Source organism: Dipteris shenzhenensis, chromosome 28 (genome assembly GCF_047967505.1).
Source record: "Dipteris shenzhenensis isolate YYH24624 ecotype China chromosome 28, Dip_SZ_1.0, whole genome shotgun sequence".
NCBI lineage: Eukaryota > Viridiplantae > Streptophyta > Polypodiopsida > Gleicheniales > Dipteridaceae > Dipteris > Dipteris shenzhenensis.
Window position 1 is genome coordinate 19,135,318 of NC_141623.1, and position 144,179 is coordinate 19,279,496.

Genomic DNA, 144,179 nt, shown 5'->3' on the forward strand with positions numbered 1-144,179 from the left:
TCGCACGAAGCACATTGAGGTTCACTATCACTACGTCAGAGAGAAGTTGCATGCAGGAGAAATCAGCATGATCTATGTGTCAACACATGACAATGTTGCAGACATTTTCACCAAAGCACTTCCACGTGAAAAGTTTGAGGCATTTCGCAGTGCCCTGAACTTATCTCCTTTTGGTGATTGATCTTTTCCTTATACATGACATTGGCACTGCAGGGGGGTGTTAGAATTATTGCTATAATTTAGCAGTGACCAATGTAATGTAATAAGTGTTAGATATCAATGGCTCCACTCTCGTGTAACTATGCAGAAGCCAGCTAACTCTACTTGTAAGCCCCCCATATGAGGAGAAGGCATTTGAGTAGCTCGGTTATCCGATAGGTCCTGGTTTGGACACCAGATGGGGGCCATGTGTGGCCTGATGGCTGGACGGCTTCAGATAGAGTTGGCACACCGCCAACTAGGCTACATGCAAGTGTGGGAAGGCATCCCATGATTGACCGCACTGAGGGTAGACAGATCTCTTTCTGGGGCAGCCCACTCTTGGGTTGCGGGGCCCGTTTGGAGTCCTAGATGATCCTGGATGGCTGTGGGCCGAGCGAGAACCGTAGTTCAATTGCTCTATTTTGCACACCGGTTCTATCGTGTGGTCGGTGGCCTATTTCGGGACCAACCCTCAGTCAACCGTTTTGGGCGCGGACTGGGTCGGTCACCATATTGGGCCTAACCGACTATGACTAGTGGCTATATAACTGGCTATATAACTCCTATATAAGAGCAAGCCCGTGAAGCCCATTTCATCACTAGCTACAGCAAATCTGATTCCTTAGCATCCAGCCTCTGTCTTCTATTGTTTCCAGCTCGCCATCGAAGCTTCTTTCATAGGAGTGCACGGTTGGAAGGTAGCACCATCTATTGTATTAGTTCTACAGTAATCAAATTTTTGATTCTCCATACTATCTCTTTTCTCTCTTGTGTATGAGATCCTGTTATCTGTTGAGCACAGACGTTGTATTATTTTCTTACAATGAGTAGGTTAGGGGCACTTTTCCCTCACTTAGAGGTTTTTCCCCCTAACCACAGTTAGTTCACTAACTATGGTTAGTGAAGGATAAGGTTTTGTCACTTAGACAAAACCTATCACTCCATTCAGTTGTAACACTCTCATCCAATTGCAACTACATTTTCAGCTCTCTCACTCTCCTGTTTCTTGCTCTCACTGTTGCTCTCTCCCATTCCCACAGAGACGTGTCAAATTTCATTGTCTGAAATGAGAATTTTACCAATTCATCTCTAGTGAGTGTCAATAGACAAAGTGAAAACCTCCATATTTCAATATGACAGTATTGATGAGTTGATGTCAATAGATTTCTCATACAATCAAGGTTTTATTGGTTTATGAGAACATTCTTACTAATATGATGATGAGCTCTAAGGTATGTTTCCTTTAGCATTTTGTCTTCTCAAGGAGCTTTTATTCTTTAAAATTGTTGCATTGTCCCCTCGCTTTTTTATTCTTGGACTTGAAGGATCTTGTTAATGTGGCAACATGTGCATGAGGGGTTCACAATGCATCTTGTGTTCAATTGGCATGAAAAGAAGTATGCAACTATGTACACAACATCAATTGGGAAAAAAATGTCATCACTAGCTATGGATGAAGAAGAAGAAGAACCGCTCAAAAGTGGTTCCCAATCAAGAGTAGAACTTGATATCAATGCAAATCATGTCTTGAGGGTCATATGAGATGGTCCCTTAAATCTAAAATACTAGGCTTTGGAGTTTGCATGTATGTATATCTACAAGAAGGGATTTGACCACAAATTACCAAGTTAATCATCTTGGAACATAAGAAGTTATTAGATGGATCCAAAATGGTTAATTGTGTATGGTTTCCATTAAAGCTTAGCATAGAGGATTAAGTGTTCTTGGCAAGACTAAAACAAAAGAATTAGGAGGAAAAGTGTCTTTGTCAAGCACTAAAAAAAGAATCAAATGCCAAAATCCTTCAAAGCACTAATTTTTACCATGGCTTTGTCATAATTATTCTTTGCATGAGCATGTTAGACTCATTTTACATTCATTTTTAGTCCATCAACCCTCCACATACAAATTTTTTGATTGACAAGCAATTGGAGTTTGAACAAGGAACTCATTCATGTAATAATCAGAACCCCTCATTGCCAAATTAACAAAGGAAATTTAATATTAAACTAGTCAATTTTGAGCTTGAGATTGAGAATGTTTTTCATGAAAAGAAATTGGCAGTCACATGATTTCATGTTTCTTTGTTTAACAACCACCCTAGTTTCATGTATGTGAATTTATATTTCAACTTAACTAGAGATAGAAATTTGAATAATGTAGAGTAAACATACTTACATGTCAACATGAAAGGCAATGAAAAGATTGATGTGGGCACAATGATTAGTTGAACATAATGCAAAGGAATGGACCATTTTTTGGTTTAATAGTCTTATGGAGAGGAAGCATGCCACCTCACCATACCCATCAGCCAATACTTTTTATTAGTTTCTAATGTGGTTCCCTTTTTATTTGAATTTGTAAGTGTTAAATATGTTCTAAATTTAAAATTGAACTTCTCACCACAAATGTCATGTACGGGTAAGTGAGGATTGCATGAGTACGTATTGGAGAGCTTCATTTTGTAAGTTACTCTTTCATGTGTTTGATTAAATAAGAAATATGGAGGGTATTACTAACTCTTTATTCTCCATGTGTTGATCTCAAAGTCAAGATCTTTTGCATAAACAATGAATGATAGGATTGACAATATAATTTCTCTACATGATCCTTTGCTAGGACTATGGCTATGATGTTATATGTTGATAAAGGTAAAGGCCCTTTAGTTCCAATAGGAGTAATTATATGAATCTAGATTGGAGAGTCAATGGATAAGTAGGTGTCAAAGGAAAAAAATGAGGTTCCCCCACCATGGAATCCTCGAGTATTTAAAAATGGACTTGATGAGAATTTAAAAAATAATAATTTATCCAAAATGCATCTAATTTTTTTGTTATTTGATAATATTGATTGATGATTCCATGATATGATTCTGTGTGTGTATGTGTGTGTGTGTGTGTGTGTGTGTTTCCTATAACAAACAATCTAGCCTACTTCACTTAGGGACCGATTTCCTTTTCACAAATAATGTTTAAGTAAACTAGATCCGACCATATGCTAAGGCCCTCCCTCCATAGTAATCACAAGTAATAGTAATCTTCTGTGTGTGTGTGTGTGTTTCCTATAACAAACAATCTAGCCTACTTCACTAAGGGACCGATTTCCTTTTCACAAATAATGTTTAAGTAAACTAGATCCGACCATATGCTAAGGCCCTCCCTCCATAGTAATCACAAGTGATAGTAATCCATTCCAATCCAAGTCCTTCTGATAGGTTGTTAAAGTGGGGTTTAACTTAAATATTCTCCAATGGAAATCATGCATTATTATCAAGCTCCTTTTGACAAGTAATCCATTCCAAGTCCTTCTAACAAGTTATTAAATTGGGGTTCAACTTAAATATTTACCAATTGAAATCATGCATTATGATCAAGCTCCTTCTTAGAAAATACAATAGCAGAGGTCAACTTAGAAATCATTCTCATATCAACAAACTATAAAAACTAAAAACGACAGACCTCCACCAAATAGGTCTCTCTTGTAATACATTAGTTAGAGATATAAATCATCGAAGTTGCCGATGCCATTTCTTCAATCCATCAAATCATGACAAAGAATCTATAATGCAAATCCAATGGAGAGGTATGCTGACTCACCTGGCATCATCACAACCAAATGAAAGTTAAAACAATCCATTTCAATTGTGGAAGCTAGGCTTCAATGCTAGCATAAAGTTCTTTTCCTTGTCACACTATCTAGATTAACATTAATCAAATCTTGGCATCCTTATAAAAAAAAGGTTGGCATTTAATGTAAAAATGTCAAAAAGTCTAGTAAATTGTAGTAAGTAGGAAGGTAGAATATAATAAACAAAATGCTAAATAAAAAGAGGGTGAAGAAATAATCATCACGTGGGGACTGTGGGTGCCAATGCTACAAACCCAACATCAGTTTTGTAAGTCAAGATCTAAATTAAGGGCAAAGTACCAAATATGGTCAAATCTTATTAAAAGAAATCTCCAAGGAAATTCCTTCCTCTTTAACCTCGGACTCTTGCCAATATTCCTCCTTGAATCTAATATATAACATATTTATATCCTATTTACATTCAAAAAGTAATCAAAGGTTGGCATTGTTAAAGCTTTGCTATAGGTCATACTCCACCTGCAACAACAAATAGAAAGCAAGCAAAGATATTTCTTCTTGTCCACCCAAAGGACCAACCATATTTATACCCCAAGCAAAGATAATGCGTCTTGTTCAGCCAAGGACTGACCAAATTTATACCTCGAGCAATAAAACACTCCAAGCAATAAAAGAGATTAATGGGGAGAGTTCTAAAAGTAGAATTTTTTGAGAGAGATGCAAGGAGTTCTCTCCTAATGACAAAAGATAGAAATATTAAAAGAATCCTAATGCAAGGAGTTAGGTGCTAGTGTATATTTCTCATTGACCACATGATAAAAGCTCAGAGGATGGTCCTCTCTCCAATTGAACTCTGCCATATCATCAGTAAGAGTGATAGATTGTTGATGTGTTTGATGGTATTTTTCTTTGATAGCCTGGTCGATGAGCTGCTTGAAACTAGCAAGCATCAAGGTACTCTCAGATCCTTTCTTGCCTCATCTCTGAAAATTATTGTCATAATAAAAGCTCAATGTTTTACTGCATGAGAGTTTTCAAATTCTAAAAGACAATAGTCATTATCATATGCGAATCAAATTTGACATACCATGGTTTTGAAGACATTGAAATATGGAGCAAGGCTCTCCATTTTACTACTCGCAAGGTATCCTTCATGAATAGCTTCCCAATATGGCATATTTAATTGTTGGATCATTGATTCTTGCATCTGCATATATATTTTATGCCTGCATTAAAACACATGCGGCCAAGCCATCGATGATATCATCAACGGGCATCGACTGGGGCCCAAAATAATTTTATTTTTTTTATGTGATTTTTTTTTGTTGGGACTATGTGGCCAAGCCATCGATGATATCCTTGACGGGCATCTTGGTCGGTTGATGATATCATGGATAGCTGGTCGATGATATTATGGATAGTTGGTACTAGCTAGGTTGATGATATCATTGATCAGCTTCTAGTAGCCTCCAATGATATCATCAAGCTAGCAAAAAGGGCCAATCGATGATATCATCAATGCGAACAATGGTCGGTCAATGATATCATTGATCTGGCCAAAAATCTACCCCCTTTAGTCCAAAAAAATTTGCCCCCTTCGTTGAAAAGAAATTACGTTCCCTTTATACCAAAATTCAATTCCCTTTGGTCCAAAAACTCGATTCCCTTCAGTCCAAAATTTTGAAACTAACATGTAGAGAGAGAGAAAGGTTAGGAGGAAAGACTAACCAGTGGCCTTGAGAAAGTGAGATAGATGTTGACCTTGAGATAGCTTGAAGAAAGTGAGATAGATGTTGACCTTGAGGGAGAGGGAAAGCTTCAAGCCTTGAGGATTTGAAAGGGCTATATGAATCTTAACCAAAAAAATGCATGGAAGCATCTATATATAGTCATTTTAAAGGCATACTTTAAAAAAGCTAACCAATAAAAAAGCACAAGCTTTTTTGTTCACTTTTTTTAAATTTCAAAAAGTACAATGCTTTTTTAACAATTTTAATTACTATTTTTGGTACATTGAATGAATTTTTTTCAACGTCATTGTTTTCTCCTTCTACGAAACACACCTAATTACAAAACTTTAAAATTCCTCTTGGAATGTGCCACAAATTCTAATTTGTCTATCAAATTGGGAAAAAAAAACACTAAAACATTAGAGATTGCTACATACCAAGAGACTTCTCTAAGTTTTCGGTGTGTACAGTAAAGAATGAGAATACAATGTGGGGTTCTCATATTTATAAGGAAAAAATAACTATTTTTAGGAAAAAAACTAAACTCAAAACCCTAATCACAACCCTTACGTGTGTAGTGTGGTATATAACTTGCTCCTCTTATTCATGCACGGCACTTTTGGGATGCCACCGTTGAAGGTGAGCACGTTCAACATGGGAGTTTTATTCGACACTACTCCTATCTCAATTTCTTCTTGTCATAGTTCTAGTGGTACTCCCTTCGCTACAGTGGATGTATCATGTACTAGTGTTGGAACCTCTTTTGCAACCTTGGACGTGTCTCCCACTCCTTCACCTATGCATGATGATGATGGACATCCAAGCCCAAAAAATCATTTCCATGATGCAAATGTTCCCATTGAAGATATTGAAAGATTGGATGCTAATGCTTGGAACTCCACCCCAACAACCATGAGAGGTCAACAAGTTAGTTTTGGTATGTGGTCCATGTGTAATTACTTTTAACGATTTTCTTCATTCCAATTTTGAAGATGACGATTTTTTTTTACAATCAACATTTCATCCAGAGGTTCATGACTATCTTGGTTTCCATGACATGGGAAGCCGAATTCAATCTCGTCTGTTGAGGATAGACTTATGAGAAGACCAATGAATGTGGACCTCCAAAAGTCTAGTTTTACTAGAGGGAGAGCTCGCACGTTGCTAGACACTGAACATCTCAAAGAAACCTACAATACTCTATGTTGTAGCCGAATGTGCTTGGTCACATTTGGGGTTGCAAAATTAAGAGAGCTACGTCAAAAATATGTTCAAATAAATAAAGATGATCAAAACTTCCATTTAGCATGGTCCATAAGACCTAGGGAACATAAGATGGACCATATTGTATTTGAGTACTCATTCGGTTCAAGGATAGTTTGTTGCAAATCATATAGACTCACACAGTGTCTTGGCAATGAGAGGCTGAGAAGATTACATGCCCGCCTCCATAAATACCCCCATATTTGTACAAGAGGACAAATGAGAGTGCCTGGACCACTTGGCAACATGTCGTGTTCTTGGTTGCTGGAATTTGTAGAAAAACAAGCCGAGGCTCTTCCCAATAGTGACCAATTGCACTTACCACAGATAATTTCTCCGAGCGCAACATCCATTCCATGTACGAGGATGCCATGGTTCGTCCAAGTGACGAGTACGTGACCTATAAGCACTTTTGCAAGATTTGGAAGAATCAGTTCAGCAACGTGAAGATACCAAAGCTTTGTCAGTTTGACGTATGTGCTACATGCGCAGACTTGAAGGCTTTACATAATCAAATTCAAGGGAAGGAAGGAGGTGCATATAATGATGTCGTGAACTTTTGTTCTTCTTCTCAAAAATAGTTTGCTTGCAAACTAACATTATTACATATTTGTATAAGAAGCAATTGCAGACTTGCAAAAGCATCAAGATATGCAAGCTTTAGAAAGAAAGAAGTTAGCAAAGCATCGCAAGAAGAGCTATCAAGAGCCCAATAAATACCTCACCATCATCATTGATGGGATGGTTTAAAAGAAGACCAATCCTCCTCACTTCAAGCGAGTGCCCAAGGATTTGAAAGAGGAGAACTTCATCACATATCACATGGTTGGTTGCATGATCTACCATGGTGAATTAATCTCCAAGGTTTATCTAACAACACCAAATGTAAGAAATGATCCTAATCTCATAGTGTCAGTTTTAAATGATGATTGAAGGATCACACACAACCTCTTTTGAAAATGTTGTATGTCCGTCTTGACAACACGTCGAGAGAGAACAAGAACCAAATTGTGTTGTCATACCTTTGCATGCTTGTGGAGAAAGGCATACTTCAAAAAGTGAAATTAGGATTCCTTCAAGTGGGCCAAACACACGATCACATTGATTAGATGTTTAGCCGGGGTTCTCAATAAAGCTTAGAAGGAAAGAAGCATGGGATGGAGATGCAATTTTAAAGGATGCATATGTGCCAAAACCAATAATTGCAAACATGGAAAAAACTACTAATTTCAGACGCTTTGTGTTTGGTGACCATGCTGGAACTGATCAATGTATTGAGAAGCTGAATGAGCTAAGATTTCAACATCAATTTTGAATGAAGAAGATCGGCAAGGCATGACATTATTGTGGGGAAAGTTCTATTCCACATCTTTAGTCTGGGTTCCTACCAAAGGATTGAAATTCTTGAAGTGTGTTCCAAGACGTAAGTTTTATGTTTCACCCTTACAACCTTTACAATCAGTGAAGGACGTGCAATGAGCCACAAAGGAGGGAAGAGATGTAAACCCATCAAGTTCAGTGAATGAGATTAGAGACAAAGTCCAGCATGCTGCAACACATATTAAAGATGTGGTGTGGACATGGTGGAATCCATTCTTTGCAACCCAATATTTCATCAATGACCACATGAATGAGCCCCAAGATATATCAGATTTTAGTTGGCCACAATGCACTAAAGAAACTTTTGTAGATGCATGTATGAATGCCTCAGTAAGTACACATTTGCTTGCACCACCAAAGAAGAATTACCATGGGGAGAAGAGAGAAATGTACATTGGAGCAAGAAAGTCCAAAAAAGACAAAGAAAGGGTTCAAGAAACGTGGAGTGGTAGCATCGAGGACTTGGCGTTGGGTATGATGGTTGTTGTGCTAGCAATAGATGATCCTAGTGGATTTCCTTTTTGGATTGCTAAAGTTGTGCAAGTCAAAAAGGAAGGTTCACAAAATAAGTCGATAGAAGTGCATTGGTTTTTCACTTAGTCCACATATGCTTTCACCGGTCGATATAACCGAGAGATGATGGTAACAAGGAAGCGTGGCCAAGAAAGAATGCAACAAAGAATTGTCCAAGACTTGATACTTTGCAATTGGACGAGGTAGATGTTTTGGTATATGCATTTGAATTAACACAAGTTGGGTGTTTGCCAAAGGGTACACAACGCATAATATCCCAAAATATTTCCAAGACATTGATTGGATGCAGTGCACAAATGAAAGCCAAGACATGCCTTGCAAAAAAGAGGGTTGCAGTTCAACTTGCCCAGGTTGAGTCAGAGAATGTTCTAGTGGACAGCCTACAAGAGGAAGGTTCTACAACTTCTACCCCACAAATCTTTGGCTCTAGTGCATTTGAAGGTGTAGGATTGGAGGATGAGTATTGTCCTTTGTAGGATCAATGGCATGCATGATGTTAATGCAACAATGTAATTTGTAGCTTTTCATGATTTTGAAATGTGCTTTGCCATGGCCCTTTTATCTGCATTGGATGCAGAGACCCATGTTGTAATGGTTTGAGAAATGCAAACTTTGTATTCCACATGAAGGTTTTTTTGATAATTTTCCCAAAAAAGTTTGTTCGAAAAAAATTCAAAAAACCATGGGTTTTTGGTTTTTTTTTCCAAAATCCGTCGTGCAAAATGGCCATCTTTTTGGAAATTTTGTGAAATTCACAAGAAAAATTTTGAATATTTAAAAGATCAACCCAGAGTTCTCTTTTAGAGGTTACTATTCTCGAATTAGATGTTACACTGTTATGAGGGGTATAAAAAACTTACATTATACATATCAGACCTAAACCAGGCTATAATGAAAGTGTAAAACTAGTAAAGACATGTAACCATTTAGCATAAACCTTACCAATGTCAGGAAATTAACATCATGGGGATGTATACATTTCTTGACAACCAAGAGGAAATCAGGCCATATTAATTTCCAGATACCTTGTGCATAATCATGGGGATGCATTGTGTGTGTGTTTGTGTGTGTGTGTGCGTGTGTGTGTGTGCAGCCCTTGCATAGAGAATGTTAGTTTTGGCATGTTGTGTGGCTACATCATGAGTCTTTTCCTCAATATTTAATAATTCTCCCATTATTATTTATTTCACTTTGAATTTTATTATCCCATTACTATTATCTAATGGGAATTATTATCTCCCATTAATATTTATTGCACTTTGAATTTTATTATCCCATTACTATTATCCAATGGGAGTTATTACACTTTCTTTGGGTACATATAAGTACAGACATGTCGCTCCATACTTTATGCTATAGTTCCTTTACAGATTCCAACACAAGTTATGTACTAATATCCTCTTTATAGTTCTCTCATAATCTTTATGAATCTGATGTTTCTCTATAACTTATTGTTTACTTTGAACATAGATAGCAAGTACCTAAGAACCATTGATGCTCTTCTTCCCATCATAAACTAACGAATTTTTGTTTGTGTTGGATCAAGTCATTGCTTTGCTTTGGATTAAATGTAGAGTTAGAGCATCATTCTATTCAATTAGTCAAGTTTTGTTTATTGCAAATTTACTTAGTTCTCATCCCATTTTTTGTAAACATATCTTTGCAAACACTGTAGACAAATTGGATTTGAATACTTCTCATTTGCATTTATGAACCAATTGCACCCAATTTTCTAGGAGTGATTCTATAGTCTTGAACATATGCATGCTTTGCATGTGTTCACTTGATACTACTTATACGAGGGATTGTATTGGTCTTGAACACACACATGTGCTTTGCATGCCTTCAATATGTACTACTTCTAGGCGTGATTCTATAGGTCTTGAACACGTCTAGGTCTTGAACACACAGATGTGTTCACTTGCTACTACTAAGAGTGATTCTATTGGACCTCTTGAAGACACCCATGTTCCTTGCATGTCTTCACTAGCTAATACTTCTAGGAGTGATTCTGTAGGTCTTGACCACACACATATGCTTTATGTGTCTTCATTTGATACTACTTCACATGATTCTATAGGTCTTGGACACACATGCTTTGTGTGTCTTGACTTGCTACTACTTTACTTTTAGTATAGTGGCTTGTTGGTGTGCTATGCAAATGCACACGTGCACTACACACACACACACACACATGCATGCACATACGGACGCGCGCACACACATACACATATCCCCCCCCACCCCCAATACACACACACACATGCACAGATGCACTATTGAAAGAACTTTAGAAGAACAATGCACCCCTGCACCTACAATAAGAAAAACACACAAATTAATATATTTCCTAGTCTTTTGAACATGTACACAATAATAGAAGTGCACAAAAATATTTAAGTTATTGCTTGTAACTGTTTGACCCTTGTTCATTCTAAAAGATTCAACATACATCATAGTATGTGGACATTAAAAGTTTGAAAAATCCATATGGACTTCTTTTCAACATGACAGTTGTATCCCATATACGTCTTTGTATTTTACAAGCACATGTTTACTTTTATAGCTCAAAATCTTGAAATGTTGTATATAAAAGATTTCTGAAAGCATTTTTATCACAAGTCAGATTGTAGTTTTCAATGTAATAATGTGTTTTTAGGCAAACTTGTATTATCAAATGGGTATTGGGTATACATAACCTCATGGGTTCAACATCTTGGGAGCACATGAAAGGTTTCTAAAAGCATTTTTGTCACAAGTCACATTGTCATTTTCTAGTGTCATGATGTGTTTTTAGGAAAAACCTGCATTATCAAATGGGTTAAAGAGAGCACTTATGCTTGGAAGCGATGCCTTTTACATTCTTGGTTATCCAAGCTGAGCTAGTGGGCTTCCCTTACATGTTGTCATAAAGAGAGTTGAAGCAGTGCCGACACTTCGAATGAGCATAGCATGAGCATAGCGATAGCATTGGAAAACCCAAGTGGGAGGGGTTGCAATCTCCATCTGCCCCCGATTTGTGAGACGAGCTCCCACTGGTGCAATCTTTTATGTGACAATCCCAATAGTCAACTGTGCTTGGATTGGCAATTGCTCGCGCGTCCCTGTCACAGAACTTCACCGTTGACTTCTCCTCCACCAATTGGTGACCGGAATACAGAACTCATAGGGTGAATGGAGTTCTACCGTAGTTCCTACCCCCCAGATTTGCTTGCGGTGTGATTTGGCGGGCTTGTGCATGGGGATGAGAAAGCAGGCTCCAAATATCCAATCTAGCGTGGAAGTTGAAGTTCGAGTTTTTCTTTTGTATGTCGGTACCAGTGTCCATAGCAAACCCCGGTTTAATGTAATGTGACCTCCAAATTTTTTGATTTTAAGTCTGAATTTCGAAAACAAAGGTTTTTAATTAAGTTGTACATTTTGAGGCCATTTCAGTCATAGTTTAGAAAAAAAAAACTCCAAAAACTTTTTTTTTGCGCAAAAAAAGGATCTTTAATTAATTAAAAGTAATTTACATCATATTAGGGAATTTGGAAAAATCTCAATTCCCATTTTGTAAAAATCTTAAAATGAGGGCAGAGTGAACCCTTTCAAGCTTTTGTTAAAGCCCCCTCATGTTATATCATTGGAAAGCTCTTGAAGAGTAGTTTTTAAAGGAACAAACTCCACCATCTTTGAAGCTTTGATACTCAAGTTATAACAAAAACTAGATTGAAAAGAGAAATCCCAAAGTATTGAGATTTTCTCAAATTCCAGACAGAAGGACGTGTTGGGCCCAGGTGGCGCCACGTGGGAAAGAGGAGACTGGGACGGTCAATGGTCGGCACACGGGATGGCGGGCCCCATGGTCAGACCGTAGGGGTCCGGGACGGCCAGTTGGACAGCAGACAAAGCACACACGGCCACGTACTCCATACAGTATTTTGTGAATCTACCGAGTACGGTCGGACGCCAGTCGTTGAATTACAGTTAACCCGCACGTACACCTGTCGGTAGCTAAAGTTGCGTACGTATACCGGGGCCGCCGTATAGAATGAAAAACGATTCGGGTATCCGAAGCGCGTAAATACCGACCAAGATTTGAGTTTTTGTTTAAAGATTTTAATAAGAAGGCGGGGAATAATATAAAGAAAATTTCCCACCGGCAAGATTTTTGACGCAAGCGGTGCTGTCAGGATGACGTCATGGGATCTTAATTTTTTCCCAACGCGAAAATGGCCACACGTGGCGTTTATGATCTTCTTCCGAGTTCTTCGTTATTTCTTTACCTTTTTGGTATCGATAGTTCGGTGCTCTCTCTTCTCAGCCCGCCGGACTTCTGTTCTTCTTCTTCTTCCCAATCAGCTTTTCTTCAGCAAGTGAGTGAATCAATATAATTAGTTAGCGATACATCCTTTCAAACATCGACTGTTTTCCGTCGTTGCATCGCTTCCGAATTAGCTTTGCACTTCTCATGACGCTCACAGCTTCATATTCCTACTCTTCCTTCCCATCCCAAATCTCTGAACTCAAAAGTTGAATGTGTATTTCTTGCCGATTCTCATATTCTCGCTTGCAATATGCCGCCCCTCCAAGATCGCTTGCGCAATCCTCTCCGCTTTGCTTCTCGTATGTTGCAGCAAAACTCAAGCTTGGGTTTGATGAAATTTTGCTTCATTTCTGTAACGCAGGAAATAGTATATGTCAGAAAAAATCGCTGTATGTACTTTTCTGACGATTTCTATGGAATTGTCTATGCAGGAAATGCGTTGTAGCAGCTCTCCAAGAACCTGTTCTCTAGTTGGGCGCCTGAATCTTCCCTCCTAAAAGTCCTCGCTAATATTGGGCCAAGTTTTTGCTCGAGAATCGATTTTTAGTTCTTTGGACCAGGGAATTAGACTCCGCATATATGAGGATGCCTTATACTCACAAGCATAGTGGCATCTATGGCGTCGCTCAGGGACTTTCAGAGCCTTCCGTTCCCGAGTCTTGGCCTTATCTTTACAGTAGAAATGCTTGTCAGACAGATCCCGTCAGCGTTAATGGTCGTATACACCAGCCCAACAAGCCGCAGTTACCTTTTGGGTACTGTAAATTGAGAGACGGAGACTCTCCCATTTCCCCCTTTTCACTTCCACAATCTTCAGCAGGTTCTGATCCTCTGCGTCTCTCGAGCTTCGACTGTCATGACGATATCGACTCGCACACAAGTAAACCCTCCAATCAGCCTTGGAGCTCCCAGTACACGGAGTGCCACAAGTCTGCCCTCGACGGTGCATACTATACACTCGACACACAGAAAAATGCTTCTCCCTTCAAGAGTACAGGGAATTCTGATTTTTTCCAGTCCTATTCTCATGAACCTCGCGTCATCCGGTGTCCAGAGTCGTCTGGTCCGCATATCAGCAGTGTTGATTCGGGCGGAATGTCCATAATGCACAGGCTGCAAGAGTTAGAGAGTACTTTGTTGGGTCCAGATGCTGATGATACAGATATTAGTCATTTGATCTATGGAGGAAGTGCACCTCTGGCTGGACCCTGGACAGGCGTCTTACAAGAACTCCTTCGCAGAAATTCTGAACATACCTTTGTCGAGGGGGAGCGTGCACCTTTCCTTCATTCGGGTAATGTGCATTACACCCCGATTGCTGTCCCCATTTCAAACGGACGGCTAGAGAGACCAATGGCTCCAGACGAAGTTCCGCAATCATCGTTCTTGCAGCCTTCCGCGGAGTCGTTGTTGCAAGTTAATAGTGGGAGTCGCCCTAAAGATTTGCTGGTATCGTGTGCTGCGGCTATCGCTGAGGACCAAAGGGAATTAGCTGTGCTGATAATGGGAGAGCTAAAACAAGCAGTTTCAGTATATGGGGATCCCATCCAGAGGCTTGCTGCCTACATGGCTGAGGGCCTTGTGGCACGCCTTGAATCTTCAGGCTCCTCAATTTACCAAAAATTGAAATGCAAGGAAGCTCCGGCTGCAGAACTCCTATCAGCAATGCAAAAGCTGTACGAAATTTGTCCGTACTTCAAGTTTGGGTACCTAGCAGCCAACGGTGCAATAGCTGAAGCATTCAAAGATGAAGAAAAGGTACACATTTTCGACTTCCAGATCGCACAGGGAACTCAATGGATTTCCCTCATACAGGCGCTAGCAAACAGATCTGGAGGTGCCCCATCTATTCGCATCACCACGGTGGACGATCCTGAGTCGCAATCTTCTCCGGTGGGAGGAATGCAAATGGTGAAGCAAAGGCTGGGAGAGCTTGCAGACAATTTGGGGGTTCCTTTTGAATTCAATGCAGTGCCTGTAAAGATGTCCGAAGTGCAAGCCCACATGATAGAGCGAAGACCTGGAGAGGCTCTTGCTGTGAACTTCGCCATGCACCTACATCATATGCCAGATGAAAGTGTCTGCATAGCAAATCCTCGTGATCGACTACTGCGAATGGTGAAAAGCATGAATCCCAAAGTGTTAACCTTAGTGGAGCAGGAGGCAAACACAAACACCTCACCGTTTTTTCAAAGGTTTATGGAAACGCTGGCATACTACTCTGCAGTATTTGAGTCTATAGATGTAACTCTTCCTAGAGAGAGCAAAGACAGAGTCAATGTTGAGGAGCAGTGCTTGGCACGTGATATTGTCAATGTGATTGCCTGTGAAGGATCACAAAGGGTGGAGCGACATGAACTGACAGGGAAATGGAGAGCACGGATGATGATGGCTGGTTTCAGGTCTCATCCTTTGAATTCTCATGTCAACAACACAATCAGATCTCTGCTAGAATCCTACAGTAAAAATTACAGGTTGGAAGAGGAAGGAGGGTCACTCTTTTTGGGTTGGTTAAGCAGGCCTCTAGTAGTCGCTTCGGCATGGAAGTAACTGAAATATTTAGCTTCAGAACTTGGAACGCTGAACTTCACCACTGGATCTTTGGATGTTCAGGTCCTGATATACTGAGTCATAAAGGTTTTTTGCATGGGTATTCATGCACTTTCTATTGACCCAATGTAAATTAGGACATCTTTCTTTCCCCTATATCTCGACCTTATAATTATCTATAGAACAGTTTCTTGTGACTGAATAGTGTATGGAATTTGCGTTACAGTTAGCATAGAGTGTTTTAGCATGCCATGGGTATCAAGCTCTGCGCACTGTGCTGTACCGCAGTTGACGTTTATAAGGTTACTTAAGTACAGCTTCCAAACAATGACCACCATATTTTAATCTTCGTATTTGAATGTTGGCCATATTCGAGACAATCATTTTAGGCGCACAATAAATTTAAAGGTAGGAAATAGTCTCCTAAGATTCTTCTAAGTGCTAAAGAAGTTCTTTGAAAAGGGCTCTATATTCACGACTTTTGAAGGTGGGAAATTATCTCTCTCAAATTTGTGATGCTTTGCTACCAAAGACAAGCTTGAGTGCTTGATTTCCTTTGCTTAAGGCTCTATATAGAGTCAATGTACTTACATGTATGCCCCTCAATTCCGTTACTATCTGAAAATTCCATTCTTTTTGCAAGGCATATGGTCAGTCCATCAATTTTCAAGGCCTATGGTCAGTCCATCGGAAAGGAGGGCTCAGCATAAGTTAGGGTAGGGGACCATTAACGAGGAGGATCTCGGACTCCATTTTCTCGTCCTTTAAAAAATGTGATGACTTCTGCATTTTTCCTTACCCGGAACTTCTCCCATCATCCTAGCATGTACTATTCATGCCCAGCTATAGTTACATCCACTCTCTAGTGAAAGAATAAGTCGGTAATTGGATTCTGACATGTCGTCATATTTAGTAAGAAACATTATGTGCTCCAAAAACCATAAAAATTACTTTTGTCTCACTATGTTTCAGCAATTTTTAATCATGTAATAGAATCTGGTTGTCTGAGGCATCTTGAATTCTGCAACCATCTGCCTATGAATTCCATTTCATTTCTAGTAGGTGCCTCTAGATACCATGGTAAGTTGAATACCTATGACATTGTTTGCTCAGTTACTCGAACTCTTGATGCTACATACCCCCCTGATTCTTGTAAGCAAGCAAACTGCTCATCAGCCTGCATATGGACCTACGACTTCCACCAATGGCAGTTCTAGTAGCCCTCCAACTCCATCTTCTTTAACCGACTAAATTTTCTAATATGTCGTCATCCATATAAAATTTATAATCCACAAATGGAGCATTAGGGGAAATATGGACTAAAAAAGGGCCTCATAAGGAGAGGATTAGGAAATAGGTGAATTTCCTAATCCTCTACTAATTTGTTGGGAAAAACATCATGGTAAAGGAGGGGTTTCACGAGGCTAACAATCATTAATAGTTCTTAAAGATTTCGTCAACACCTCAGCACGTTAGCCAATCAGTTGAACTGTTGAAGCTTTCATTTCTTCCGAACAAAGAAGAAGCGCATTTGTGCTAGTTAGTGCATGCCATTTAGAGGGATTCTAAACCAAAAAGTGATAGTTTGAGTCTCTCTCTCTCTCTCTCTCTCTCTCTCTCTCTTTCGACTTTTAGAGTCTGCATACGAAGTCTGCATACGAATTTTGCAAAATGCAAAAGGTGAGTGTTTGAGTCTCTCTCTCTCTCTCTCTCTCTCTCTCTCTCTCTCTCTCTCTCTCTCTCTCTCTCTCTCTCTCTCCCCCCTTCTTCTTCTTTTTTGAGTTTTTCCTCTGCATATGTCAAGATTTCGTCAAACAGCACAACACATCAGCAAATCAATTGAACTATTAAAGCTTTCATCTCTATCAGACAAAGAAGAAGCGCATTTGGGCTAGAGAGCGCACGTCGTCTGGAGGGATTCTAAACCAAAAGGTGATAGTTTGAGTCTCTCTCTCTCTCTCTCTCTCTCTCTCTCGACTTTTAGAGTCTACATACGAATTTTGCAAATTGCAAAAGGTGACTCTCTCTCTCTCTCTCTCTCTCTCTCTCTCTCTCTCTCCTTCTCCTTCTTCTTCTTCTTCTTTTCTGAGTTTTTCCTCTGCTTACGACTTTAACATTCTCTCCCTCTCCCTCTCCCTCTCCCACTCTCTCTCTCTCTCTCTCTCTCTCTCTCTCTCTCTCTCTCCTTCTCCTTCTTCTTCTTCTTTTTTGAGTTTTTCCTATGCTTACAACTTTAACATAGGACTGTGTGACTCTATTTGTAAACAAAAGCAAACATGTCTCCGAAGAAAACCTGAGGTCGCCAAGAAAGATCCGCAAATCCAAGAAAAATCCTCAAATCCTGCAAATTCATGAAAGATCAGCAAATCTTGTAACAAAGGAAAAGGGGAAAGGCAAGGCAATTCAAACCCTTTCAATTCCAACCGGTGTGAAGCCTAGGTGGAAGTTTCCCCTTAAAGCTAGGCTAGAAGTCTACTAGGACATGATCCAAGAGGAGTGGATGCAAGGCACGTAGGGCACCATGGACAAGGCAAGCCAGCGAGGCTATCACATTGGAAGTGAGTTGGAAGAATCAAGAAAGAATTCTATGAAGACTTTATTTCTATATCTAAAAGGATATACCAAACCGCCACAATCATAAACAATGAGGTGCGCAGCTTGTGCGCAAGATATTGGTTCAAGCATGTGCTACATTTATTCACAGCCTTGAGGTGGATTGGGATGATTTTTCCCACCATCGAGAAACCATTGTGAGGAGTGCTAGTTAGGACATTACCTGTATCAAACATGAGGATGCTGTTGGAAGGCCTTACAAAGGTGTCATTGCATAACCATGCGGGTTAGCAACACTATGCGAGTTAGTAGCAATGACTGCGAGGGGTGTGCGCGGCTAGGTTAGTCACAACGGATGATGGGTTCGGCTGTCAAACAGTTCCTAACCGATGTCTCATTCTTGTATGCATGCTATTATGAGCATTGCGACTCCGTTCATTCGAGATATATGAGTTCTTGCTATGAGAGATACATCTTACGTAGTCTTATGGTGATCTTTCTTCTTCCTTGTTCTCTGTGTTTTTCATAGATGATGCGTTGTGTGTTCATCTTGTACACCCCGTAGCATTTGTGCGGTATAGTGATGCTACACATTGGCGATCACGATGTGCATTCTTACTACGCAGGCAAGGAAAGTCGTGATCTGGCGAGTGGCCCATCTTCAATAGGGTGTTTCTGTTCCCATGTAGTCCTCTCCCTACTGCAATTGTGGAGGAACGCCGCATGGTCGGTTGCGAGTATCGCCACACACTCATGCAAAGGTTCAAGAGGAGATTGCAACAGCAGTGAGATGTCACATTCGGGAATTACGAGCTCCATCTGATGCGTACAGAGCCGCAACACCTTGCTTATAGTGAGGCGAGAGAGAAGACTACCGTGACCAACCTAAATCGGTGGTCTTTGGAGCGGATTTTGCACTTACTGTCCACACAATAAGCATTCATGTGAACACATTCGCAAGGTCCTCCTCATCCCTTAACACCAACGACACAGATACGTCGGGGGAGGAGTGATCCCGATCATGAAGACGAGCACTCCCCACCCAGGGACACCCTCGCATTCACACCAACGATTTCGGCTGCCTCACGCAATCTATTCAGACGATGAGCGCCATCAGGTGTGGGCGGACCAATCGTTCAACTTGCAAGAGGGAGACGGATGGCGGCCCAAGTTAAGTACACCAAGTTTTCAGGGAAGGAAATCGATGACCCCAATGCTCATGTTAGGCAATTCGAGAAGGTGTATGCGGTCAACAACCCGCCACCGGTGGTGCCACTCCAATAGAAGGCAGTGTTCGAATTGACCTTGGTGCACAAGGCATCAAGGTGGCTTGCAGAGTATGCGGTGGACCATTTCACCACATATGATCTTGTCTGCACCGCATTCTTGAGATGGTTTCGTAAAGAGAAAACGATACCGCAAACTCTGGAAGGACTGCGGCGGTGGTTGGATCAAGGAGATCAAGATGTGGAGGATTATGTGGCCCACTTTCGTCTCCACTTTTGGTGGCTAATCAAGCCAGGAGGCGAGCAATTCTCCCACAATGCGAGCCGAAATGGAATCCATTCTAGAGGCACCTATACAGATTTCACTTGGTAGGCTGCTCAACTTGGTACCTGGCATCGACAATTGTTGCAATCCCTCAACAAGGAGTCCAAGCCAGAAGAGGTTGATGTATGCCAACTTGATTCTTCACCTATGCCGGCGCAGTCCCTCTCATAGATATGTGGATTCCTATGATTACGTCAAAAGCACAAGGCCGGACTTTTGAGCAAGTTTTGGTGGATGGAGGTTCTGGAGTCAACATCGTCACCTAAAGACATGCCAGGAGATGGGATAGATGTCATGGGAACCGACGCAATTCCTAGTCCGGCCAGTATATTATGCGAGCCAATGACTTTCGGTAAGCTCAGAAGAACTAGTCCATCACTAAACAAGAAGGACTAGGAATGATCTATTTCGTCAAGAAATTTTGGCACTACCTATTGGGACGACCCTTTGTGTTTCATGTTGACCATTCCATGTTGATGTACCTTATGAAACAATAGAATCTTACAGGTCGACTGGCACATTGGGTGTTGTTGTTATAGGAATATGATTTCAAAGTCATCCATCGGGTAGGATCCCAGCATGCGGTGGCCGATTACTTGTATCGATTGGAGTCTGGGGAGATGCCGTAACTAGAGTGGAAGATGAGTTTCCCGATGCTGAGCTAGAGGCCATCTTCTGGATGGGGATCCAATCAATGTTGAGCTCAAGGTGTGGTTCCAAAAAGCCCGTGGTCTTGGTATGATGAGATGATGTCATTCTCGAATAGTGATGAATTGAGATCAAAGGAAGCAATTGGCATTGCGAAGCCGATCTTTTGAAGCAGTGATAGGCCAACTATATCGGGGGCATGGCCTTGCTGCGATGTTGTTCAACCTCATGAGCAACATGTAGTTTTGATGGGGCACATTGCGGTGTTTCAGGTGGGCACTTTGCAGGACCAATAACTATAAAGAAGATTCTACAAGTGGGCCTATGGTGGCCAACCATGCAAAAAGATGCTCGATGGTTCGCAAAGAGTTGGGATCTATGTCAGCAGTTGGGTCAACTCACAGATCACGATCGGATGCCACTGAACCCCATTTTGCCACTTGAACCATTTTGAAATTCGAACACGTGGTTTCGAGCTTGCGGATTGCGGTGGAGGATAGGCTTCTTTCGCAGGACTCTATGGTGTTCCGTCTGGATGTATTAGATCAGTTGGATGATATACGGATGGAAAACTATTATCTTACCCTAGAGGTTCAAGCAAGGCGAAAGCCAAGGGTGGATTTGGCTTCGAAAAAAAAGCTATTCAAACGCAGACAATTGGTGTTGTTGTTCAACAATCGTTTAGGGCCGATGCCGAGGAAGTTGAAGTTGCAGTGGTCAAGACCTTTTTGGATATTTTGTGAGTGCGGGTCTACTTCGTTGTATCTTGCAGATCTACAAGGGTGCGTTATCCCACATCCAGTTAATGGCTTTCTACTGCGCCCTTATCATCATGACTACCATGCCCAATTCCAAAAACGAAGCAAAGAAGATGTTAACGATGGTTGGGATGGATTATGACACCATCCATGCTTGCTCTAATGATTGTATTTTGTTTCATCATGAGTATGTCAATTTGGTTAATTGCTCATAGTGTGGAGCACAATGCTACAGATAGGACTTGCTGGGGGAGACAATCCCAGTGAAGGTCTTGAGACATTTTTCCATCATCCCCAGAATATAGCACATGTTCAAATGCAAGTCCTGATGATGTGGCATGCTACACACTGGTCCACCGATGACACTTTGAGGATCCTTGTAGATTGTGCTGCTTGGAAGCTCATAGACAACATGTAGCCGTACTTTACAAGGGAGCCACACAATTTACATTTCGGGCTCGCAATGGATGGTGAGAACCCTTTCGGGTTACGCTTTACATCTTGGTTGGCATGGCCCATAGTCTTGATGAACTACAATAACCCGCCATGGCTACCAATAAAGAAGGGACAACTCATGCTTGCCCTACTTGTGGTAAGGAAGTACAAGGTCAAAAATATGGACGTGTACATGGCACCCTTGATTGAGGAGCTGCAGACCCTATGGAGGGGCATACGTGTCTTTGATATTTTTAGAGCCCCGAGGTGGGCCGCATACATTTTAATCAATGGAATTTGATGTGGACCATGCATGACTATCTAGGATATGGGGGTTGTGTAGGTACGTGCTTGTCTTGGGGGGGTTACTCATCATATGTAACCCTATCATGTGAGTTCAACAGAAGGATATTTTCTATTTCTAAAATTTACAGAAATAAATATACATAAGGGACTATTTAAAATAGTTTTGGAAAATTTTTACAGATTTGTATAGGTACATTTTATTAATGAAAAAATTTACAGATAAGGGATTTTAAATATAGGCCTTGCACGCACGTGATATAGAGGGTTTATACATAGTGACCCCCCCCCCCCCCCCCCCCCCCCCCCCCCGAGGTGCTTGTGCATGCCTATTGATACCTTTATGCTTTATTGTGGTGTGATCTATGCATGTGTAATGACCTATTTGTGCATGCATGCATGTAGGGCTTAAAACACAAGGGTACTGTGCTTGTCCTATTTGTAGCCCTAGTTTGAATGCATGACACTCCAAACATATGAGGAAGATGGTTTATGAAGGTCATGCACAATATCTCCTGCTTGATCATCCTGCATGTGAAGGTCAACTTGATTCACCCCACTGGTCTGTAGGAAGGCAAGTGACTGGATTGGAGAGTTAATAGTGAGGAGCCTCCTCCTAGTATGGAATGGCTGTCTATCTTTCAACAAGCTTCCATATTCGGGTGAGTTACAAATCAATTTCCTCTTGGATCCCATGCATATCTTCAAGAATGTGGGGGCTTCTATTTGGGCACACTTGGTTGGTGACAAAGACACAAGGGGAGTGCAAGAAGACTTGCATGAGATGGATAAGATGCCTCACTTGTGGCCCCAAGAGCATGTGCCTACAACTCAAGAGTGTGGTTCTACAACTCAGGAGGGTGGTTCAAGAGCCCAAGAGCGTCCTCCTAGAATTATTCTCCCGAAGGCACCATGGATCCTTTCCAAGGTAGAGGCGGCAAAGGTCAAGGTGGACATTGCATCTTTTTAGATACCCACGAGACACGTGTGTTGCCTGAGGGGAGCAATTACAAAGGAAAATAAGCTTAGTAGCCTCAAGTCCCATGATTGACACAAGGTCTTATAGGTATTCTACATGTTAGCTTGAAAGAAGAGTAGAACTAAAATTGTGATGCTTTCGTGTAACTTATATGATTGTGACACTGATTGTTATAAATCCTTTGTTGCTTGGGTAGTTCATCCTCCCAATTACAGTGAAAGGATGCTTATCAGAAGATGCTAGAAAATCTATCTACAGGATCAGTTGCATTGTCAAGTATGCTTACTATCATATCACCTTCATTATATTTCATACAATTTTAAATGATTGGTAGAAAATATTGAATCTTATGGGTGCATGTGGAATAGGTGGATCTCACAAAAAGAGATCTCTGTATTGAGCGTTGAGAGGGCTAGGGTGGACTCCATTGAAGCTATGTGCTTGCTTGAGAAGCACTTTCCCTCAAGCATTATGACGACTCAAGTGCCCTTGCTTGTACACGTAGTTGATGAGGTCACCATTGCAGGAACCATGCATAGTCATTGGACGGTTTTCCTTGAACAACTTATGAAAAATTTGAAGGGATTTATAAGGCAAATAGCTAGACCTGAAGCAAGCATGGCAAAGGGATCACTTATGCAAGAGTCATTAGTATACATCACAGAGGTTCTTGCAACCATGGATCCCAATATGCCACATGCTCGCAACATCAAGGTCATTGCGGAGGTTCCCCAAGGTAAAGGGGTTGAAAGAATGAGCAAAGAGCAAAGAGAGAAATGCAATAAGTTTTGTGTCCTCAATAGTCCTGAGATGCAAAGATGGTGGAGAGATATAAAGAGGCCAAAGCAAAAATAATAAATGAGAGGATGATATTTAGAGTTATGTATAGGCGAAGGGTGCCATATCCACTGGACCTTGCTCTTCTCCCTAGATACATGTCCTCTGATTGGCTACAAGAAGCTCTTCGTGAAGCTGAAGATGATTCTATTACAACTAGTCTAATTGTTAGAATTAAGGTGGTATTGTTGGTTTAGTACTAGCCTATTTTCTTGTAATATTGAAATGGAATGTATCAAGCTACAGAGAATTATAGGAGTACCTATCCAAGATGAAAATTTTTAAACTCTAGCAATAGAATTTTGAATCCCAATGTGAAGAAAGTGTAGCATGGATCTGCATCGGCCTCATGTGATAAACCCACTTATGATGTCATGGTAGATGGAAACCTCATGTCTAGTGAGAGAACCCTTTAGAGGAAGACCCCATGGAGAATGTAAATATTCCAGGTCCTTCCTTGGTTTCTACAAGAAGGCATGAGGAGGACACTGATGATGATTATATGTTGGAAAGGGTAAGAACGCAAAAGGAAGCAATTGAGAGAAAGCATGCAAAGGGGGGTTCGGATCCAAAAGATGGGAGAGGGAGGGGATAAAAGTATGATGTGTCTTTGGTATTCTTCCTTTTTTTTAGTGTGTTTCCTATTGCAATATGGATGGACTAAAGGTGTTAACAGAGTTGTAACTTATTATTTATTTCACAAGGTAAAATCACATCAAAAGATGCAGCTGCTAGTTCGATGAAGGGAGGAGTAGAACTAAAAAAAAGAAGTGTTGTAAGACCCTTGTATAACAGCAAGAAGATAAAGGGTATGCAGTTATATTAGTATTTACTTAATTTCAATTGCAGCCTAATGTATGCTAACTAGATTTTCATTGACACTACAGACATGGGAACCAAGACTCAAATAGTTTTGAAGATGATGTATAAAAGTGGGATACCAATGACCATTGTTGCAAACCAAGATGTGAAGATTTTGGGCAAGTATAGTTTCGTAGAGGACATCCCAGAAGGGATGATGGACATCCAAAAGGACATCCCAGAGGGATGGACAATGAGAAGGATAGCTACAAAAATTTGGTAGAGGCTGTTAAAATCATTCCTACTATTTTATGCTCGACTTGTGAAGATAAAGACATGTTAGACAACACATCGCTCAATAGTTTTCTCCCAGCTGACTGATGAAACAAAAAATTTAGTATCCTAAAGAATCCTAGGGATGGTGTGATTGAGGATGCAAAATGCCCAACCCCATTGCATAGGACAAGATCCTCAAAGCAGTGATACATTACATTTGAGTTGCTTCTCCTATTCTTGAATTATGAATGGAGTCTTGCTAAAGAGGAGGTGGGAGAATGCTCCTCTAGTGGCTAAAGGGGGTGATATTAACCCTCCATTCACCAATTTGGATTACAAGTTGTGTCTTTGTGGCCTAGCTTGACGAAGCTTTTGGCAACTTTGTGGACCTCCTTTGAGATCACTACGTGGAATAGCATGACCAAGAGGAATGTAGATACTAGATTCCTTAGTGGATTCGATAGAGAGAAACATGGCGTGGGATTGTGAATTGATTTTTCAAGTTTAAGTTCAATTCTTTGCAAGAAGACTGTAGCACTTCTGAAGAATACCACCATTCAACATGACCAGATGACTTGTGTTACCTGAAGCCCTCTATTCCATTATGTAGGCATGGAATTGAGTTTTAATCCATAGCACACAGTGCCCATAGATGACAAACCTCTAAAGCTAGTCTTAGAACATACATCACTCCATGCCAATATGATGGAGATCCTAATGATGAAGAGCTATGTAAGCTCTTGTTGCCATACTTGGGGTAGGGAAACTATTTTAAGTTTTCTCAATGAGGGACATGTCATCTTGATACCATAGCATATGATTCTAATCGGCATCCATTTTGGTTGTTTAGTGGAGAATTTTCTAGAAACTATGGTGAAATGGTTGATGCCGAAAATATTGTTAGATTTATTAGTACTTAAATAGTAGTAGATTGCACTATATTAGTACTACATTAATACTCTACTATAGAAGCTAGATTAGTACAATTAGAACTCTACTATATTATTATTATAAAGAAATGGATAGTATTGCATGAGTACTATATTAGTACTCTACTATAGAAACAGAATAGTACTATATTAGTATTGAATAGAAGCAAATTGTACTATATTAAAACTGGAATACAAACAAATATTGCTATGTTAGTATTATAATAGTGCTATGTTGGTAGTATGAGACAAAAGAACATCCCTTAAACCTACCATCAATGTGAACCAAGATGAAGTCCCAAGCCTAATGTAGAGAATCAACACACACACACACACTCTCTTTTTTTTTTTGGTAATTCAAGTAGCTTATATTACAAAGTCAGGTAATACAAAAAGTCTCTCCGAAAGCACACACACACACACACGCACAGTTATGGATAAATTTGACCAAGGTAAAAGGCATAAATATATGTGTGTGCTTTTATGTGTGGTAATAGTATAATAAAATATGGTGTGCATAGGGCCAAGAGTTAAGGTGGCAGGGCATGACCATGTGCCACCCTTCCATGTAAGAGGACCCATAAGGTGTGTTGTGGTTCTCCATCTCTGTGGCTACAAAACCTCTCTATTTTTGCACCTCTAGCCTGCGTTCGGTTCCTGCGCATCTTCTGGATTCCAGCACGTTGTCTTCTATGCGGCGCCACGCATCTTCTAATCGATTGCACTTGCAAAACCGCAATCTCGCTGTCTTATGTGTGGTGCCATGCATCTTCTGGTCGACCACACCTACAAAACCGCTCCTGCACATCTTCTATGCGGCGCCACGCAAAATTGCTTCTGCGCATCTGCAACAGACCTTGCCCCCCCCTCCCTTTATCTTCTCTTTCTCTTCTCCTCTCCTCTCTTTTTAGTAAGGAGTGGAAATTGAACCCAAGACCTCCCCATTCACAAAAGGAAGACTTACCAATGGGCCAGTAAATAGGAAGTGATGAAAGTGTAATGATATTGCTTATATGGTGAAATCTCATGAACTATAACTCTCTAACTGTAGGGAGTTTCCTCTTGTTGTAAAAAAGCAAAAGTACTTCATTTCATGTGCTCTATTCATATCTCATACTAGATCATAGATTCTGAACTTTTTCAAGTTCACTCCTTAGATGCACACCACGCGAGGAGGTTGGATATTTATGTCACTTCTCGACGAGTTCAAGGATTTGGTGCTTGGTCCTCCGCTCATTACGGCTACCAATTAGCGAGATCTCTTTCTTGATCTTCATGTCGATCTTCAACAACTGATTGTACAATGCATTGCTCAAGGAGACAACGGGTGGGATGATTTACCGTGGATGATTCAAGGTGAAGAACTAGTAATACACTGGGAGGACTTTGATTTCAATTCTACTCATTGTGCGGTGATCGAGCTACTTGCTGCATCAGAGGTAATTAAAAGGGTGACATTCTTTGAAGGGTGGGATGTTCCCCAAGCTTGGGGGGAGATTGGGCGCATCTGCTTATTAATTCCTGTGGATAAGCTCGTCTTGAATGGTTTCTTCTCGATCTCACTACAAAGGTTTCTAGGGCTCGGCTATGGTTGGTAATGTTTTGACCAAGGAGTCCCTTTGTACCTAATCAACCCTTTGTGCCTCATTTTGAGCTTCAAGTTGTAATTCTTTTTGGTCTAAAGATAAACTATCAACAAAGGATTGCAAGTTTATTTGGTGTTGAACGTCTTGCTCAAGTATTGAATTCTCCCCACCCTCTCCTTCTACCTATCTTGGACTACCGAGAAACTTGGGATGTTCGGATTTTAGTCTTGGTGTGATGACATCTTGGCTCCTCCAATTTGATGGTGCATACAAACCTTCGATCAAGGCTGCTGGTGTGGGTGTGACGCTCACTTCACCAGGGGGTGAGGTGTATTACTATAGCAAGTCTACATCAGCAAGTACTTGCAACCAAGCTGAGTGCTCGGCACTCATTTTTGGGCTACAAAAGGAGCAAGAACATCGCATCAAGCAACTTGAGGTGCAAGGAGATTCTCAACTCGTGTGTGAACAAGTTAGTGGAAGGTGGAAGGTGCGGAGCGAAGGCTTGGTTCCATGACATCAACAAGCATTGGAACTTTGCCAACAATTTGAAGAGGTAAAAATTCAGCATATCCCTTGAGCTCAAAATTTAGTTGCTGATTTCTTGGCACGAGAAGCTTGTACTTCAATCACGCATGAAGCAAGTGGAAGCACTGCCCCAACAAAGCCACAAGCCATAAATGAGGGTGATCATTTGTAAGGAATGCAAAGGTTGTGGTCATCATGAAACTAAGTGTTGTGCATATTTGATACGAGTTTACCGACTTCAGAACATCATCAGAAAGGTCCTTAAGGACGTTGATCAAAAGAAGAATGCCAAACCGCACACCCCTTAAAGAAATAGCATGGTGACTATAAGAACTAGAAGAAGCTGAAAGTGATGTGCAAGCTCTCCAACTATTGACATTTGTCATGGCATTCTTGTTTGCCTTGATGAACAACCTCATGTAGTGCCGTGTCTCTAACCCTCGCTTGTAAAGATGGATGCAATATCATGAGGGTTGGTCCTTTTAAGATTGTTTATGAGCTATTCTATGCTGAAGATACTTCCCATGTAGTATTTCACAATACACCAGTCACACCCTACCCTGCCTATGTGTGCTTTGTGGATGTATCTTCACCTAATTTTCAGTTCAAGCTACCTCTTTCCATTGTTTGCCAATAGATAAGCCTCATTTCGTCTCTCTCTTTTCCATTTTCCAAGCATGGCTAACATTCCCGTGTTCTCTGGACAAGTTGAAGAAAATCCAAATGAGTATCTTGTGGCCTTCAAGCGCCGTTGTGTTTCTCTCAACTTTCTTACTGAAGATAGATGGCTGTTGGTTCTTCCCACATTTCTAGAGGGAGTGTCTCAAGTGTGGTACAAGAAGCAGGCCGAAGACATTCCCCAAAGTTGGCCGAGGTTGACAGCAACTATGATCGAGTATTTCGATAAAGAAGAGGACCTGGAGAATGTGTACCTGCAAGTGGCAAACCTGAAGCAGTCTGAAGGTGAGATGGTGCATTGATATGTGGATCGAGCGGCCGTGCTCCTGGACCGTTTAATTGCCACGCAGGAGGACAATGCTGAATTTTGAGTTGGAATGACTCAACATGTGCTGGGCTACCTCGTGGTAGGAGCAAGTGATGAATTCCGCCTCAAGCTTAAATGGGAGAATCCAGAAAGCATGGTGCTAGCACATGAGATTGCTCAAAATTTTGATAAAGTTCAATCTGACCCCACTTCAAAGAAGACGATTGTCCCTCCGCAACCCCCTCAATTCTTGCAACAATAACTTGGGGGGTCCAACTCAGGGGCATACACCCACCCCCCATCAGGGATGTATCCACTGCCTCCACCTCAAATGTATGGTCCTCCCTTAGATGCTTACCCTCAACAAGGAGTATATCCTCAACCTCTGCTTGGAAGATTTCTCCAGCCTTGCCCACGAGCCCCCCTCCTTCCTACTCCCCCGACCCCTCCTGCTAAAGAACCCAAAGTCAATGACCTAGCCAAGGCCCTAAATGATCTTCGGCTTGAGGTGGTAGGCATCAGAAATCAAGCCAGTCGCCCTCCAAGAGAACGTGCCAATGTTGTGTGCTATGAGTGCCATCAGAAGGGTCATTATCACACCAAATGTCCCAATATTCCAAGGGTGAATCTTCTAAGGGATCAGGCACTGAGGATTCTGACATAGAGGTCCTTGACCTCAGGAAGAGAAGTCAAACCACATCGGACCCCTCTTCAAACTGTGGACCGAGTCACCCCCGAAAGAAGGTGTCCTTCTTAGAGCCCTCAAATGCTAAGATGGCAGACCCACCAACAGAGAAGACTAAAAGATCTCACAGGAGTAAGTGGTCACCCTCAGATTTTCCTATCGGCTCAGGGCAAGAAGAATAGTCGTTCATGACCTTGCTCATCGGTCTCTGAGCATCACGCTTCCTCAACTAATAGCACGAAGCCCTAAGGTGAGACGTGAGCTTAGCAAGGGCTCTCAACAAGGAAGAGCAAGAAGAAGGGAAAGGAACGAGAGATTTCTTCTATCTGTGAAGAAGTTGATCGGCACCTGCATATAGTAGATGTCATCATAGATAATTGCCAGGTCAAAAGTGTGTGTGTCAATGGGGGAGCTGCATGTAATATCATGGTGCCCCGTATCATGAAGAAGTTGAATTTGAAATGCACAAGGCGTTCCTCCACTCGAATCAAGGTAGCAGATGGTCGACGACTTGCCACCCTGGGAGTCATTGAGGAATTTTCACATCATTGTTAATGGGTTGACCACCACCATCAATTTCTATGTCGTGGACATCGAAGATACAGGCAGAAGTTACCCAACCATACTTGGGAGACCATGGTTGAGAAAGAGTGATGCAGTCAACTATTGGAAGACAGGACACATGTCTTTTGGTGCTTCTAAGGAGAAGATCCCGGTGCAACCAGGTGCCACTAAACCAGAAGAAGAGGAGCAAGACAGTGATACTCTCTCATCCTCGGTGTCTGAGTCAATGGAAGATTCAGACGGGGGGGAGGAGTCCTCAAAGGAAGAAGTTTACATGATGGAGGTGTCTCTGACCCCGCCACCCATGGAAAAGGTAATAGCTAGTCCTCAACATCTTGAATCTATGCTTTCCCTTGACCTCACTTCGAGTGAGAAAGATGAGTTCCTAGAAATGTTCAAAGATTTCCCTGACCTCTTCGCAACTAGCTTCCACCACCTTCACCATGTGACTGCCATAGAGCACAAGATAGAGCCGAAGCCTGATGCTAAGCTAGTGGCTCAGAAGTATCGGAGGTTAGGGCCCCTACAGACCGACGCTTTGTGCTCAGTTGCAAAAGCTTGTAGAAGCTGGGTTTATTGTTCTAGTCCACAATACTGAATGGGTTTCACCAGTGGTAGTCACCCCAAAGAAAAACAACAAGTGGCGGGTCTGCATCGACTATAAGAAACTCAATGCGGCCACCAAGAGGGACCATCATCCTCTTCCCTTTCAAGACCTCATTCTTGAGAAGGTAAGTGGTCATGAGATGTATACTTTCTCTAATGGTTACTCTGGGTTTTATCAAATCAGAATTGCTGAGAAGGATGTTGCCACATCTTGGGGGACGTTTGCATTCAAAGTAATGCCATTTGGCCTCACCAATGCTCCTACTACCTTTCAAAGATTTATGCAGATGGTGTTTGCTCCTTATTTGGGGGTTTTCTTGGAGGTGTTTTTAGATGATTTTTGTATATTCTCGGCATGTAAGGAGCACATCATGAAGGTTATAGGTTGGCCTTCCAAAGGGTCAATGATGCAAATGGCAACCCCAACCCTGATAAATGCACCATTGGAGCCACTCAAGGGAGGTTACTGGGACATATTGTCTCATTTGAGGGCGTCAAGCCTAACCCTGAGAAGGTAGAAGCTATCCTCAAGCTCTCCCCACCAACAACCAAACATCATGTACACTCATTTGTCAATCTAGTAGGATACTATCATCGCTTCATTGATCAATATGCTGCTTTGACACGACCCATGAGTATGCTATTAAAAGATGGAGTTGATTTCTCTTGGGATGAGGATTGTGATCATGGGTTTGTACAAATCAAGAGTGCTCTGGCTTCAGAACCCATTCTATGGTCAAAGACTTCCTGGGTTTGGTGAACACACTCTGGCGGGTATTCTTCTCCAGCAAAGGGAGGATCGGTTCATGTATCCCATTCGATTTGCTTCTCGACAATTGCTCGAAACTGAACGACACTACTCTGAACCTGACAAGCATGCCTTGTCTTCAGTGTTCTGCATTGAGAAATTTAAGCATTATGTGGCTGGAAAGTCCTTCATTATAATCTCTAGCAATGGTCTTGCAAAGTAGGTTCTTCAATCACCAAATCCCATGGGCCGGTTGGCCAAATGGTTGGCAGTTCTACAAGAATATGATTTTTCTTTTAAAATTGTAAAGAGGGGTTGCTCCAAGTTTAAGAATGCTTTGATTGATTTAGAGGAGTGCCTCGATGTAACCCTTGTAGTGGCCATAGAAGTTGGGGATCCATGGTATGGTGGTATCTATAGATTTCTAACCGCTTTCTCCTTTCCTCCAGAAAGTACTAGCTATGAGAGAAAGAAGATCCGCAGAGATAGTAGGCACTACACTCTCTTTGGTGGGGTGTTGTACCATCAAGGCATGGATGGGGTAATAAGACGGGCCATTGATGCAGATGAAGTACCTAAGGTATTAAAGCATTATCATGATGGATTTTGTGGAGGCCACTATGCCGGTGACTATACAACTAAGAAGATTTTACATGCTGGATACTATTGGCTGACCTTGTTCAAGGATGTCACTATGTATTACAAAACTTGTGAGCCATGCCAATTCTTTGGTAGAAAGGATTTGCGTCTTGGGTAACATAACCCAGTGATGTTCATCCATCCATTTCAAAAGTGGGGAATAGATTTTTTTAAGCCCTTGCCCAGGCCCCTGCCCATGACTGCCCACAAAAAGAAGTATCTTCTGGTAGCCACTCAGTATGTTACTAAGTGGGTTGAAGCTATCGCCCTCCCCGCTGCAAATGGTAATGTAGTTTCAAATTTCATATTTGGACATATCTACACAAGGTTTGGGACACCCATGGAAATAGTATCTGACCATGGGAGTCCATTCTTAAATGAAGTAGTGGAGTTGCTCATGGATCACATGGGTATTGATCACCGCACTTCTAGCATCTATCATCCAGCATCCATGGGACAAACGGAGCGGACCAACGACCTCCTTTGTAAAAACATGAGAAAAATGGCCACGGGGAACAGGAGCCAATGGGATCAGAAGGTCACCGAAGACGTGTGGGCTTACAATATCACCCATAAAACGTCTACAGGGCACACTCCTTTTGAGTTGGTGTACGCTACTGAGGTAGTTTTACCACTAGAGATAGAAATTTCGGCCTTGAGATTAGCATAAGAACAGAGGATGACAGAAGATGAACATGTAGAGGCTAGGTTGGTACAACTTGAGAAGCTAGATGAAACCCGATGCCTTGCACTCCATCAAACAGAGATCCAAAAGAACCGACAAAAGGTGCACATGGATGCTAAGATTCGCAAGGGATGGGAAAGACACTTTGCTGAGGGGGATGTTGTGCTATGCTTTGATAATAGATTGGACCACCAGATGGATAAAAAGTTCCTTCCACTATGGATTGGTCCATACAAAGTCAGGGAACGTAGCAATGGGTCTGTACAAGTACAAGAACTGCATGAGCCATATGGCAAGAAGGTGATCAACAAGCGTTATCTCAATCCCTTCTTTGTTCGTGATGGTCCCAGGCATGGAAATGCTGTGCATTTCTTGCTCGGGGGGGGAACTGTTATGGATAAATTTAACAAGGTAAAAGGCATAAATATATGTGTGTGCTTGTATGTGTGGCAATCATATAATAAAATATGGTGTGCATAGGGCCTAGGGTTGAGGTGGCAGGGCATGACCATATGCCACCCTTCCACGTAAGAGGACCCATAAGGTGTGTTGTACTACCATATGCCACCCTTCCACGTAAGAGGACCCATAAGGTGTGTTGTACTTAATTAATGGTAGTTATATTATAAAATGGTAAGGTGGCATGGTTCGTCCATGTGCCACCCCTCCAGCTAGGCGGTCCCATGCCTGCATTTAGTGAGACATGGACCAAGGACCATGGGAGAAGTAATATAAAATAGGTGGAGATGGATATTATATTGGATTATTCCCTCCATGTAGGATAGGCCCATGTGGGGGGGGTGGAGATAGTCAAAGTATACAAGTTAAATAATGGGGAAAGTAGGATGAGGTGGCAAGACTCCTTGTGCTAGCCACCTAGCTAGTACTTTGATTTGGCATAGTCCCTCTCTTCATTCCCACCCCTCTTAATCCTTTTTCCCCACCTATGTTAATGCTTTTTTCCTCACGTTCCCTTTTTCCCTATGGCCCTCGAGCGTCGCCATGCCTCGCATCTAACATCATGCCTCGAATTCTTTTCTAGTTAATAACGCGCACACACACACACACACATGTACTTGCATCAACACATAACCTTTACCTTATCTAAAATAGATAAAAAGATGGTCCAATTAAACTCTATGCTCAATTAATAATACCCCACATGACTAATAAATTAGGTTCTCATATATGCCAAAAGGTCCACAAATAGCCCTTTACTTCTAGCATTGAATGGACCAATCGATCATAATAGCACTACATGGAATGTAGATCTAACAAGGGGCATGGGTGCCCACTAGCTCTATCTTAAAGTCTCAAAGGAGGCAATAATATATATCTTCAAAATAAAAATAAAAATTAGAGCATTCAATAAGCATCTAATATGTAGCAAAAGATTCAAAATAGGAAACTCTTAAACTCTAGCACATTAAATAGGCAATCACATAGCCATATCAGATAGCCACCCCTAGTATTGTCTCCAGGGGGTTCCAAGCAGGGCCGGAAGCTAAAGATACATGAAAATTGGTGCATGGGTTGCTCATGAGTTGTGTGGTCGAAATTGTAAGATAAGGGTGTGGCTCACATAGTAGGAGAGCAGTGGATATACTACTTTATCTTGTATCTTCTCAATTTCTAGATAAGAAAAACGTAGGACTAGCTGTTTCTCCATGGACATAGCCCACACTAGGTGAACCACATATATTGGTGTCTCTCCGTCTCTTCCATTCTATGCGCTTTTTGTATGTGTATTTTATGCATTCCTCTTCTCACATTGTTGCTCCATTACAGTGTTGTTCGTAACAAAACTAATCTAATTATTTATATATATTTATTTATTTATTTATTTATATTTATATATAGAGAGAGAGAGACACACACAGAGAGAGAGAGAGAGAGAGAGAGAGAGAGAGAGAGAGAGAGAGAGAAACTCACACACAAGGAAGGGGGTGGAAACAACTTTGGTTGGGTCATATCTACGAGGATTTGGAAATAGCAACTACTCAAGAAGGCCAATGCCTACACTACCTAAGTAGGGCGCCTCTACATAGAGAGTGTCTCTCCTTGGTCAAATGCTTTTGAAGAGAGAGAGATTGTATGTCTTGTGTGTATCTCTATTAATTTGCAAAATAAGTACCACCTCACATTAACTAGAGGTGGAGAGGTGCATGTGGGCATGACCCAGGATCCCAAGAGATGCAAGAATCTACAAAATTTTCCCCACAAGGGAGGTAGAAAATGAGCATCACAGGTGCTCCTACAATGTTCAACCTATGCACACATTAGTGAAAAATATAGTGACAGCAAGGACAACTTGAAAACCTTGTTGGAACAACTAGCCAAAATGTTTGGGAGCTACCTAAAGGAAGTCTTGGAACATCACAACAAAGTCCTTGGGCTCGTGCACACAATAGCTAAGCAAATGCTCACACATAGCAAGCTTTGTAAAGATTTCTTTCACATGATGTAAAAGACCACTATTTGCTAATAGTAGCCACTAGCCCCATAGATCCTGAAGGGTCTCAAGTAGACTTTATAGAGAATTCCCACGTTCAAAAACTAGAGCAACCTTGGATTTAGAAGCTCTTATATGTTGTGTTCTCATGGATAGTTAATATCTCTGTGCCTCAAATTTAGGAGAAAAAATGAGTTGCATTAATATCGAGAATTCGGTCAAACTTAGCTGCCATAGTGGGATGATTGCCTTCTTTGTTCTCATTTAGTCAATTGTGAAGGTTGTTTGCACAAAAACATTTCTTCACAACACCTTCACAACTGTAAAAGAAGATGGAGACTTCCACGATGAGCATAGCAACCATAGGCTCATAACCCATTTGTGTCACACGCAATGCTGGTATGATCTCTCGGTACTTAGAAATATCCTCAATGCTCCCTCACTGTGCTACTATTTTGGTGCCTTGAATACCTCCTATATCTTTGTGGCCATGTGGGAATGATCTCTTAATACAATCATATCATAATGTGGGAGCTTTTTCTTGATGGAGGGATGCACACACTTTTTTTTGTGAAACCGTTGATTTGATAAATTCAATGTATAACTATTACCACCCACATAGACACACATACTCGTTACCACTCTATCCAAGGGCACACAAAACGTTTTTTGTAAAGCCACTGACTTAATTAAGTCATTGTACAACCGCTACCCATGCCACCCCCCCAAACACACACACATACTTGCTTTCACTATAGTGAGAGCTCTCTCTCTATCAAGGGACACACACACTTTGTTTTGTGAAACCATTGATTTAATTAATTCAATGTATTACCACTACCACCCACACACTCACACACATAATTGCACTCACTTTAGTGAGATATCTCTCTCTATTGAGGGACACACATACTTTTTTTTGTGAAACCACTGATTTAATTCTTGTTTCACTCCATGACATTCATCCTTATCCTCTTTTAGTTTTTCCAAAACGTAGGACTTTCGAGTGTTTGTATAGTTAAACAGATATCTTTGGGCTTCCTTGAGCATATGCTCCATGCAACTTCAATTCAAAAGCTAGCATACATTTTGCACAAGTGTAAAACAGCTACATCTTATGACCCTAGATTGCATGCCTACATGCGAACAAGTAGACAATCGACAACTCTTTCATCCTAGTCTTGATGAAAGGCCAAAGCATGTGTAATACTTATTAGTAATGTGCTTCTTTAATTCGTGGTAATATTCTATACTTTCAATTTTCATCTCCTCCATTTTCTTTAGGAGATAGGTGTAGTTCATTCCTTCATTCAGGATGGGTGGTCTTAAGACTTCATTCATCTTTCTTAGTATGCGTGATGGGATCATGAAAGAGCTTAGACCTGCAAACTTTCTTAGTATGCGTGATGGGATCATGAAAGAGCTTAGACCTGCAAACTTTCTTTGACCTAGTGTGTCTATTCTTTGCTTGGCTGCTTGGGACGTTCATTCGCACTTCACTATGTAGCTTATTTGAAAAAGCTTCTTTTAGAGTCCACACTCCATAGTACATGATTGATTGAGAGTTCTTGGGGACATACTCGCTCATCTCAACTTTATCTCTATTTGTTTTGGCCCATGGAGGCTAATTAACCTGTGTTTGGTCCATGGTTGAAGCTTATTTCTAAGAGGGGTATACATTATATTAGTGGGGATTTGAACCATAATATTTTACTTCACACACTTGATCTCTAGCACTAAGCTATAGAGTAGTATAAATATAATATTATAAATTATCCCTTCTCCCCCTCCATGTCCCTTCCTCTTTAATGCCCCCTTTATAAGTGGTCCCTCTGCCCCTCCCCAATCTCACCTCAAGTGGCTCCTTCTTTAATGCCCCCTACCTCCATTATTCTTTAATTGAGACTCCTTCCCTCCCCCCTTTATCCATTAGTTTAAAATGCCATGTGCTTTCTCAACAATGATGCCCATTATCAAGGTAGCGCCCAAGAAAGATGCATGTTATCATGTGGGATAAAAGTCAGGAAATCCTTGACTTTGTTTTTATTGCTTTCCCAGATAGTGACCTTTTTTAATAGAGGGTTAGATTTGGTCCATATCCAGACGCATGCTACATCTGCAAGAAAACTGGACATTTTGTCAGAGAATGTCCAGAGCATGTAAAGCATGTAAAGAATACTAAGTTGGCAAGAGGCACATCTATTGACCCTACCTTGGATGCTCCCGAGTAGGTGGTCATCAAGGATTCTAGGGGTTCGGTAATGTTGTTGCAGACCAGATGTCTATGGAGGTAATGCCATCCTCTAACCCTTCCCCTAGTAGCTCTAGTGTGTAGGGAGATGTTGCATGCTGCATGCAGTTCAAGGATGACCCTCAGGTAGGTAAGGAGCAACAAGGTAATGTCTAGCACTCGGAGCAATTTTAGTTTATCAACCCATGGAAATTCGTTACCAAGAAGGGTAGATTTATCGAGATCTACAATGCTCGGGCCTTTGCTAAAGAGCAAAATGTTGATGCTAGGAAGGATGCAGTCGATGGTTCCTCTATCGCTGCCTTTGGGTAGGAGGTCGAAGGTAAAGTGGCTCAATGTAGGTCATGCTCTGAACAAAATCCCAATCCTTCTCCTAGTTCAACTGGTACAATGGATGGGAAGTATGTTTTGTGGGCTAAAGCTCCCTCTTGAGATGGATGATGTGGAAGGGGACCCTGTTTCAAAAGAGGAAGATATGCCTGATGCTTATTTGCATAAAAGGGTATTGGAAGAGAAGTCTCATAATGCCATGCCTAAGTCTGAGAAGTTACAAGCGTGCCAAAACAAATCAAGGAGGTGGCAAGAAACCCCCCTAGGGGAAAGGAAAACCAGTTTCATTTTCTTCAAGATGCCACTAAAGCTCGTACACAGTAATGATGCTTCAACACAGATGGCAATTGTGAGAATCATCTCTTGGAATTTACGTAGATGCTGTAGAGGAAGTAAGCAGAGAAGATGCATTGCAATGATTAATAGTATTAGACCAGATGTGGTTTGATTGCAAGAATGTAAATGTGGAGAAGACAATGGTATATGGTGTACTTTGTGTCATTTCGGGTATCAGGGATTGGTGAATTGTCCGATCAGAAGGCGGGGGTGCACCGCCATCTTGGCTAAAAGTTCTCATCGTTTATAGGAAGGGTTCAAAAATGTAGTAGGATGGTTTTTGTCTACTAAGGTGTTAATTTTCAAATTTTCCTTTTATGTGGTTATTTTATATGCCCCTAACGGAGCAGGAGCCCATGCTCAATGTTGGAATGGGTTAAATTCATCTATGTTTGATGCCTTTTGGGTGTTAGGTAGTGATTGGAACATGGTAGTTAAGGAAGGGAACAAATCTCATTCATAAAATGGATTATGGGTAGGGAAAAGGATAATCTAGTCCTTGAATGGGGGTTTATTGATTTGAGCTTGACCCGAAAGGTTTGGGTGGTGTTTGTTGAATAACAAAAGAAGGGGTGATGATTTCAGAGCGGGAAGATTAGATAGATTCTACTGCTCGCATGAAGGATGATGGTTACGGGCTTGAATGAGAGGCGATTATGTTCATTTGTCCGGTGTATATGATCATGTTCCATTTTCTTGGTCATTTTTTGTACCTCTTTATTAATGAGAAACATGAGACACATTAGACCATGCAGGGCTCCCAATTGGAGGAATTATCCTCTCACCTCAGCTATTTTCAACCCTAAACCTTGCAAGACCAAGGGTAGCCCCCTTTGGAAGTCTATTTGGGGTGCCTTTGAAGATACGAAAGCCTTTCTACAATTCTCTGGTCAAGGTACCTTCATGGCCATTGACTCAGTTTGGGTGTCAACAATATTCAGAAGCTGCACATTGATAGATGAACAGTTTACTGTGGCAATTAATCTGTTTAAGAAGGAGATTCAATCTTGGGGACACTTGTGGAGCAAAGAACTCTTCAGATCGAAGACATGGCAGGAAATTAGAAGGGAATTTCCCCTCACCAACCAAAATCAAGGACTGGTCATGGGGAGGTTGGACTTATGGAAGAGAGAAATTAGTTGTAAAGGAGGTTATGTCCTTTGCTTGCATGAAGAATTTAGTTGGGTAGGATGCTCCTCCTTACTGCCAATACCAACACCTACTGATGACATGGATGATCTCTTTAGAACCCTCAATGCCAGATGGAATTTGAAGATGATAGAGCTATGTGGTATGCCATGTTCCATAGAATATGGGTTAAAAGTGTTACTGAGAAAATGTCTTGCCTTACTTGGCTTATTCTTCATAAAGCAATTTGGACTAATGCTAGACGACTTAGAATAGGAAAGGGAGATGGCAAGTGTCTGAGATGCCGAGACTCTATGGAGAATGTTTTTCACTTTTTTGTTGCTTGCCATGCCAGAAGAGTTTGGAAATTCATTCGGTTTGAGTGTGGAGAACCGGTGAATTGGAGAGCTATTCTACTAGGTGATGCATGAAAAGTAAGGCATGAGCCTTGGTTCCAAATAAAAGCTCATGCTCTTTGGTTCATATGGATCTCCAGAAATAATTTTCAGTTTAATCATAAAGATTTATGTACTGATGCTATGTTTGCTTCATGGTGGGGCATGAGAAAAGATGTCTTGACTTCTTCATTAGTGCCTACAATCTTGAACACTCAAGATTGAATGCAGATATATCAAGACATGAACGCCACTGCTTTATCTCAGATGAACATACCAAGCTGCCTAACTTCATGCAGTGGAGAACCTCCACAGCTGGTCCTTCCACTTAGATTCCCTTTTCTGCTCCTGGCCTGCTCCACGTTCCCTCTGAATTGGCTAGCCCCTCAGCCCAGGTTCCTTCTACTGCTACTGATACCTGTACACAAATCCCCTTTGTTGCTAGTACCTGCACATAGAGCCCCTTTGCTCCCACATCAACCTCTGCTGGTACTTATACACAGTTCCCCTCTGCTACTTTTGGCCCCTCTCTGCACCCTTATGTGGTTGGCCTCTTCAACCAGTCTCCCTCTATTGATGTTAGCCTCTCAACTCAATTACCTCTTTCTTCTCGTGGCTCCAAAAAGTAGGGGTTCTAGAGGACATCCCTACCTCACCAACCTACACAAATAAAAAATCCTCCATGTAAACATGGAATCACAAAGGCATTACCATAAAGCATGAAAACCATCTTCACCATATTAAGCCCAAAACCCAAATGCATCAACCCTTGCCTGATAAACTCCCAAGAGATCCGATCATAGGCTTTATTGAAATCCACACCAAATAGGATGCATCTCTACCCGGAAGAGTAGGCAAAGTCCAAAATTTAAGAGACATTTAGTATGTTTTCGAAAGTATCTCGACCATTGATGAACCCATATTGCTCTCTATCAATCAGATGCATGCATATACCTTGGATCCTCATGGCTAGAACTTTTGCTATAACCTTGTAAGAAGTGTTTAATATCATGATAGGCCTCCAATCCCCAACCCTTAGCCTATCTTGCTTTGAAAAATAGTTTAATTAGTCCAACATTAACATCCTCTGATAAATAGCCCCTCTCCATAGTTGCATTAGCCATATTTTACTTTATTTTTGGGAAATTATATTAATATAAAACATTTTTGTACATCTTCAAAGATCAACCAAAATAGGAGTGCTGTTCAAATATGCACTTCCTCTCTTACAACAAGAGAGACAAAAAACAAAGAGAGTAATTTCCTCAATAAAGATTGAGAGGAGCTTCTCAGATATGGAAGGAGAAGCTAGAGGATTCCTCCTTAGAGTAATTGGTGTGTATTGAATCAGCACAACAACAGCAGTAGTAGCATCAGCAGAAAGGTGTCCAGGAGCAGCAGCAACACCCTAAAAAGGGTCAATAAACATCTCATCCAAATCCCGTAAGCTGAGTAACACTACAGTAAGTCGCTGAGTCTGATAGGAAGGGACAGAAACATAAGAAGGTAATTGAGTGGAGAAGCCAGCATAGGGAACCTAAGTGCAACTCTGTACCATTGAACAGATTATGTGAAAGGGGTGTGTTTGCCATTTGGGAAGCAATTTTGTGTGCAAATGTTTGCCAACAAGCTGGTGGCATTTGTTTACGAGAACAAAGAGAATGTGGATTGGTTCTTCCAAGGCCTTTAGATTTTATGTAACGCCTCAGTGTGTAGTATGAGTAAGACTTTTGCCATTAGAATTGTTGTGGCCCTTACTTGACTATCATGGGGCTTGGCATTTTGTGAGTCTTGCGAGTTTTTATTGAATTTTTTCTATAGCCAATGGCATGCCATTAAAGATTGTATGCTGTGGAACTCTTACAACCACCTTGATCTGTAGCTACAAGGATTGATTTGACTCAACCATAATGAATTTTTTTAATGGGAAAATTTAAGCAAATCTATGCACTTAGCATTGGGAGAAATTTAAAATATTATTATATGCACAACTTGTATTCTTACATGCACAAGACCCAATATAAACAAACACATCTCCCACAAAACTAGAAATTAAAGATGTTCAAATATTTGACCTATGGATGACCATCGTTACTCTACTCCATTGGTACGAATTCCATGGAACAAAACAAAACTTGAACTATGTTGCCAGAGGGGTATAAATTCCTTAGAAAAAAAACAAAACATTTGATACATGCATAATTTGACCTCTTTGACACCAAAAATGAGCTCATAATGCCCAAAAACCTTGAAAACGAATGAAAACATGGGTACCTTTAGATGAAACCCCAAAATGCCATTTGGGAAAAAAGTTTATGGCACCCTGTCTTTATAGCTCATCGGCGAGCCATTGTTTCAAGCTATTTATGCTTGGCTCAACCACGAATACAATGATGCTTGGCTACTGCTTGCTTGCCTTTGTAACTTAATGGTGATCTCTGTTTTTATTATTATTTATACTTGCATGACGATATGCAAGAATTATAATTGGCCACTCGCTATAAAATTCGCACATAAAAATACTTGAAAAACTCGCAAACTTGCAAAATGTCAAAACCCGACTATCATGCGTTCAAATAATCAATCAACTAACAACCATATATCAATCAACATTAGACCACATCTCGACCAACATTAATGTGATGAAACAACAATATGAGGAATAAATCATTGCTATTGGTCAAACCTTTCAAGCATTTACAAAACAAACTCCAAAACAAAGATACCAGATGCAAATATGTATAAAATCAAGATCGACAAATGAAACATACTAAGAGTGCTTCCTTGCACTGCTCCCATTAAGTAGCCCTTTGTCCTAACTAGCATTTGCAAAAATGCAGCCCCATGAAGGCTTAGCATTTCCCAGCGTCTTATTGAATGAGGCTCAAAGCAATTTTTGCAGGTTGTCACACCCAATCCCATGGCCCTTGAGATTATTTAGTGCAATGAGAATGTTTGGGCATTGCAAGGTTGGACGCGATTGCATGAAGGTGGCTTGGAGCTACAATGCTAGCCCTGCATGGGGCAATGAGGCTTACTTGCAGGTGGGGCTCGAAGAGCTCAAGTAGCATATGTGGAGAAGCTCTCTTAGGTTGGGTTCACACCATGTGGCCCAACAGGAAGGACGGGCTGAGACATGAAGACCGTCCACTGTATGGCCAACTCCTCCAAGTGCGACATGACTTGACCCAATTCCATCTTCTCTGTGACCGTTACATCTGATGATGACTACCCATGACCAACTCCACCACGCGCTACATGATTGACCCATTCCAACTTCTCCAACCGTGACACCAATCAACAGTCCGATGACCCGGTGGTGATGGTGGCGGCGCGGGTGGTCGGAACCGACTCTTAAGAAAAGAGCGTGGGGAGATGCTAGCTCTCACTCTCTTCTTGGGAGTAGGTAGAGGGAGCTACCCAACAGGATATGACAAAGCGCATGCTGTTGAGGAGCTCAGGGGAAGCTTGTCTTGTCAAGCTTTGCCCCTACCCCTCTCTCCTTTGGCCTCCTTCCTTATCTCCTCTTTCCAAACTCTCCTCTTTCCCTTCCACCATCGCCCTCCGTCCCCCCTCTCTCTCCATCGCTCCCCTTCCCCCTTGCCTTCGCCTTTCCCTTGCTCCCTTTCCCCATCCCAGATCCTTCCTGCATTCGCCTTCCAGTCGATTCGAGCCTTCCTCCTTGGATAGCGACGAGGACGATGCCGCCCTCCCCCCTGATCGTTATGTCGAGGAGACCACATCTCATCGCTACTTTGTCGTTAATTTTTACGTGTTAGTGGACATTGAGGACCCCGCTCTCGAAGTCGCACGACATACCTCCTTCATGAAGGTAATGCTCTTGCAAAAATGAAAGGACTCATGTCCACGCATCCATCTTTAATGATAAAAGAGAAGCCCAAAAAGCTTATAAACGTTTCGCCTATGCGTGTACCTGGCCGTCTGCTTTAACTTTGCTAAAACGAATGCTTGCGTAGTGAATGCCGAAGTTAGAGATTTACTCATGCATCAAAGGCAGATATGAAGAACGTTGGCGAGACTCGATAGTAAGGTCGAAGATGCTAAAAAGAAGGCGGAGCAAAGTTTCACCTCATTACAGTACCTAGATAAATCGAATTTTAAATCTTAAACAACTGGATCGAGCATTCTATTTTTGGCCTGCCATGGGAAGGCCTTAGTGAAGGTTGTGAGTTTGAGATGGGAAAAATAAAATTAGTGTTATTATTTGTGCTTGTTACTTGTTGATTTGTGGTTGGTGCACTTGTTGGGTGGATTCATTGTTATTTTGGGTGTTCGAAATTCCCATTGCTTGCTCCGAAACCTGGCACATAGTATTGATGATTTGGGGTCCCCTCTTATGACTTTTGGGCCATTCGCATTTACTCCTCTTAATCTCCTTCTTCCTTTTGACTTGGGGCCTCCAATTTTATGCTCTGTCTAGACTCTGGGCATTTCACTCACACACAAGCAGGCCTAATGAATGATAGATATATCATTCACCTTGTTCCAATGGTGAATCAAAAATGGTGTGGGCGTGTGCGTGTGCATGTGCAACAAATTAGGAAATTGAGCATCAAAAGAGGATCTTTGTGGGGACGCATGGCTGAATGTTAAATTTCTTAGAAGAGAGGAGACATAATAGAATCTTTGAAATAGGCTGCATGTTAGTTTGAAGGATTGATATGCACCTAGTCTTAGAGAGAGATGATTGGATGGACCTATTGGTGGTGCCTAAATATTACAAGACTTTGCGAGGTTCGTGATGAGAATTGGTAGTGCCACTGTAACGGGCATGAAGCTTAATTACCATCTCACTAGTTATGCTCATACTAGCAACTGGGTGAAAAAGCGAGAATGGTAACTGAGAAGAGAGTAGATCGCCATGCATAAGATACATTACATCACACTCATAAGTGTTACACTGTGAACCAATATCTTTATTTCGTTGGCCTTGGAAATCGCCACTGAGCAATGAATATAACTTAAGGTTTCCCTTAATGAAGGGGGACTGAATATAACTTAAGTTCCTCAATGGAGAGAACGGATCTGCTGATAGAGGGTAGGCTTTGCTGCTCATGGCTGCATCTAGCCGTCGCTCATGCCTGACAAGTCCTCCCACATTAGCACTGGTGTCACATGCACACCTGCACTTGGGTGCAAGGTGACACTCCGGCTACATCGACAAGTGCATTATAGTTCCCTAATAGGAGATTTTGTCATATGTTGTGACCCCTTTGTGAGCCCTTGTCCAGGGACAGTCAGGCACAAGCTACATAAGTCAGTCTCTCAGCCTTAGGTCAAGTCAGATAGTTAGTCCTTGTTCACTGGTACCCATTGGAGAACAGTAGGATAGTTCTAGGTCCAGCCTGGGATAGGAGCCCTTTTGGGCCCCCTAGGGCTGGAACATATGAGGAGGAATGGGCTAGGGAAGGGTTGCCTTTATTGCCCTGCACCCAACCCTGGGGAGGTTTTATGGGGCAAAGGGCCTGCAAAACCAGCCCAAACCACGCGACTGAAAGTCCGCCAGTTTGGGGCTGGTTGGCTCAGCCCCAGCCCCTATTTAAGGAGGAGCCCCTTGCCTTCATTCCTCACTTAGTTCCTCCCAGCCTTCAGCAATCCTACAGCTCCTCTCCAGCCCCTTGTGCAGCCCTGAACACTTCCAGAGATTGGCCCCTGATCAGCCTCAGCTCTTGGCCTCAGTTCAGCTTTTCTGGAAGGTGTCTATGCAGCACAACTGTTGGGGATTTGGACCATCAAACGGAGTAAGGTTTGGGTACTATTTCAGCAGCTCTTTACAGTTCTCTTTTACAGTTTTGCACACTTCTCAGCTTGTCATATCTTAGCTCTCTCTTAGATCTATTACTCCTAGCTTTCCCTCTCTCACTCACGCAGTAACCCTGCATACTGGTGTCCAGCACAAGCCTCTTGCTTGCCTTGCAGAAGTGCCCTACATCGTCAGGGTGGACAGCATCAAGGTCTAGGTATTGGTTCTTAGGTATTTGGGTCTGCAATACGTGTGCACAGTATACTCGTCAGAAGCGCGTTTTCGTGCTCTCTTGAAGAGTGTTATTTGTATTCTAATTGGGAGAGGGGGCCCTCAGTGGGTACAGGGACCCAATTGTTTGTTGACTCTATTCTCTCTCTACCCTTATCTCCTTTCTCTCTATGGTGCATAGCGCTAATTCCTCGCTAAAGGTTAAAGAAGGTATTGTTGTGATTACACGATCAGATTACCGTTGCATGCTACATTGGTATCAGAGCTTTGGTCTGTATCCAGCTTGACTACCACAAGTGTATGGTTGTGTTGAGATCCGGAAGGACACACAATCAAGTGCCATGGACGGTTAGATTTGGAGACTACGAAGAAGAGAAAGACATCTAAAAGATCCGCTTCCGCCTAATGGAGAATCTTCTGGAGTAAAATCAGGTCCTCCTATAGCAACTCGAAGAACATTCAGCACAGTTGGAAGAAAGCAGAAGACAACTAGACCAGACAAAACGTCGTCTTGAAGCAAAAGAAGGAGAAAGGCTGTTGAAAGAAAGAGAAATCACAGATGTTGAAAAATTGCTCTTGTTGATGCGTGAGGAACGCAAAAACGAGGAGGCATTGCGACGTGCAGAGCTCGCCCAGGCAGAGAGGCAACAAAAACTAGACCGAGAGGTGATGCTTCTCCAACACAAACAGATGTTAGCCACTATGTAGGCTAGTTTGAGCGTGGCAGCAATCACCGCCACAGCTTCGTCATCGACAAAGGTAACACCACTCACCCGGTCCAGAGTAAATTTTGTTAAGTATGATGGTAAGTGTAACCACTTAGCTATTCTTTCGTTTATTCATCAATTCATCGCTCATTTTTTGTTAGTGCGAATTCAAGATGAACAAGACAAAGTCCACCTAACAGCCCCTCATTTGACTGGTGAGGCGGTTACCTGGTGGCAACATTGGGATAGCAAGCATATTGAGCTAACAACTTTTTAAACGAATTTCGTTTGGACAATGTTTGTTAGCGATCTCAAAGCCTGTTTTCTACCGCTGCAGTATATGCTTAACTTGGAGGATGAGTTTTCTTGTCTCTCCCAAAATGGGTTGCTTGTGTTGTCTTACAGTAATAAGGTCATCACACTAGTGCAATAGTTGGATGTGTCTGAAAGCGATAAGATGAAGCAATTCATTCGGGGATTGGATATTAACATTCATTTTTTCATCCGGAACTTCGATCCATTACGAGCGGGCGTTGACTCTTGCCTAGAATTAAGAAATGATGCTGAACGACGGAAAGCCCAAGTAGTCCAAAATGATTTGAAAGCCACGCAGAACCAACTCAGCAGGTAAGGATCAGAAGAAGGACAACCAATACCAAAAGAAAGACGACCAAGCTTCTGGTCAGAATGAGTCCAAGCCCAAGAAAACTCCAGATGAGAAGGCTAAAGTAGGCATTACAGGAGGCTATCTACAACCCGAGGAACAGAAGTGGTACCACCAAGAACATCGTTGCTTTCATTGCTATCACATAATTAAGTGGCTTGCCGGAAAGGTTGCGAAAGCGCCTACTTCTTTCGTTGCCAATGTATTGGCTCTTCTAGCTAGTTTGACGAACAGAAGCGGTACCACCAAGAACATCATTGCTTTCATTGCCACCACATCGCTGGGCACAGCAAGAAGGATTGTCCTAAGTGGCTTGCCGAAAAGGTTGCGAAAGCGCCTACTTCTTTTGTCACCAATGTGCCCCGCCACTAGCCTCAGCTACAAATGTCGTCTTCCCTGCTTTGAACGCCGCTACCTCGGTGGTCTTTCAAGGTAAGAAAGAAGGCGACCTCTCAGGCCAAAAGAAGGCTCTTATCCGAGCATATGGCACAACTAACGGGCATTAGTTCATTGTCCTATTTGATATGGGGAGTTTAGAAGATGCCATCTCTCCCCAGCTTACTAAGACAGTGGGGTGCACTTTGGTGCCTCACGAGCTTGCAGTGGACGGGTTCACACTCGGCTTGCATAACACACATCACACATAAGGCCATCCAATTTACTTTTTCAGTTTAGAAGGCCATTTTTACATGGGATTTTATATTGACATCTTTGATGGGGTGCGACATGATCCTTGGGATTTAGTGGTTCCGTGAGTATGTACTGGTGCTTGATTGGCGCAGGACACCTTCACGATTGTGGAAGGTTTACCTGAGCCCGCCATGATACGTGGTGATCAGAGTATACCACGGATTTTGTTAACATCTCATATGTTAGAATTATTGACATATTCTAGGTAGTGGCCAATGTAATGAATAACTGAGTTAGGGGCACTTTTCCCTCACAAGGAGGTTTTTCCCCCTAACCACAGTTAGTGGGTTAGTAGAGTTGCTAATTCACATGATGGAGGGGATCCTACAGCCAACTTTGAGGAAGAGCACTATGCCTTTTTGTCTTGCATTTTCGATTTTTCAGTGGCTAGTCCAGATACTACAGCCACTCTTATGCTTTTTATGACCCTTCAAAGGATGCATGCTCTTTTAGTGTCAATGAGACACTGAACACTTCGTATTTTGATAGTGGTATTTCCAAGCACATCACTTCAAGGAAGAGTCTTTTTTCATCTCTGCATGCACCACCCGCTAAAAAGAAGGTGACATGTGCAAACAATTCTTCTTATTCAGTGTGTGGAGTGGGTGACATTATTCTTACCTCCAAGGATGGCACATATTTTAGAATTATAGATGTTCTTTATGTGCCAGGTATAAAGAAGAATTTACTTTGAGTGTCCTCTCTCAATCGAGGAGGATTTCAAGTCATATTTGATGACGCTAAGTTTGCAGTCCGAGACAAAGAGAATGACTATGCTTTGATGTTGTTTGGCACTTTGTATCGGGGTCTTTTTCAGCTTGACATTTATGAGGAAAGATCCGATCTTGCACTTTCAGGGAGGACTGCCATTGCTGCGATGCAGAATGCGGAGCTATGCCAGATATGGGCACATGAGCTATGGTAGCTTGATGACACTTCAAAAGCATGCTATGGTTGATGCATTGCCTCCTTTGGAGTCACCTCCTCCTCATGCATGTGAGGGATGCATCCTTGGCAAGATGCGGGAGGTGCCTTTTCATTCCTACTTTGAGGAATGACTCCACGCACATCTGTGTTCTTCTTTTCTTTTGCGGTGATCAAAACTGTGGATGATCACTGTGGGCTACTGCTACCTGGTAATCCTTTCCACTTGCTCTTCAGAAACAACACGGCATACCATGACATTCATCACCAGCTCCATGGCACTAAGTATAATTCCTCCCAGTCCTTTTTCATGATGTGGGATAAATTTCTAGGGACATACATGCCATACATCCTTGTGAAGCGACCAGATGGTGGTCTGGAAGCTAGACCAGTAAAAGTTGAAACAAATTAATTGTCTCCTCCAGTGTCTGGTTTTCTAATACAATATGCTGAAATCACCAATATTGATAAGATTTCCTTTTAAAAAGGATGGTGCAGTAAGAGCTACTCGTAAATTACAGCTCGTACATAGTGATGTCTGCGGTCCCATGAGGACATGTGCTTTTGGTGGTTATCTCTATTATGTTACATTCATAGATGACTATACCAATTATACTTGGGTCTATGGTATGAAGAACAAATCAGATATGTTTATACATTTCAAACACTTTGTGGCCATGGTTGAAAATGAGACAGGACTCAAGGTGTAGACACTTCTCATTGACAGAGGGGAGGAGTATATGTCTCATGAATTTGAGGCATGTTTTAAGGAGAAAGGCATCACACATCAGCTTATAGTGAGGCTTACACCTAAACGAAATGGCACTCTACAATCCTACCTCTCACAAGATTTTTGTGAGTAGAGATGTTATTTTTTCAGAGAATTCAGCACATACACATGCTGAATTTACTATTCCAGCTTCTTCAGATGATGTTTTTGAGGGGATGCTTCCTATAGCTTTTGGTCTCCCAGCTGAGGCTCATGCTGAAAATCAGAATTTACAGCAACCTCCTCCTGGTCCACATGCCCCAATTCAGCCACATGCTGATTTTGTTCCTCCATAGGGTGTGGATGAAGTTGTCAGGCAAGAGATTCAAAAGATACATGCAGCCAAAAGAGTTCCGAATTGATTGCTACAGACTCTCAGGGAGAGTAGGCTTGAGGCACCTTTTCCTGGCAGGACTCGTAGTGCAGTAAGGCACACAGGGGGGGCTCTTTCTGTTGAGACAGCTTATGCAGGTACTCTTCTTGATGAAGAAGAATTTGACTCTTTTGAAGAAGCCAAGGATAATGTGCATTGGATGCATGCCAAGCACAATGAATTGCTGTCCATTGAGAAAAACAAGACTTGGGACGTTGTGGATTTGCCACCAGGGAAACATGCCATTGGTACCAAATGGATTTTCGATGTGAAAAGGAAGCCAGATGGGTCCATTGATAGGTACAAGGCACGGTTGGTTGCCGAAGGCTATGCACAGAAAAAGGGCATAGATTATGAGGAGACTTTTGCTCCTACATCCCGGATGACCACCATAAGGTCAGTTATTGCCATGGCTGCAAATTTTGTTTGGAATGTCCATCAGTTGGACATATAAACAGCTTTCCTTAATGGGGACTCGCAGGAAATTTTGTTTGGAATGTCCATTAGTTGGACATGAAAACAGCTTTCCTTAATGGGGACTTGCAAGAAGAGGTTTATGTCAAGCAACCTCCTGGATTTGAACTTTCTGGCAATGCACTTCAAGTTTGCAAGCTGAATAAAGCTTTATCTGGGCTGAAACAAGCCCCACGTGCATGGTATGCCAAGATTGATGCCTTCCTGGCAAGTAAGGGCTACACAATAGTCCCACGGAAAGCACCCTCTACATCAAGAAGGATGGGGGGGATATTTTGGTCATCATTCTTTATGTAGATGACATGCTGCTCACAGGGTCAAATGAGGAAATAATTGCAGATTTCAAGGCTGAATTGAAAGCTAAATTTGACATGACAGATTTGAGCATGTTAAATTTCTATTTGGGGATCCAGTTCGTACAAGACAAGTGTGGCATTGTTATGTCTCAATCCAAGTATGTGCAAAAGCTCTTGGATAGGTTCAACATGCAAGATTGTAAGCCTATAGCCACTCCTATGAGCCGGGGCTGAAGCTTACTATGTATGATGCAGTTGAATCAGTGGATGTCACACTTTACAGCCAGGCTGTTAGATGCCTCATTTATTTGTGCAATACAAGGTCCGATATTCAGTCTGCAGTATCTCAGGTGAGCATGTATATGCACAACCCAAAGACAACACATTGGCAAGTTGTAAAACGCATCTTCCGTTATTTGCAAGGAACAAAGTCTTATGGCTTGATGTTTCCCAAGGAGTGTGACTTGCAGATGCATGCTTACAGTGACTCAGATTGGGCTAGAGACTATGACACCAGGCAATCCACTAGTAGTAATTGTTTCTTTTTGGGCAAAGCTTGCATTTCTTGGCTGAGCAAGAAACAAGACTCTTGCTCCAGGCTATTACTCAGTAGAGGACAAACGGTAGTTACTTTTATAAGAAAAGGTTATATGAGCTCAAAGACAAACAGTAGTTACTTCTTCATGATGCCCACAACGCCCTTACTGGTGGTCGTCGGGGTATCAATGGTACTTTGGAGAAGTTAGAGCGCTATTTCTATTAGCCAAAGATGCGGAAGGACGTTGCGGCTACATTCATAATTGTCAGATTTGCCAATGGGTTTGGGCTTTCCACAAGAAGGCGTCTGGCTTACTTGTGCCATTGCCAATACCAGACGGTCCTTTCTAGGACATAAGCAGGGACTTCGTGGGACCACTTCTAGCATTTGTAGGCATGCGTAACATTGAATGTCTTACTATTGTTTGTTGCTTTAGTAAATATTGTATGCCTATTCCTTGCAAGTAGAAAGTCAGCGCTGAAGACGTAGCTCGTTTGTCCATTAAGTATTGGTATTCCATTGGAGGGTTGCCATGGACCATCACATCCAAGAGGGACTCCAAATTCAGGTCTAATTTTTGACGAGCCTTGTTTAATAATTTTGGTACTAAGCTGCAGACGTCCAGTGCTTTCCATCCGCAATCGAATGGAGATACATAAAGGTATAATGGTATGGTGTTTGATATTTTAAAATCATATTGTCATGATGCTCAGGGAAAGTGGGAGCAGTTTCTTCTGCTTGTGCAGGCCATTTTAGGCCATTTTGAACGATACCTATTCTTCGAGCATTCGTCGCACACCTTATGAAGCAGCGTTTGGAAGGTGGTTTACATTACTCCTTACAAGGACGGTGTCTCCATCTCTTGAAGCCAATAAAACCACGGAATCTATGGTGGAGATTAGGGAGTCAGTGAAAACCCACATCGCCAAAGCTTAAGCATCGTACACGTGCCAGGTTGTTAGAAATGACCCAACAAAGTGTACGTACAGCGGAAGACTGATAGTAATGCCTAGGAGCGTGTGGGGTGTGGAATCACAAACTTCTTGACTTAATGTGCATAGAATAGATGTGTAGACTCATCAATAGACAATGAACCAGCCAGATAGAGAAACCACCAAAATAATGTATCTCCGTCCAAAGCTATGGACACAATACAAAAGAGATAGATACAAAGTCCCACCAATGGTGTGGTCCTCTGATCTTACCACAAGGTACTCCTCCTATTTGCTTGCTATCTCTAGACTCGAGCCCGCGTGCTCCACCTCGAGCGTAAGTAGACTTTCCGTCCAAAGATCCAAACACCTTGCTGCCCTAGAAGACAGCCAAGGTCCCAGCCCTAGATGAACTCTGTCTGCAGCAACTCCTAGTCTCCTCTGCCTCCTAGATGTAGGCATGAGGGTGTGAGTGTAGCTGCTCCTGCTGCTCCTCTGATGGCTGAGCTGTTGAATGATTTGTGAGGCCTAGGGCCTCCCCTTTTATAGGCCCCAAGGCCTGCTGCAAAAACCGACTGGCAGACCCCTAAATGGCGGACTTTCTGTCTGCCCTAAAACCGACCTGGTTGGCTGCCCCTACCAGCCCAACCAGGGCCCTATATAAGGGTCTTCTCTAGGCCCTTTTGCAGCCTTTGTTCCAGGGATTCAGCCCCCCTGGCCAGCCCATCTCCAGGCCTGATTTGCTGGCTCCAACCAGACCCACCAGCCTCAGCCAATGGCCGACCCAGGGGCTGTTGCTCCTTTCCATGGTTGCGCCGCCTGTAGGCTCTGTTGGAGGCTGTCCATCTGCACACAGATGCCCTCCACATAGGGGCCTTTATCTGTGCAATCCCGCGCCATGTCTGCTGCCCGACTGACCTCCTGCCAGGTTAGATCCAGGACTTGCTGTCCCCTCCATCTGCCCCTTCCACAGGTTCCATTCGTTGCAACCATGCTGGTCTCTTTGATGTGAGGTGTTGCCCATGTGGCAGCCCCCTCTGTTTCTTTTCTCTTGGGCACATCCTGGCCTAGGTCTCCCTCCCCCACGCTCTCCTCATATGGGGGCTTACAGATGGGGAGGTGACCTTTCCAACACCCCCTCTCAACGACACATCTCGGCCCAATGCCAACACGTCGATGACGATGCTCCAGTGACTCCGAGTCGTAGTCCTCTGAAACACGTTGATGTCGAAATCTTTTCCTGGCTTTTCATCCAGTGGCTCCTGCTCCACCAGGTTTGGTTCCGCTTCCGCACACCATCCTGGTACACAGGTCCATCTTTGGTAGCACCTCCTGGCACCACCAACTTCAGTCACGTTCTTGCCTTTAAACTTGAGCAATCTAGCTGTCACGATCTTCCAGTTGTTCCCCTCATAATGAGTGAGTCTTCCAGGCACCATGCTCTGAGGGTCTGTATCAACCCGTCCTTCCTTTGGCAAGGTTTGCAACCAATGAATATATCCAGATAACCTGGACCATGAACTCTCGCTGAGTTCTCAAGCAGGTACTCTTTGTGCATCACCTTCTAGCAATCTGCGTCCGAGATTTGAAGAAGCACCAATACCTCTCCTTCTGCCTTCGAAGAAGGCCAATTCCTTCCAATCTCGTATCTCCTGAGAAAAATGAAGAGCAGAGTCTCTGCACAGCATGCTATAAAGGCTCAAATGTAAAATATCTGTTGTGCTGCCTGTGTGTTTGCTCTGAAAGCAAACCCTGTACCTCATTGAGGCACCTACCAAGAGCTTGTGTAATCCTGTATTGTCCCCTTTTGAAGTACAGCATCCATCTGACCATGAGACCCCAGGGTCCTCCATTGAATCCACCCTCGTGTTAGTGTCAACAGCCACACACCTGGAAGGTACCAAGCGCTCCATGCTGTCCTTCACCTTCACAAAGGCATCTAACTCCTCGTTGATCCACATCTCTATGTCAGACATCCTCACTGTGATTTCTTGGTCAACATATCTGAGCTCGGTAACACTCGATGATGTCACCAGGAACAACTCTTTGATTACCACATTTGCTTTGGCCTCTCCCTCTGAATCTGAGTTGGACTTCTTTTTGTTTTTTCGATCAGACTTTTTCTTTTTGTAGTCCTTTGCAAAATGTCCTTGCGTATCACAGTAGAAGCACTTCTTCTTCTGCTTCCTCTTCCTCTTCGAAGTCTCGTCGTCGTCAAAGTCGTCTTTCTTGGACTTTCCACCGTTGGGCTTGCCCTTTCCTTTACCAACGTAATCCTTCACCACCATCGCCTTGTCGTCTTTGTCCTCGTTGTAGAGCTTCTCCTGAGCTTCCTCTTGTAGCAGTAATGGACCCAACTCCTCAAACGTCAGAGGTTTGGTCCTTTGTCTTGCTGTCATGGTCGTAACAAAGCTCTTGAAACTCCGAGGTAGTCTCCTCAGTACAATCAAGGCCAAACGGCATGAGTCTGTCTTCTGACCAAGTGCTGCCAGCTGATCGATCCCTCACTACCTTGACCTTCGTTAAGTGGGTATGTACCGTATCTCCTTCCATATCAAGATTGTAGAGTTGATACTGAGGAAGCAAAATCCGGGAGGTGTTGTCCGTCTCGTATAGATCCTTTAGAGTGACCCACGCCTCTACTGACGTCTCGACCATCTGGATATGTAGAAGAACAGAGTCCGCCGTAGTTCCTATGATTAATGCCAGGACATGGGCATCTCTGTCTTCCCAAGCTTCGAGCTCCTCTCTGTACACTACCATGACTATCTCCCCTTGCCTGTCCACCATGTCCTCCGGTTTCGCCTCCACTCTCGTGGTTAGCTTCCCAACCACTAATTGACTCCGGATCTTCACTTTCCAGATCAGGTAGTTGGTCCCGTCCAGTTTCCTAGACTCTCCGAAGTTAGGGATAGTGAATGAGAAAACTGGGGGAGGAGGAAGGGAGAGCAAGGGCTGAAGAGGCTGTTGAGGTCGACATCTCTGTTGTTTATACCACACAGCAAAGTCAACCAAACTCAATTTCAGTAGACCAGAACTTTGAGGGCACCTGACTGAACTTGAGTCACCCTCCTCGCAAGGGCACAATCCTCCAATCGTGGAAGTCGATTCCCAAGAGCTCCTGAATCAGGGTCGTCCTTCAGCAAGGTCCCTGCCTTCAGGCTCCCACACCTATGAGCCTCCTACTTGGGCTCTGATACCATGTTAAATGACCCAACAGAGGGTATGCACAGCGGAAGACTGATAGTAATGCCCAGGAGCTCACACAGTGTGCGTGTGGGGTGTGGAATCACAAACTTCTTAACTTAATGTGCATAGAATAGATGTGCAGACTCATCAATAGACAATGAACCAGCCAGATAGAGAAACCACCAAAATAATGTATTTCCGTCCAAAGCTGTGGACACAATACAAAAGAGATAGATACAGAGTCCCACCAATGGTGTGGTCCTCTGATCTTACCACAAGGTACTCCTCCTATCTGCTTGCTATCTCTAGACTCGAGCCCGCGTGCTCCACCTCGAGCGTAAGTAGACTTTCCGTCCAAAGATCCAAACACCTTGCTGCCCTAGAAGACAGCCAAGGTCCCAGCCCTAGATGAACTGTCTGCAGCAACTGCTAGTCTCCTCTGCCTCCTAGATGTAGGCCTGAGGGTGTGAGTGTAGCTGCTCCTGCTGCTCCTCTGATGGCTGAGCTGTTGAATGATTTGTGAGGCCTAGGGCCTCCCCTTTTATAGGCCCCAAGGCCTGCTGCAAAAACCGACTGGCAGACCTAAATGGCCGACTTTCTGTCTGCCCTAAAACCGACCTGGTTGGCTGCCCCTACCAGCCCAACCAGCCCTAAATAAGGGTCTTCTCTAGGCCCTTTTGCAGCCTTTGTTCCAGGGATTCAGCCCCCCTGGCCAGCTCATCTCCAGGCCTGATTTGCTGGCTCCAACCAGACCCACCAGCCTCAGCCAATGGCCGACCCAGGGGCTGTTGCTCCCTTCCATGGTTGCGCCACCTGTAGGCTCTGTTGGAGGCTGTCCATTTGCACACAGATGCCCTCCACATAGGCGCCTTTATCTGAGCAATCCCGGGCCATGTCTGCTGGCCGACTGACCTCCTGCCAGGTTAGATCCAGGACTTGCTGTCCCCGCCATCTGCTCCTTCCACAGGTTCTGTTCGTTGCAACCATGCTGGTTTCTTTGATGTGAGGTGTTGCCCATTGTGGCAGCCCCCTCTCTTTCTTTTCTCTTGGGCACATCTTGGCCTAGGTCTCCCTCCCCCACGCTCTCCTCATATGGGGGCTTATAGATGGGGAGGTGACCTTTCCAACAGGCTAACAAATCCAGACGAGATGTCCAGTATAAAGAGGGTCAATGGGTGTATTGAGAATCATCAAGCAAAGATTGAACCAGGTGGGCAAGCGATGTCCTAAGTTGTCTTTCAGGAGCTTTGGTCCATTTCCTATTATCCAAAAGATAAATGTTGTCTCCAATGAAGTTACGCCTACCGGACAGTTGGACAATGCACAATGTTTTCCATGTAGCTTGGTTGAAGCCGTATTTTGGACCTCCTCGTACCGAGATTTTTGATGAGCAGCAACCTGAAGTCCTTGATGAAGCTGAAGTTTTGCAGCCAAAGCAGATCCTTCTTCAGAAATGGAAGCATGGGTCAGAACGCAGGATCCGGGAGTTTGATACCAAGTTCTATGATCGAGGTACCCTTGAAGCAGTGTGGTTGGACGAAGACTTTTTCCAGGAGTTCCCACAAATTTTGGCTTGGAAGCAATGAACCTACCGCCAAGTTAAGGAGGAGGGAATGTCGCATGCACCCTTGCACATGGGTGCAAGGTGACATACTGGCTACATTGACAAGTGCATTATAGTTCCCTAATAGGATATTTTGTCGTATGCTGTGACCCCTTGTCCAGAGATAGTTAGGCACAAGCTACATATGTCAGTCTCTCAGCCTTAGGTCAAGTCAGACAGTTAGTCTTGACCCACTGGAGAACAGTAGGGTAGTGTTTCCATCTTAGAATTCTAGGTAGGTCCAGGTCCAGCCTAGGATAGGAGCCCTTTTGGCCCCCCCTCAGGGCTGGAACATATGAAGGAATGGGCTGGGGAAGGGCCAGTTTGGGGCTGGTTGGCTCAGCCCCAGCCCCCTATTTAAGGGGGAGCCCCTTGCCTTCGTTCCTCACCAGCCTTCAGCACTCCTACAGCTCCTCTCCAGCCCCTTGTGCAGCCTTGAACACTTCCAGAGATTGGCCCCTGATCAGCCTCAGCTCTTGGCCTCAGTTCAGCCTGCTTGGAAGGTCTCTACACAGCACAACATTCGGGATTCGGACCAGCAAACGGAGTAAGGTTTGGGTACTGTTTCGCAGCTCTTTACAGTTCTCTTTTACAGTTTTGCACAGCTCACTTATCAGCTCTATATCTCAGTCATATCTCAGCTCTCTCTTAGATCTATTACTCCTAACTTTCACTCTCTCACTCACGTAGTAACCTTGCATACCAGTGGACACCACAAGCCTCTTCCTTGCCTTGTAGGAGTGCCCTACATCGTCAGTGTGGACAGCATCAAGGTCTTGGTATTGGTTCTCAGGTCTTTGGGTCTGCAATACGTTTGCACAGTGTGCTCGTCAGAAGCGCGTTTTCGTGCTCCCTTGAAGAGTGTTATTTGTATCTTTCAGTCTCCAAGTATAAAGCAAATTATCCCCTGATTGGGGGAGGGGGCCCTCAGTGGTTACAGGAACCCAATCAGTTGTCGACTCTATTCTCTCTCTATCCTCATCTCCTTTCCCTCTCTATGGTGCCTAATGCTAATTCCTTGCTAAAGGTTTAAAGAAGGTCTTGCTGTGATTACACAATCATATTACTGTTGGATGTTACAACTGGATATGGAGAGGCTATAGTGGTTGAAGGGGTTGCTGGGGGGCTTTGTTGTTAGTTGAAGTGCTGGATCAGGTGATGCTCGAAGAATGAGACTTTGGCCTCCTAGCCATGAAGGCTCTTGTACCTGCCATTTCATAGACTGGTCTATAATTGGGGTTTCCATCTAGTCTAAACATAGACCCAACTTGGTTCATAAAGGCTGTTGCAGATCCTTGTTTCTGTTGTGGGCTTGACCTACTGTTGCATGAATGTTGGAATGTTGCATCAAGTTGAAGGGGGGCCAAGATGATTTGTTGTGGGACAGATGGCTTACTATGGGTCATCTGATAAGAGAACGTGAAGCCTCTCCACCTGAGTCCTGTTTGCCTCTAAAAGATTAGGGCCCCAACATGGGCTGCCATACATACCGGCAAGGTGGACCAAAGAATCAAAGAAAAGTGACTTGGTCTTAGGATCTTGGAAGTGAGTAAAAGCACTGCCGCTCAATCCTCGCAAGCATGGCGTATCCCTTGTTCAGTCGAGTGTGCATGGCTGCTTTCATCGTGAAGATCTAGAAATGGGTAGGTTGGAACCTTGGCGGACGAGGGGCGTGGGTCGCAGAGAGCCCCGTGTACGTTTTCGATCATAACTTTTGCGTCCAAACTTCGATTGAGGAGTTTCTTGAACCGTTGCGACGGGCACGTCGTGCTCTTCGAGGCTAGGGTAGTGGATGCCCAAGGGAAGACTCCAGGAGGGAGTTATTTAGACTGAACCCAGCATGGATAGTGGCTATGTTTGAGGGGCATGGAGCCTCATCGGGACCTCCCACTGCTAAGGGGAAGGTGCGGTACCTTATAGAGGGATTGCAAAAAGAAGAAGGCTGATCAGAAGAGAAGGAAGGAGTCCAATCAAGAATTAGAGGAGTCAAAGCCAACAGCAAATGTGGTAACAGAAACATGAAAGCTTTTCTTGATGACAACCCGAGTGTTGCCGAGATCAGGTATGCAAATTCAAGTGGAGCTGTTCTTATGTTTGACATTGAGGGATGGATATGGGGAGCCAGAGGGACCATAGGCCTATGTCAAGGTGGAGAACAACAATGTTTGCTTAGGATGTTAACTTGTGTAAGGGAGGTGTCTTTAGGAAGACTTCCAAGGATCATAGTTGGAGGAGTACAAGGACACTGAAGATGGCAGTACAAGGTTACACATGGATGTCGTGGGTGCCTTCTAAGGTACCTAGCTAGTTTCTCAAAGCAAGCATTTTTACGAATGGACCAAAAAGGTATGTATATTCCCTTTGCATATATTCATAGTTCAGTTACTTGTATTGGGCATATTGTTTGCCATGTGTTTCTCAAAACTTGAGAGAATGTAGAGAAAACATTTCTACTAAACAGAGGGGAAAAACTCATTGTAGAGGTCATCATTGCCTTCTAATTCCATGGAGAGGATAGAAGCTGTGGTGTGGCATCACTGTGATGGTCCTTTGGATGTTGGCGGAGAGGTCAAGCCCTAAGGGGGAGCCTAGTGATGTACGAGGCTGTGATGGCATAACACTTGAAATAGAGTGCTGGTGATGATCGGTGTGTATGGTTCGTTGTGGTCTCCTAGCTATGGCCCTGTGTTGGACAATTGCCACTGTCCCACCTGCCGGCCATACACCCATCGGCCGTGTCTTCGGTTTGGTGAACAGGGGGGAGATCCCCAAGCCTAATTTGTGCATTGACCTGTTGGCAAGTTTGTCGTGTCTCTTGCTCCAGGTCCCGGCTCTGCTGTTTTCCTAAGGCCTGCGAGTCCGTGCTATCTGGCTAGCAAAACTCAGTGATTATACTCAGAGTGTAGTGTGGGTTGCATGCTGATCTCGTCTATGTGTTCGGAGCATATGGTTTCAGTGTCGGACGACCTCACTAATGGAAGTTGCCAAGCATCTTTCATTGGGTAAGATAGAAAATTAGACATGGGTCCGAACCCATCCTTGAAGAGACAATGGTTAGGGTGTAAGAAATCCTAGTTTTACTATTATTAGAAATGTGCTAAGGAGTAGAAAGGAGACTAAAAAAATAACATAGAACAAGGAATGGTTGTATTGCTTGAGTGTCTGGAGTGTTTCACCCATACAGTTGGGCCTCTCTTATATAGAGAGTAAAGAGCCACACATGAAAAGGTGTGTGCTCCCAAAAGGTATGTGCATGAAAAGGTGTGTACCCCTTGTGAAGGGTGTGATGCTTGATGAGAGGGTACATTACAATAAAGCAGGTAGCAGTCCTCTTCATATGAATATGTCTCTTGTGAAGGGCTGTGCCTCAAGGGAAGTGTCCCGTCGAAAGGGCATACCCTTCCACAAAGTGTCCATTCATCTCACCATCCATAGATCTAATGTGTAGGGAAAGGAAATACGTCACAGATCGTGACATCCCCTCCCACTCAAAATGAGACTCCAGGGGAGAAAATGAACCGGTGTAGAAAATATCATGGTAAATTCTAAAAATATTGCTGTAATATGTCAGGCAACTGCTGCAAGTTTTCATCAGGTTGTCAAGTAACGTCGGAGTCATCCAGAACTCGTCAAAGTACAAGGAATACCGTGATGAGTTGATGTTGAGTCTCGCTGTCGATGGTCTAGATTACGTTTAGGGATAAGAACATAATCATCTTCAATTTTTGGAGCAGTCACATGGAGGAGGAACTGCTTCATCTCCTGGCATATAATGGTGTCATGCTGATGGCACTATGGAAAGAGTTATTATAAGCAAACCCGAGGAGATGCAGATATTTTTCCCAAGCTGACTAGTGTGATTGAATACATGTCAGAGAATTTCTTCTAGAACTTGATTAACTCTTGCAGTCTGGTCATCTGATTCTGGGTGGTAGGCTGAACTGAAAAATAGAATTGTACCCAAGGGTTCAAAAAGAGAAATAAAAAAATGACTGGTAAACTTAGGATCTGTGTCAGAGATGATGTTCTTGGGCAATCCATGGTGACGAAAGATATGTTGTATGAAGAGTTTGGCAATGTCTGGAGCTTGGGCATTGCTCTTGCAAGCAACAAAGTGTGTCATTTTGAACAATCGATCAACAATTACCATAATCTGAGTGTTACCTTTGGAAGTGTGTGGTAGTGTTGGAATAAAATCCATGGCAATGCTTTCCCATCTTTCAGCTGAAACTAGAAGAGGCCGAAGAAGTTCTGTCTGCTTGCTTCCATCTATTGACAAGATAAGCAAGAAGTAACCATCTTGATGACACCGCTTTTCATCTGAGGCCATTACTATGTTGCACTGAGTAACCTATAAGTCTTGTTGATGCCGGGATGTGTGACATAAGGAACTACATAATGATCTTTTAACAAAAGACGTCGAATAGCCTTGCCATGTGGTACACAGATGCGATCTTGATAATACAGAAGGTCGTCAGCATAAGAGTAGGATGAGAAAATCTTTTGTTCTGAGGTAGAAGGTTGATCTTTGGAAAGAATTTGTACTGCTATTGCGAAGTAGAGAAAGAAAAGAAAGAAAGAAAGATATATTAATGTCCTCGGGAGACCTCACGGGCCTACGGGACAAACACACACCAAAAGGTGAACACCAAAACATGAGTTATAGATTGAGCGTCTCTTGTGAGTGTATATAGCACTCACAAAGTTATTATAGGTTAACAACAGTCTACTACCGACGGTAATCGGCCTGCATTACATCAGTTTAAGACTGAGAGTCTTTAGGATTGGATTTGAAGTCTCTTATAAGTGCTTTTCCATCTCTGTAAACAGCCCATTTTCCTTCCTTTCGAGCATCCTCAACTTTAGCCAATTCAGTGGCCTTCATTTTGAGCTGAGTTGGGGTGAGCTCCTCTGCTATCCATATTTTAGTGCCTTTCAGCTTATTGGTTTGCTTTAAGAATCTTGCTTCTTTTCATCTTGTTCTGGAAGCATACTTTGGCTTGTGTCCCCTCCTGTAAGACAACTATTACGTCTTCAGCATCCCATTCTAGTTGTGGGGTTCTTTCCATGATATTTTCCTTTTGAGTTCCTTCAAACCAGCCCTCTGGTAGCCCCCCTATGCGTACGAGTCGTGTATTAACCACCCTCTTTTCCTGTTCTTGTACTTCTTCATACACATCCGATGTGTTAACTTTAGTGTCCAGTGTTGCTGTAATTTCCTGTTTTACTGATTGGAGCTGACTTGTGACCAGGTCCTGGACTTTAGTCACCATCTGTGGTGTGGGTGCTACTGTATTGTGTATCTGCAGTACCTCATGAATAATTTCATGTTTTCCTTGTGCGTTCCATGCATCTGTTTTCCTCTCTAAAGCTGCAAGTCTGAGCTTGAGCTCACGGATTTCCGGCTGTATGTAAGAAATATGCTCTTTTGGGTCTGTCATGCTTACCATTCTCTTCTGCTGTAGATACTTTGCATATGGGGACGGCATCTTTGCAAACACATAGGGGGGAGGTGAGGGGAGAGCTGCAACGGAGGAATATAGTGCTTTTGTCGGGGTCGAGACAAGTGTCTTGACCTTGGGGAAGGCCACAAGTGTCTTGGCATCCCCATCCATAGTGGCCTGCATATATTCAGGCGCCCCTTGCTGTAACTAACCCCCAGGGTTGGGTTTTGGGGCTCAGCCCAAACCCTGGGGTTACGTGTCCCTTGCTGAGGCGGACGGTGACTTCTGGTGGAGGCGACTGCTGGCTGCTGTTGGCTGAGCGGGTGAGGGAGGCTGAGTGGGTGAGGGAGGATGAGGCGGAGAGGCTGAGTAGAGGGGCTAGCGGGGGAGAGAGGCTGAGGGAGGGGCTAGCGAGAGGCTGAGCGGAGGGGCTGAGCGGAGAGAGAGAGAGAGAGAGAGAGAGAGAGAGAGAGATTAACGTCTGCGGAAGGCCTCGCGGGTCTATGGGACAAAGTATAAAACGTCAAGAAGACTTACATCATCTGGAAAAACCTCAGATAGAATCGAGGGAGTGCCAAAAGCAGCTCAGCCCCGAATTATCATAGCATAATGACATTGAAATACTATCTTAAAGGTGGCATGGATAACATCAGTTTAAGACTGAGAGGCTTTAGGTTTGGATTTGAAATCTCTGGTTAATGCTTTTCCATCTCTGTAAACAGCCTATTTTCATTCCTTTCGAGCATCCTTCACGCAGTAGCCTTCATTTTGAGCTGAATCGGAGTGAGCTCCTCCGCTATCCATACTTTAGTTCCTCTCAATTTATTAGTTTGCTTGAGAATCTTGCTTCTCTTCATCTTGTCTAGGAAGCATACTTTGACTTGTGTCCCCTCTTGGAAGACAACACTTTCATCTTCAGCTTCCCACTCCATCTGTGGGATTCTTTCGATATTGTCCAGCTTTTCCTTGTAACTTCCCTCACCCTTTTTACTGTTTGTGTACGTCTATGTACACGTCCGATGTGTTGATTTTAGTATCCAATGTTGCTGTAATTTCCTGTTTCACTGACTTGAGCTGAGTTGTAACCAAATCCTGGACTGTAGTTACCATCTGTGGTGTGGGTGCTGCTGTATATTGTGTATCTGCAATACTTCATGAATGATTTCTTGCTTTCCTTGTCCTTCCCCATCATTTGTTTTTCTCTCTAGAGCTGCAAGTCTGAGCTTGAGCTCACGGATTTCGTGCTGTAAATAATAGATATGCTCTTGTGGGTCTATCATACTCACCATTCTGTGATGCTGTAAATAATTCTTTGCATATGGGGAAGGTGTTTTTGCAAACTTGTATGGGGGGAGGTTGGGGGCGGGGGGGGGCGCCAAACCTTGGAGCTAGGTAGGCTTTGCTGATGAAACTCCTCCTAGTGGTGCAAACTCCTCTTGGTGGCACGAACCTGTTTTTTGTATTGTGCAATACGGTGGTTGTACGGTTGTATGACTGTACAGCTGCTGTATGGTGTTGTACGCCCAAACGGCGACTATTGTACGGACCTAGCCGATGCTTGATGTAGGACTGTTGTACGGACTTGGACGACACTTGATGTACGGACATGGTTGTGCGGCCTAGCCGGTCGGAAGGGGGGGGGAGAGAGAGAAATTTTATTAGAGTCTTCGGAAGACCGATGGGTCTATGAGACTGAAAGAAAACCTGATACAAATCACAGTAAGGGTGGAGCTACTGAAACGAGCATCATCACCCATGCTCAATCCTAAGTCTGATCATACATAATCAAATTAAATACATCTGGATGTAACAATGAAAAGAAAAGGACTGGAGCGGAGCAGAATCCTCCATATGTCATGTCGCCCTAGTTGGTGCATAGCCGGTGATGGGACGTTGGTGCCCGTTAAGGGGTGCTGTACGTCTCGGTCTCTTGGACGAGTCTCGATGCAAGACTACTCCCGTGGGATGTAACTCGGGTCTAAACAATGACGGGAGGTCCCCTAGAGTGATCTGTGTGTCCCCTCGATGTCTCGTGTGTCGTGCTGCGGTCGTCGGGTCGGGGTCTTTGTCACGTCTGCGGCTAGAGACTGGACGATCAATGTCACTCGATGGAAAGAACTCTGTGGTCTTGCTTTGAAGGTGTTTGATGATGTGGCCAAGCCCCGTCGCCTGAGTAAGTACTCTCTGTGTCGGACCCCCTCGTGAATGAAGGCCGCGAGGCATCTCTGATCTGGGTAGGCGAGGAATCTGGAAAGGAGCCCGGAGCTATCTCTGAAGAGGCAGTGGTAGTGACCTCGGATCTCGTAGTACACTGGGCACCTAAAAATAAAATGCTCCTCTGACTCGACCTCCTGACAGTCGCACAATATGCATAAGCGATGCTCCCTAGTAATCCCCTCTGCTCTGCCGCTCTCTATGCGGAGGTGGTATGATGATACCCGAAACTGTCTGATGGAGAGAGAGGAGGATGATTTTTTCAATGTTAGGCCACAAGGGAAGGCCCTCACGGGGTCATTAGACGTCGATTCTGTTGATCGAACTCAACACACCCAACAACAAGAGTCACTTCTGTAACCAACAAGTCTGCTCACCAAGAGGGCAGAAATGTTGGCTGGATGAGACTCTATACACACTAAAGAGAAGATTCTTTTAAACATTAGGCCACAAGGCAGGGCCCTCACGGGGTCATCAGACGTTGATTTGGGATCGGACTCAACACACCCAACAAGAGTCACTCCCATATCAACAAGTCTACTCGCCAAGAATAAATATATAAATATTAAAAATAAAATAAAATAAAATAAATATATATATATAGAGAGAGAGAGAGAGAGAGAGAGAGATAGATATAGAGAGAGAGAGAGAGAGAGAGAGAGAGAGAGAGTGCTGTCAAGCTTGCTAAAGGTTTTCTCATGGTTTAGGACAAGAATATTTATGGGAGAATATATTTGAGTCGTCAAGGGATTAATGCTCAGGTATTTTCCAATCCATATCTTTTCACCTAGTCAGTTTTTCATATTTCTCATCTTTTCCATGATTTGGAAGCTTGTGTCTGTGTTGAAATGCGAAGTCAAGAAATAATTTTGTTCCTATGTCATTGTTTAGGTGTTTGAAGGTTCGTCACTCCTCACTCTTATTATTGCTTTCCATTTACTTTTTATGTTGAAGGTGTGCTAACACATGACCCTAGGTGTGAGATGGTGTTCCAATGGATTTCACCTGGTTTTTTGTCTATATGTTTGCAGTATAGTGGGCCCTGGGAAGATGTGTTAGCATATGCAAAATGGGTCAAGGAAGATCCACGCTTTTCAAATCTTTACGTGCAAATCTCGCCTTCTTTTGATGGACACACCTTTCCCAGACTTAGGTTGCGATATAAGCCCTCTCTTGTGCAGGTAAGTGATGTTTGGTTTGATTTTATATTTTCCTGTTACTGATTAGGGAAATTGAAAATTTTTAATTGTTTTCCATGAAGGTTGAAGGTGGTACAGAATGCCTTCCAATCACTTATCCTTCATCAAGGGCCATCCCATTGACTCCTAGGGAATGGAAGGAGAGGTTAAATTTGGCAGAACAATCTGACCTTATACGAGATCATGCTACTATCTTGAAAGAGAATTCATGCAGTCACAGCCAGCGGAAAATGCTGCTGTTAGATGTGAGAAACGGTAGGTTGACTATGTTTTTGGCGAGACACAAACAAACACATGAGACCCAAACTCAGTGCTGAAATCCTGGAACAATTTTGTAATCACACATGTATATGGCTTTAATGATTCAATGTATGACTCCATGTCTGTATGTATCACACTAAGTAGTTTAACGTCCAATAATTTGTGAGCAGGCTTCATTTAACATATCTATTTGTATCATATATAGGTTATGAATGGGATATTGGACACTTCAAAGGTGCACAGAGACCGGCAGTGGACTGTTTCAAAAGCACCGAGTGTGGACTTCAAGAGGTTTAACCACACATACTCAATCAAAAAGAAAAACAGATTGTAAGCAAATCCCATACATAGTTTAATTTGGGTAAGATGCAGTGATTTGATGGGTTCAATTGTGACGTAATAACTATATTCCTTTGGGATTTTTAAGGGCCCACATGATGTGCCTCACATATATCCATCATGGATGAATGGGATGGGTGCCACTTAACTGGTTTGTCTCATGTGCCCTTGCCATGTGTCACACATGCATGCATTCACCATGTCATTCACTCTAGGGCAGCCAATCAGATGCAGATATTGCATCTATGGCATGTGTTTGATGCATTTTGATTGGGCACACATTGTGTCAGTGTGCCACATAGGATGGGGCTGGCTTCTATGAGACGATACTAGGAAGCTTCTTTGTCACCCCTCCTCACCTCCTTAGCTAGGGTTTGCCAAGTATGATGTTCATTGTGTGTTTGCAGTTTATTACTGCATTTCTGTGTGCACACTCTCTATCTCCGAGAGAGCTTGCAGTCATTGGTTTGCATTTCCAGATTGCTGTAATTCATTTGTGTGTGCATCGTTGTGATTCTGCTTGTTTTTGGGAGGGCATCACAGTCTAGTGAGCGTCCCCTGTTTTCTTTCAAATTCTACTCATAGATGGTCTTGGTTGTGAGATTTTAGCTGAAAAACTTCAAACTTTGACTATAAACACAGCATGCATTTAAAGCCTGTGATAAAAGGAATTGCTGTTTGTCAGTGCATGACGGTCGTATTTCTTAATTAATTGAATAGGTTTATCATGTATTCAGAGGTTTTGATTGACACTTTTATGATGTATTCAGAGCAATGATAATGATCCTTTGGCAAATGTGGATAAGGAGCACACAGATGTCTTAATGTACTGCACTGGTGGCATTCGTTGTGATGTGTATTCTGCCATGTTGAGGTATGGGTTGTGGTTGTCAAAGAGTGCTTTATCAAATTTCTTTGGTTCTATGATTATTGGCTCTTGAATGGTGACCCTACGGCATCATGAAATCATAAGAACTCAAAGGAAGTTGTAAGCCATGCCCCAGCAGGGTAGAAGGCAAAAGTGATGTAGTCTTGAATATTGGGATCACTAGACCAGCATGCTTTATTGTGTAAAAGACTCTTATGCAACTCTATTACTCAACTGCATCACATCTTTTCTTGTGCATAGCATATGAAATGTATGGGCATGTATGATCTAGTATAGAAGGCTAACCACAAGCTGCCTTTACAAGGTTGCATTTACTGAGTTCACTAGGACATCCTATGGATGTATAAGTGTGAGCTTAGGCTCATTTGGGACATTCTTGGGAGTGCACAAACCAGCTAGGATGGAGCCCAACTAGGCCTATGTCTCCCTAAAGACATCTTTGCGCGGAAGGGGTTATGTGGTATGGGATGGGTAGTCTTGCATGGGATTAGTGTGGTCCGGGTGTTGTGTGCGGAAAGCAATGGAATGCAAGATGAAATGTAAGGAAGTGATGGGATTAGTGTGGTCCGGGTGTCGTGTGCGGGAAGCCATGGAATGCAAGATGGAATGTAAGGTAGCAAACAACAAGCTGAAGGAACTGAGTGTACTTGCAACTGGATAATGAAGAAAGTACAAGAGTGGCTAGTATATGGCCCAAAGTCAACTAAGTGAACATGTATCCTAGAACTAAATGTCCTAACTTAGACTGCAAGGCCATACCAAGGCTAAGTGCTAACAAACCCCCTCCATGGTATGGCTGAGTATCTTGGATACATTTTAGGTATACTTGGAAACTATGTCGTGGTTGCACATGTTTAACCAAGATGGATATAGCAACTTGTGATAGTACAGGAAGACCATCACGACGTAATAAATAGTACCAAGTATAAGGCATGCCGAAAAGGCTAAAACTTGGGTCTGGTACAACCTTTGTGAAGAGATCTGCTAAGTTATCCTCCGTGGGAACGTAGGACAATTGTATACCTCTAGTTGAGAGTTGCTCTCGAAGATAATGATGGTGTGACTCAATGTGCTTCGTACGTGCATGAAACATGGGATTATGTGCAACAGCCAAAGCACTTTGGCTGTCACTATAGATGACAGAAATGTTCTAGCTGACATGAAGATCTGAAAATAACTTGTGAGCAAAACACACTCTTTTGTAGCTATGAAGAAAGAAAGAAAGAAAGTTTATTAAAGTCTTTGGAAGACCGATGGGTCTGTGAGACTACTGTGAAACCCTGGTACAATCAAGCTGTGAGGGTGGAGCTACTAAACGAGCATCCACACCAATGCATAATGTAAAAATAATGCAGAATGATAGTCCTAAGTACTAAGGACAACATAGTCATGTCGGTGATTGAACTACAAATCAGTCACATCATCATCATCATCGTCCTCATCAGGACATCAGAGGTGAATGAGGTACTGGAGGCAGGAAATTGGCGATAGAGTGTTGTCGGCCACTCGAGGGTGCAGTCCTGTGACATCTCTGTGTGTGTAATCTGTGGGTCTATCCTCTGTCTGAGTTGTTGAGTCATTGGCTCTGAGTCCCGATCATGTCGAGGTCTCGTCTCGGGGGGGTCCAGGAGATCTGGCTGAAAGAACTCCGTGATAGAGCTCTGGGAGGGGTCTACCAAGGAAGAAGTCTGCTCTTGTCTCCGTGATCGAAGTATCCTCTTGCGGTGCCTAACTACCTCATGAATGAAGTCTGCCAAGCATCTCTGATCTGGTTAGGAGAGGAATCGGGACAGGGCCCCATAACTATCTCTAAAGAGACAGTAGAAAGTTGAAACGCCCGCGGATCTCATAATAGATGGGACACCTGAAGATGAAGTGCTTCTCTGTCTCAACCTCCTGCATATCGCATAATGTGCATAAGCGCCTCTCCCTAGGTAGACGCTCTGCCTTGCTGCTCTCTATATGAAGTCTATGTGAAGAGACCCGGAACTGCCCAATAGAGATCCTCTATGAGTGGGGTAAGTGGATCTATGTGTACCCTGGTGGATCAATGAAACCCTCATTTGTGATATGTAAGCAGTGATCTCTGTAGAAGCTAAGCTTCACTGGGAGTTCGCTTCGTGCCAACCAGGTCCGGAATGTGTGTAGCTGTAAGAGATCCTCATGGATCACCTGGTTGACATCGTGTGACATGAGGGGGGAGAAAGGAGCATCCAAACTGTACTGGAAGGGAGGGAGTCTGTCCATGTGGAGTCCCAACCCCTCAAACCATCTCTCTGTGCGTGCATACTTGCATCTCTGGTTACCTCTTGCTGAGAGTGTCATAGAGGAAGACAATGCCAACCATGGCATTCTCCTGCTTCCGGAAGGGTAATCCCCATACTCTCTGACTCGGTATAGATATGTGATAACCTGAAATGCAGCATCTAGCTGTAGTGGAGATGACCCAAACTCAGCCTGTATGATCTGGTGGGGAACTGATGGCTTACTGCAAATCATCCGTGATAGCATGAGCACCTGTAGTCGCTCCACCCGTGCCCACTCTGTATCGGATAGATCTGGCTCCCAATAAGGGCTGCCATACATGCTCGTTGGGCGGACCAAGGAGTCGAACAACATCCCCTTGGTCCGTGGATCCTAAAAGTGTGAGTGGAAGCACTGCCTCTCTAATTTGGCCAATGATGCGTATCTCTGCCTAAGCGTGCTTGCATCGCGGGTCTCATAGTGAAGATGGGCCTGGAGAAGACAACCCCTAGATATGTATATGATGAAACTATCTCAACAGGTGACCCATCAAACGTGAACTGCTCCTGGCACATAACGGCTCGAGATTTATTGAAGATCATAACCTTGGTTTTACCCAGGTTGACCTTCAAATCATGGGAGTCAGAAAAATACTGGAGTGCGTTAAGGTGTCTCTGAAGTCCCTCTGCAGAGGAAGACAAAAGAGCCACATCGTCTGCATAAAGCAATATCCGGATGAACGTGCCAGCGAGAGAGCACCCCCCCCCCGTGCCTGCATCACTGTCTCAAGCTCATCTATGTAAAGGGCAAATAGAGTGGCTGATAAAGGACACCCCTGTTTGACCCCAATAGTGCTCATGATCTCATCTGTTCACCCAGACTCTGCCCGCAACTCTCTTGTAAAGTGCCATGACCGCCCAAACGATCTCCTGGTCATACCCCAAATCCTATAGGCGATGTATGAGACGGGCTCTTGGGATTGTGTCAAATGCCTTGCGGAAATCCACAAAGCAACAATAGACCCTCTGTTTCGGTGCCCTCGCCTCCTTGATGACACACCTAAGCGTGAGAATATGATCCATAGTGCCATGATCACGTCGGAGACCAGCCTGTCTTGCTACTCTAAGTCCTCGACACTCCGCAAATCGGTTGACCTCGGAATCAAGCACGGATTCATAGATCTTTGGACATCACATGTCCAATCATAATGGTCTTGTAATTCTCCGGGTTCATGGGATCCCCTGCCTTGTGGATGGGTGAAATAATGTGAATAGTCCAGTTGCGTGGAAACCCTAAATATAGCTTCATTAACAAGCTTCGCTAGGATCGGGGCCAGGATGTTAATCCCATATGCAATGAACTCAGTGCATAGCCCCTCATGATCCTTCACTTGGCCATTATGAAGTTTCATTACGGCATCCCTCACCCCCCCCACAGTGAAGAGGGTGTAGGAAGTGGGGCGTGGCATATGTGAGAGGTCAGGGGCTGGCTGGTTTTGGATGTCATATAATGTGCGTGCATAATTGTACCAGGCGTGAGTGTGGGTAAGTAATGAGGGGGACTGTCCATTTAGGAATCTCCTTTAGAGGTCCTTAGAGTTGTTACTGAACAGAATGTTCAATAGTTCCTCCTCTTTCCGACAAATAAAATCTAGTTTCTTTCTTCGTACCAGTCTATGATACTTGCATAGCGTCTCTGGTTCGCTTAGAAGGCTGTTTTTGGCTTTGAATCTAAGCTGACGGTGTAAAGCCTTACACTCTTTATCGTACCAATTATTACAGGGTACGGTCCCAGGAAGTGATGGGCGAGTGGTGTGAGGGAAAGATGGAGGGCAGCCTTGTGTAGTGAGCGGGTGATCAAGGCAGCTCGGTCCTCTAATAGGGGTATGAAGTCAATGTAAGCAAGGAGTATATATAGATGGTTAGAGTAGGCAGGTGAGTGGTCACGGTGGAAGCGTATATCATGGTATGAGGAGTAAGAACTCAGTGGGGTGGAAGGTGCTGTGCAACGGTGGGGAGTGGAGACGCTAAAGAAAAGGTAAGTGTGATTAGTCCCTGGAGGGAGAGGGGCTACAGTGAAATTGGTGATGCGTGAAGTGAAGGCAGGGGATCCCATGATGTAATCAACAACTCTAGAGCCCCCTCCATGTGGGAAGCATGTGAAACCACCCGAGGTGTTTGCTAGTGCCTTGCCTGTTGCTGGGGCCTGGCCGACGGACAGCGCTGAGCCTCCCTATGCTCCTGTCTCTGGTGAGGGGCCCTGCCTACCAAACAGTCCCGTGCCAGGTGACCCATCTATCTGCTCCGAAGACACTGCCCGGGCAAGCCAGAGATCTCCACACGTTGTCTGAACTCGCCTCCATCTAAGGTCTCCAGGAGGATCTCCTCTGGGAGGGACTCTGGATGCTCTGATAACCCGGAGGCGGGGGACCTCGTTGTCTGCCACTACTGAAGCCGCTGTCTGTGGCGGAGATGCTAGAACTGTGCCAAAACAATTTCCTATGGAAGGAAGAATAGATTTGTACTCCTTCAGAAGCCCCGGGAAGCGGAGTGTCATTGGGAATTGTGGCACGTGATGAGTCGAGTCCATGTCCTCGACTGTGAAGCCATGGTACCGAGGAAGGACGTGGACGACATGAGGGCCTAGTAGGATAGGGCTCTGCTCGACAAGGGAGGCCGTGGTGTCGGCTGACTGTGTACCCACCCTGAGATCTTCAGAGTGGCTGAAGCTACTCGCATGTTGCTCTCTATCTGCTGCCTTGGAAATGCATCATTCAAGGTCATTGGTTCCGTTGGCGTAAGAGGCAACTGAGCCTTCTGAGCTGCTTTGGTGGAGATGATGTCCTCGCAACTGCCTGAATCTGCCAAGATAAGGACCTTTTGACCACGGACCTGTCCAGAAAATTGAAACATATTGGGAAACTGATGAGGCTCCCCCTTCTGCTGAGCTTCAAGCTCTTGTATGACTACTAAGGTTGTCCTTATAGTCTGCTGTTCATCAAGCTCCTCAATGACTAATGAGGTTTTGAAGCTGTTGCTGAACCACTTGATGCGGCTTCTGGTGTTAGAAGCTTCTGGTAATGCGGATCCTCTTCCTTAATATGGCCGGGCACATGACAATTTGGAAGAATTGGTTCTCTTTCACATAAAAGTGCTCGGGTTGCTTTATCCAAGTACCTGCCATCCAGCTCTTCTTCTGCTGCCCATTTCCACCATCACTTGGTGTGGAATCCTAGGACTTCTTACTATTGACCTGCTCGGATCCTTGACCCTTGTGCATGAGCTCAAAATTCTGAGCAAGCTCATATGCACACTCATAATCACGTGGCTGAAACCTCTGACACACCACTAGATGTCTGTATGCAGCCCATGGATAAATTTTCTCAGCTTCTGACTGTCCTCCAAAAACACCTGCATGAATTTATTGGCATAATGTTTCATTGTCTCGGTGTCTCCCTGGCGTAGCTCACAGAATGTAAGAATTGTGATTGAAGCTCTTTCACAAATTCCGTCCAGCTATAGAAAGGTGTCTCCTCATCTGCATCATAGCGGTCCTTCTGCCACTTGAGCCACCAGGTTTGTGAGGTGTATGGATGCTAGGATGCAGTACTCATTGTCCTTTTTAGGCATTACTGAAAAATAATTTTCAAATTGATTAAGGCACGAAGTCAACACGAAGGGTTCTTGCTTACCATCATATTGTGTGAAGTCGAGCTTCCGCGAGAAGGAGGGCTTGGCTGGAGGTGGAAGTCTGTCCATTTCTTCCCATGCTAGTTGGAGTAGAGAAATGAAAAGCTACCGGTCCCGTTCTTCCTTCTCTTCTCGAGCAGCTTGTGAGGTGTATGGATGCTAGGATGCAGTACTCGTTGTCCTTTTTAGGCATTACTGAAAAATAATTTTCAAATTGATTGGCACGAAGTCAACACGAAGGGTGTTCTTGCTTACCATCATATTGTGTGAAGTCGAGCTTCCCTGGGAAGGAGGGCTTGGTTGGAGGTGGAAGTCTCTCCATTTCTTTCCGGCTGGTTGGAGTAGAGAAATGAGAAGCTATTGGTCCCGTTCTTCCTTCTCTTCTCGAGCGGTACGTTCTTGGAGTTCCTTGGCCTCGTGAGCCTCGTGGTCCCGGAGTTCCTTGGCTTTCTGAGCCTCTCGATTGTGTTCGTCTTTTGCTTCCCGAGCTGCCGTTTTCGGCTTCTTGAGCTTCTGGATCACGTTCTCCTTTTGCTTCTCAAGCCTCCCGATCGCATTCTTCTTTTGCTTCCCGTACCTCCCGATTGCATTCTTCTTTTGCCTTCTGAGCTAGCCTTTCACGCTCCCCAGCGACCTGCTCATGATCTTCCCGAATCTTCTGAAGCTGGGTCATGCGAGTGAAGAGAGCCTTGGACTATTGTTGCTGCATTTGCATCATAGCCTGCAACATGGCTGTCATGGCAGACATGGAAATGTCTGAAGGATTCTGTGGTGGTGGGGGTGGTGGAGGCACGGAACCGTCCCCCCTGGTGTTGGACTGTTCACTGGTGCTCATGTGTCCTTACCTGATCTTGTCTGGACCATAAATGGCGGGGCTGTCCCTGACTGTCCTGAACCGCTTGATCCATGGAAAAAAAATTTCCTCTCTTTATTGCATGCAGCAAGGTGTAAAGACCTACGGCTGAAGACAGGAGCCGGCCCGATGCGTGATGGAGTAAGGGAGGGAGCGGCTTATGGAGTATGGTACTACCACTAGTCTGGGGTAGCGACAAAATACAAAATATATAGTCTGGGGTAGGAACAAAATACAAAATATAAAAATAGATACCCCTCTGTCTCAGGATAGAATTTGAAGCTCTGATACCAATGTAGCGGGAGATAGACTATCCTCACTCTCTCTCCTGCCCAATACTAACTGCAATTGCAAGATGATGCACTCAATACACAAAGTGATGTTGTGGATGTGAGTGAGAGAATCAGAGGGAGAGAAATGTAGTGGACCTCCGGAGAGGAATATATAATTGGAATGTATGAATGCCCAAAGGGCTGAATACAACTGTATGGAGGGGCTGAAACCCTCAATTGCAAACTGGAGGAAACTAGACTACCAAGAGGAGGCGAATCCTCACTAGATCCTTGTAGAGGCTGAGGCGTCCTGTTGGTCTGCTGCAGGGAAGCCTGTCTACTGCTGCACGGAAGGCTTGGAAGGCCTGAGGTGGGGATGAGAAATGATGGCCAAGGGGGCTGCTTTAATAGGCCCCCCTTGGGCCTCAAACTGACCGACCAGGCATATTTTTGCCCATCAACCAGACTGCTCTTGTTCACTGACCTGTTGCTGCTGACGTGGCAGTCAACCTGCTGACGTCATCTGCTGACGTGGCACTTTGCTGACGTGGTGTCTTCTACTGTACGGTTTGCTTATCTGGCTGCTGCTTGTGTGGCAGCCGGCTGACGTGGTTGCCTGCGTGGCAGTCCACGTCGCAATCCAACATGCCACGGGCTGAGGATGCCCGTGACAATTACGTAAGTAAATAAGGCAGCCCACAGCTTGCTAGTAAAGAGTGGCATCAAATGGAGCACTCCCATCCTCGGAGGAGAAACGGAAGCCTAGTTGAGTAGAAATCCTTAAATTGGAAGTGCTGCAAGAAATGTTCTCCTCTAAAGAGGAAGATCTAGTATGCCTACAAAAAATCCACTGCTCAGAGGAGAGAAACAAAAGATCAGAGGAGAGGAACAAAAGCTCAGATTCACTGATCTGATCAGTAGTGCTTTGATAGCAGGCTCTGCTCCATTTGTTGATAGGAAAGGTTTCTTGCATCCCTCATCTTGAGACCAGGATTTCTTCTTGTCAGAGTAGAAAAAACAACAAAATCCGCTGCTGTTGACCTGGTAACAGAGGAACAGGGTGACTCTTTAAACTGTGGGTTCTTCTTTAACTGGGAACAGAGATGGTAGCTGGTCAACGCTGGAGTTGGTACACCTCCTTGCATCCCTGATGTGGTCTTCAAGTTCTGCCTGCAGTTGTGAAACCTGATCATCATAGTTATGGAACTCTTGGTCCAACAAGAATTTGGCCTGGACCACAGCAAGTAGTGTTCAGTTAGTAGGAAAATATCTTTCATACCAATTAAAAAAGATCTGGTCAGCATGCTTGACCTCTTCATTGAATTGATAGGCATTTCTGGAAATCCAAATAAACCATAATGTTTACCCATGTGGCATAAGAAATTTTGAGTGCATCTCCCAATAGAATAGACCTCCAGTTGATTGGCTCCCCTATCCTTCACTGAACAAATTTCCAGACCTTTCTTGCTCTGGGGCAAGCTATAAACAAATGGAAAATGTCCTCCTTGATACCAAAACAGTATTTGCATGATCTCCCTTACCAATCCCTGAGGCTTCTGCAATTAGTCCAGACAGCCTTGTGCAGAATTAGCCATAACAAAGTGGACATTTTCTCTAGGATTCTTCCATCCCAGATCAGTGCAAAGCCATAACAAAGTGGACATTTTCTCTAGGATTCTTCTATCCCAGATTAGTGCAAATCTGTTACCCCATTTCCTTTCAGGATCAGCACTGTTCCATCTGACATTGAGTTTGGTCACAACCTCTTCAATGCCTTCAAAAGGAGTGGGGATAGGTAAGAGGGATAATCTGCCTACCCAGCCAAACTCTCTATTGAAGTCTAGGACCCTGCCCCCTTTCCAGGTAATGTCTCCCTCCCACAACTGTATTCTGCTCATAATCCCCTTCTTTGAAAGATGCCATGCTTTCAGGAAGTATTCATCACTTAACTGCTGTTTGGTGAAGAAGACAGGCACCCAAATTGAATCTAGAGTCATGAAGCTCCCTTTTCCAGAGAGGATAATGTGACTCTTGATCTGCTCAAAGGCCCACCATAGAGTTTTCCAAAGCTAGCTCCCCTTGGTTGTGCAGGGTTCTGGGTTGCCTATGGCTGAGAGAAGAGGGAAGTCCTTCCATCTAGGGACCCTATAAGGTCTGACATACTTGAAATGTCTGAGAAGGAGGTTAGCCGAGTCACTTTCAAGAGAAGTGATGGCTTTTATTATTCATGTGGCTGCTAATTTGTAGGCTGCCAATTGTATATTAATAACTCCCAACCCTCCTTCCTTTCTGGGCCTGGTACAGAAAGCCCATTTGACCTTGGCTATTCTTCTTCTTGTGTCACACCCCCCCCACACGAAGGATCTGCAGATTCTTATAAACTTTTCTAAACTTTGTTCACTTGGGACTTCATTGTACAAATCATATGATTATAATATAATCAAATATTTCTTTGCCCAAAAAAAAAAAGAAGTGCTACAAGATCTGTCCAATATATTTGGATTGACCCATCATTATGCCCCCTTCAACATTAGCAAACTGGATGCCTAAACAGTAGTGTAACTTGCCCATATCTGACATTGCAAATGATTTCTACAAATCTGCTTTGAAATCTGCAATTTTTGGTTTATTGGGCCTGGTGATAAGCATGACATCCACACAGAGAATTAAAATAAGAGATTCTGATTTACTCTTGAAGACATAAAGAGTGGCCTCTGGAAAGCCAAGCATACCATGCCCGCGGTGCTTGCTTCAAATCATAGAGGGCCTTTTTCAGCTGGCCTACTTGATTTTCAGAACCTTACAACCTCAAATCTTGAAGGTTGGGTGACCTAGACCTCTTCTAGTACAATCTCTTTGAAGGAAAGCGGTCTTAATGTCCAGCTGGTGTACTTTCCAATGCCCGTGGGATGCGAGAGTAATGACGCACCGAATGGTCGTACTGTGCGAAGTGGGGGAAGTGAATGTATCCTCAAAGTTAATGCCATGTTGTTGGGCCTAGCCTTTTGCAACAAGGTAGGCTTTGTAACTGTCAACAATAAAATTAGCATTGTGTTTCAATTGGTACACCCACTTAGTGCCTATGGCATGCTTGTTGGCAAGCAAGTCACACAACTCTCAAGTGCCATTAGCATCAAGTTCAATTCTCATGCCCTGCATCCATTCGGTGCTTGCATGCATCTCGGTGACATAGAGGTTCCTCATTACAAGCAGTGGCAATCAACGCAACATCAAGCGAATTGCCATGCATCTAACTTTGTGCACCTTTGGTGTGGGTAGCCAAGGGCAGCAACTTGCTTGCTGTCTCGTAAAGTATCCAAGAGGGAACCTTGAGACTCTTTTTTGCTGTCTAATGACAGCCCTTTTGAAATCCTCCCTCGTAAAAGACAGCAAAGATACTCTCATTTGCTGAAATTGGAGGATGTGAACACACGTTACAACCGAAGTGGACTCGGAGTAGACAGCAAGGCAAAGGTAGGACCCGCCTCAACTTCTTCAGCCTCTATCTCCACCTCAACCTCAACTCCCGCTACAGTGTCAGTTTTGTTTTCAGCTCCAGCCTCAGCTCCCTCTATCTCTATCTCTACTTTGACTTCAGCCCTCGCTTCAGGCTCAGCTCTAGTTCCAGTCTCAGCTCCCTCTACATCTACGATCAGTGACGTACTCATGTCCATCGTGCTGGTTGTTGTTCCCTCCCCCTCCTCTCCTATTACAGCTCTCGCACAGCTTATGACGTGTCATACACTGTTCCGCATTATGCTTCACTCTCCCCTCTCCTTCTCAGTCAGCCCACGCTCCCACACCCCGTTGGGACTGCCTCATCCATTCCACAGTCATCTCCGTTCCTCACTTAGTCACCATCCAGTTTCCGGACTCAGTCCCACACTTTCATGCCACAGTCACCATAGTTTCAGCATGGACACGAGTGGGCTGATACACTAGAGGCCCGTGAGACCTTGCTCATGGAGATACATAGTTTTCGTGAGCGTGAGATGGAGCTGACTCGCTTTGCATGGGAGTAGGTCTGCTTCAACCAGGAGCAGAGCCGCATCATATAGGAGCAAGCTAGGGCCATTCGGGAGCAGGCGGGTCTTATTCAGGGACCCAGATAGGATATCATGTAGGTGCGAGAGGAGGTCACAGTCACACACATTGTCCCAGGGAGTACCCGAGTGGTCGAGGCACAGATTGCGAGCATGCAATCTGCTATTGAGGAGACTTCTAGATGGGTTGACGTGGCCAAACGGGAACCCGCAAGGGTAACCATTTCGGCTACCCTCATGGAGCAGCAGCAGAGAGCCAGTAAGGCTCTCAACATCAGAGTACGCAGGATCCCACGCACTGAGGCTACACCGATGGTAGATGTGATTGCGTTCGTGGCTGCTACCCTGGGTGTGGATGAGCACAGGATAGAGAGGGCATGACAGGTGGGGAGAGATCCCAACCAAGAGCAACCCCTGATCATACAGTTCCATGACACTCAGGCACGACTTTCAGCTCTACGACGCAGGTCAGTCCTTCGAGACCAGCCAGCGATCGCTATGGATGAGGACCTCACACGTCTACAGGTTGAGGAGAGGCACTCTTTGCTGCAGCAGCGGGATCATGCTCGGAAGGAGGGGAAGTGGACAGTGGTACGAGAGGGGCGACTTCTTACAGGCCCTCATAGGGCACCTGTCCCCTCCCCTACATAGGGAAGCGGGGTCTATGAGACTTAGATATCCGAGACCCTGTCCTGCACCATTTGAAATTGTAAAGGTACCTTATGGTCAGAACTAGGGAACTTATTGGAATCCTATACAGGTCACGACATAGTCTTTTATACAGAGACACATTAGAGTCGAGAGGGCCCTCTTCCAAAAGTTAGCGGATATACATGGGAGTCTGCCTACAGAGATGAGACGAGGGGTACAGGAGGAGTTCGAGGTTCAGGTGGAGTTGCAGTCCTTTTCAGATCCACACTTCGGGGGACCATTTCAGTAGAGCAGAGAGATACACATTCCAGATTTCTTTGGATCCGGACTCGACACATGGACAGTCGGGATTTGTTTGTCGCAGTTTGCTACTTTGCCAGAGATATCCGAGGTGATGATGAGACATCCCCATTTGCTGCCCTTTATCAGTCCATCGTTGACTTTTCTAGCCGCGGAGAAGTTCTTCTAGTGGGGGACTTCAACGCGAGGGCAAGGACCCGTCAGGTACCACTTCTTGACTTCATAGATGATTCCACTCCACTGCCAGATATTGACCTTGAGGAGGCAGGTATGCTACGGGCTTAGGCTGACAGGCGAGGTCCATTCTCATCTTATGGGCAAGCCCTATTAGACCTCGGCAGGATACATGATCTCATTATCTATAATGGTCTTGACAGATGGCCCGCTTCAGGTGGTTTCACATGCTTTCCACATGGGGGGGGCTCTAGTGTTGTTGACTACATCATGGGTCCCTGTCTTTACATCTTGCATTACTGACTTTACTGTAGTATCTCTCTCCCGAGGGGCTGATCATACATACCTTTTCTTTAGCATCTCCACCTCCCTTCGCACAGCACCTTCCACCCCACTCAGTGCTTACTCCACCTACCACGATATACGCTTTGATTGGGATCACTTACCTTCTTACTCTGGCCGTCTGTACATACTCCTCGCTTATATTGACTCCATACCCCTTTTAGAGGATCGTGCTGCCCTTGTCACTCGCTCACTACACGAGGCTGCCATTCACGCTTTCTCCCACACCACCCGCCCACCACCCCCTGGAGCCGTACCCTGTAATAGTTGGTATGATGATGAGTGTAAGGCTTTACGCCGTCAACTCAGATTCGAAACCAAAAACAGTCTTCCGAGCGCACCAGATATGCTCCGTGAATACCGTAGACGGGTACGGAGGAAGAAACTAGACTTCGTTCGTCGGAACAAGGAGGAGCTACTGAACATTTTGTTCAGTAACAACTCTAAGGACTTCTGGCGGAGATTTCTAGAAGGACAGTCCCCTCCGCCACTCACTGACACTCAGATCTAGTTTGATTATGCACGCACACTTTATGACATCCCAAATCAGCCAGTCCCTAACCTCTCACACATGCCTCGTCCCACATCCTGCATCCTCTTCACTAGAGGAGGGGTAAAGGATGCCGTAATGAAACTTCATAATGGCCAAGCGAAGGATCATGAGGGGCTATGCACTGAGTTTATTGCATATGGGATGAACCTCCTAGCCCTGATCTTAGCAAAGCTTTTTAATGAAGCGGTTTATTTGGGATTTCCACACACTTGGATCATTAACACTATCTCACCCATCCACAAGGTAGGGGTCCCATGAGCCCGAAGAACTACAGGACCATTATGATTGGACATGTCATGTCCAAGATTTATGCATCAGTACTTGACTCCGAGGTTAGCAAACTTGCAGAGTGTCGAGGACTTAGAGCAGTAGGACAGGCCGGATTTCGGTGTGATCATGAAACCATGGATCACATTCTCACGCTCAGATGTATCATTGAGGAGGCGAGGTCACAGAAGCAGAGGGTTTATTGTTGCTTTGTGGATTTTCGCAAGGCATTTGACACGGTCCCGAGAGCCTGCCTCATACGGTGCCTACAGGACTTGGGTTATGACCAGGAGATCATTTGGGCTGTCATGGCACTTTACGTGAGAGTTTCTGGCAGAGTTCGGACAGGATTCGGGTGGACAGACGAGATCATGAGCACCATCGGGGTCAAACAAGGGTGTCCTTTGTCACCTACCTTGTTTGGCCTCTATATTGACGAGCTTGAGACAGTGATGCAGACACAGGGGGGTGTAGGTTGGTCTCTTGTGGGCACGTTGATCCAGATTTTGCTCTATGCTGATGACGTGGCTCTCTTGTCTTCCTCAGCAGAGGGGCTTCAGAGACACCTAGACGTACTACAGTCCTTTTGTGAGTCTCATGATTTGAAGGTCAACCTGGATAAAACCAAGGTCATGATCTTCAATACATCTCGAGCCATCATGCGTTAGGACTAGTTCACATTTGCGGGGTCATGTGTTGAGATAGTTTCATCATACACTTATCTTGGGGTTATCTTCTCTGGACCCACACATCAAGGGGATGCTTTTTGACTCCTTGGCTCGTCTAGCGGGGATGTACGGCAGCCCTTGTTGGGGGCCAGACTTGTCGGATACAAAGTGGCCCGTATGGAGCGGCTATAGGTTCTCATGTTATCACGGATGATTCGTGGTAAGTCATCCGTTCCTCACCAGATCATTCAGGCTGAGTTTGGGTCACCTCCTTTACAGCTAGATGCTGCATTTCAGGTCATCACATATCTGTACCAAGTTAGGGAATATGGGGATTATACCTCGAGGCGTAGCAGGCTACCATGGATAGCTCTATCCTCTTCTATGGCACCAGCAGGAGGAGACCAGAGGTGCCGGTATGCACGTACAGAGAGATGGTTTGAGCGATTGGGGCTCCACATGGATAGACTACATCCCTTCCAATACAGCATGGATGCTCCGTTTTCTCTCCTCTCATCACACGAGGTCAACCAGGTTATATCTGAGGATGTACTACAACTACATACATTTCGGACCTGGTTGGGACCGAGTGAACTCCCAGTGAAGCTTAGCTTCTACAGAGATCACTTCTTACATATCACAGCGGAGGGTTTCATTGACCCACCAGAATATACACAGATTCACCTACCTCACTCGCTGAGGATCTCTCTTGGGCAGTTTCGGGTCTCTTCACACAGACTTCACATCGAGAGTGGCAGAGCAGAGCGACTACCCAGGGAGAGGCGCATATGCACACTGTGTGACATGCAGGAGTTTGAGACAGAGGAGCATTTCATCTTCAGGTGTCTTGTGTACTATGAGATCCGAGGACGTTTCCACTGCCTCTGAAGGGATAGTTACAGGATTTTGGCATGTTTCCTCTCCTACTCAGACCAGCGGTGTTTGGCAGGTTTCATTCATGAGGCACTCAGACACCGTGAGAGGATACTTCGAGCATGGAGACAGGAGCCACGACCGCACCTTAGAGTGGCCGACAGCACTGTATTGCCGACTTCATGCCTCCAGCGGCCCATCCATCTTGATATCATGTTGCTGCGGATGATGATGATGATATTGATGACGATGCTGAGATTGATATATAGTTGACCATTGACATGACTATGTTGTACTTAGGACTTAGTACTGCTATTCTGCATTTTTGCACTTTGCATTGATATGGATGCTCTTTAGTAGCTCCACTACCACAACTTGTTGTATCAGGATTTTCACAGTCTTCATGGATGACTATAGCAGATATTGTTGGGTCTACTTTCTGAAAGAGAAATCTGAAGTGTTTTCGAGATTTCAAGAATTCAAAGCCATGGTAGAAAACCAGACAGGCAGAAAGATCAAGGTCATGAGATCAGATAGAGGAGGTGAATACATGTCTTCAGCATTCATGAACTTTTGTAGAAATCACGGCATTCGAAGAGAATTCACATGTGTAGATACTTCTCAGCAGAATGCAAGAGCTGAAAGGAAGAATGGGACTTTAGTAGACAGTGAGCAATGCTTAGTGAAAAGCATCTTCCGAATCAGTATTGGGCAGAAGCAATAGCTACAGCAAACTACTTGCTTAGTCAGCTTCCTACCGAACTGATACAAGGTATGACTCCTTATGAAGCATTCACTCGACACAAGCCACACATTGGGCATCTCCGCATATTTGGTTTAGGGCCCAGGACAATCGTCAGGTTGGACCCCCCCGAAGGTTTTTATTCATCAGAGAGAAATTAAGTACATGAGTTCAGCGTGGAAGCTGTTCATACATAAATCCAAACGAAAATATGAATCATTACATAAGCTCTTAGGCTCGCTTTCAAGCTACTTGTCAAATTATTTTACATTACTTTCCTAATTACATGCCACTAAGGGCAACTCTGGAGTCTTCGAAGCACTTGGTCACGCAAACCGCCTCCTAGACTCTTGTTAGGCTCCGGTAGCGCTTAGGAAAATAACTCTTCCTAGTACCTGCAACAATTAATTAAAGCGCACCACCATGGCATCCATTAATTGTTAGCGCTTTGCATGCAAATAACACACTGTGGACTAATTCTAGTCACGGTGGGCGTCCCCACTGAACACATGTGCACACATAACAAATATAAAAATATATATCTATTCTCTGGTTGACCGAAGTCAATGCTCTTGATCATAATTAAGGGGCTTCGACCAAGGGTCAAGGCACTTTAATTATAGTCAAGTCGCTGCAACCGAAGGTGGCACAACTCTCCAACGGAAGTTAGCACATCTTAGTTAACCGTAGTTAACTCTCTTGGCGCATGCCAAGTCTCGTTGATCGAAGTCAACACTCTTTGACCGTAGTCAGCTCGGTGGTTCTCTGGTTAACCGTAGTTAACCCTCTTGGTAATAAACCAAGTCTCCGCGATTGAAGTCAGGTTTACTGGACCAGAGTCAAGTATCTTTTATCGTAGTCAATTCTTTGACCAATAGAAAAAATCTTTTGACCATAATTAACCTAGATGGAAAACTCTTTAATTATGATCAAATAAATGGTCAACTGTACTTTGACTTAGGATATTTACATTGCGGTGATATCCCCTTGGCTTCTATTCAGTTGACCTCAACTGAAAAGCTTCCTTGTAAACATCCAAAAGCTGTGGATGATCGGACAACATGTCTTCATCCATCCACTTGGCATCCAATGCCGTATAATTCTTGAATTTTACAAGATACCTGTAAAACTCCTTGCCCTGAGGGCCTTTGCGTATAGTATGGTACACAATCTGTTCTGGCTGAAGGACCTCCTCTAGCTCATCCACTTCTGGTGGATCCTCTGATACTGGCTTTGTAGGCTCTAGCCCCTGGAATTTCTTTAGAAGACTCACATGGAATGCATTGTGAATCCTCCAATGCTCTGGCAATGCTAACCTGTATGCAACCTCATTTATTCTTTCTGTAACCTTGAAAGGGCCATAATATCTGGAAGATAACTTTGCATACACTTTTTGTTTGCCTTTAAACTTGCGGAGCCTAGCTTTCTTGAACTTTAAAAGTACCCAATCCCCTTCCTTGAGATCTAACTGTCTCCTATGCTTATCTGTAGCTCTTTTATGTTTCTCTTGAGACCTTTCGATTGCTGTCCGGACTTGGCTGTAAGCTGTGTGGAGGTCTCTCACAAACTGATCAGCTGCAAATATATTGTCCTTGGTCCTCAGGATAGGTGGCAGAATCACCTTTCCATAGATGACCTCAAAGGGGGCTTTCCCTGTAGAGCTGTGTATTGTATTATTGTAAGCAAACTCTAATGGTAGGTACTTTTCCCAGTCTGAACTTGGTCACCCACGTAGCATTTCAGCATATCCAATGCTGTAGAATTTGCTACTTCACTTTGACCATCTGTTTGGGGATGGAAAGAAGAAGAAAAATTCAGATTCGTCCCCATGTTATCAAATAAAGCTCTCCAGAATAGACTGGTCATTCTGGAATCTCGATCACTAACAATGGACTTAGGCATACCATGGTACTTAAAAATCTGCACCATGAAAAGCTTAGCCATATGATCTGCCTTTATGGTTTTACGAATTGGAATGAAATGAGCTTGCTTGCTGAATCTATCAATGATAGTCCAAATCCCATCATTCCTTGACTTGGATCTTGGCAAATAAAAAATAAAGTCCATTGTAATACTTTCCCACGATGCCTGAGGCACGGGAAGAGTCATAAGTAGGCCAGGTGCCTTGCGTCTATCATACTTCACTTTCTGACACGTAAGGCATTCAGTAACCTGATGTATATCTTTCTGCATCCTTGGCCAAAAGAAATACCTCTCTGGTGCTAGAGTTGTTGCTGTAATTCCTCTATGTCCAGCATAGGGAGGTGCATGGCACTAGTGGACTACCCCTCTTGCATTTGCTGGAGAATCTCGCCAAAATCTGCATCATTAGCATATTGCTCCCTCATGCCTTCCAGGTCCTGATGATAGGCAATAGTCACATTATTGACCTGGGGTCTTCGGGACAAGGCATCTGCCACTCTATTCCGAATTCCTGGGGTATGGACAATCTGGAAATGATACATTGACAACATATTTGCCCATTTCATATGCTTCTCAGAAAGTTTTGTATGAGTTAGAAAATATCTCAAACTTTGCTGATCTGTTTTAACAGTAAAATCTGCACCCAAAACATAGTGCTTCCATGTGTTCACAGCATGAACTACAGCCAACAATTCTTTTTCATAGATTCCTAGATATCTTTCAGCATCACGCAATCTTCGGCTCTCGTATGCTACTACATGTCCATTCTGATGTAATGCAGCCCCAACACACCCTCCACAGGCATCACAATCAACATCAAAAGGTTGATAAAGATCCGGGACTACAAGAATAGGCTCTGTAGTCAACTTCTCCTTGAGTGTATTGAATGCTTTCTTCTGTGATATTCCCCATGTAAAGGCTGCATTTTTCTTAGTAAGGTCATGTAATGGAGTTGCGATATCAGCAAAATGCTTGATGAATCTCCTGTAATAGGAGCAAAGTCCCAAAAAACTATGGACTTCATGCATAGTTTTCAGCTCATGCCATTCTTGGATGGCTCGGATCTTTGCAGGATCCATCTGTATCCCATTCTTGGATATTATATGCCCCAGATAATGGATCTCTTCCAAAAAGAATTCACTTTTCTTGCTATTGGCAAAAAGTTGATGATTTCGAAGTTCTTGAATTCACAACAATCCTGTGGGCTTTTCCTTAATATACAAAATCCAATACCCTTTTCTGGGAGGGATAACTTCACTCCCCTATGATGAAACTAAGGCATACCAAGTACAACATCATGATTCTTGAGAGGCGAAATGAAAAAGTCTTCCTGGTCTACATAATTTTGTACATGCAATGGAGCTTCCCAACGAAGAGAGTAAGAGGCACCGGTCCCCATGAAATATTTGATCGGCATGTAGGGCCTTGTCCAATTCTCCGGTTCTGATACCCAATCTGAGGGCTAGATCCTTGAAGATAAAATTATCCATTGCTCCTGGATCAAACAGTATTAGTGCTTGTTGGTCTCTGATCTTCACCCAAGCAAGGCATAACTCTCTTTCTTCAGAGTCATTGACTTGTCCCAATATATTGGGGACTCTTCCCGCCACTGGCCTTGGTGGATGGCATGAAAGGGCACCTATTGTCCAACATGCCAGGGTGCTGCAGTTCTAGGGCCACCTCACTAGGGTGGTGTAGGAGAGCTTGAAGGTTGGGTTTACCATGCATTTCCACACATGCATGCCCTCAGTTCAACAAATAGAACATGATATAGATGTGTTTGGTTATAAGAGCATTGATTAAGTTTATGAGATGATGGGGATATATACTTGGTGCCAACCCGACAATAGCAACCCCAACGCATGCCTTCCTCACCTAAGGTCCATTGAATGTAAAGCTTTCGTGGTTCTAGATGAGCTTACACTCGGGTGCGCGCATACACACACTCGCACGCGCTCGCACGCACACACACACACACAAAGTATGTCAAGAAATATGCATCGATGCACACACATTCGTGTATGCATGGAGAGAGCAGCAAAGAGAGAGAAAGAAAGAAAGTAAGTAAGTTTATGAAGAGTCTTTAAAAGACTGAAGGGTCTATAACTAAAAGAACTTGATACAATCAGCTGAAAGGATAAAAAGCTGCAGTGTGACATCACTCTGATGATCCTTTGGAGGCTCTTAGGTCTGGGGGAAGCCCTACGGTGTACAAGGTTCTGGTTGCATAAAACATGTGATAGGGCACTGCTGCAGTCTCCTAGCTATGGCCCTTGCGTTGGACAAGCACCATTGTCACCCCCGGTCTGGTAAAGTGTAGCAGGGAGAAGACAGACTCACTCTCTCTCCTACTAACTATTGACTGAATGTAGAGATAGAACTGATAGAAGCGGTGGGGTGAGTACAAGATCTGAGGGGGAATATAGGGGGCCTCCGAAGAGCTAAAAAACTGTATTTATGGTTGCCCAAAAGGATGAGTAAAACTGTAAATAAACGGAGAATAAATATTGTATTGAAGGAAGATCCTTCACTATGGAGAAAGCACTGTACGGAAGGACGATATCCTTCACTGTAGAAGACCGCGAACTACTGGAGAAGGGGCGGCTCTGATGCTGCGTTGCTACTGCTGTTTGGTGTTGAGCCGGGCCTGACTGAAGACAGTAGGGGATTATGTGATGGGAGATGCTTTGCTGCTGCCCTGTCCTGGCTTGATCCATTCTGAGCTGCTGTTGTTGGCTGAAGGTAGAACTGTTGCCCTAGAATGTGGATGAAGAATGACTGCCTGAGGGCTGCCTTTTATAGGCCCCCATGGCCTGGAAATGAATCGACCAGGTTAGGGACTATCCCGACCAGGCCCTTGCAATGTCCAGGCCATGGTCGGGTCTGTCTGTCTGTCAGCTGGCCCTGCCCCATGGCAACCTACCACGTGGTGGCTGTCTGGCACTGCACGTGAATGGCCATGTGGTAGTTTTTTGGCATGGCATCTATCCGTACATGCCACAGGTTGCATATGCCCATGACATCCCCTTTTGTTGATATTAGAACTAGGGTAGGTGAAAAGCCTCCGCATATGTTGAAAAGAGGTGGGGATAATCTGCATATGGCCATACAAGGCCATATGCAGAATCATACAAGGCATATGCTGAAATGCGATCTGAGTGTATGATTCTGCACATGATTGGCCTCGTATACCTTCTGAGAAGGGACTTGAACTTCTTGCCGAAGGCTGCTTCGTAGGGAGTCTTACCCACTTTGGTGGAATTGGTGTCATTCAGTATCTCTTGGAGAGAATGCTTCCATTGGGACTGTGCATCTGCAACATAATATTTCAGAACGTCGAAAGCCAAGTGCTTGTAGATCTTTGTTGGGCCATCAGACTGAGGATGGAAGCTGCTAGAAAAACTGATCTTTGTACCAAAGTGGTCGAAAAGGGATCCTAATCGTAGTTAGTGAACTAACTGTGCTTAGGGGGAAAAACCTCTAAATGAGGGAAAAGTGCCCCTAACCCACTTATTGACTTTACATTGGTCATTGCCTAGAATCTATCAATAATTCTAACACCCCCCTGCAGTGCCAATGCCATGTACAAGGAAATGATCAATCACTAAAGGGAGATAAGTTTAGGGCACTGCGAAATGCCTCAAACTTCTCACGTGGAAGTGCTTTGGTGAAGATGTCTGCAACATTGTCATGTGTTGACACATAGATCATACTGATCTCTCTTGTATGCAACTTCTCTCTGACATAGTGATAGTGAACCTCAATGTGCTTCGTGCGAGCATGAAACACAGGATTCTTTGCCACTGCTATAGCGCTCTGACTATCAGTGAGAATTGGAGGACTCTCCAATGAAAGATGAAGATCAGCAAGCAAACAACGTAGCCAAACACATTCAACTGTCGCTGTGAAAGCTGCCCTGTACTCAGCTTCACATGAGGAAGTAGCCACAGTAGATTGCTTCTTGCTCAGCCAAGAAATGCAAGCTTTGCCCAAAAAGAAACAATTACCACTTGTGGACTGCCTAGTGTCATAGTCTCCAGCCCAATCTGAATCACTGTAAGCATGCATCTGCAAGTCACCCCCCCTGGGAAACATCAAGCCATAAGACTTTGTGCCTTGCAAGTAACTGAAGATGCGTTTTACAGCTTGCCAATGTGTTGTCTTTGGGCTGTGCATATACCTGCTCACCTGAGATATTGCAAATTGAATATCGGGCCATGTATTGCACAGATATATGAGGCATCCAACGGTCTGACTGTAGAGTGTAGCATCTACAGATTCTCCTGCGTCATACATTGTAAGCCTCAGCCCTGGCTCCATGGGAGTAGCTATAGGCTTGCAATCTTTTTTTTTTTTTTCCGAAAAAACAGTGCTAATTATATTACTTCGAAAACAAGATACATGAGGTCAGCTTTGCAACTGACGGGCTGCGTTCACAAATCGGATGCAGCCCAAAAGGTAACAAAAAAGTAAAGCTCTCTCTCACGGAGGGATCAGGCGAGTGTGAATGAACAGTCAGAGAGGTGGTGAGTAGCGCCACTGAAGGCCCTGCGAAGTATGCTCGAAGAAGAGGCCCTGTGAAACCGGCCTCTAATCACTCAGAGGGCAGTGGAACTAAACCTTTAATCACTTCAGCACTTATTTACAGCTCACAAAGCATATATCACAACCATTAACCATTGCATGATCACCATTTGGCATTTACCCATTTGTTCACAAACAAAACCACTGAAAAAGGGATGGAGGCTAGAATGCCCCTGCTCAACAGACATAGACAAGTGCACCCGATTGGCCCCAAACACCGTGGCGCCCCTTTCAGTATTTCTTTATATTTCACAGTGAAATGATTACAAGTTGCATCTGGGAGACCTTCCCTGCAACTGAGCACGCAGCCCCAATTCACTAAGCCTTCGCAAGGCTTTCAAGCATATAACACCATCACATAAGTGCACTTAACCCATAGGCTCAACCCAAAGGCATTCTCTTTTCCGAGTGCAATTCCATTGGCTGTCCAGATGCAATCTTACTGCACCCCAGCTGCACTCTCTTTGAGTGGTTTCCAGATGGCATTCACAAAGCTTTTCAAAGCTCCAAAATAAAATCAGCAAAGTACCCAACCAAAGAATGACTCATGTAGCACTGCCTGGGCACCTGTGAGCCAAGAAAGAGGCGGCACACGAGGCCAACCAATAGCTTATGGCAAAAAGAAATTGCAGTAGCAAAATCACAACTCACCAAGCCCTAAAGACTCGAACCAAGTCCTCAATCGCCAAGAGGACATAGTAGCCAATGCCCAATTGCATTCTCAGCCAAGGAGGAGTGCAAAGGCATGAAGAAAGAGCATTTACAAGAGCCGACCAGCAAGAATTCCACTGAAAAATGCGAAAAGAAGCACTTCTGTCGCGAAGAAGTGGGAGTTCTTGGGCTCAAAAGAAGCGTGCTTCAGAGAGGAATGCATTGAGAAGGTTTTGGAGAAGTTTCATCGCCGGAAAGTCCTCCAAAACTGAGAAAAACCAGTCAACCAGCGCGTCGAACCACTCGAAATTCAACCGAAAGCTGTAGCTTTGCAAGAGGAGAGGCCCAGGAGGCGGTAGAAGAAAAAAGGTCCAGAAAAAGCCACTTTTGCAAATTCGACCAGGAAAAGAAGTGCTCAGCTCTGCCCGTTCTACCAAACGCACGGAGGGAAAAGCATATCACTACGAAGGGGAGGCAGAGGGGAAGCCATCGGGCCAAACGGAAGTCGAGGAATCCAAAAGGGTGAGGAGTTATGAAGAAAAACGGAATTCAGCTGAAGGAGGCTGAAAAACCAGTCCAAAATCTCAACAAAGGGAGAAGATGAGAGAGAAAACCACACATGTGAAGTTTAGAAGGCCCAGGAAGGTCCAGGAATGGCAAAGGAGCATGTAGAAGGCACTAGAGCCACCTGGAACTCTAGGGGGGGCCATTGAAGGTACATGGCCCTCTAGGGGGCCCATTAAAAATGCCACGTCATCATTTCCCAACAACCACTCTTTTAATTCCTTGGAATGCCTTTGGGCCTAGGGATTAATTACGCTTATGTGCTAGGCACCATGCCGCGTTTAATTACACATTATTAAGCCCACGCTTGGACTTTTAAAACCAAAGTTGTCACGGTCTTGTAGTACATTAAAGTACCTAGAATTTCACGCCCCCGTGACATACCCCTCTCTTGAAACAGCAAACCACAGTTTGCTGCCCCAAAACACAGGAGCGAGCATGAAATATAGCATAAAAGAGGGTGCATCGGAGGTCTGTGGGACCATAGATGTTGAGGATTCCTATTCTGGAACCCTCCAACTCCAGGCCTACCCAAAGGGCACGGCTTGGGATTAACGTGCCATGACCAAAAACTCCCTGGGCTAACTGCTCGCACACGGAAGTACAGACACCGCCACTCCTCCCCTGTGCGCCGATCGAGGGCTCCCAATAAGTGTGAGAGCGTCCAGGGAGAATCTTCCCGCAGCTACGGGAATGAGCCACAGAAAGCTTGTGCTCCCAAGCGACCAATCACTGCTGGCTAAAGTTCCTGTCTCAAAATGAGCTTCCTAGGACCACGGGTGCCAGAAGAATGAAACCCGTTCACATTCCAGGAGACACCTTTTCACATTCCAGGAGACAAGGTGTAGGCTCATGGTGAGGACTGGTAGGCTGCGAACAACTATCTGCTCGCGGCAGATGTCGATGAAGAAGCTGACATTTCGGAGTGGAGGCGCTGACGCTTATGAGAAGGTTTGGAGGGGGAGGCGGGGTCGTCCTGCCCGTTCTTCAACACCTTTAGCAAAGGCGAGAGGCCTTTGGTGCCATGAACAAATGCTTTCTCGAGCCAACTCGAGATCTCTGAAGTAGTCATCCCGTAGAAGGCTCGGAGTTTCTGAGGGGTCCAGGCTCTGACATCCTGGGGGAGGGGCCACGACAGAGGGGGCCTGAGGATCACAATCAATCTGAAGCGTTTGGCGGCGCAACGCCACCGCAGGCGTGCGTCACCCTCGGACCACTGAGTCTCGAGAAGCTGTCCACCGGACGGGCCTATCCAGGAGCAAACCTGAGCGTGCGTCTGCTCTCTGAGAGCCTCCCAGACTGAGTCGTCTGTCCAAGTCTCGGTGTCGTCGTTGAGGAATGTGAAAGCAAAGCTAGGGCCATCCCTCGGGGCCAAGGCTGCGATCTTCCCATCCGCCCCTTTGCGGAGCAGGAAGATACTGATGTCGAGACAAGCAGGGAAGGTCCCAAGGTCGGCCACATCCAAGTAGTCCCAGGGGCCAGATCTGTAAAAGTCGCGAGGAAGCTCTCTCTCCTGAAGCTGAGGCCCACCAGAGTCTGCAACTGAGGGGCTAGCGGATAGGGAAGACTGCTCCAGTGGTGGTGTAGATTCAGGGTGTCCTGCCTGTGGAGGGGAAGGGGGAGGTGGCTGGGGGGTAGGCAACTCAGACTCCACGGAGGCGACTAGCGGGGGGGGTGGAGGAGGGGGAGTGGGGGCTGCCCGCGGCTGAGGAACCATCGGTACAGCTGACACTGCAGGAGAGCTGAGAGAGGCGGGGGGGGGGGATGGGGCTGCACCTGGGACTGGGGCTGAGAAGGAAGAGGAGAGTGAAGAGGAAGAGGCGGGGGCTGAAGCTGCAGGTCGGGAAGAGGGGGGTGCGACTGGGGAAGGGGCTGGGACTGAGTGGAAGGGGACTGGGGAGCGGAAGAGAGGGGGACCTGAGGCTGTGGAGGGCGGGCTACCGTCGAAGAAGAAGCTCTCCCAGGACCCTGGGGCGGCTGCCTGTCAGGTCTCTGAGGTGCTGCTGCAGGTTAGGTAACCTCTGCCTCCTTGCCTTTTTCGGAAATCTTCTTATTCTTTCCTCTTTTTCTTCTGACCTCAGTCCAACCGCTAGCTAACTCTGGACCGGACTCCGGCTGCCTCTGCTCCTCCTGACGTGGCTGCCTGGAGGGGGGGGAGGGGGCGGAGGGAGAGGGGGCGGGGGCGGGGGGGGCCGAGAGGAACTGGAGAATCGTGGACAAATAGCAGCCAGGTGCCCAAAGCCGTGACACCTCAGGCACTGGCCTGGCTGTCCTGTGACTACCATGCTCTGGGTGATGCTGCCGGCATCTGTCACGATCTCGATCACTGCCGGGAGAGTCGCAGGGTCCGCCACAGCCACACGGACTCAGGGGGCTCCTGCCGTAGTCACCGCGTCGGCGAAAGTGTCATGCATAACCCAGCCAAAGTGGGAGCCCAGGTCCCTGACAATCGGCCACAGCTCAGCAGCAAGACCTGGAAAAACTAGCGTCACTGGATGGCGAGGTACGCGGAACCGAGCATCAAAATCCGCTGCACTGAATCCACGGTACCAAGGGACTATCATAATGATCTTTCCATCCACAGAAGTGGGGGAACTAGCAATCAGGTTGCTCGCAGCTTTCACATTGGAGAGTTTGAGCCAGAAGATGCCCCTTCCCATAAGGGCTACCTTATCAATGTGGCCGTCCTCTAGCATGAGAGTGGACTGGAGCCAGTCCCTGATGGCTGATCTGGAGGGGGAATGTCCAATGACTCTGCCATAGACAGAGGTAACGGCAAAGTCATTGGCAACCTCCTGAACCCGAGAGGATTGTTGCTCTGTCAAGATAACGCGGTAGGCATCTGGAGAGGGAGGGTCCGACTGGGCCTCCGGTTCCGGGCAGGGAGCCACCATACCGCCAAGACTAACTGCAAGACCTCCGATGAAGAAGAGGCTGCTACCCAAAAAAGGGGGGGGGATAGATCGGGGGGGTGGAGCCTGGGTGTGATGAAGACGGGTGAGGCGAAACGGGGCGACGTGAGTCGGGTGGGGGAAGCGGAGGCGGAGGCGGAGGGCGGGAAGGTTGGAGGGCGGGAGGCCGGGAGGCGGAGGTGGCGGGGGTGGGGGCTGAGGATGGAGGGCGGGTGGGGTGAAGAGGCGAGGGCGGGGGACGGCTGGGGTGGGGCGGGGCGGGAGGGCGGGAGGGGGCGGGACAGAAGGGCGGGAGGGGCGAAGGGGCGGGGCGGAAGGGCGAGAGGGGCGGGGGGCAGGCGTAGCGAGGGGGCGGGGTGAAGCGGGGGGCGGGGGAGAGCAAAGCGAGGGGGCGGGCGAAGCGAGGGGGTGGGGGAGGGCGAAGCGAGGGGGCGGGGTGAGGCGGAGAGGCGAGGGGGGGTGAGGCGTAGCGAGGGGGCGGGGTAAGGCGGAGGGGCGAGGGGGGTGAGGGCGGAGAGGCGAGGGGGTGAGGGCGCAGCGAGGGTACGGGGTGAGGCGGAGGGGCGAGGGGGTGAGGGCGGAGAGGCAAGGGGTGGAGGCGGCCGAGGCGGGGGTGAGGCGGAGGGCGAGGGGGTGAGGGTGGAGAGGCAAGTGGGTGAGGGCGGCCGAGGCGGGGGTGAGCTAGGGGGGTAGAGGCTGCGGGAGGGAGGGAGAGGGCTCGCAGGAGCTCAAAAGAGTCGAGATTGTAGGCTTGCAATCTTGCATCTTAAATCTATCCAAGAGTTTTTGAACATACTTGGATTGAGACATAATGATACCACTTCTCTCTTGAATGAATTGGATCCCCAAATAATAATGTAACATGCCCAAATCTGATATGTCAAAAGTGGCTCTCAATTCAGCGTTGAAATCTGTAGTTTTATCACCATTTGGCCTTGTGAGCAGTAGATCATCTACATAAAGAATGATGACCAAGATTTCCCCCCCATCCTTCTTGATGTAGAGGGTGCTTTCAGTTGGACTATTGCTGAAACCCTTGCTGGATAGAAAGGCATCTATGTTTGCATACCAAGCATGGGGAGCTTGTTTCAGCCCATATAAAGCTTTATTCAGCTTGCATACCTTAACGTGCATCATCTGATACCGTGAAGCCTGGAGGTGGTTTCATGTACACCTCTTCCAACCAGTCTCCATTTAAAAAAGTTGTTTTTATGTCCAACTAATGGACTTTCCAATCCAAATGTGCAGCCATGCCAATAACAGTTCTGATGGTTATCATTCTGGATGTAGGAGCAAATGTCTCCTCATAATCAATGCCCTTTTTCTGAGCATATCCTTTGGCAACCAGTCTTGCTTTGTACCTGTCAATGGACCCATCGGGGTTCTGTTTGACCTTGAAAACCCATTTTGTACCGATGGCATGCTTACCTGGTGGCAAATCCACAACAGCCCAAGTCTGATTTTTCTCTATGGACTGCAACTCATTGTGCATGGCCTGCATCCAATGCACATTATCCTTTTCTTCTTTGAAAGAGTCAAGCTCCTCTTCATCAAGAAGAGTCCCTGCATAAGCTGTCTCAACTGAAAGAGCCCCCCTTGTGTGCCTTACTACACTACGAGTCCTGCCAGGCAATGGAGCCTCAAGCCTGAGAGTCTGAAGCAACCAATTCGGGACTGTTTTGGCTGCGTGTATCTCTTGAATCTCTTGCTTGACAACTTCATCCACACCCTGAGGTGGTACCAAATCAGCCGGTGGCTGAATTGGGGTTGCTGTAAATTCCGAGTTTTAGCGGGGGAACCAAATGCGATAGGAAGCATCCCCTCAAACACATCATTTGAAGAAGCTGGAATCTGAAATTCAACGTGTGTATGTGCTGAATCTTCAGAGAATATAACATCTCTACTAACAAAAATCTTGCGTGTAGCAGGATTGCAGAGACGATAGCCTTTGCTTTGTGAACTATATCCCACAAAAATGCATTTGAGTGCCTTATCTGACAACTTGTGTCTAAACTCCATAGGCACGTGGGCATATGTAACACAATCAAAAACTCTGAAATGGTCCACTGAAGGCTTTCTCCCATGCCATGCCTCATAGGGAGTGATTGTCTTCAAAGCCTTTGTAGGAGCCCGATTCAAAATATAGTTGGCACACATGAGGCCTTCAAGCCAAAACCTGTGAGGCAACTTCTTACTTGTGAGCATGCATCTATCCATCTCCATGGCAGTGCAATTCTTCCGCTCAGCTTTGCCATTCTGTTGAGGTGTAAGCCTCACTGTACATTGATGCGTGATGCCTTTCTCCTTCAAAAATGTCTCAAATTTATGAGACATATACTCCCTCCCTCGATTTGTGTGAAGTGTTTACACCTTGAGTCCTATCTCATTCTCAACCATAGCCACAAAGTGTTTGAAATGCATAAACACTTTTTGATTTTGCCTTGAGACCATAGACCCAAGTGTAGTTGGTGAAGTCATCTATGAATGTAACAAAATAGCAAAAGCAGGTGTTCTCATGGGACCGTAGACATCACTGTAAATAATCTGTAATTTTCGTGTAGTTTTCATTGCACCATCCTTCTTGAAGGGAAGTCTATGCATCTTACCAAGGATGCAACCTTCACATGCATGAGGAGGAGCCGACTCCAAAGGAGGCAATGCATCAACCATATCATGCCTCTGAAGTGTCATTAAGCTGCCATAGCTCATGTGCCCATACCTGGCATGCCCTAACTCCACATTCTGCATCGCAGCAGTGGGAGTGCTAACTGATAATGCAAGATCGGATCTTTTTTCATATAGATCAAGCTGAAAAAGACCTCGATACAAAGTGTTAGACAACATCAAAGCATAGTCATTCTCTTTGTCTCTGACTGCACACTTGTCATCATAAAAACCAACCTGAAATCCTCCTCTATTGAGTGAGGACACTGAAAGCCAATTCTTCTTTATCTCTGGCACATAAAGAACATCTGAAATTCTGAAATCTGTGCCATCAGTGAATGTGAGAATAATGTCTCCCACTCCACACATTGAATAAGAAGAATTATTCGCACAAGTCACCTTCTTTTTGGTGGGTGGAGGATACAGAGATACAAACAGACTCTTCTTGGAAGTGATGTGCTTTGAAGCACCACTGTCAAAATACCAAGTATAAAGTGTCTCATCGACACTAAGAGAGCATGCATCCTTTGAAGGATCATAACTGCAAGTCAAGAAAGCATGTGGGTCATCATCATCAGTGGCTGTAGCATCTGAACTACCCACTGAAAAATCTGAAGTGCGAGACAGAAAGGCATAGTTCTCTTCCACAAAGTTGGTTGCAACATCTCCCCCATCATGAGAATGTGGAACCGATGCATCTGACACAGCCATACCGGAATCCCTTTTCTTCTCTTTGGCTATGCGCTTCTTGCATTCTCCAATATAATGACCTGGCTTCTTGCAATAATGACAGGTGCCCTTCTTTTTCTGCTTAATTGTTTCACCCTTTGCCTTACAAGAGGGCTGTCCTAAATCAGCCTTATGCTGATTTGTCGGCTGATTTGCATGTGGCTTTTGCTGCCCTTTACCCTTGGGCTTGAACTTAGAGAGCATAGCATGCTCGCCAGCCCGGGTTGCCATATTTCTGCGAGTTTGCTCCTCCTGCGACATAAGTCCTACCAACTCATGAAAAGAGAGAGGATTGCTGTCCCCCCTCAATGACAAATTCAGCGAGGTGTGGAAACCGAGATAGGACTCAGGAAGAGAGTTCAGAGTGGTGGTGATCATCTCTGAATCCGGAATGACTCCATCAATATTCAGCAATTGTTCCCTCAAGTCCTGAAGCTTTCTGAGGTGAGAATTCATGGAATCTCCCTCCTCCATATGCGTATAGGAAAGTTCTCGCTTTAGAAAGGAAACCCTGGCATCATTTCTTGTTGCAAACATATTCTCTAGTATCTCCCAAGCTGCCATAGATGTCTTGCATGACCGAAATGAACCTCTTGATCGAAAGAGAAATTACTGAAAGAGCTTGTGCATCTCTAGAGTCCCATCTTTTTTGCTCTGCTGTGGGAGCTCCTGGAGTGGCTGCTCCAACTACTTGTGTTGCATTTGCACCTCTACCCTTGCCTCCAGCTGTAGGAGTGACAGGTGTAGTCGCTGTATCTGGTCTTGCTTCATCTCCATCGACATAATCCCAAAGATGTCTGCTAACCAAGATATTGCGAACCATGAAACTCCACAAGGAGTAGTTGGTGCCATCCAACTTATCCTCCTATGTGAGAACTTCGAACACCTCATTGGGGTTGTTCTGAGCCATTTTCATCAGATAATCTCAAAAAATACAGCAAACTGACCAAGTAAAATCCCTTTCTGGGATTTGAAATGCACAAGTAAAATCTGCAAAGAAAAATCTGCCCACAGTGACAAATACTGTCACAGCCTATCAAAGGCTCAGAATGCACTTTAATTATCTTGCAAATGCTCTCCAATGTCACTCAAAATTGCCTGCAACAGTCCCAAAATGCTTGTACATTGCCAAATTGCATCAGAATGCCAAAAGCCCCAATTTCTTTAGGGAAATTGCATCCAAAGGAGGGCAAATTGCTTGAAAGCCCCAAAAATGCAAGAAATTGCAGTGTAAAGCAAAAAGCCCCAAATTTTGCAAGAAATTGCAACTCAAAAAGGGGCAAATTGACTGAAAGCCCCAATTTGCAATTTATTTGCAAAAGAACTAAATTCTACTGCCAATGTGTCCAAATGAGCACACCCACAATCTCAAAATGCACCTGCTTGAATCCTCAGCCAAACAATGGCTCAAAATGCACCAGAGTAAAATATCTGCAAAAAATTCCCAAATTCTCAAATGTGACTCAAACTGAGTCCAAAAAGCCTGCAAAGCTCCCAAACTGCTCTTCCACTACAAAATTGCAATCCAATTGCAAAAGCCCCAAAATTTTTGAACATTTGCAAACCAATGCAAAGTCTGCAAGAGAATAAAATGCCCAAATCGTGCTCCTAGAATACAAGCCAAACAATGGCTACCTGATGCCTGCCAAAGAAAAAACCTGCAAGAATGCCTACAATGTACTGATCTGTACGGATTGACAAGCGCTGGACAGAAACAGTCGTACGATTGTACGGCGCTTGTACGGACAAAATCCGTACGCTTGTACGGATGTACGGGTTGACAGTAAGGTGCTGCAGAGCTGCTGTACGGAATGTAGCACATGAGCTGTACGGAAATTCTGACTACAAGTGTATGGAATACATCGCAGGTGTATGGAACAGTACTGCACAGTTGTATGGAGCAGTACGGCTGATGCAAACTGACAGGTACAAATCTGTACGGAACTGACTGTACGAAATTCGTACACTTGTATGGACGATGAGCACAGAGATGTACGGCTGGTGTTGCTGTAGTTTGCACGTATGGCGTAAGAGTACGGACTGATAGTCCGTACGTTGTACGAACGATTTGCTGCAGGCTTGATGATGAAGTTGTATGGACGAATGGCACGGGAGCTAGGGAGTAGGTCCGGGAAGGAAAGCTACTCTGCTACCAAATGATAGAAAATGGGAGAGGGAGAGCAGGAAGCCTGAGAGAGTGAGAGGAACATCGAATGTGCAATAGAATAGAGTAAGAAGAATACAAAGGGGGATAAGGTTTTGTCTAAGTGACAAACCTTATCCTTCACTAACCGTAGTTAGTGAACTAATTGTGGTTAGGGGGAAAAACCCCTAAATGAGGGAAAAGTGTCCCTAACCCACTTATTGACTTTACATTGGTCACTGCCTAGAATTTATCAATAATTCTAACATTACCATCATGCCATAGAAATTTGAGCTTCCCGGTGAATGACACTTTGACGGGCTGTGCTACTATCTCTTTTTTCTCGCTTCCATGTAGTAGAGAACTGAGGAGAAGACGATGCCGTTCTTCCTTCACCTTCTCAGCTGCGCGCTGATTGAGCTCTTCGGCCTCTTGAGCCTCTCGTTCGCGCTCTTCCTTGGCCTCTGGAGCTATCCTTTCACGCTCTCTGGTGACCTGCTCATGATCCTCCCGCATCTCTTGGAGCAGTAGCATGCATGCGAAGAGGCTCTCTGATTGCTGTGTTTGCATCTTCATCTTGCATCATGGCTACCGTGGCAGAAGCTGTCATGAGGGACTCTGCGGCTGTGGGTGCTGGAAGTTAAGGGGCTGTGGAAACTGTGGCCTCTCCACCTTGGGGTTGGATGTGCCAACTGCCACTCATCTCGTCAATGGCTGTCCCCGAATGAACCTCACTATCTCGATATGGATGTAGTAGGGAGAAGACTCACTCAGTCTCTCTTCTACTAACTGCTGACTGAATGTAGAGATAGAGCTGATAGAAGATGCACTCATAAACGCAGGTGAAAGTGGTGGGGTGAGTGCAAGTTCTGCGGGGGAATATAGGGGGCCTCTGGAGAGGTAAAATAACTGTATTTATGGTTGCCCAGAGGGCTGAGTACTACTGTTAGTAAATGGAGAATAAATATATATGGAAGGAGGATTCTTCACCGCAAAAGAATGGAGAAAGTACTGTATGGAAGATATCCTTCACTGTAGAAGACTGCAAAGTGCTGGAGGAAAGGGGCGTCTCTGATGCTGCCCTGTTGCTGCTGTTCGTTGTTGAGCCAGGCCTGACTGAAGACAGTAGAGGATTGTGGGATGGGAGCTGCTGTCCTGTTCTGGCCTGATCCACCCTGATCTGCCGCGGCTGGGGTAGAACTGCCTTGATCCAGCCCTAGAATGTTGGATGAAGAATGAGGGCCTGAGGGCTGCCTTTTATAGGCCCCCAGGGCTCTGGAAATGAACCAACCAGGTTAGGGACTGTCCCGACCAGGCCCTTGCAGTGTCCTGATCAGGGTCGGGTCTGTCTGTTTGTCAGCTGACCCTGCTACATGGTGGCTGTCTGGTGTGCCATCTGTCCATAGCATGCCATGGGCTGCAGATGCCCGTGACGTGAACATGGAGGGAAGTTCTCCAAGCCTGATCTATGCCTCAATCCGCTGTTGAGTTTGATGTGTCTCTCGCTCTGGTCCTTGGCTTCACCGTCTCCCTAGGACCTGCTGGTCCGTGCTGTCTGGCTGAAAAAGTCGAGATTCTGCTCTGAGTGGAGTCTGGCTGTACACCCTGATCTCGCCTATGTGTCCTGAGCAGATGCCTCCTGTGTGTGAGAGAGAGAGAGAGAGAGGGAGAGAGAGTCCTCTTGTAAACTGTAAGGGAAACTACATTATTCATCCGAGCTAACTGTCACAGGATAAAAGTCACTTTTGCAAGTGTTAAAGCATAAGCATGAATGAAGCAATCAGCTTGGTATCAACTTCATTATTTGTTCACATTTTTGCGCTGAACTTAGGTGGCTGATCGCATGAATTGAATAGTTTTGTAGCTTCCTGTATTTCTTTGCTATCTAGTCTTCTACATGAATAGAAGTTTTATAATTGATATACTGAGAAGGAACCTATGACTGATGTGCAGAGGTGTAAAGATTGTACCTTATTGTGTTTCTGTGCAGACAAAAAGGCTTCAAAAATCTGTATACTCTGAAGGGAGGTGTTGCTCGCTACTTAGCTGAAGAAGATGCTGAAAATTGGCTGGGAAATCTTTTTGTTTTCGACTCTCGCCTTTCTGTGCTACCAGGAGCTTATAAAATGTGTTTGGATAATTCTAAGGAAAGGATAGAAGACATGAATCTTGGCAGAATGGACAAAGAGGGTCGGTTGTGTGCCGATGAGCCTAGTTTTGGTAGATGCAGTACATGTGAATGTCCTGTGTCAAGCATTCGACACCGGAACTGTGCAAACTTGGACTGCAATCGGCTGTTTTTGTAAGCTCTCCTGCTGAGAATAAATTATCATCAGTCACTTGTTTATGTGTGTTGTGTGTGTGTATGTGTTGGTGGTGGGAATTGGTGGCGGGTGGGTGAAGAAGAGAATACCGAGGGTGTATTTTTCTAGCGCTACAAATTGGAGTGAAAAAATACACTGCTTGCTTGTTTTAGCTACAGTCAAGGTCGTGTTATTGTCTTTTGATGCAAGCAGTTTCATGCTTAACATGGATGTGCAGATCTTGTGAAGAATGTGCATGTCAATTGCAAGGGTGTTGTTCTGTGCAATGTACATCTGCTTCTAGTCTAAGGCCTTTCTTCAGCAGTCCACAACAATACAAGCGCTGGCATAATTACAGAGGAACAGATAACTTTACTCAGCGCCCTCCTGGCTTTGTGGGTAGGAGAGCATTAAAAAAGAGGATACAAAGAGAGCAAAAAAAGCAAGCTCAGATTCCAACTTGTGAAGTTGATGATGCTTCAAAAGAGTTAGTGCTACGTAATGTGACTAGAGAATCTTAGAGTCTTCTTCATTTTCAGAATTCTTGGGTACATCCCTGTATAGTATCAAAGCTGCAGTCAGTGAATATCGCAAAGTGGTATAAAATTCAGTTCCAAAGGCGCTCTGATTCTGAAAATGGGATTATTTGTGTTTCCCATAATTTATATGTTGTACAAACACTGGGGTTAGGATCCTCAGTGATAACAGCAAGAGCGTCAAGGGCCAGCTAATACGTGTTTTGGAGAATTCCATGCTGAGGGCTATTTTTAGTGATCACTCCCACCGCCTGAAATATTGTAGCTCCCCTTTCTCTTCTGTGCACAAAGTATGACATAAGAGTATGACATAAGTGATAAGTTTCCAGCCAGTGACGTCAACTGTGACTCAAGAAGGCTTTCGGTAAGTTCGAAGGTCAAGGATCTACTGTACAACACCAGTGTGATATGTGGTGCTTGAATGATTTGATAGCCTCTATTGCAGGCTTATGCCAAGGGTTCATTGAGTTGGTGTTGTATGGGTTGATAAATTTGACTTAATATAAATTGTTAATGGGAGAGGCGATTGTGAAAACTGATGGAAAAGTAATTTAGCATGAGTGATTAGGTAGCCTTCAATGTTTACACATTTCAAGGGTCAGTTTCTCTCTCGTTCATCTCTCTTTGTATATATTTTAAAAATGAGTAATAAAAGCAGCCAATGCTAAGATACAGTCCTTGGGCAAGGTATCCCAACTCATGTTGCTGACAGTCGCAAAGTATGAGTGTATAGTGGATTGAATTGAATACATGGGTGGTTGAGTGATGGTTTTATTAGCATCTCTTGTGGGTGCACGTGTCTCTTTGTCTAGATCCACACCTCTTGATACATGTGCGTCTTTGTATTGAGAAAGAGAGGTTAAAGCTCATTAATGTCTTCTGAAGATGAAAATGTTTGAAACAGTATGTACAATGTGTGAAATGCAAGAAATGAGACATTAGGTGCTTCTCTCACGCGCTAAAGAAAAGCATTGGAGTAAAATGAAATTTTGTTATGGCATCGTACATTTTAAATTGGCTTTGTTGAAATGTCATTATTAAGCAGTGCAGAGATAAATAGTATCCATCTGATTTGCCTCTGCATGTGAAGGATCAAGGAATGCTAAAACTGTGGGATTGATTGAGGGAGGTTTGGTTGTGGAAGTCTTTAAGGTGTATGCATAGTTTTCTTGGTGATGGTCGTTTTAAAAGCTTCCGTGATTTGGTGTCTTTGACAAACAATTGTCTCTTCGTGGCTTTGGCAATCTCTTGAGCTATGATGAGATCGTAGGAATGTTGTGGTACTAGCCATCCTAGATGCACAAATTTGAAGTCCTATAGTTGGAGGTACTTTGAGAACGGAGACCTTTTCCTTTTTTAAGGTGTGTACGTGTTGATAGTTGAGGAAACATGCATAACAAGGATTTCGAGGCATTAGTGGAAAAATAGCATGGCAAATTCATCAAAGTTCTCCATTGTGGTAATGGAGGTGAATATAGCAATAAAATTTCGTGTCGATTTTCTTTAGAAATTTTCATAAAAAGTTTAGACTTCTATATAAGTTGACCATTGGATCGTGTGATGATCAAATCATCCACATAAGAAACAACAAGAGGTATCTTCTTGATACACAAGGAAGGATCTATGTCTAATGATAAAATTCCCATATTGATAAAGTGATTATGGATGTTGGCATTCCACACCTTGAGTGATGACGTCAAACCATACAAGGATTTGAGCAATCTACACACTTTTGTTCTTTGCCTTTGACAACATAATTGTATGATTGTTGCATATAGACTTTTTCATCTAGGAAACCATTTTTCACATCCATTTTATGTATATGCCAATTCAATTTTGATGCTAGAGCAATGATTGTTTTGACAATTATAATTTTTACACCGTGTGCAAGAGTTTCCTCATGGTACATACATGTCTAACTTTGTACTTGTCAACAATACCATCTTGATTTCCATTTGACATTGTAAATTCACTTGCATCCAATGCCATTTTTCTCTATTGGAAGATTTGATAGACCTAGTTTTTTTAAATAAGAGCAAGAAATTACTAGGATGAAACAAGGCTATAGCCTTAGCATGGATTGTTTATTACGGTTGTTAAAGGCGATACTGTTCGGGATGAAAGTGGCGGGGAAATAAGATGGTGGTGGTATTCCTATTACCGAGATAGAGGATCCACTATTTCGACAACATTACCATTACCAACGTCCATGGTAACTTTACCATTAGCAATAAAGCCATTATTGCTGGTAACAACAACGAGCTCTTATCATCACGTCTTCATAAGAAGCCTGTGGTCCATTTTCATTGCTTTGGACTTGAGAGGTAATTTTTTTCTCCTCCTAAACCCCACCCAAGGCTTGGTAGAGGGAATGGTACCTGGTCCCTATACTCACAAGGCGATGGGGTCGGGTGGGACTATACCTGAGGCCAAGCCCTTGGACTCTCTATAAGGGGGAGGTGGTTTTTGTCATTTTTAAATCATGCATTCAGTATCATACACTAAATGTTGTACACCACAAGTTGCACTAATGCATGGATTTTGTATATGCATTCTTGTAGTACACCAGAAGTTGCACTAATACGTGCATTATGTATCATGCACTATATGTTGTATACCACAAGTTAGGGATTTTGTCTATACCATATTGTATGCGATTGCAAACTTTCACACATTTTTTTCTGCGAGATGAAAGGCTACTTTGGCTTTAAGCACAAGCGTGTTGAATTAACAATGGTAGAACACATGCTAGTTAACTAGATGCTTTGAGAACGGTTCTGAGAGTAGATAAATGGCATGCACAAGAGAGAGATGGAAGTCACAATAGAGAGCATATATAGTTTGTATAATTTGGAGACCAAGGTTACAGACAATGTTAGATGCAAATGCCCACACTTGTGGATTTGTTAGCATTGCAAATTGCTTTGGGTTGAATCTCGAGTTGTTAAGGCAATTATGTGCCGCAAGACCAACATTTGCAAGTGATCTAGATGCATCATAGATGGAACAATGGGATGCAATATGGCCTTCGCATAAAACTAAAGTCCTTTGATGCTCTTCATTGAGAGTTGGGAGAAGAGCTCAGCATTAATGTTTGGGATGGTAGAGTAGGAAGCTGAGCAAGATGAAAGAGGGCATTGTAGTCTTGACTCTTGAAAGGGAAGGTGCTTGGACATGATGCGCAAAAGCTATAGCAACGAGCTATTCACACAAGAAATGTTACTTCATGACATTCATCATAGAGAAAGACACCTTTCCAGGTGAAAAAATCGGATCAAGAACATACATGACTATTTATTGGGTTCATCTAATAGGCTTCCCTGTTCTATTACAACACATGGTATATTGGCAAGCAATACTAGGGCCATGCCGTTACTTGTAGACGAAAAGCATGAAGAGAGGTGGCTATGCAAATAGCACACCCTATCCTCGTCCGAGTTATTGTTGCTACTATATGAAAGGAGCCCCTTTGGACCAGCACAGCATACTTCAATGCTAGGGTCTTTTTTCAGTTTTTCCCTCAAGTTGGCATTTAATGAAGGTTCTTCAAGCGTTACGTTGATGCGCACTTGAGGGAAGGATCAAAGATGGGGCACAGGTAGAGGCAAGCTAGAGGATGCAATCAAAGGCTTAAGAGACGTGGTACAGAAAATTAAATTCTTTTGTGCCAATCTGAACCCTTTAATCCACGCTCTCCTAGACTAGCATGCTTGGATCAGGCCCAATGATTCCATATAGACTTGCACCCTGGCAACATCTTGCTCGATTGTACTTCAAATGGTGAATGGCGAGTTGGAATCAATGATTGAATGGAACAAGAAATTTTAGAGGACCATAGAAAGGCCTTCAAGAAAATGAATGTGGTTGCAAGAAGAGACTAATAAGGATTTGGCACGATGGATTCTCCATTGTGAGCTAGACCATGCTTAAAAACATTGGCTTGCACCAGAGTTACATTTTTTGTCCCAACAAGGCAGATATACTCCACAATCCAATGTGCTTTCCCTTGGTCGGATTATCACAAAAATCGTGAGTTTTTTCTTTGATGCCGTAAACATTTCAGTTTGGGTGGTTTCATGCCCGAGATTGCACTTTTTCTGCCATTTTGGCACATGTTAGTTAGAAGATTTCTCAATTTGGGTGTTTGCATGCTTGAGATTGCACTTTTTTGTGCCATTTTGACACATGCTACTTAGAAGATGATGGTAGAAACCCCATTGGAGAGGCTTATACATAATGAAGCAAAGCATCAACTTTAGGTGTTTGGTTGTGATGGGTAGTTGAGTATGTGGCCCATTGAAGAGACGAGCCTTACTCTAAACTTGCGAAATAGTAATAAAAGGGGAATTTTTTGTATGTACATTTGTTACGAGGATTTAATGAAATCACATTTTGAGTCTCATCTTTAAGACTCTCGAGTCTACTTCCTAAAAGATGCAAATGTCATGTAGCATCGTCATGCATCATATCTTGTTGGATCCTCTCATGTAGGATACTCATGCATTATATCATGTTGCATTATCATGCATCACATCATGTTACATTGTCATGCATCAAATAAGCATGCAACCCTCACACTTGCTGTGGCTTTTGGAGTACCACAAATTCTAGACAAATCTATCAAATATTGCTTCCAAGCAAGTGGTCTTGTAGCCTATGGATTGTTTGCCATGCATTTCAATTGATGTATGCTCTTTCTCATACCTATTGGTTCCCTTTTCTATCACTATTGTTTAATGTTATCACTTGGAGGATGAGCACTCAGTAAAGGTGGAGAGTAGTGTAATTTGTAAGTATCTTTACCTATGATCTTTTTAGTTCATGCATTTTGTACATTTATCTTATTACTTACTATCTTACAAACAAATTTTATAGATGCCGCTTGCAAACATAATAGAGGCGCTAGGATTCCTTACCTCATCTAGTTCAAGTTCATTGTGATCAATTATGCACAATAAAAAGCAGTCAATGAGAATCTTCAAGGATGTGAATCTCTTCTGGCATTTTCAAAGCGTGCAAGGTGGGAGCGATCTCTCAAGTTTTGAGAAATCGAAGATGTTTGGTTTATTTTTTGGACTCCCCAGACTCCCTGAAGTAAACTATATTTTTGGAGTCCCTGAAATCCTCACATTAAGTATAATACTTTGCTTGGCTAAAGATAAGGCTCATAAAATTGACAAGGTATGGCAACCTGTCAAACCTATATGCATAACTGTCATGACTTGAAGGTCATCTGCTGTGTGCATGGATAAACATCCATTGGCATAGGATGTAGGATTTGCCAAAGGATCATAAAACTAACAAAGTATGGCAACCTATCAAACCTATATGCACAATTGTCATGACTTGAAGGTCGTCTGCTGCGTGCATGGATAAATATCCATTGGCATAGGATGTAGCATTTGCCAAAGGAAAAGGTGGAGCTTATAGTATAAAGGCCTAGAAGCATGAAATAACATTGTGAATGCATAAGATGTATCTAAGAAATATGAGCTGCCGAAAAACAATGATTGAGATGAAATTCCTTAATTTATTGTACAAAATAAAGCATATTTTGGTAATTACAAGTAAAGGATGCAAGTTTCCAATTGATTAACTCCAATTTCTTGATGCCATGGTTACATTTGTAGCAATTATGTAGCAATGCCAAAACCATTGCGATCACAAATGAATGCATTTCTGCATACCTATGATATGAAAACAGGTAAACTGATGCCTGGACATCGCATGATGTTGAGTGTCACATGTTGACATCTCACGTGTAAGAGAACATCTTTGGACAACCTTGCAGTCGTTAAGAGGAATTTGACATTATTTTGGGAAATGTCAAGTATGAAAGGCAAGGCATTTCCCCCCGCTCCTAAAATGTAGTGTTCATAAGCCCCACAAGGTGAAGAAAGGTTCACTCTCTTTTGCTTGTACTTGAAAGCAATACGTGCTTCATGGAAGAGTAACCATGCCGGTGCTTGATCTAAGGCATCCACAATATCAAATCTTTTCTTAGGATTTATATGGGCCATACACAAGGCCCTGATCCTGTAATGATGCTATTTTGCAATACAGAAATATGTTACCACATAATTGCTTTCCTCATTATTTCTTTGCTGTGAGGCATTTTCTGCAATAAATTTGAGCATCCTCTATAACGATAATTCCAAATTATATTGGATGAAAATCTTGAAAGAGGGATCATTATGTCCCATATGAGATCCTCCTACACTTACAACCTACACCATCTATGATTTCCTAACGATTAGCCTATACTAGCTTTCCCCCTTCCACTATCTTCACACTTATTCACTATCATACCTGAAAGAGACCAGAAACTTACCATATAGGCCTTGGATACCAGCGGCAAAGAACAGCTATTTGGGCATTGTAGGTAGCTGCCGAGGACTTTTTCATAGAGTTTTTCCAAGATACATTTCTTCTTGCAGCCCACAGCCATAGGGTGACAATCATGGCAAAAGATATCACCACTTTAAAGATGGTGAGATGGAGATACAACAAACTCCTGAAGGCTATAGATATGACAAACATGAAGATGAGAGAATTTTGCTTATACCACCTACTCGAGCACCAAAACAAGATGAGGTGGCTATAGAGGAAGACACTCAAGTGACTCATGGAATAAAAAACAAGAGCAAAAATAGACTTTGTGGAGGTGCAAAGGAATAAATATAATGAAACCAAGCGTCTTTGTACCTCGTCCACTAATCTAGATACTACAAAGCTAGAGCTACATGTTCTCGAGCATCTACATACACTGGGACCTGCTGTAAGGATAAGTTTCGCAGATGCAGAGTCAATCAAAGGGTTTATCCTAATAGAATATTGTGTCAAAGCAGTCACAGATAGAGCAAGACAAGTTATTGATACAATTATCCTTGCAAGACTCAGGTAGGTTTTTCTTTTTATATATCGATTTAGACAACCACTTATTTTGAACACTCTTCTGAATTCCTCTGTTGATTTCTAGCTTACTGAAAAAAAAGTTACATGAGGAGATTCAAGGTATGGTTCATATTGTGGACCTAGCTATCTTCTTCAAAATGAGGGATCCGAGGGAGTTGGTGGATCAGCTTGCGAAGTGGTTCATAGATTGCAATTTTGAATCTGTGACACTAATTATCATCTCTTAGTAAGTACATTGCATAAGGAGCTAGATTGTTATTTTCAATCCACAAATGCTAATCTTTACCGCATTTGTCAACAAATGAAGGCGACATTGGAGCTTAGCATGTATCCATCCACCATCAAATGATGCTTCTACTTCAATTCAGTTATAGATACTCATCCAGAGATCGTGATCTGTAAGTGAATTTCTGAATGCATAAAATAAGTATCGTAATTTTTCTTCAAAATAAATTATTTATTTTGTAGAAAGTTGTTCATAGTTGCATATGCAACTTGTAGTGGTCTGACGAGACCATCTTTTGCAATCAATTTTTGCGAAAAAAATTCATTTAAGTTGGGAGCAATTGAACTATTGCATTTGGATGTAACACATAAAATCTTTGCCCTCTCAGTACTTTTTTAAAATTAATTAGAATAATTTTATGCTTACAAGTGACTGGATGGTTTACAGACACCACAACAATACGATGCCCACTCTTTTGGATGGAGGGTCCTTATAAACAACAAGTACATTTTGGAGGCTTTTTTGTCAGGAGATATAGTGGAGGCAAGTACATTATTGACACATTTAAAATTTATACATAACATAATATATAACACACAACTTGTGTCCTCGTTACCACAAGAGAAAAGCACCAAGGAGGAAAGCTCTAAGAAATTAGATGAGGGACAAAGCTCAAAAGTGATGGAGGACCTCATTCCAGAGTGGGATGAGGCTCTTTGACAGGACTAAAGGACCATGAGGCCCAACCTCAAATGCCTTCACAATCCACTTAACTTGGACATGAACTTGGACATGAGGCCCCTCATCCAACCCCTCAAACTACTGAGCTTGGACGTGAGGATCGTGAGCCCCTTCCCCATCCATTTACTAATGTTGGACCCGAGAATTCTTTACAAACTTCGTAGCCTCCTAGTTGAGTTTTGGCAAATTATACTCTTGCAAGTTTGTAATGCATAATGACTTTAATGAAATTCATCTATATTTGAGACTCTAGTTTGTAATCCATACAGCAAGAGTGAGAGCGAGAGAGAGAGAAAGAGAGCACGCGAGAGAGAGAGAGACAGAGAGAGAGAGAGAGAAAGAGAGAGAGAGAGAGAGAGAGAGAGAGAGTTAACTCATGAATATGGATGTACATATTACAAACTTTGAATGAAAATTTGTTACAAGAGCAAAGAAACTGATTCTCCATTGTTTTTTGCTAATAATAAAAAATATAGTTACAATGCTGAGTATGGCTGTAACTTGAGAGCCAAAACTATAGTAGAACTTCTCTGATTTCAACAATATGAGCCTAGAAGGGCTCAACTACTAGAGTGAAGGCGAGATCAGAACATGGAAGAGAAGGTGGTGTACGAGGAAAAGGCACAACAAAAGCTCCTTGGTCAACCTTCTTCATAGGATCATCCACTATCGCCTGAATGGCACTAATTTCTTCGAGTCATAGCATCCACCATCACCTCAATGGCATTGATTGTCTGATAATCATCAATTTGTTTGACAATATAATGTATAATGTTTATCCGATGCCTCACAATTGTATACTATGAAAATAATTATTTCGTACCTATAGTCATGAATTTTGAATTATCTCAATAATTCCATTTGGGATATCTCTACACAGAATTCTATGTTCCCTTCACTCCAATACCTATCAACATGTAGTGTAAATCAATGATTCATTCAATATTAAATAAAAAGCATTGAGTCACATCAACTCTTTGTTTACCTTCTTGTTATTCAGAATGAATGAGAATCTTTCTACAACACTACCCTCTGTCTCGACCTGAATGTCCTGGTGTAATTGAGCGTGTGTGCAGCATTGTCTGAGTGATATAATTCCCAATAAATTGTCATTCTCATTAATGGTGATATCCAATGCTTCATTCTTAGGACCAAAAGAGTTCATATCTTAATCCATTGGAACCGATTGGCTCCCAATCATTCCACTGCATTTATAGTAAAATGTTAATATGAAATTTTGAGTGGCAATCATGTACTTCAGTTTAATAGAGTTGTGCACAACCTCACAATATAATTGGTTGGATGTTATCATGTCCCAACCATAATCCAAGAAGTCAAGAATTCTTTCAACACAATTTGCACAGAAAGAGAGTGTCTTGCAAATCTTGATAGAAAATTTATTGAATAAATCTACAAAGAGTGTTATTGGCATGCAAATAGTTATTTTGTTGATTCTACTAGCAATCCCCGGCCGTAAGGATCATTGTACTTTTGAAAACAACCTGGCTCTATATAACTCTATTACAACACCATGAGAAACTGGCCAATTAATGGTATTCCATGCTAGAAGAGCTAGTTTCTTCAACACACCATGGGTGTTGGCTTTATCCAATAGTTGGTAAAAATGATCATAGAAAAAGACTCCTGACTGAGCTAATTGTGCTGCCGATCTACCTTGATATTGCAACTCTCCTATGGACCCATGTAACACATCCATGAATCCTAAAATGCATTCAGTAGGCTACCACTGCTCATAAGATGAAGGATATATATCTAAAAATAAAAATAAAGACATTGAGGTTCAAGAAATTCTCTGATTATGAAATAAAAAAATTCAATGAAGTCACTTAACAATTTGGCCTATGTTGTGGAAGATAAGTTGGATAATTCTCTCGCAACACAAGCTCTCTATGCATGTACACATGTTGAACCAATATTTCCTTAATTGATTTCATCTCCTCCTTGGTTCTAAAACCTTTCACCCTACCCTTCCAAGATGCCAAAAAGAGATTACTTGAACATGGCTTCTTCCTTCTGTTTGGTTGCATGAGCACCCGAGTTCCTTTTAATACATTCAATCTTTACCAGGAGCTATCCAATGTAACCTTATTGGCAACATGGATGGAAGATATAGAGGAAAGAGTTCAACAAGTGAGGGAGCTCACGTCTATAGCTTCGTCCTCGACAGTCTGATCAACACGATGTTTGGCATAAGAAGGGTTCTAATTATCGATACATGCCATTGAGACTAGTATCCAAACTTTTACTTGAACGCTTGAAACTCAATGGACATATCAAAGAGCACGCATTAGACTCTAGTATCAAATAAGCACAATCTTCTTATTTAAAACTTAAGAATATTATCAACAATGAGAGAGATTGACAAAGCAATGATATCGTTCTCGTACCTTGCGCTTTAATATTATGATCAACAACGCTTCCTGAAAAACTAAGACCATGGAAAACTTTCAAAAGTTACATTCCATTCTATAGCATCTTTATAAATACACTCTTATTCACCAAATACTGAAAGAATTTTATCTAACTTAGCACTTTCACATCTTAAATCTCAAAAAAGAGAGATTGAAAAAACAAAGAGCTCATTGTTTTACCTTGCTCCTCAATATTCTGATTAACAAAGCTTCTCAAAGAGCGAGGTCCTGTCAATGGTTTGCCGTACCCATGAAAAACTTGCAAAAGTTATATTCTAGTCTGCATCATTTTGAAAACACACAGTTTTGTGTAGGCATAGATTAGATTCAAAGAGAGATATTGACAAAGAAATGGGCTCGCTTTTGTAACTTGGTCTTAGAGGTACTTTGAGTTCTAATTTGACATCGCCACCCACAACTCACGAAAAGAAACCCAATCCATAGGTTGAAGGAATGTATACAAGGAGGAAACTGAGAGAGAGATAGAGGGAGGGAGAGAGATAGAGGGAGAGAGAGAGAGAGAGAGAAAGAGAGTAGGAAGAGTAATTTGGGAGGGGAGAGTAGTTTGGGGGAAATTCCCAACCTTCCTAATCACTTTCTTCTGTACACTCTTTAACGTATCTAGAAAGAGAGAGATGGAGAGAGAAACACACAAAGGAAGGGAGGGAAACTCACAAACACGCATCTCTTCAGCACCCTTATGAGTTCTTCCGAGCCTCATTGCCGAGGAGGATTTGGATGTATCTTGAATTGAACTTTTCTTTTTCTGTTTCTAATGGATAGGGCATTGGCTCTTTTCTGGAGCACTGCCTTTTTGTAAAATGGTTGCTTCATAATATAATGTTCTTAGTTTCACCAAATACACACACACATAGAGAGGGAAAGTTAGAGAAATGACAAAGAGAAAGAGAGAGAGAGAGAGAGAGAGAGAGAGAGAGAGAGAGAGAGAGAGAAAGACAAACAAATAGAGAACTAAGAGAGGTTCAGACAAAAAAATGAGAGAAGGATAACTAATAGAGAATTGCGAGAGAGAGAGAGAGAGAGAGATGGAGAGAATTGAGAGAGAGGATTGAGAGGCAGAACTGAGAGATAGAGAGAGAGAGAGATGTACAAATGAAAGCGGTCTTGAGGGTTGGGAAATTCCCAACCCTCAATATTGCTTTCATTTGTACACTGTATAGTGATGTGTAAAGAGACACACACACACACACACACATACGCATAGAAACGGGGGGGAGAACTGATAGAGAAATGAGACAGAGACAGAGAGAATTTAGAGACTGACAGAGAAAGAGAGAGAGAGAGAGATAGACAGACACACACACACATAGAGAGAGAGAGAGAAGTGAGGGACAGATAGATAAATTAGAGAGGGATAATTGAGAGAGAGAGAGAGAGAGAGAGAGAGACACACACACACATAGAGAGAGAGAGAGAGAGAGAGAGAGAGAGAAGTGGGAGAGATATGGAAAGAAGGGAGAGGGAGGACTGAAAGGGAGAACAGAGAGAGAGAGAGAGAGAGAGAGAGAGAGAGAGAGAGGCAGATAGGCAAACTAACTGACTAACTGAACCGAGAGAAAGAGAGAAAGAGAGGGATATGGAGAGAACTGAGAGGGAGAACTGAGAGGAAGAAGTGAGAGGCGGAAGTGAGAGGGAGAGAAGTGTATGAGAGAGAGAGAGAGAGAGAGAGAGAGAGAGAGAACTGACACACACACACACACACACAGAGAAAGAGAGAGAGAGAGCGAGAGAGAGAGAGAGAGAGAGAGAGAGGGAAAGAGAAAGAGATGTACAAATGAAAGCGATATTGTGGGTTGGGAAAACTCTTTCATTGTACACTGTACAGTTGTGTGTAAAGAGAGAGAGAGAGAGAAAGAAGGGGGGGGGAGAACTGACAGAGAAATGAGAGAGAGAGAGAGAGAGAGAGAGAAGTTAGGGACTGACAGAGAGAGAGAGAGAGGGGGGGGAGAACTGACAGATCAATTAGAGAGGGATAATTGACACAAAGAGAGAGAGATAGAGAGAGAGAGAGAGAGAGAGAGAGAACTAACAGAGAGAGGGGGGGGGAAGAATTGACACAAAAGTGAGAAAGAGAGAGAGAAGTTAGGGACTTAAACACAGAGAGAGAAAGAGAGAGAGGTAGACAGGCAGACAAACAGAAGTGAGGGGCAGACAGTTAAAATAGAAAGGGATAATTGACACATACACATGCACACACACACACACACAGAGAACTGATTGAGAGAGAGAGAGAGGCAGACAGACAAAGAGACGGAACTAAGAGAAAGAGAGGGAGAAAGAGAGGGATATGGAGAGAACTAAGAGGGAGAAGTGAGAGGCAGACAGGCAGATAGAGGGATATGGAGAGAACTGAGAAGGAGAACTGAGGGGCAGAAGTGAGAGGCTGAGCTTGCTGAGGGTTTAACCGTTTCCAATTGATTAACTCCAATTTCTTGATGCTATGGTTACATTTTTAGCAATTATGTAGCAATGCCAAAACCATTGCGATCACAACTGAATGCATTCTTGCATACCTATGATATGAAAATAGGCAAACTGATGCCTAGACATCGCATGATGTTGAGTGTCACATGTTGACATCTCACGTGTAAGAGAACATCTTTGGACAACCCTACAGTCGTTAAGAGGAATTTGACATTATTTTGGGAAATGTCAAGTATGAAAGGCAAGGCATTTCCCCCCGCTCCTAAAATGTAGTGTTCATAAGCCCCACAAGGTGAAGAAAGGTTCACTCTCTTTTGCTCGTACTTGAAAGCAATATGTGCTTCATGGAAGAGTAACCATGCCGGTGCTTGATCTACGGCATCCACAATATCAAATCTTTTCTTAGGATTTATATGGGCCATACACAAGGCCGTGATCCTAAGGCCCTGATCCTGTAATGACGATGTTTTGCAATACAGAAATATGTTACCACATAATTGCTCTTCTCATTATTTCTTTGCTGTGAGGCATTTTCTGCAATAACTTTGAGCATCCTCTATAACTGTAATTCCAAACTATATTGGATGAAAATCTTGAAAGAGGGATCATTATGTCCCATACGAGATCCTCCTACACTTACAACCTACACCATCTATGATTTCATAACGATTAGACTATACTGGCTTTCCCTATCCCACTATCTTCACACTTATTCACTATCATACCTGAAAGAGACTTGAAACTTACCAAATGATTTGGACCGATGCAAATCATCTTCCTCCATGAAACCTCAAAACAAGCAGGATAGAATTGCTGGGTGGGGATGCTAAGGAAGGAAGCATATCAGCTTTACTTTGGGTGGAGATGCTAGACTGATTGCAGAGTTTACTCCATGCGATCCATCAATAGTTGCATCAAAGGATAGAGGGGATAGTTGCATCAGAGGTTAGAGAGAGAGAGAGAGAGAGAGAGAGAGAGAGAACTTAGGACTTATGTTTTATGATCTCAGGTGCAATTTAGCATAAATCCCAATGGTAAGGATGAAGGCTACTGCCTAGACAGGGGTCCCCCGATAGCAAAATTGGCAACATCTAGAGGACATGATTCACATCCAAGAAAAGGAAAGCCAATTCATCTTCTCCAACCAGCAAAAAAGAGAAGATTTACATAGAAGGTCAATACTTTAATGGAGATAAGATGGGTCCAAAAAGCCATGGGACTGTGCATACCCAAGGCTCCTTTTCAAAGGCTTGTTAGGGAAGTTTGTGATGATATGAAATTTATAGGCCTTGGATACCGGTGGCAAAGAACAGCTATTTAGGCATTGCAGGTAGCTGCCGAGGACTTTTTCATAGATTTTTTCCAGGATACATTTCTTCTTGCAGCCCACAGCCATAGGGTGACAATCATGGCAAAAGATATCACCACTTTAAAGATGGTGAGATGGAGATACAACAAACTCTTGAAGGCTATAGATATGACAAACATGAAGATGAGAGACATTTTGCTTATACCACCTGCTCAAACACCAAAACAAGATGAGGTGGCTATAGAGGAAGTGACTCAAGTGACTCATGGAATAAAAACAAGAGCAAAAATAGACTTCATGGAGGTGCAGAGGAATAAATATAAGGAAACCAAGCATCTTCGTACCTCGTCCACTAATCTAGATACTGCAAAGCTAGAGCTACATGTTCTCAAGCATCTACATACACTGGGACCTGCTGTAAGGATAAGTTTTGTAGATGCAGAGTCAATCAAAGGGTTTATCCTAATAGAAGATTGTCTCAAAGCAGTCACAGATAGAGTAAGACAAGTTATTGATACAATTATCCTTGCAAGACTCAGGTAGGTTTTTCTTTTTATATATCGATTTAGACAACCACTTATTTTGAACACTCTTATGAATTCATCAGTTGATTTCTAGCTTACTCAAAAAAAAGCTACATGAGCAGATTCAAGGTATGGTTCATATTGTGGACCCAGCTATCTTCTTCAAAATGAGGGATTCGAGGGAGTTAGTGGACCAGCTTGCGAAGTGGTTCACAGATTGCAATTTTGAATCTGTGACACTAATTATCATCTCTTAGTAAGTACATTGCATAAGGAGCTAGATTGTCATTTTCAATCCACAAATGCTAATCTTTACCGCATTTGTCAACAAATGAAGGTGACATTGGAGCTTAGCTTGTATCCATCTACCATCAAATGATGCTTCTACTTCAATTCAGTCATAGATACTCATCCAGAGATCGTGATCTATAAGTGAATTTTTGAATGCATAAAATAAGTATCATAATTTTTCTTCAAAACAAATTATTTATTTTGTAGAAAGTTGTTCACACTCGCATAGGCAACTTGTAGTGGTCTGATGAGACTATCTTTTGCAATCAATTTTTGCGAAAAAAAGTTCATTTAAGTTGGGAGCAATTGAACTGTTGCATTTGGACATAAGACATAAAATCCTTTTCCCTCTCAGTACTTTTTTAAAATTAATTAGAATAATTTTATGCTTACAAGTGACTGGATGGTTTACAGACACCACAACAATACGATGCCCACTCTTTTGGATGGAGGGTCCTTATAAATAGCAAGCACATTTTGGAGGCTTTTTTGTTAAGAGATACAGTGGAGGCAAGTACATTATTGAAAAATTTAAAATTTATACATAACATAATATATAACACACAACTTGAAACTAAAGTTTTGTTTGCGTTTCTGCAGATCACATGACAAAGCTATGATGATCAATTTGTGTTGAACTTCAGAGCTAGGATGATTGTAGATCTCCTTAAATACATGTCCTCGTTACCACAAGAGAAAAGCACCGAGGAGGAAAGCTCTAAGAAATTAGATGAGGGACGAAGCTCAAAAGTGATGGAGGACCTCACTCTAGAGTAGGATGAGGCTCCTTTGATAGGACTAAAGGACCATGAGGCCCAACCGCAAATGCCTCCACAATCCACTTAACTTGGACATGAACTTGGACATGAGGCCCCTCATCCAACCCCTCAAACTAGTGAGCCTGGACCTGAGTATTGTGAACCCCTTCCCCATCCATTTACTAATGTTGGACGTGAGAATTCTTTACAAACTTCGAAGCCTCCTAGTTGAGTTCAGGCAAATTATACTCTTGCAAGTTTGTAATGCATAATGACTTTAATGAAATTCATCTATATTTGAGACTCTAGTTTGTAATCCATAGAGCAAGAGCGAGAGCACGAGAGAGAGAGAGAGCGCGCACGAGAGAGAGAGAGAGAGAGAGAGAGAGAGAGAGAGAGAGAGACTTAACTCATGAATATGGATGTACATATTACAAACTTTGAATGAAAATTTGTTACAAGAGCAAAGAAACTGATTCTCCATTGTTTTTTGCAAATAATAAAAAATATAGTTACAATGCTGAGTACGGCTGTAACTTGAGAGCTAAAACTATAGTAGAACTTCTCTGATTCCAACAATATGAGCCTAGAAGGGCTCAACTACTAGAGCGAAGGCGAGATCAAAACATGGAAGAGAAGGTGGTGTGCGAAGAAAAGGCACAACAAAAGCTCCTTGGTCAACCTTCTTCATAGGATCATCCACTATCGCCTGAACAGCATTGATTGTCTTCAAGTCATAGCATCCACCATCACCTCAACGGCACTGATTGTCTGATAATCATCAGTTTGTTTGACAATATAATGTATGATGTTTATCCGTTGCCTCACAATTGTATACTATGAAAATAATCATTTCGTACCTATAATCATGAATTTTGAATTATCTCAATAATTGCATTTGGGATATCTCTACATAGAATTCTCTATTCCCTTTGCTCCAATACCATCAACATATAGTGTAAATCAATGATTCGTTCAATATTAAATAAAAAACATTGAGTCACATCAACTCTTTGTTTACCTTATTGTTATTCATAATGAATGAGAATCTTTCTACAACACTACCCTCTGTCTCCACCTGAATGTCCTGGCGTAGTTGAGCAAGTGTGCAGCATTGTCTGAGTGATATAATTCCCAATAAATTGTCATTCTCGTTAATGGTGATATCCAATGCTTCATTCTTAGGACCAAAAGAGTTCATATCTTAATCCATTGGAACCAATTGGCTCCCAATCATTCTATTGCATTTATAGTAAAATGTTAATATGAAATTTTGAGTGGCAATCATGTACTTCAGTTTAATGGAGTTGTGCACAACCTCACAATATAATTGGTTGGATGTTATCATGTCCCAACCATAATCCAAGAAGTCAAGAATTCTTTCAGCACCATTTGCACAAAAAGAGAGTGTCTTGCAAATCTTGATAGAAAATTTATTGAATAAATCTACAAAGAGTGTTATTGGCATGCAAATAGTTATTTTGTTGATTCTACTAGCAATCCCCGATTGTAAGGATCATTGTACTTTTGAAAACAACCTGGCTCTATATGACTCTATTACAACACCATGAGGAATTGGCCAATCAATGCTATTCCATGCTGGAAGAGCTAGTTTCTTCAACACACCATGGGTGTTGGCTTTATCCAATAGTTGGTAAAAATGATCATAGAAAAAGACTCCTAACTGAGCTAACCTATGGACCCATGTAACACATCCATGAATCCTAAAATGCATTCGGTAGGCTGCCACTGCTCATAAGATGAAGGATATATATCTGAAAATAAAAATAAAGACATTGAGGTTCAGGAAATTCTCTGATTATAAAATTAAAAAATTCAATGAAGTCACTTACAATTTGGCCTATGTTGTGGAAGATAAGTTGGATAATTCTCTCGCAACACAAGCTCTCTATGCTGCATGTACACATGTTGAACCAATATTTCCTTTATTGATTTCATCCCCTCCTTGGTTCTAAAACCTTTCACCCTACCCTTCCAAGATGCCAAAAAGAGATTATTTGAACGTGGCTTCTTCCTTCTGTTTGGTTGCATGAGCACCCGAGTTCCTTTTAATACATTCAATCTTTACCAGGAGCCATCCAATGTAACCTTATTGGCAACATGGATGGAAGATATAGAGGAAAGAGTTCAACGAGTGAGGGAGCTCACGTCTATAGCTTTGTCCTTGACAGTCTGATCAACACGATGTTTGGCATAAGAAAAGTTCTGATTATCGATACATGCCATTGAGACTAGTATCCAAACTTTTACTTGAACACCTGAAACTCAATGGACATATCAAAGAGCACGCATTAGACTCTAGTCTCAAATAAGCACAATCTTCTTATTCAAAACTTCAGAATATGATCAATAATGAGAGAGATTGACAAAGCAATGATATCATTCTCATACCTTGCGCTTTAATAGTATGATCAACAACGCTTCCTGAAAAACTAAGACCATGGAAAACTTTCAAAAGTTACATTCCATTCTACAACATCTTTATAAATACACTCTTATTCACCAAAAACTGAAAGAATTTTATCCAACTTAACACTTTCACATCTTAAATCTCAAAAAAGAGAGATTGAAAAAACAAAGAGCTCGCTGTTTTACCTTGCTCCTCAATATTTTGATTAACAAAGCTTCTCAAAGAGCGAGGCCCTGTCAATGGTTTGCCGTACCCATGAAAAACTTGCAAAAGTTATATTCTAGTCTGCATCATTTTGATAAACACAGAGTTTTGTGTAGGCATAGATTAGATTCAAAGAGAGATATTGACAAAGAAATGGGCTCGCTTTTGTAGCTTGGTCTTAGAGGTACTTTGAGTTCTAATTTGACGTCACCACCCAAAACTCACGAAAAGAGACCCAATCCACAGGTTGAAGGAATGTATACACGGAGGAAACTGAGAGAGAGACAGAGGGAGGGAGAGAGATAGAGGGAAAGAGAGGGAGAGAGAGAGAGAGAGAGAAAGAGAGTAGGAAGAGTAATTTGGGAGGGGAGAGTAGTTTAGGGGAAAAGCATAGTTCTGATAATTATGTATTTTGAATGAGACATTGTCAGGTAGTAGAATCGTGTCAGTAGCTCAACCAAAAAATTTTATTGTTTTTTATAGTTGTACATTAATGAAATATTCTTTCTTGCTTTGACAATCCAGATACAACTAAAATTTTTTATAATTTTCCCATGTTACATTGGCTCTATGGCCATTGGTTGTTGAGAGCTATTTTTTACTTTTGGCCCAAGAATGTGGCATCTATCATTTGGGAACATTTGAATGGGACACGAGATTTTGCAAGCATAAGGGAGGATCTATGCACCACATGGAGGATGCATGAAGCTTGGCCACAAGAGAGGCCAAATGGGCATGTATTTTTATCCTGTGCACCATGGAGGTTATCAAAGCTAGATATGGTGGCGACGGTGAAGCGAGCTATCACTGCAATTCATACTTCCACTGGATGCATGAGGTGTTTGAAGGGGACCTTCACAAAGAGAAAGAAAAGAGGTGCAGAGCAATTTTATGGCTTGAAATCTCAAGATTGGCACAAGATGCTCCAAGTAAGTATGACTTAGCATAATCTCTTTTTCCTTCCAAATTTGTGAGTGTAGAAGCAACTAATCAACCATCACTCATGTGTTCAGTTCATATTACCTACTAGTGTTTCTCGTAGTGCATCGAAGGACATGAAGGATTGTATTTACAAGATGGGTGAGCTTGTGAGGTACTTTACAAGATACAAAATGTGAAGTGTATCAATGCTCCATGCAAGGTTTTCATATTGCTAATATGGTGCACTTTTTTCTTTCTAGGTATGTGAGCTCAAAGGAAATAGATCCCACCAGGCTTGAGGATGCTCGAGTTATGTTAATGGAGGTGGTTTGTTTAGTGGAGGAGACCTTTCCATGTTCTATTCTCACAAGCCAACTACATCCCATAGTGAATTTGGTGGATGAGATTGTTATATGTGGCACTGCACATGCATGATGGTTGTTCTTCCTCAAGCGCTTCATGAAGACCTTGAAGGGTTTCGTGTGAGGAAAAATGCAAGGCTCGAAGGTGGCCTGGCCAAGGGTTGGTTGGTACAAGAGTCACTTGTATATAATTTTGAGTTTCTTGTTGATGTGGATAGCTCTCTCCCACAACTATGGACAGATGAGGAAGACCTAAGGATGACCACTATTGTGCTTCAAGGGAAAGGATGGAGCAGAGTAATGGACATGGAGTTGCTTAATAATATCAACCTCTATTGCATGCTTAATAGTGATGTGATGAAAACATGGGTGACAAGATGCGAAATGCGTTAATAATCATGCTATTAGATGCGCTAATAGACATGCTCGTATTTTTACTATTCTACATGTGCCTATAGACATGCCCGCAATTTTGCACGTCTACTAGGCACGTCTATAGTTGCTTTGTCTTATTGTGAAGCACAAGAGAAATTAGCATACCTTGTATTTGTTAGTTCCAAAGGTAACATCCATTGCAATGAGTCCACCATTGGCATATGTGTTCAACATCTTGAGTTGCCAAGGTGTTTGGATGCCTAGAATGAATGGTATATTTGAAAGCTCATCTTGATCTTCAAGGATGTTTTTATCAAAGGTATAGTAATATAGTATTATAATATATTGGCGAGATTTTTCATATATTATTTTTTAAAGTTTCAAACCCTTGGCGAATTTCAACTCTTATTATAAATTTTCTTTAAAATTTGGTGAAATATTCTAGAGCATTTTAAAAACTTTGATTGGTTCCAAATATGTTAGAAACCAATAATATCAAAAGCTACCTCTTTTTTCTATTTCACAATCTACTAAGACATGAAATAGCTAGCATTTGTAAAGTATGCAAAGTAATTCAAGGGTAATGAATATCCTTCAAATACATTGTAAAGAAAGTTCTCAAAGGCAAGTTCAAATAGTCCAACAAGCTAATTATATCCTTTCCTTTTACAACTTAACTTCCACAGTGCTTACCTCTCTTTTCTAGTTCACAATCTAAAAAGACATGAAATAGCCAACATTTAAAACTAGTAATAACAAAATCTACCTCTTTTTCCTATTTCACAATCCAAAAAGACATGAATAGCTAGCATTATTAAGTATACAAAGCATAGAATTCTTCAAGGGTAATGAATATCCTTCAAATACATTGTAAAGAAAGTTCTCAAAGTCGAGTTCAAATAGTCCAAAAAGCTAATTATAGCCTTTCCTTTTACAACTTTACTTCCATAGTGCTAATGCTCTATCACATGGAAAGTTGCGAACATCATATGGACAAGAGTACAATCTCAAGCTAAGATCTAAGTTCTCATCCAGCTTACTGTTGCGAAGCTCTCTTCAAGTAACCTAAGTACTAAAACACCTTTGATCCTCAACTGAGTCAAGAGTAAATGTTTGACATAAATTTACAGGCTTGAAGTACTCAGAAATGTTATCTTGTATGAATGTGCTATGGGAGAGCTCACTCTAAAGCCAAACCATAGAACCTTACATTTGAAACTTTTCCATTGAATTGCTTTGCTCATGCATGACTTCTCCAAAAAGGAAAGAATGTGAATAAAGCTTCATCTTTTTGAAGGCCTTTCTACGATCCTCAGAAATGTCTTGTGCCATTCCCCAATCAATGATTCCAACTCAACATGCACCATTTGGAGTAAAATGAAGCAAGATGTTGCCAGGATGAAAGTCTGTATGGAACCTTTGGGCCTTATGCAAGTGTATAGCTACACTACAAGGTACAGGCCGTTTTTTGACACAAATACTAAACTTTTTTACACTAAAAAGTTTTTTTTTAAAGGGCAAAAAGGTCGGTATTAATGTCCCTATTAGCATCGAAAAAGGTGCATGACTATATAAGCATCGGTATATCTTGATGCTAGTAAATGTTAGTATATATCGACACTGGTAAAGCGTCAGTATATACCGACCTTTAACATAACTTTTAAAAAAAATTAGTGGGGCAAAATAGGGCTTGCTGTGGCCCCATTTTGCCCCACTAATGTTTATTTTTTTGCATTACAAAAGAATGTTTACAAGCAAATAAGCGAGATAAAACTCTCAAACCTTGTTTGTTTACAAAATTTCCTTTGTGAAAAGGGTGATACAAAATCGCTCAAATGAGCCGAAAGACAAAAGCGTATACATGCTGAAGTATATACAACCTTGTTTGTTATAAATTTTCCCTTTAAAAAAGGGTGATACAAAATTGCTCAAACGAGCCAACAAACAAAATCATATACATGCTGAAGTATATATAAACTACTACTACTATTTCTCATCCGACTCGCCGTCGTCGTGGTCGCCATGGCCCTCATGACCTCCACCTGATCCCTGGCCCTCGTCGACATCGTCTAAGCCAAATTTCCTAAGAACTACCTCCTCGTCATCACTACTCACCTCTACTAATGGGACATTTGAGCTTGTATCCTAAGAGTGAAATGATTTTAATTAAACTTATATTGGAACTTAAAGAATAAAACAATTTAAAAATCATTAGGGGAGAATGGGGTCTCAAAAGGGCCTCCAATTAGTTTTTCCTAATTTCAAGGGATTAGGGAGGGATTTGAGGTGTACCAATGAGAGTGCTCCTTTGTGTGGGGTAATGGTATGTTGAGGTGGAGGGATGGCAGGCATGCAGAGATTCCTTATTGGCTATTCCTCTTACATTGGGGACCACCCAAACCATCCTCCTCCCCTTAACCCATGCTTGACCACCCTCCCATGTGCACCCACCCCAAATCATCCCCAAATCTCATTTATGTCTTTGTGGGCCCTTGTGGGTGAATTTCTCTTCTCCTTAGGTGTGTTGCAGGTCTACCCCCTCTTTCTCTGCTCCTCTGCTCTGGTCCAACTGCCCTCTCCCTCCATTGTGGGACCTTTTGGACGAATTTCTTTTGTCCTCTAGCATACTTTAGGTCTGCCCCCTTTCTCTGCTCCTCTACTCTAGTCCAACTGCCCTCTCCCTCCATTGTGGGACCTTTTGGACAAATTTCTTTTGTCCTCTAGCCTACTGTAGGTCTAGCCTCTTTCTCTGCTCCTCTGCTCTAGTCCAACTGCCCTCTCCCTCCATTGTGGGACCTTTTGGACAAACTTCATTTGTCCTCTAGCCTACTGCAGGCCTGCCCCCTCTCTCTCTTCTCCTTTGCTCAAGTCCAGCTGCTCTCTCCCTCCATTTTTCAAAATTTGGGTTGTAGCACCTCCTACAATTGGTCTTCTCTCTCCTGCTCTTCTCATCATTTCTGTGCCTCATCTTGCTCTATCCCCTCATGCTCTACCTCTGCCTTCTCTTTCCTCTCTTGATCTACCCTCTCTTGCTCTATGGTCTCTTGCGTAGCCGCCATATCCTACAGGTTCTTGTTCCCTTCTGCAGGTGCTTCTTCTGGTATAGGTGCTCTTTTCCCTCTTACAAGCACTTTTCCTTTTGCTACAGCAACTCTTTGCTCTCCTACAAGAGCTTTTTCCCTCTTTCTTTTCCTTCTCATATAGGATACAACTGCTCTTTCCTCTCCTACAGCTATTGTTTTTGCAACATGCATGGTCTAGAACACAGTGACACAAGGTGGTAATGCTATGAGCTCGTGTGTTCTGGAGGCATGGTCAGGAAGAAAGTGACACAAGCTAGCAATATTGTGATCTCTAGTGTGTTGTAGAGGCATGGTCAGGAACAAAGTGACCAAAGTGGCCAAAGATGGCAATATTGTGAGCTCTAGTGTGTTCTAGAGGCATGGTCAGGAAGAAAGTGATAGAAGTTGACAATATTGTGAGCTCTAGTGTGTTCTAGAACATGAAAAATGCATTGGATGACTTGAACTTACAGTTTGACTAACTAGATAGTCATGGAAGGTTTTGCCAAGGGTCCACATAAGCTTCCCATGAGGAAGGATGTATTTCTCAGACTATGTACCTTCCTTGCCTATCTTCTTTACAAGATCCTATTTTAACATAGGAGTGGGAAGTAGTGGAATCTTTGATAGAACTGACAATGGACTGTCTGTAAGTTATTTGCAGGAATACCTTTTAGTCATGGAAAACAAAATGTATAGTTCTTCAACTTTACTTGAAATGGTGAAATAGTAGGCAACAATCTAGAGAAATGCATGAAAATGTCCATTTTATCCCTTGTGCAACATTAAACAATGTGTTTGGCTAGTGCAAGCTATCCATAAATTGTAGGTTAGGCATTTTGGAATTTGCATAGGTTTTCTTCATGAATTTGAGGACATTAAAAGCATTCATGGTTTTATTGTGTGGTTTCATGTCCAAAGTTTTTAGGTAATATGTATAAAGTTCTCATGCCTAAAGTTTTCATATCATAAGTTTACAATTTATACCTATTTGCCTTGCTTGCATCATTAAAGGAGACAATGCCATGATGGTAAGCATCCTATGTATTGATTTATATTTTATGGTCTTTTAATGTAATGTTCTTTGTTAGGTCTGCTAATGTAATGGTTGTTGAATTGATGCAGGAGGAATTTGAGATCACTCATTGGTGCACTATATTAGTCGAGCAGGAGGATACGCTGTGGTCTTCCACATCCAATTTTTAGAATGGCCGACTTAACTATTGAAGTGCATCAAAGTATTGACAGCTTGATCATTGTGATCCACATCACATGGCTTCTCCTTTTGCATTGTATCTCATTGGCAATGGTGTAAAAAACTTTGTGCCTGGCTACCTTGAGAGGAGAGCCTTAATGGTATTAGTATTAGGATCTTACTTGGAATTTCAAAAGCCTCTTTTTTCTATGTATTAGAGGTAGCAAAGAGGAGGTACATGCTATGAAGTGTCTTTGTGTTTGAATGGAGAGATTATAATAGAAGAATGTACATTTTATCACATTCTCTTCCTTGCAAGATACCATGTCATAAGCAATAATTTTGATTGAGTCGGTTGAAATTTTGAATGTGTTGTTAATTCAATATAAGGTAATGTCACTTTGAATTGTAGAGTATTGAATACACCACCTCCAAGTTTGTTTTGTAGAGAGGTGAACCTTTTAGATGCAAACTTGTCCCTTTTGCTTCATTTGTATCCAAAGTAATTACAAATTTATGACCCCCTCAACTTGTGACTGATTTTTGAAGGTCTTCTATATTAAATTTGAACATTCACAAAAAAATAGGGTCGCAGACCTATTTTTCTAGTCAAATATCATAGAGCTACTCATGCTCTCGATTTTGAACTAAAAAAATTTGCAATCGGAGTTATAGCGCAAAAGTTATAGCTATTTTACTATTCTCTTCATATTCCATGCAATTAAGTTCTATTACTTGTATATATATTTTTGTAAAACTAATTTAGGAAAATATTATGAATTTTCCAAGTCAAAATAATACTCTCGACCAAGTTTGGTAATTTTGGTGACCATTTTTTGCAAATGTAGGAGGAATTTGACCACGGCGTTGAAGGCAAAGTTGGTTAGGACATCATGGGGTGTCCAAAAATGCACAAACTTGCCACAGTGCGAATTTGGCCATCTAGACACCGCAAAGTTGGTCAGGACATCAAGGGCCAGATGGCCAAATTCGTAGTTTGTGCATTTTTGGACACCCCATGATGTCCTGACCAACTTTGCCTTCTGCGCTGTGGTCAAATTCCACCTTTATTTACCAAAAATGGACATCAAAATGGCCAAAGTTGTCAAACTCCATCTACCTCTTCAGAATCTATATTCCTTCATAGGAAATCATGAAGTGCATCAATCCTTTACAAGGTGATATAGTCGGCTTCCTCCAAAGGGATGAGCTTCGCCACAAGCAGCGGCAGCGATGCAAGCAAACCTAAAAATTAATATAAAAGATACATGGACATAGCCAACCTCCATGACTAAGAAAACATAGAAAATGAAATTTTTAGATTCCTCTTCAAAATATATATTTTCTCATGTAATGCATCAAATTATTTCAAGGTGATTTAGTGATATGAATTCAAATATTTCATTGACATAGCCAACCTAAAAGGTGGCTCCAAAGGCAAGATAAACAAAGAAAATGAAAATTTACAAGGTGATGTAGTGGAAGATCAAAGTCTTCTGGATTAAATTAAAAATTATATTTGACATAGCCAACCTACAAGATTCCTCCAAAGCGCAAGAAATTATATAGCGAATATATTGCCTAAGGGTCTTACCAGAGCTGTGCTACAAGGCACATAAGTTGTCATATTGACCAACCATCATTTGCTAAGTTACTTTGTAAATATTTTCTTTTCCATGTTTATCTATGTTGAAGTTGATGCATCTATAAAGACACATGGATTTCAATGAGGTAGATGAAGGAATTTGACAATTTGGGCCATTCCAATGTCCATATTTGGCAAATGTTGAAGGAATTCGACCGCGGCATTGAAGACAAAGTTGGTCGGGATGTCATGGGGTGTCCAAAAATGCAAAAACCCACCACGGCGTGAATTTGGCCATTTAGAGGGTGTCCAAATGGCCAAATTCGTGCCATGGTGGGTTTCAGAATTTTTGGACACCCCATGATGTCCCGACCAACTTTGCCTTCTCCGCCGCAATCAAATTCCTCCTACATTTGCCAAAAATTGACATTGAAATGGCCAAAGTTGTCAAATTTCTTCATCTAGCCCTTCAAAATCTATATTTCTTTGTGGAAAATCATGAAATGCATCAATCCTTTACAAGGTGATGTAGGAAAATCTCAAATTTTGGTTTTTAAACACTCCATCTAATCAATGTGGTGCCATGGAATGGCCAAACTTGGAAAACAACATTTTATTAACTTATAAGTTACATCAAAATGTGATATAACTTTTGTGTGCAAGCTGATATAAAAAAAGATTCAATATTAAAAACAATAGATAATTAAAATAGACATAACAAAAGATTCACCATTTGGCCATAGATACATGAAATTTTTTTGCTTTAGATAGAAGAATATTATTAGAAATAGGTGTTTGTATTTCAAATTGTATTACAAAGAGGTTTCATAGCCTGTTTCTCTTCTTCTTCAACTCTAATACACCAATAATAGGGTCTTTGAATCCTCGACTAAGTCCTTAGAAAGACCGCTATGCTATTTGGAATCTCACATTCAACTCGTAAGTTCTTATAATCTCATGTACAACACATTGGAATGGATCACGTCGGTTGCCTTGGGTCAATACTGTGAATTCTTCATGCCTTCTTGTTCCAAATGGATAGATTCTCCATTCCTACTTGCTACTACACACATGAAGAAACATCATTTTATAAATTTAAATTAAAATAGATGTAATGCATCATGTGAATTCTTCTTCTTCAATAAACTTTTGAGCTTCAAGACTTACATTAGCAGCATCACAAGCTCCAGGCATCTCGTTTGCATCACCATTCCCTTCTAGTCATGCATCACCTCCAAAACAACTTGCTCATGCATGACTTTGTGTCTTTTGATATGAAGAGTCCATATCATCTATGCCCACCATTCTCATATAATCCTCTATGAATGTCCTGAAAGAACAACTAAGGGAACCTTAGCAAAAGCAATGCACCACTGTGGATAATCCAAAGTAAGAAATTACATTGAAACACTACAAAATTAACATTTTATCTCATATTCTCCTCTTTAGAGCACCTACTGAGGTTCAAGATGCTTCTTTTCTTGAAAAAAACAATCATGGATCACATATTGATCCTGGAACTGTACGGTCACATGGTAACATGGGAGATCTCCACAAATGGTGCCATCAATAGTCGCAGAGTTTACGGAGATTGTAATAGGCCATGATAGAAGGTAGGTGATGCTTGAGGAGGAATGAGAAGGACCATGAATGATTACGAGGGAGTAGAAGCAAGTGGAGGACTAGGTGTGAGGATGAAGGCAGACAAATACGCATGAGTAGGAGGAGTAGAAGCAACCAGAGTAGGCGTCAGCATGGCAAGAGGAGTTTGCATGAGTAGGAGGAAGGAGGAGTAGGCATGAGCATGAGGAAAGATGAGAATGGATGAGCATGAGGGAGGAGGAGAAGCAGGAAAAAGTAGCAAGGGGGAGGAGGACGCATGTGGGAGGAGGGAGGAGGAGGAAAAAGCAGTAGCGAGAGGAGGAGGATGCATGTGGGAGGAGGGACGAGGAGGAAAAAGCAGCAGGGGGAAGGAGGAGGATGCATGTGGGAGGAGGGAGGAGGAGGCATGTGGACAAAGGGAGGAGGAGGGGAGGAGGGAGGCAGGGGGAGGGAGGAGGAGAAGGAGGAGGAGGAGGAGGAATGGGACATGTGGAAGAGGAGAAGGCAGGAGGGAGACAAGGAGGAGGATGGGGGGAGGAGGAGGGAATGAGAAGTAGACCTACCACCCATGCCTCGAATGCGGCCTGTCTGCCACTACCAAGGTGCGAAGCATCAATGGTGTCCAGGCATCTCCTCGTAACCCTCCTTTGATTGTCGAACTTTTGGGGATTGTCCCTCAGATCCTTCTTCAAAAACTTCGAGTCAGCTTTATCTGCCTAGCTAGGTTTAGGCTTCTTCACCCCGCGATGGCATCTCGCAAGTCTGACCTACGATGCTTCAAGAGAGCAACTTAGGGGGTGCAGTATCTAGAAACCCTACGTATCACTCTTGTTCAAGGCGTATTTAAAAAACCCCTCAACTAAAATTTCCCCCCCAATAAAAACACCCCTCTTTACTTATAAACTAAGTGATTTTTTCCTAAAGTTGAATTAAAAAACCACTCTTGTTATTGTAAACCTGTTAAAATTTTCCAAAAAGTTAAATTAAAATACCCCTCATTTTGAATGCACATGGTACACTTAAATTTTATGAGGTGAACCCCCCAAGGACAGCACACATGCGCTCTCTCATGGAATTGTCATCGAACTCCCACCTGGAGGGGTTAGGGTATTGTCTTTTCAATTCCTCGATGATTGCCTTTTTCTTTTTGTCATCCTGGTGCTGCTAGTCAATTGTTATGCCACGCTTGAAATGGTGGCTCATCAACCACCTCATAGTGGCCAACACTTGTTTGCCCTTTTTATTTTCTATGATCTCTTTACCCCTAGTGAGGTCATAGTACAAGTCAAGCGAGGGAGTGGTAATTGCATACTTAGAGCGAGGGTGGTACTGCGAGCACTTACGAAGCAAGGAGTAGCAAAGGGAGTGGGCTCTAGGGTGCCTCTACTTGTGAGTGAAGAGGGCAAGGGACCTGACTAGTACTGGGTCTCAAGTGGAGACCTGTAGGGATGTGAGTGTGCTAACTCGTCTATATACCTCGAGTCACCACAGGAGCCTCGACCCTTCTTACTCTTCTTGGACTTATGATGGGTATGCCCAGGTGATGACCCCTTAGTTGAAGGGGCTACAGGGGATGGCTGTCTAGTAGGTCCATAAATTAATCATCTCTTAGATCCCATGCATATCTTCAAGAATGTGGGGGCTACTATTTGTGCACACTTGGTTGGTGACAAACACTCGAGAGAAGTGCGAGAAGACTTGCGCGATATGGATAGGATGCATCATTTGTGGCCCCAAGTGCATGGTCGTAAAGTTATCCTCTCGAAAGCAACATGGATCCTCTCCAAGAGAGAGGAGGTAGCTATCAAGGCAGACATTGCCTCTTTTTGAACACCGATAAGGTACATGCATTGCTTGAAAGCAACATTTTCAAAGGACAGTAAGCTTAGTGGGCTCAAGTCCCATGATTGGAACGAGGTCTTATAGGTATTCTAAGCTGTAGAATTAGGGCACCGATAATTGTGATGCGTTAGTGTAATTATGATTATGTTATATTATTGACATAACTTGTTTGTTGCTTGGATAGTTCATCCTCCTAATTATAGTGAAAGGGTGCTAACAAGAAGATGTTAGAAATGCTATATTCAAGATCAGTGGTATCGTGAGGTATGCTTACTATCAACTCACATTGATTACATTTTCTTTAATTTAAGTTGAATAATCTATAAAAGATTATGAATCTTACATGGGCACGTGAAATAGAAGACCGTATTAGGAAAAGTGGGAAAATCTCACCAATATGGGACTCTCCAAATTGGTTGGTACCAAATACATGTTCCATTTATATACATTTTGTTCATTGGAGTTTGGTTGAAATTCTCAATGTTGCACTTGTATCTTAGCAATGTCTTGTATATTTTTTGCTAATTTTATAAAATGTTTCCAACATGATTGTGCTTAAGGAATGTATGTGCTTTCAAATTAGCTATGGTGCATTTGGTTTGGATGCTAGTTTCTTTTGTGAATCTTCTTGTAATTTTCATGTTTTATGTATATTATTTTAAAGATAGGTGCTTCATTGCAAAATGTTACATGTATTTGGACTATTTTGGAGATTTTCATAGTTGTAAGTAAGGAGACACAAAGAAAGAGAAAGGAGGAAATGGAAGTAAGAAAGAAAAGGAAAAGAAAAAGAAGGAAAGGAAGGGACATGAGGGCTTAGAGAGCATTCCCATGTCGAAGCTTTGGAGGCCCTATTTCTATGCACATGTTACAAATAGGATCAATGTGTGAAAATAGCCTTCATCGACTCTAAGGGAGGTATCTATTTTTGTGGCTAACATCAAGGATTTTGGTGATGTTATCCATGAAAATAGTCTGGGAGACAATTGCGGAGCATTCAAGCCAATGAGTTGACAGGAATCACTGGGAATTTTGGTGCGAGCAGTAGGGTGAAAAAATCAGGCACTAATTCGTTCGGAGATGAAGCATTGAGATGTTCCCATGACATATCAAGTTCATTCTATCTATATTTTCATCCGTCATGGGAATGTCCTCTTAGCATAGACTAAGGGCCAAACCACAGGCATGCCTCAAAATGCAATTATGACGTCCACAAAAGAAATCAAGGGATCCATTTGCAAGTGCCTATGGAACCTCTCAAGTGACCATTTCATAATCCACCCCTCAATCTCAATCTCAAAAATAATATAAGCTATGTCCCCTTAATCAGCGCCCCCCTCTCCTCACCTTTGTCCCCTCCTCTCCTCTGTCTCCCCTCACCCTCCTCTACTCAGCGTGCCCCCTCCTCCCTCCACTACCTCCCCTCCCCTCTCTCCCTCTCTCTCCCTCCCATTCTCTCTCTCCATTCGGCCCTTCACCTCCCCCCCCCTCCTTGTTTCTTGCCACCTTTCTCCTCTCAATCCCTCTTCCTCCCTTTGCTCACCCCTCACTACCTCCCTCCACCTCACCTCCTTACATAATACTAATGCATGGTAGTTGAACCAGCGAAGACAAGAAGAGGGGCATGAAGGAAAGGGAGCAAGAGACAAACCGGGGACAGGAATAGTGAGAAAACCAGAGCTGGGATGCAGAGGGATCTATTGCATAGCGGGATGCAAGAATGGTGAGAGCCACGGGGACTGATGGATAGATGAGAGTTGGAGGGCTAAGGCAACTCGGAGGGAAAGGGAGGGAGAGGAAAGAACAAGGAGAGGGGCTTAGGGCTATGGGGACTCAAGAGGGGAGGAAGAGGGAGCGAGAGGGGCCTTTGGGAGATACACTTAAGGGAAGAGCAAAAGTGCAGGGCAAGCCATCTAAATCGAACCAAGGTAGATTAGTCTCTCTCTCTCTCTCTCTCTCTCTCTCTTGAAGATTTGAAACCACAAAGATGCTTAAATAATGCATGCCCCATCACAAACAAAGATGCTTCAAGCAGCACAAACACTAATAACAGTACAGTGAAGGATAAAGTAAGAGGCAACCAGGCACATGACACAAGAAAAAGCTTCGTGGGTTGCGACCCCGATTAAGGGAAGCTGATGGCGAGCCTCTTCTGCCCCTCTTCTACCCTAGATCTTGTCCCTTGTCCTCCCCTCAGGCCCTTGCCTCTCCGGATGATCGCCAGAAATTAGTCCAGCTGCTGCAGATCGTTTGCGCTTCCGAGACTTGGGGCTTCTTTCAACTCATCAACCATGGAGTTCCATTGGAGTTGCTGCAGAAGACCTTATCAGCACTCGCAGAGTTCTCCCAACTTCCCTACGAAGATAAGCTGCTAGCGAAGCAGAAACCCGACTCAGATGCTCCTACCGAAATAGGGTTCATTGACGATGACTTCCATTGCGGCAAGCTTATATGAAGAGAACGTCTCTCCTGCTTCCTTGGTGAATGGTCTAAATACAACGTCTGGCCACCAAAACCTGCACGTATCAGGTAAGCCATCCTAGCTCATGCACCAGATGGTTGTGCTATCACCACTCTCTCTCTCGCTCTCTCTCTCTCTCTCTGCCAAACTGATTGTCCTTGAAGGCCGTAGCTGGCGTCCATCGTCTTCCCAAGGCTAAAGGATCAGCTTTTGTAATCCGAGGTATGCTCTTCACACCGTCTTTCTCTCGCTTTATCTCTTGAAGCCTACCCGGCAAGCTCTTGATCCAAGCATACGTGTGTTGTGACTCAGTGAATCCTCCATTCTTGATGGATAGGCTGGAAGTAGTCATATTCTCCGTGATTCATCATGAAGGCACTTTAGCATTACGGTCAGATCAACCGCTCTCTGTTTGAAAGTTCTTATTTTTCATCCACGGACTGCAAGTCAAGGCACTACCTAGAGTCCAAATGTGAGTCTCTCCCATGTTATTTTCTAGTTCCCCTTGCTACAGAGCACTTCCAACATAAGCAAAAGAACTAGATGTTCCTTCCGCAAAAAGTTAGACCTGCTGAGAATGTGGATGGCGATTAGCGGTGGGAGAGCAAGCTTGAAGGAAGCTTGTCCTGAGCGATCAAGGAAGGAGGTGGACAAGGTGAAACAGTAGTAGAAACAACTCAAAAGGACCACATCTCGCGAGCAGGTCTGTTTGGCTCGGCATGGATGAGCAATGCCCTCCCCTAGCTGCATACCAGGCTTGCAGGATTGCTTCCAAGCTCGAGCCTTGCCGTATCTCCCATGTCTATGCAAATGGGGCTGAAGCCAGCAAGTCTTGGGCCTCCAATTTGATCTCCAAGTGAGTCCCTATCGTTTCTTCCCCCATCCGATCTCCAAGTGAGTCCCTATTTTTTGACATTTTCCATATTTTCTTTTCTGCCAATCCAATCACTTCTATCGTCTTCATCCCTTGCTTTGCCCATTACTTCCATTTTCTTGTTCCTTTTGCACCAGTCCCTCTCTTGCTCCTTTGGTAGATATGCAAAACGACCATTCATACAATCTCTTGCAGTGGAACCTGAAGCAGCAAAGTTGAATTGTTTGGATTAAAAAAAAATTTGATTTAACTTTTGCAATTTGACAGTTTATATGTATGATTTTGAACGTTTGATTTTAAGTTTGCATTTTCTCATTAAAAAATGTATTAGTTTGAATACTTTTAATTTTAATTTTAATTATTTAAATTTATCATTTATCTTTATTAGTTTGAATTATATTGATTGTATCTTAGCCTTAAGTCTCATTTAAAGTAATAATAAATACTTTTTAAAAAGTGTTAATAAATATAGTTCACATTCTAGAAACATCTTTCTAAATCATGTACGTCTAACATTCCTTGTGCATTTTCTTATCTCAGTTTTATTTAAAATTTGAAAGAATATGCCATATTAATTGAACTTCAAATAAACTAGATGACTTAAGAAAACTTGTTCTCATCATGAACATGTTCCATTGTAAATCAACCACAGTTGATTTATGGTTATATCATGTGAGTCCAACGTATGGGTGTTCAAAAAGAGTCTTGGGCAACTTGGAATGGGTGTACTCCATTACACAACAAGTGTCCCTCATGGGTTTAAAAAAATGAGTGTCCACCATAGGAATCTTTTTTAAACATTGCCAGTGATTTGCAAGGTCATGAAAATAGAGATGGTTGGTTTCCACATTATATCTAACTACATGTCGAAAGTTTAAATCGACCTAAGTTCGATTTCAAAACTTAAAATGTATGTTAGACACTCCTAGGCATCGCAACTTTTAAATGCAAATCGACCTTAGGTCGATTTCAAATCTCCAAAAACACATTATTATCACTATTACAGCACAACCATGTCCATTGTAAATTGACCTTGGGTCAATTTTAAGACTCTAAAAACGTCTTCTTCCATTGGCTTAACTTACTCTCCCACACATCTTATTACATATTTGAGTTTAGATCGAACCAAGTTCGATTTCAAACCCCAAAATAGATGTTTTCATTGACACCATTTCTTCATATAGACACTTAGACATCAAGTATTTCTATTTAAAACGAACTTAGGTCGATTTTAAATCTCGAAAAACATATTATCATCACCATTATGTCTCAAACACATCCCATACAGTACAATCATGTCCATTGTAAATTGACCTTGGGTTGATTTTAAAACTCTAAAGACATTCACAACACTAGTAACTTTGCTTACTTTGTCACATTATATCTTTCTACGTATTAGAAGTTGAAATTGACCCAAGGTTGATTTCAAAACCCAAAGTAGATGTTTTTAATACCAATTGTTCAATCTATAATGGGTATACTCCATAACACAAGTAGTGTCCATCATGGGATTTAAAAAATTTAGTGGCCATCATAGGCACCTCCTTTACACACTGCCAATAATGATTTTGTAATGTAATTGAAAGAAATTTCCAATGATTTACAAGATCTTGAAAACACAGATGATTGGCTCTTGCATGGACATCACATCTTTTAAATGCAAATCGACCTTAGATTGATTTCAATTAGACTCGTAGACATCAAGTCTTTCAATTGTAAATCGGCTTTAGGTCGATTTTAAATCTTGAAAAACATATTATCATCACTGTTATGGCTCAAACGCATCCCATACAATACAAGCATGTCTATTGTAAATTGACCTTGGGTCGATTCAAAATCTAAAGACATTTACATCACTAGTGGCTTTGTTTACTCTCTTGCATCATATCTTACTATGTATTTGAAGTTGAAATCGACCCAAGGTCGATTTCAAAACCCAAAATAGATGTTTTTAATACCTAGATACTCCTAGATATCATACTTCAATTGCAATTTGACCTTAGGTCGATTTCAAATCTCAAAAAACACATGATCATCATCATCATGGCTAAAACAAAATTTTATGTAGTAAGCATGTCAATAGTAAATTGACCTTGGGTTGATTTTAAAACTCTAAAAACAAACTGCAAATTGGCCTTAGGTTGATTAAAAATTTCCAAGAGTGCATTATCATCACCATAATGGCTCAAATACATTTCCATACGGTATAAGCATGTCCATTGTAAATCGACCTTGGGTCGATTTAAAAAATGTACAAACATATTCTCATCACCATTGGCTTCAGGTACTCTCTCACCAAATCACACATCACATATTTGAAAAATAAATTGACCTTGGGTCAATTGCAAAGTCCAAAATACATGTTTTCATTAATATTGTTGCTTCGTGGACATTCTTAAACATCATAAATTTCAATTGTAAATTGAACTTAGGTAAATTTCAAATCTCTAAAAGCACATTACTGTCACCATCATGACTTAAACACATTCCCATGTACTACTACACTCTTAGATATCATGTTTTTTAATTGCAAATCAACTTAGGTCCTCTCAAAACACATTTTTGTCACCATCATGGCTCAAACACGTTTCCATAGAGTACAAGCATGTCCACTGTGAATCGACCTTTGATCAGCTTCAAAACTTCAGAAATATATCATCATCACCATGATTGGCTTTGTTTATGCTATCACATGATAGCTTACTATATATTTGAAGTCTAAATTAACCCAACCTCGATTTCAACACTCAAAATACGCTACTACACAACACGGATCCTATTGCGACGTTTACATACCGACGTTTAGCGTCCGCTTAGCGTTAATCGTTGGTATGAAAAGCGGGTTTTCTAAAATGTCGCTATATAGCGACTCTTGCTAAAAGTCGCTATATAGCGACCTTTATAATAGTCGCTATATAGCGACTTTTAAGTATCGCTATATAGCGACACTGATATATAATTTTATAGCAACGTTTTTTCATAAAGGTTTGTTTTTTAATATAGGCCTTAAAAGTTAGTTTTTTTCAATGACAAATTTTTTTAAATTTTCATACATGTTTGAGCTCATAGAGAATAAAAAAATGAGAGCATGTACATCAAGTCTTTGAAGCTCATATATTCATGTCCAAGTTTGAGATGAGAAAAATCAAATAAGAGCATTTACATCAACTGTTTCATCTTGAGCCAAGTCTAAGGCGCTAAATAAGTCTATCTCCAACTCTATACCGAGTTGATCTCCTGTATCATCATCGTACTCTAGCATCGTACGTTCACCTAAAAGTATTTGATTATCTTCTTCAATAAAGTGTGGTGATTCTTGATGATTGTTGTCTTCTTCCTCAATATCGTGATCTCCATCCTCCTTCCGTGCGATGTCATTATGCGCATCTTCCTCTTGGATGGTGATCTACATCTTCTTCGCTAGATTCATCAATTGGATCCGGCATTGGTAGTGGCATCTCCATATCCATATCTCGATCTTCAAAAATTTGCTTACTTCGTGGTGTAACTTGGATCACGTACCACCATCTTGGATCAGAACGATCCGGATGAAAAACCACCTATATTGAAGATGGGTGCCAAATGTTGTCAATTATATATATGAAATTATGCTCAAGTACATGTATCAATGTACTTTAAAAACGAAAGCTTCGACTAATTAAATCATTAGTATGCACCTGCTCACAGTGCTCGGGAAGAACAAAAGTATCACTTTCATTGGTCCAATGTTTGGTGGAGTCTATTGCAAAGAGACCGCTACTATCTTTTCTCACTGTCGCATGGGAACCGTTATAAGTAGTTTTAAACCATTTTACATCAAGAATGAAAATAGTAAATCGTCTGAAATCAATTTCATAGATGTCGCGTATGGTTCCACAATAATCCAACTGTGAGAAGAGAAGATTGGTATCCGAAGCACTTGCTCGGCTATCTTGTGTGAAGTTAGCCATGACTCCACAATCATACGTGACTCTTTGAATCGATGCGTTCTATGCGAAAATGTCGTCCATATGACCATAATGCATTGTATTTTTTGTACTGTAAAAGAGCATCATTAAAACAATGAAGATGCATCTATTTTATAGCATATATTGCCACAAATAATTACTTAAGAGTGAAGAGGTAAGAAACTTACATGCACCATACATCCGGATGATAACTCTCGCTCGCGCTCGTTTATTGTCTCTCCATTACGTTCGGCTTTACGTAGAGCCAGTTGTAGCCAATTAAGTGACATGTGAGTAGGGAGAAGAGCCAGATCCCGTGGATATGGTTGTGATTGCCTGTACATTACTTTGAATCTCATTCTTGCATTTATTCTTTCTGCTTTGGCCACTTCATATCTCTCAATCCACTTCTGCATCTCAGGGCTATTGAGGATACGAAACTTATTGAATTTCTCCATTTGGTCTTCGCTCATCTTTCTTTCAATCCCTTTTCCTTGGGGAACCTCGCCAACGATGCGATCATCATCCTTGTTATGCCAAGCTTGCGGCATATCGGGATCTGTGGATGCAAGAAACTCTGTGATATATACTAATGTGTGCACAAGCAAGTGGACTTGAGTTGTCATAATGCTCGAGGGAAAGTGCTTCTCAAGCAAGCATACGGCTTCGATGGATTCCATCCTAGTCTTCTCGATGCTCGATATAGAGATCTTTTTTTGAGATATCCACCTATTTCACATGTCCATGAAGAAAATACATAATGCGATTTGATAGTAAGCATACCTCACAATACCACAGATCTTGAATATAGCATTTCTAACATCTTCTTGTAAGTACCCTTTTATTGTAATTGAGAGGATGAACTATCAAAGCAACAATGAAGTCATGTCAACAATATAACATAATAATAATTATGCTAATGCATCACGATTATCAGTACACTAATTCTACTTAGAATACCTGTAAGACCTTGTGCCAATCATGGGACTTGAGCCCACTAAGCTTATTGTTCTTTGAAAATGCTCCTTTCAAGCAACGCATGTATCCTGTCGGTGTTTGAAAAGAGGCAATGTCTGCCTTGACCGCTGCCTCGTCCCTCGTAGAGAGGATCCACGTTGCTTTCGGGAGGACAACTTTTCTCGAAGCATGCACTTGGGACCATAAACGAGACATCCTATTCATAGCACGCAAGTCTTCTTGCACTCCTCTCGAGTCCTTGGAACCAACCAAGTGTGCCCAAATAGTAGCTCCCACATTCTTGAAGATATGCATGGGATCTAAGAGATGATTGATTTGTAACTGACCTGAATAAGGAAGCTCGTGAAAGATCGATAGCCTCTTCATACCAGGAGGAGGTTCCTCTCCATTCGTCCTCCAAGCTTGAATCCAATCACTTGCCTTCAAATATGATGGTGGTGGATCAAGCTGACCTCCACGTGCGAGATGGTCGAGCGGAAGGTATCGAGCATGACCTTCATAAACATTTTTTCTCATATGTTTGGAGTAGCGTGCAAGTGATTTCAGAGCCGGTCCACAAACAAGATAAGCATGGTACCCACTTGTAACAAGTCCTGCACGCGTGCATGAATGTGTTAGTACAAGACATGCGTGTGAAAGAGAGTAAAAAAAGCATAATCCCTCATTGTATATGTAAAGACACAATCACGTATCTACGCACTCTCCATATCCTGGGTAGTCATGCATGGTCTACATTAAGATACCCCTGACCAAAATATCATTGGTATGTCTAGGAGCTCTGGAAATATCAAAGACCTGCACTCCTCTTCATAATATCTGTAACTCCTCTATCAAAGGTGCCATGTACACGTCCATGTTTTTTGCCTTGTACTTTCCTGACACAAGTAGTGCAAGCATGAGGTGTCGCTTTTTTATTGTTAGCCATGGTGGGATATTGTAATTCACCATGACTAGGAGCCATGTCGACCAAGATGTCGAGCGTAACCCGAAAGGATTCATGCCGTCCATGGCTAGCCCAAGATGTAAGTTGCGTGGCTCCCTCGTAAAGTCCGGCCACTAATTATCTATGTGCTTCCAAGCTGCACAATCTGTGGGAATCCTCAATGTGTCATCAGTGGACCGATGAGATGTATGCCATGTCATCAACTCCGCTATGGATTTGCATCGAAACATGTGTTATATTCTTGCAATGATGAAAAAGTGAAAAAGTGTCTCAAGACCTTTACCGGTATTCGCTTACCTTACAAGTCATCTCTATATCGTTGTTCCCCACACTTTGGACAACTAGCCAAATCTCCATGCTCGCGACGAAAGAGAATACAATCATTATGGCAAGCATGGATGGTATCATAATCCATACCCACCGTTAGCATCTTTTTTGCTTCATCTCTTGATGCGGGCATGGTATTTGGTGCAGGCAATATCTTCTGGAGGAACCTATGACAAAGACACTATCCAAATGATGATTTTCAAAACAAACAATATCTAAATAACGAGTCAAATTAATGCAAGAGCTAATCTCATTAAGGCCGAGACATGTAATGAAGGCGGGAAAAAGAAGGATTTTAAGGGGGAAATAGATGGGAGAATAGTAGGGGAAATGTGGGAACTGTGGGGGACTATATAAGTCAACCCAAAAGGATTGTAAGGGACTTTTGATGTGACATCTAATCCTATCTACTCTCCTTCCTGCTACCTGCTGCCTATGCTCACACTCTCTCTCTCTCCCTCTCTCTATTCCCTCATTCTTCTCTCTCTTCCTCTCTCCTGCCCCTTCTCCTCCCTTCCTTCTGCTATTCTCTTCCCATCTCCAAATCTGCCCCTTCCCCCTTCACTACATTGGTATCAGAGCGACGGATGGGCAACAACGCCAGAGATGCAGGCTATGGTGGCTGACGGGCTAAGGGCTTGAGCGATGGATGGACTGCAGATCGAGATCATTGGGTAAACCCGTGCATGGCAGGTTATGGCGGCTGACGAATTGAGGGCCTAAGCAAGGATGGGCTGCAGATCGAGACCGTTGGGTACACCCTTATAGCGCAGCTCTTGAACAGACGGGCTGCTCACAATTGATTTGTCTGGCAGTCACGTACTGTCTTGGGAACAAGAAGCCCTTTTTTTGAGCTCACGAAAACGTGTATTTTGATGTTGTTTTCGGGAGACCCAGTTGTAGAGTGGCTTGACAAATGCTATCTCTTGCCACAGCTTGATGATTCTGAAGCCCTTGGTGATGCTGGCGTCCAACAATGTAGATAAGGGGTTGAAGGGGAAGCGAAGGTGCCAGAGATCAGAGCTCTGATACCAAGCTTATCCGTCGCTCAAGCCCTTAGCCCGTCAGCCACCATAGCCTGCATCTCTGACGTTGTTGCCCATCCGTCGCTCAGGCCCTCAGCCCGTCAGCCGCCTAAGCCCGTCACCATCCTGGCGTCATGCCTGCAACCCGTCACCATCTTGGCGCCCACGTCGCGCTCGTGTCTTCTCCGTCCATGCCGTTGACGTCGCCTTTCGTCGGCGCTGCGTTGCTGGAGACCTTAGCAGTTGCTAAGGTTCAGCTAGTTGGGATTTAGGTTGGGTTGGTTAGCTACTTGGGTTTGGTTGGTTAGGTTAGTTTAGGTCTAGTTAGGTCTAGTTAGGTTAGTGATTGGATAAGGTTGGGTTTAGTCAGTTTGGTTTAGTTGAGACTACCCTAGGTGTCTTAGTTGTCCTAAGCTTTAAAAAAAAAAAAAAAAAAGCCCTCTTTTAGGGTACTCCTACAGCCCTATTCTGGGCCTTTCTAAGCCACCTTCGTGGCTCATTTTGAGCCCCGTTTCCAACCTCTTCACCGAGCTTTCTTCGAACCTCTTCAACGACTGCATTTGAGCCTCTTTACTGACACCTCTCGAGCCTCTACATCGAGCCTTCGACACTTGGCACATTTTCCTCGTGTCACTCATGGCACCCAAACGTGCACCCCGGTCGGATGAGTCATCTCAGCACGGTGACGATGTTGCTCAGCAGGAGCAGATGCCGGTCCCAGAGGGTGCATCTCCTTCACAGCCAATTCCTGCTATGCCTACCGACACACAGTTTCTAGATGCATTGGCCTCGATGCTTTAGGGGGCTTTTTAGCAGATGGGTTAGCAGTTGGGGCAGCAGCTCACCACTGCTATGGCTATGCACGATACAGCTATCACCCAGATGGGTAAGAACCTTGGGCAACAGATCACTACCGCCATCAGTATGCACGATAAGGGTAAGCAGCCCGCACCCTAGCACGGGGATCAGTCGGATAGCCAGGGTGATTTTCCTGACCCACACAGGGGATTTATGGCTGATGGCCGTCGCACTTATGATGTTGGTTCTATGCATGCACCCCAGCATGGGGATTATGTTGATTTTGGTGATGCCTTGCCCGTTGGGTTTCAGGGCAGTTGGGAGAGGGGCCAGTCCTCTTCTCAACCTTTTTCTATGCCACCCACCCACCGAGATGTTTATGGCAGGCAGACTCAGCAGGGATTGCATGCTTCGATGACACCTCCTGTTAATACATTCAGTCAGACTCAGCCTGCGTATCAGGGAGGTAATGCTTTCAGTCAGACGCACTTTATGCATCAGGGGAGTGGTTCTCCTAACCAGCATGATGCTGGAAGTGGGCAGCATGCAAACATGGATGATATGCTTTCAGATGCCTTACGTTCATATAGGGCTTTGCCTGAGGATGTTCGTAATGAGATGCCCTTTTCACAGTATGTGAGCTTCAAGCGTGAGTATGTTGGTAGTCACTATAGGAATAACGCAGCCAAAGATGTGAAAGATAAAATCTCTGTGCATAAGTTTAAGGGTGACACTCGCACTCCCAATGAGTTGGAGGAGTGGCTCACGAAGCTTGAAGATTATTTCCGCTTCTACCCAAGAATGATGAGGAGAGGATCATTTTTGCTGGCATGCATTTACAGGATTATGCACATACATGGTGGCGTTACATGCGCGAGTCACCTCGGAAGCCTACCACCTGGAAACAGTTCAAGGAGCTTATGGTCACGACCTTCGTCTCGGCCCTGATCCTTGAACCTTGCTGAATTCTATGCACTGTCACAAACAGGTACGGTCCAGGAGTACTTGCAGTGTTTTTGGAGACTTTGTTTGTACATGATATTTCTGAGAAAGGGAAGTTGCTGCGTTTTATACAAGGCTTAGATCCCTCTCTAGCTGCTGATGTGAGAGCTCACAATCCTCTAACCATTGAGCGAGCAGCCCAGCTTGCTGAGGTGTTTGAGCCAAAATATGCTGGCAAGTACAAGCATGTGTCACATAGCTTCTATGGTACTGCTTATGATGCTGACAGGAAGACAAATTCTGCTGATTGGATTGATAAGAAACCAGCAGCTGCTTCCTTCCCACGATATCCAACGGTTTCTGGAAGTAAGATGCCATATGCAAAGCCATACAGGCCCATGGATGCAAAGACAGGTGTCAAACCCAGCGCTGTTTTTGGTACTGCTTATGATGCTGACAGGAAGACAAATTCTGCTGATTGGATTGATAAGAAACCAGCAGCTGCTTCCTTCCCACGATATCCAACGGTTTCTGGAAGTAAGATGCCATATGCAAAGCCATACAGGCTCATGGATGCAAAGACAGGTGTCAAACCCAGCGCTGTTTTTGGTAAATCAGAAGTTAAACAACATTCCAGAGCCATAATGGATAGTATGAAGAAGGCAAATTTATGCTTTAGGTGTGGAGAGAAATGGACACCTGAGCACCGAGATGTGTGCAAAATGAAGAATGTCAGCTCAGCCAAACTCAGCATGATAGTTGAATTATTTGATGATGATGAAGTGGCTGATGTAGCAGACCCCCATGATGTCTCTCATGAGGAATTGACAGGAGTTCATGATGTAGATGAGTCTCCTGACACAGATGCCACAAAGGGGACTGTTTTTCCTTTTGATCCGGGTGGGGCTATTGAGCAAACCACTCATGTGATGCATGAGATTGAT

The 144,179-nt window shown here is 43.1% G+C and overlaps 2 protein-coding genes across 3 annotated transcripts; both read left to right on the forward strand.

Annotated features, from left to right (window-relative positions):
• The first annotated feature begins 12,955 nt into the window (after positions 1–12,955).
• Positions 12,956–15,785, forward strand: LOC147883278 (scarecrow-like protein 21). 2 transcript variants are annotated; one of them, XM_087399374.1, is made up of 2 exons: positions 12,956–13,051; positions 13,434–15,785. In XM_087399374.1, exon 2 carries the CDS (start codon positions 13,582–13,584, stop codon positions 15,550–15,552), a length of 1,971 nt encoding a protein of 656 aa, XP_087255500.1. In that variant the 5' UTR covers positions 12,956–13,051; positions 13,434–13,581; the 3' UTR covers positions 15,553–15,785. The 2 variants fall into 2 exon arrangements, with proteins under 2 accessions (XP_087255500.1, XP_087255501.1); XM_087399375.1 differs by lacking the exon at positions 12,956–13,051 and adding an exon at positions 13,062–13,301.
• A 27,166-nt stretch (positions 15,786–42,951) lies between these two features.
• Positions 42,952–102,275, forward strand: LOC147883279 (Rhodanese/Cell cycle control phosphatase superfamily protein). Its single transcript, XM_087399727.1, has 8 exons — positions 42,952–43,372; positions 65,060–65,113; positions 65,384–65,533; positions 65,614–65,806; positions 66,018–66,103; positions 66,922–67,025; positions 100,872–101,183; positions 101,423–102,275. Exons 1-8 carry the CDS (start codon positions 42,971–42,973, stop codon positions 101,703–101,705), a joined length of 1,584 nt encoding a protein of 527 aa, XP_087255853.1. The 5' UTR covers positions 42,952–42,970; the 3' UTR covers positions 101,706–102,275.
• Positions 102,276–144,179: the final 41,904 nt, after the last annotated feature.

What these genes read in the sequence shown, in the direction of transcription:
- LOC147883278 (XM_087399374.1), top strand. Translation starts at nt 13,582, where the DNA reads ATGAGGATGCCTTATACTCACAAGCATAGTGGCATCTATGGCGTCGCT.
- LOC147883279 (XM_087399727.1), top strand. Translation starts at nt 42,971, where the DNA reads ATGACAAAGCGCATGCTGTTGAGGAGCTCAGGGGAAGCTTGTCTTGTC. An exon ending in GACATACCTCCTTCATGAAG is followed by an intron (nt 43,373 to 65,059) that starts GTAATGCTCTTG and finishes CTCATGGTTTAG; the next exon opens with GACAAGAATATTTATGGGAG. An exon ending in GTCAAGGGATTAATGCTCAG is followed by an intron (nt 65,114 to 65,383) that starts GTATTTTCCAAT and finishes ATATGTTTGCAG; the next exon opens with TATAGTGGGCCCTGGGAAGA.